The following is a 144,179-nucleotide window of genomic DNA, read 5'->3' as shown; positions in this document are numbered from 1 at the left end:
TCCATCCACCAGCATAACTTGTTTGCGTGCATTAGCGTTAAGAGCGATGCCAAAGTCTCTCTGGTATCTCCATCATAATAGACAATCACCAATTTTTTCCACATCTATTTTTCCCCATGTCCTCCTTCCTTTATATCAATTAGAATGAGAAGATATCCCATAAAATCCATAGTAGTAACACCACAACCAAAAGGTTTAATACCTGCTTCATAAGGTCAATTCCATCGCTCCCATACATCTTCTCCCATATGCAATCACCAACCAGGGTGTAAGGTGAATCTGAATCTGCCAATACTGTCAACTGTTTTCCTCCAATCAGAATTCAACATTTAGGCATTTTCATCCCACCCTTTGTCACACAACACCTCTTTAGAAATAATGTAATCTGCAATGGAAAAAAACGAAATTCTTAACTCCTTGTTCCACATTATTTACTTGATGCATGTTAGAAATGATGAGTCTGGTTGGTAGTCAGTTTGCACTCTGTCCAAGCAGGTACCCTCACTCTAGTCAGGGTAAGGTAGAGACACAACTCATATAACCCCTGCTCACCCCCTTGGTAGCTTGGCACAATCAGTCAGGCTTATCACTGTGGCAATGTGTAAAGTATTTGCACAAAACACACACAGTAACACAGTGAAAACACCACAAAATGACTCCACACCAGTTTAGAAAAATATCCAATAATTATCTAAATTAAACAAGACCAAAACAACAAAAATCCAACACACACAAGCAAAGATATGAATTTTTTAAATAAAAAGTCTCAATCCATAGAAATGTCAGGGAGACCAGATCCCCGGGGTCTGCGCACGTTCCTAACATGTCCACCAATAGACAGCTCCAAGACTCTGATGGATAAATCACAGAGACTGAGAGAGTCCAAGCGGGGGAAAAGGGGATTAGGATGGGAACAGCTGGGAAGGAGACCTGTAGGAAATAAAAGGTTAAAACACACAATATCAAGATTATATCACATTGACATTTACTAGACTATGATTCTAAGCATTGTCATACTGTAACCATGGATAACTTAAGAAAGGACTAAGGGCCAGATGCAGGAAACAAATAGCGAGTCGCAAACGGCAAAAACTGCCGTTTGCGACTCGCTATTCGCATTTCCCAATGCAGAAATGCATATTGCGAGTCGGTACCGACTCGCAATATGCATTTCAGAATCGCAAATAGGAAGGGGTGTTCCCTTCCTATTTGCGATTCTGATTGGTATGCAATATGCGGTCGCAAATGGTGTCGCAGTTACCATCCACTTCAAGTGGATGGTAACCCACTCGCAAATTGGAAGGGGACTTTGTGAATGGACCCACAAATATTTTTTCAGGGTAGGTAGTGGTCCAAGGGACCACTACCTGCCCTGAAAAAAACCGAAATTAAAGGTTTCGTTTTTTTTTTAAGTGCAGCTCGTTTTCCTTTAAGGAAAACGGGCTACACTTAAAAAAAAAAATACTGCTTTATTGAAAGCAGTCACAAACATGGAGGTCTGCTGACGACAGCAGGCCTCCATGTTTGCGAGTGCCTAGACTCACCTCATGAATATTAATGAGGTGGGTCATTGCGACCCCATAGCGAGTCGCAGTCGGTGTCTGAGACACCGTGCTGCATACCAATTTGCGATTTGCAAATTGCGAGTCGCAGGGACTCGCAATTTGCAAGTCGCAAATTAGCATTTTGCTACATCTGGCCCTAAATTACTAGGCCTCAAGACGTCTGGTTACCTGGGAAGGAATCAAGAATGAATAATACTTCTCAATGAAACTTTTCATGAAATGCTACACATTGACTAGGAATATAAGAACCTTCTAGAATTATGTTTTCAAAATCAAACATGGTCTTTTTGCATGAGGACAAAAAAATAATCTGAACGTTTCCTGGAACACAATAGGAATTGTATTAAGGACTTATTATGCACATATAATGCAACATCTAGAATTTTTAACACTTAGGGCCTGATTACAACTGTGGAGGACGGTGTTAATCCGTCCCAAATGTGACGGATATACCACCTACCGTATTACGAGTCCTTTATATCCTATGGAACTCATAATACGGTAGGTGGTATATCCGTCACATTTGGGACGGATTAACACCGTCCTCCAAAGTTGTAATCAGACCCTTAGTTTTAAATGCAGAAAAATGAATCGCGCACACTGCTGATTTCAACAAGAATATGCAAATGCCATGAAATGATTGAGCACACCGCAAGCGATTTGAAACATCAAGTTTTAAATGCGGGAATGAATCGCACGTTTTGCCGATTCGAATGCCACCATCTAAATGCCAAGAAATGGTCGCGCACAATCATTATCAAAGTTTTAATTGCAAAGAATGTATCGCGCGTCTTGCCAATTCGAATGCCACCATGTAAATACCAAGAAATGGTTGCGCACAATAATTATCAAGAGTTAAATATACGGTATGAATTGCGCGTCTTGCCGATTCGAATGTCACCACGTAAATGCCAAGAAATGGTTGCGCACAATGAGTATAAAGAGTTAAATGCAAGGAAATGAATCACGCATTTTGCCGATTCGAATACCACCATGTAAATGCCAAGAAATGGTTGCGCACAATGAGTATCAAGAGTTAAATGCAAGGAAATGAATCGCGCATCTTGCCGATTCGAATGCCACCATGTAAATGCCAAGAAATGGTAGCGCACAATGAGTATCAAGAGTTAAACACAAGGAATTAATCGCACGTCTAACCGATTCGAATGCCACCATGTAAAGGCCAAGAAATGGTAGCGTACAATGAGTATCAAGAGTTAAACACAAGGAATGAATCGCGCGTCTTGCCGATTCGAATGCCAATATGCAAATGTCTAGAAATGGTCACGCACACTGCTGCCGACCCGAATCTCAAAAGTCAAATGCCAAGAATGAATTGCGCGTCTTGCCGATTCAAATATCAACATGTAAATGCCAGAAACCAAGAGCACATGCACACGCACAAGGAAAAATCTTCCAATATGAATACTACGCCCAAGAACTCGAATGCCTTCGAAAACAGAATCGGGAGCCCAGCCCGACCTCCGTCTTACCGCCCTGATCAAGGATCACCAATACAATGAAGGGCAAGGCCTGGAAGATCAAGGTAGGCATGAGCTCAGGAAATTGCTTCTGCTCTGCATCAGGACCTCTGAATGGTGAGCACGTGGAGCTGGGCTGGCTCCCTTATATAGAGTCTAGCCCAGCCCACAAACCACACCCAGTCATGCTGCAGAGAAAGCTTCTAGAAGGCCCTGGAAGGGGACCACACCCTGACACACTCTGAAAGCCTGCAGCAATAAAATTGCAAATGAACCGTATTTACAAGCACCTTGAATATAAGGCTTCAGGATTAAACTCTGCAATCCAAAAGGTTAAACAACTGCATAGCAACATAATGCATGGATTACGTTATTTCATAAGTGTTGGATCTTTGCATTCCAGTTGCCTGTAGAGCGTGCACTGCCCTGATGTTGACAAGAAATCAATGAATGCTTTGTTTTAGCACAAAGTACCTGGTGTACATCACAAATAAAGCTGCAAGGGTGACTGTGCATTAGAAAAGCAAGCAAGGCATTGATTCCTCACCTGCAAGTGAGGCCGCACGTTGATTCTTTTCTCACTAGGGAGGCCATACTTCGATTCCAGGTTCGCAACCTCGGATCCGTGTGGAGATGTTGCAGACTTTGATGCCCAGGATCTATGCATGGAAATTTCTGACGCACTGTGTGAAGAGTCCATGATGAGAACAGGTGTTGCGTCATTTCTAGCGTCTCAAGGCAGGGGCCGCGTCGAATTTTCAGCCATGGGCCGTGCATCAATTTTTCTGATGTGCACACAGCTATGCCTGGATTTTCTCCCACAGGTTACCAGCTTCCACTTCTAGGACTGACTTGGCACCACTTAGCAAGTCAGGATTCCTAGTAGAAGAGCCCAGGCATCTGCAGATGAAATCTTTGATGTACCTGAGACTTCAGAACAGGGGGCAAGCTCGGTCCAAGCCCTTGGAGAAACTTCACAAGCAGGATTCCAGAAAGCAAAGTTGAGTTCTTTCCCTCTTCAGGCAGAAGCAGCAGCAGCACACCAGCACAGCAAGGCAACGGGCAAAGTGGCAGGTCATCCTCTAGCATCAATCTCTTCTCCTTGGCAGAGGTTTCTCTTGATCCATAAGAATCTGAAAATCAAAGGGTTTTGGGTCCACTACTTATACTCATTTCTGCCTTTGAAGTAAGCAAACTTCAAAGGAAAGTCTCTGTTGTTCACAAGATCCTGCCTTGTCCAGGCCTGGCCCCAGACACACGCCAGGGGGATGGAGTCTGCATTGTGTGAGGACAGGCACAGCCCTTTCAGGTGTGCCAGCTCCTCCCTCTGGATATGCAGGGCACACTCCAGCTCCCCTTGTGTCACTGTCTAGTGGAAATTCACAAACAGCCCAACTGTCAGTCTGACCCAGATGTGGATTCCAAAGGCAGGCAAAAGCACAGAATGGTAAAGCAAGAAAATACCCACTTTCTATTAGTGGCATTTTCAAACAGACAATCTAAAAACTAACTCTACCAAAGGATGTATTTTTAAATTGTGAGTTCGGAGACTCCAAACTCCAGATCTCTATCTGTTCCTAATGGGAAGCTGCACTTAAAAGATGTTTAAAGGCAGCCCCCAGGTTAACATATGAAAGAGATAGGACTTGCAATAGTGAAAACCGAATTTGGTAGTATTTCACTATCAGGACATGTAGAACACATCAGTACATGTCCTACCTTTTAAATACACTTCACCCTGCCCATGGGGCTACCTAGGGCCCAGCTTAGAGGTGACTTACAAGTAGCAAAAGGGAAGGTTTGGGTCTGGCGAGTGAGTGCACTTGCCAGGTCAAATTGGCAGTCTAAAACTGCCCACACAGACACTGCAGTAGCAGGTCTGAGACATGTTTACAGGGCTACCCACAATCAGAGCTGCAGGCTCACTAGTAGCATTTGATTTACAAGATATGGGTACCTCTAGTGCACTTTAGTAAGGATTGACTAATAAATCAAATATGCCAATCATGGATAACAAATCACCAGTACAATTTTGACGGAGAGCACTTGCACATAAGCACCGGTTAACAGAGGTAAAGTGCCCAGAGTATCAAAACCAGCTAAAAAATTACAGCACAGGATCCAAAAACAGGGATTCAGAAGCAAAAAGTACAGGGAAACCAAGAGTTTCCAAGTCTAACAATGTAACACTTTGTTTTCATTACTCCCTCCTACCACACCTTTGCAACCTCTGCAAAATGCCCCTACTTTCCACACTTTCTGCATATTGCATTCTTAGCAAAACAATTTGGGCAATTGGCCGTATGTTGTACAATGCCACAACGGTGACGTTTGAATTTGTTATTATCACTCTTAAGCCCTGATTATGATCTTTCGGACGAGATAAGCCCGTCACAAGCGTGATGGCTATCCCACCCGCAGTAATACAAGTTCCATTATATTCTATGGAACTGGTAAAATGGCTGATGGATATTTCTATCACATTTGTGATGGAGTATCACATCCTCCAAGCTCATAATCAGGCCCATAGCATCCTTCATATTCTTGTCATCTTTCGTAGATAAAGTAACTTTGGGAACTGCCACTTAATCTTGATCATCTTTCTGCATTTCTTTCACTCAACCCTCTGTATGTTCAGTACCTTCAATGATGGCAATAGCCTTCTTCAAATTAGAGTTTTTAGATAAGAACTTTTCTTGTAGTTTGATATTGTTAGTACAGCATACTAATTGGTCACAACTTCGTGAATCTGTTAATTCTTCAAACTCACACGTTCTAGCCAGATTCCTTAAACTCAACGCATCATTTCCATGGCCCCCTTCCAGATTCCCCATGTGAATCTCATCTAAACTGTCATAAATGTTCCTACCTTCTACACTAAGGCCCTCATTACGATTGGTGGTCGGTGATAAAGTGGCGGTAATACTGCCAACAGGCCGGCGGTAACTACTGCCAAATTATGACCATGGTGAAAAGATCTCAGATAGACAGCCAAAGTACCACACTGACCACCAGGGCGGAAACAACAGCCACCACGGCGTAGCTGCCTACAGCTAGGAGGAAGTCAATGTTCCGACCCATATTAAGACCCTGGAAACCGCCACCTTTTCCGGGGCGGTACCAATGACATCAAAAGTTTGGCAGAAACAGAGCTCAGAAGGGAAAGGACTCACCATTGGAGACACAGCCGCCATGGAACTTGAACTGCATGTCTTCCCAATGATCTTCTACTTTCTGCTCCACCACGAACACCAACGCTGGCGAAGATGACGACGGTGAGTACAGCTGCCTAGCACACAAGGCAGGGGGGGAGAAAAAAGAGAGTGACACACGCACAAACAACACACACCCCACACACACACCTTACACACAACCAGCTGCATTACATAAACAATTTTACCTCATAACTCGGCTGAATAATGCAAGGACAAAACTATTTCACAAAAGTGAATGTAATGAGATCAACACAGTATGAAAAATAAATTAGGCAAGGTAATAGATATATACATATATACAGAAAAAGGGACACAGCCCAGTCCATAATTTGCGTAGGCCACATGGCCACAGGCCAAATTCCAAGGCCACACATGGCACCTGCTTCAACACGGAGAGAACACTGCAGGGGCATCAGTTAGTAAATAGGCAGGCACCTCAGGGGCACAGGGGCACCTCAGCCGGGAGATGCAACAAGACCACTGGATCTGGAGTGGGCAACATGCCCTCTGCTTGGTCCTATGGAGTGCAAGGTCACAGTCTCTCAGATGGGTGTCATACCCACTGGTTCTGGAGGGGGCAACCTGCCCTGTGCTTGAACCTGCGGAGTGTTGGGTCACAGTCTGTTGAGTGGGTGTCATGCCCTCTGGTTCTGGAGGGGGGCAACCTGCCCTGTGCTTGATCCTGGTGAGTGCAAGGCCACAGTCTCTCAGGTGGGTGTCTTGCCCACTGGTGTTGGAGGGGGCAGGCCCGACTGCATCCCATGGAGGCAGGATTATATACCGTCAGCCGGCAGTGATGGCTGCATAGTGGTGGTGCTGTTGGTGGGGGGGAGGCTCCTGCAACCTTGGACGGCTGCACAGTGGTGGTGCTGTTGGTGGGGGGAGGCTCCTGCACATCCCGTACACCCTCAGACGGTTGCATAGTGGTGATGCTTCTGGTTTGGAGAGGCTCCTGCCCATCCCCTGCAACCTCGGACGGCTGCACAGTGGTGTGCTTCTGGTGGGGGGAGGCTCCTGTCCATCACCTGCAACCTAGGATGGCTGCTCAACCTTGGTTGGTGGTGGGGGCTCCATCACAGTTCCTGGCCCAGGCCCCTTGGTCTTCCTGCCTGCTGGGGCAGGCTCCTTTCCCTTCTTGCCTGCTGGGGCAGGCTCCTTGGTCTTCCTGCCTGATGGTGCAGGCTCCTTGGTCTTTCTGCCTGCTGGTGCAGGCTCCTTTCCCTTCAAGACCTGTGGCCTGGATCCCTTACCACCACGAGTCCGTGCAGTGATGACTGGGCTCATGAACTGTGTGGCTGAGGTGCTTGACTGGGTTCTACCTACCCTGGCCATACGTGCAGAATGGGGGGAGGGGTAGAGAAGAGGTCAATGGTGGATAGGAACAGTTTTTTAGAGACATTGGGATGCAGAGAGGGAGAAAGAATGGGAGTGGAGGATGTGGGAGTGGTCATTGGAGGTGTCTGTCTGCTGCTTTTGGGTGCAGGTGCATGGGCTGTATGCTGTTGTGAGGTGGGTGGCTGTTGAGTGTCTGAGTGCTTGAATTTGTGTACTATAGGAGGGGGACAGGCACAGTGGAGAGGACACAGGGGACGTGTGCATGGCTGTTGTGGAGGTGGCTGCCAGTGAGGTGTGTGTTCTGCTTGGTGTGGTGATACTGTTAGTAGATCATGATATAGTGCATGCAGGTGTGAATGTGGACGGAACTGGGTGGGAGGTGGAGGAGGAGGAGGAGGGTGAGACAGTGGAAATAGTGGATGTTTTTTGTGTGAGTGCCTGTGGGATGAAGTGTGGTGCTTGTGTTTGCCTGTGACACTCTTGTGTGTTGTCTTGTGTGCATGCTCATCTGTACGTGTGCTTGGGATGGGATGGGTTGGGTTGAGGTGACTGGGACTGGGCAGTGGAAGTTGGAGGGGGACAGTGGGAACAGGGACAATGGCTGCCATCAGATAGGAGGCCAGAGCTTGAATCGATCTCTGTTGGGCTGCCAATCCAGTGTGAATGCCCTCCAGGAATGCATTAGATTGTTACATCTGGGCTGCCAGCCCCTGGATGGCATTCACAATGGTTGACTGCCCTACAGAGATGGATCTCAGGAGGTCAAAAGCCTTCTCACTCAGGGCAGCAGGGCTCACTGGGGCAGGGCCTGAGGTGCCTGGGGTGAAGGAGATGCCCACCCTTCTGGGTGAGCAGGCACGGGCAACTCGATGAGGGGCTGCTGGGAGGGCGGTGCTGGTACAGGGGTGGCAGCTGCACCTGTAGCTGGGGTTGTCACAGAAGTGTCCGCCACCACCAGGGAGCTTCCATCGGAGGAGGTATCTGTGTCAGAACTGTCCCCTCCAGTCTCTGCCGTGCTGCTCCCCTCACCCTCCGTCCCACTGGTGCCCTCACTGTCTGTGGACTCTGCCTCCTGGGTCCTGTGGGATGCAGCTCCCTCCGTCGCCTTTGCCTTTGTTCCTCCGCAAGATGATGCTAATGCACATAATGACAGGATGACAAAACAAAAACTGGGGGAAGAGACAAAGGATACACTTGGTCAATGGCTGCACCAACACCACAATTGGCGTATACAGCACCCTCACCCACAGGAAACATCCCTACGCAATAGGCCACTGCACTGCCGCCGAAACATGGGGAGGGGCGCACACCGCCAAATGCAGCACACCTGGCACCCACACAGCCCTGACCAGTAGAGGATGCCTACGAGCTAGGTTGCAAGATTTTCCCTTCTGAACCCAAGCAACCAGGGGACTTACACTGCAATGTCAGGCCTGGCCTAGAGGCACCCACTGACACACATTCCCCACTCGGTTACCACCCTACCATGTGTAAGTTGTAATGATGGGCACTGTACTCACCCACTTGTGGCTGCTGTGATGCCCTCAAGCACCCATTAAGCTCAGGATAGGCCACCCCCAGTATGCGGGCCATCAGGGGGGTCAGGGTTCGACAGGCACCCCTTCGTTGGGAGGCCATCCCCAGCTGGGCCTCTACCGTCTTCCATGCCCAGCATCTCAGGTCCTTCCACCGTTTCTGACAGTGGGTGCTCCACCTGCCATAGACCCCCAGGGTCCGCACCTCTTTGTCGATGGCACGCCATATACCCTTCTTTTGATGGGCACTGACCTGCAGAGGCAATACACACAGGAAAATAGATTTAGACAATCAGTCCTGCCTGTTATATATATGGCCCACCATACCTGTTTCCATCACTATTGCCAGATACATGGCCCAGCACATAACCTGTACGCCGCCCAGAGGACATCCACCCACAACCCCTTACACAAGGCCTTCACACAGTCACAACTCCATGCATTAATGCCACATGCATTGTGTCCACAGTGTACTCACCTGTTGGTCTGGAGGCCCATACAGCAGTCCGTACTGGGGTAGGACCTCATCCACCAGTCTCTCCAACTCCTCCGAAGTGAAGGCTGGGGGCCTTTCCCCAGTCACACGGGCCATGGTAGGTTCCAGACACAGGTCACAGCAGCACATGCAGTGTAGGTCCTCTCCTATGGAAGGTTAGTTAACAAGTGAGGAATCTGATAGAAAATGGCGGTCACGTCCATGGCGGTGTATAGATCCATAGATCACCATTGGCCACTGAATCCCATATGGCCCAATTAGAACCAATGAGGATTTGCATGGCAGTTCCTGACCACCTCCCGCAACGGCGCATAACGTCAGAGGAATAACCTAACTTCCACCTATCCCTCCACACAGGACAGGCAGATGCCATTTCACGAGGCATGCCCTGGAACAATGCTGCATCACAGGAGATATTAAAACATACTGGACAAATCACAATGACCCATTACAGGTTTACAGGATGCAAAGTTCTTTTGTAGCTCCATTGTTCAGTTTGTGACCGGCTCCTCACTCTTTTGTCCCTTAGATTGCTACCGCTGCGGATGAATAGGAGATGGAGACATACCTCCATGTGTAAACCCCAGGTGGACTTGGCAACAATGAAGGACAGGCACATTATCCTCACCTATAGACTGGTCAGGGCCACAATCATAGAGCTGTGCCCAATTGGAGCCTGACCTGATATCTGCTATCCATCACCCCACTGGGATCCCCCCTCTTGTGCAAGTGCTATCTGTACTCCATTTCCTGACAACTGGTTCTTTCCAATTGACAGTGGGCTTGGCAGCAGGAATGTCACAGCCAATGTTCTCAATAGTGCTGACAAGAGTGTTGTCTGCACTGATTAAACACATGTGCAGCTACATTGTTTTCCCCAGGTTGAAGATTTGGCTACAGCGAAGGCGGTGTTCTCTGCAATGGGACATATCACCAGCATAATTGGGCCGATTGAGTGAGCACTTATTGCTTTTGTCCCCCCCACCTGAATGAACAGGTGTTCAGGAATCGGAAGAGTTTCCACTCTATAAATGTACAGATGGTGTACCTTGCCTCTCCCACGTCAATGCTAAGTATCCTGGGCCGGTGCATGATGCCTTTGTCCTGAGGAATAGCAGCATCCCAAATGTGATGGGCCAACTACAGAGGCACAGGGTGTTTCTAGTAGGTGAGCCCTTGTTCCCACCCTGTATATGTTGGTGTATGGGTATGATGTGGGCCATATGGGATAGTGTGTGGCTAAATGTTGTCCCTCAATATTTGCAGGTGACTCTGGTTACCCCAACCTATCATGGCTGCTGACCCCTGTGAGGAATGCCAGGACAAGGGCAAAAGAACATTATAATGAGGCACATGGGTGAACCAGAAGGATCATTGAAAGGACCTTTGGCCTCCTGAAGGCCAGGTTCCGGTGCGTCCATCAAACAGGTGGATCCCTGTGCTACTCATCAAAGAATGTCTGCCAGATAGTGGTGGCATGCTGCATGTTGCATAACTTGGCACTCAGAAGCCATGTCCCATTCCTGCAGGAGGAGGAGGCTGGAGATGCCCGTGTGCCAGCAGTGAACTCTGTGAACAGTGAGGATGAGGAGGCAGAGGATGAGGATGAGGACAACAGAACATCTGTGATCAGACAATACCTCCAATGACAAACAGGTAGGACAGTGTCACTTCCCACTTCTATGCCCACTTACTGTTCCCTCTGGCAATTCATTTGGTGGATGTTGATGACCTGATATATACTCCTCATGTGATCACTGCAACCAGCTATAGGTCATTTATCTATGCTCATGTGCTGTACAGTTCATTTGCAATGTTTGCACCTGTTTCAATGAATACATATTTGATATACATGACATACTCCAAACTTCTTTTTTTTCCAAGGGTGTTTATTGAAGTGCTAAAATATTGAGGGACAAGTGCAATGGAATGGGGTGATGATGCAGGAAACTCTAGAGTATTGTTCAAGTCTGTTTGTAGCACAGATGCATTGTCCAAGGGGACATAGGAAGGGGAGCAATGGCAGTTCAAGGTGGACAGGGTGACAGGGTGGGACACAAGGAGGACAATCAGGAGAGTCTCATTTCCTGGCATGGTCTTGGCAAGTGTCTCTGGCTTTTGTCTGGATCGCAGGGAACGTTTGTGGCGTGGTTCTCCTTGTGCAGGGGGAGGGGTGCTGGTGGCCTGTGAATCTTGTGGAGGGGGCCTCCTGGCTACTAGTGGCAGCGGAGGTGGAAGGCTGTTCAGATGTCTGGCTAGTGGCAGGGGCCCGCTGGTGTGAGACTTCCTCCCTCAAAATATTGGCCATGTCTGCCAACACCCCTGCTATGGAGAGCAGGGTGTTGTTCATGGCCTGCAAGTCCTCCTTGATCCCCTGGTACTGTCCCTCCTGCAGTCGCCTGTCCTCCTGCACATTGTCCAGGATCTGGCCCATCGTGTCCTGGGAATGCTGATATGCTCCCAGGAACTCTGCAAGTGCCTCCTGGAGAGTCTGCTCCCTGTGTCTGTCCTCCCCCGGCACACAGCACTCCTCTCAGTTTCCCTGTTGGCCTGTGCCTCTGTCCCCTGAACCGTGTGCCCACTGCCACTGACCCCAGGTCCCTGATCGTCTTGGGTATGAGGCGTGCCCTGGGATCCCTGTAGAGGTGGAGACACTGCTGATTGATGTGTCCTGGGGACAGAGATGTGGGTACGCTGGGTGGGTGCTGTGGTGGTGTTTCCTGATGGGGGAGGCTCTGTGGTGGTGTGTGAGTGGGCCTGGGTAACCGGCTGTCCAGAGGTCCCTGATGGGCCAGGCAGGTCATCCAGATCCTGAAGACCAGAGTTGCTGTCATCAATGTGGGCCTCTTCAGTTGGGGGACTGGATAGAGCTGGCACCTCCTCTCCACTTACATTGGCTGGGGTACCTGTGGGGATGTAAATGATGTGTTATGGTTTCTGTGTCTGACATATTGTGCATCCGTGGCTTGCCCTCTTTGGTTGGATTTGCCCTAGCAGCTTTCACTTGTGTACGTTGGTGTATTGTGGGATAGGTAGCCCATGCAGGGCTGTGAGTGGTGTGCATGCATTGGTACAGCATGCAGGGCTTGGCATTGGGATGATTGCGATGTGATGGTGGGGTGTGTGGGATGGAGTGGAGAGATGGGAGTGAGGGTGAGGGTGGGGGTATGTGATAGCATGCAGGTAGGGGGGTAGTAGTAGTAGAGAGTTGACTTACAGAGTAGAGTCCTCCTCCTACTCTGGGCAGGCCCTCAGGATGCCGGATTGCCAAGACTTGCTCCTTCCCATGCTTTTAGTTCTGGGGAAGGAGGTGGGGGTCCACCGTCAGTCCTCTGTACAGCGAGCTGGTGTCTTGCTGCAATGGAATGTACAATCCCCCGGAGGTCGTTCCACCTCTTCCTGATGTCATCCCTAGCTCTTGGGTGCTGTCCCAAGGCGTTGACCCTGTCCATGATTCTCCGCCATAGCTCCATCTTCCTAGCTATCGATATCTGTTGCAACTGTGCTCCAAATAACTGTGGGTCTACCCTGATAATTTCCTCCACCATGGCCCTTAGCTCCTTCTCTGTGAAACGGGGGTGTCTTTGTGGTGCCATGGGTGTTGTGTGAGGTGTGTGGGTGAGGGTGTGTTGTGTAATGTGTTGGGGTGTGTGATGTGGAGTGCGTGAGTGGTGTATAGGTGTGAATAGTGTGTGGCTTTAGCTGTCTCAGTGGTGTTGGTATCTCTCTGCTGGCTATGGTTTGATATTGTAAAGGGTCGTGGGTAATGTGTGTGTGTGTGTTTTATAGTGGTGAGGGTGTGGTGTGGGTATGGGTGTCAGGTGTGTGTTGTTTGAATTGTCCAATGTGGTGTTGTTTTGTATGTGGGTGTCCATTGTGAGCGCAGTGGTATGTACCGCCAATGGTTTACCGCCGTTGAATGTCCGCCGTGGTGATTCGTGGGTCAAAGTGTGATGGGTGGTGTTCTGTTGGCGTAAGGGTGTGGGTTTTGATACCGTCCCTTTATCACTGTCCTTTGGGCTTGCGGATTTGTGTATGTGGCCAAATACTGATGGATTGGTGTGTGTGTGTGTGTGTGTGTGATAATATGGTGAATGGATATCTGCCGCCGCGGCAGTAAGTTTGCAGCCGTCAGCGTGGTGGTAAGTGGGATTTACCGCCAATGTCATAATGAGGGCCTAAGATTATGTAATAAAACACCCTGTTGCCATGACACAGTGAATTACACTGCTCCAATGGCCACTAAGTAAGAATCAAAAAGTTTATTTTATCTTGCCCACGCAATGTTGGTTCACCGACATCACTCAAAAATTGCAGAAGTTGCAACATCATGCCTATGGATGTCATTTCAATTTTGTTAAAACCACAACAAACAAAGTATCAAATTACCACAATAAACGTAAAAAATTAAATGAACAACTACAACATACATGCTTTTCAATTATATTTTAGTTATACATTTCTAATCAAATGGTATCAATCTAGTATCCCAACAGTGTACCAGAATGCAGCTTTTCCCAAATGCTTTCAATAATTCACTAAAGGATTAACTACTGTACAACTTTTAGTTCAGACTTCTTCCACAGAATGTGTGCATCACTGAATGAGGTTAAAGTTATACTTGTATTTTGACAGCTAGTCAGTAATTTCTTCCTTTTGTAATTCTGTAACACAAGGTGTGCGCATCACTGAATGCATGTATGGTTATTCCTGCACTTGTGACAATTAGTGCCTTACAAAGGGCTCATAGAAGCTTGATGCACAAAACACACTTTACCTTCCTCCAAATTGTTGCTTCTTACTTTATTACAGCAACTGATTTACTAAGTGAGATTGGCATAGAAGTGCTGGTAACCCAGTCAGGGTCGGATTGGGATCATAATTAGGCCCGGGCAGCTCCCAAAAAGTGGCCCACATTCGTGGACAGTGCCCTTTCATGACATACTGATTGCTTAGTCTCACTAGACTAATTTTTAGAGAAATGTGATGGGGCGCGGGTCAGGTGAAGCGCACAGCTGCTATTGCTCCAGTAACAGAAAGGTGGAGGCCAAAGGCCACAAAATCACCTCACCCCGAGTCACCTCCTTCAAGCCCACCATAATCTCAGGACAATCACCTGGCAGGGGAGGTGTTAAGAGAAACACATTGCTGCTTCTCTACCGGGATGGGGTGAAAATGACCTAATGGACACAAAATCACCTGCCCGCCCCCTCCCCCCGAGGGAGGCCCTGTAACGGCCCGGGGGATATGGGGCCAGAGAAAAGACATTGCTTCTGGGCATGGCCCTCCCACAGGGGGCTAAGGTGAGAATGGCCCGAGAGGAAGAGCAACGACTGGCCCCTAGCAAGGCCATCTCAGCCTAACCCCTCCCTCCATCATATCCTGAGGAGTGATGATCGCCTGCTGTGGGCCAGCTAACAAAGGCCCTACAAATGGCTCACAGGTCACCCTTAGCCATTTGGCCCATTGGCCAATGCCTGACTGCCTGCCTTACCAATCCAACCCTGAACCCAGTGCGGTCACATTGTCTCCCAACCCAAAACAGATGTGTCAACCCTCCCAACATAATGACAAAATAGGAGAAGGCCAATTACAAGCGGTATTGCGACTTGCACAGCGGCCACGTCAGACGTCTCCTGTGTGATGAATTCCTCTGGATGGCTGCCTCTCCTGATGAGTCCATGTGACTTAGACAACCGTGATCCCACTCTACACTTCACTCACAATGCTCATGCACACCAGCATGGCTGCTCTCCACTTCGAACACACACAGCTGTAGCTCACCGTAAGAGGTAAGATCTCCAGATATAGGAATTCAGTAAGCAATACGTCATTCGTAAAAGGCCAAAATTCTTGTGGCTGGTTGGACAGGGACCACGTATGAAGTATTTGGGGGCTTGGTGTTGTCGGAATCCTGTCCCCTCTACAGGCTCCTAAGTCCTTGCCACTTTCTTATGGTGTGTCCTCGAACAAATGCACTTGAGAGCATCCAGTAAGTCAGGAAGGTGTTTATTTGTATTATTCAGGAACAACACCAAAGAGGTCCCACCGGTCCCTCAGGCACCTTCATCTGCTGTTTTTCCCCACCAACATTCCAGCCAGAACCCAATTACATAGTAGCTTACTATGACATCATCAAACGAGTTTCTGGCAATCAACACATAACACTAACCTCAGCTGAAGTAAAAGAAACTCTGCCCTCCCGCAACCCCCAGCACCCCATTAAAACTTGCAGACGGAAAAAGTGCCCCCCGAAACATTCACCACCTAATCTGTGTGGATTTCGGCTCATTGTGTCACCCAGAAATAGGGAAATATATGGAATTGGTAATCCAGGGCCTATGTGTTATTCCCCCTTTCAGAAGAGCACAGGTTATTATTGCCATAACTCATGAGGAATAACCAGCCGAAATCATAAAATCCTGTTGAAATAAAAAGGGAACTTGAAAAGAGTGTGAAAAAAATTACTATAAGAACATGTTTAAAATGAGTTTTTGCACTCTTAGAGAAATGTTGAAAATACAGAAAAACAATAAAACTGTTATCCACATCTAGGCATCTGACAATGGCCCTCATTATGAACACGGTAACAACTGCTGTGTTCATGCTGGCGGTCAAAACACTGACCGCCAGCGTCCCTGGATCCCCGCCGGCCGCATAAAGAACCTTCCTGTGGGCCAGCAGGCAGAAACACTGGAGCTCCACATGGAGCCGCCGCAAATGCCTCTGTGCAGTGATCTGCGCAATGGGGCCCCTGGACTGCCCATGCCTAGTGCATGGGCAGTGCAGGGGCCCCGGTGCACCCCTTCCGTCACCCTTTCCCTGGGAGGAAACATTATCCGAGGGGTACCACCGCTGCCCTGTCGGATAATGTTTCAGCCAGGCTGCCTGACAGAGGAAGCCTGGCGATAAGTGAGGGCTGCCAATGGCGGCCCTCTCCGGGTTCATTATGGGGCGGTTTGGCCCGCCATGCCGGCTGGTGGTTTCACCCTCCAACACCAGCATGGCGGGCCAAAACGTCAACTTCATAATGACCGCCTATGTTTGGAGACCAACAGATAAGAAATGTATGTAACATAACAAGTCGCTCTGTCTGCTGTGAAATGTTTGCTTATATCAAGCTTTTAAAACTCCATCCATGCACTAGCACCATCACCCGCATCACTCACACAGCTTATTCTGTCATGGCACTCACATTTGTGCCTGACTTTAGGGAACGCCTGCTAACGCAAGCAAATGTATAACCTGAATGAATCTCTAGTAAAAGCTTAAGGTACTGAGGCTTGCTAAATTCAAGCCATGTGAAGCCAAACAATGTAGATAGAATTCCATAATAAAGGTTGAGATAGAGCTATTCTCAGATGTCAGATTGCTGCAGCACCGAGAAATCCTAGCTATCATCTCAGACCAAAATAGTGGATCTTGCGCCTTAGGCCGATGGACGGATCAGACATTGATTATAGAGGATGTCAGTAGTGCATGTCATAATCATCACAATAAAAATCAGTAAACAGGAGATTGGCAATCTGATTTCACTGCAATGTCAACACCAGTTTATTAAGAAGATTTGTAAAAATGATTTCCCTATATTAACAATGCTAAGGTCACGAAAATAATTCTCAAACACAAATGATACTTATAAAGAATCATTCATGATTGGTTAGAACGCCTTATATATCTGAGTTTAATCAAAGCATGGAAACAAATTAATTCAAGAGTTATAACACAACTTAATAGCACCAGAATCTGTGCCAGCGAGATAATATACATTGAAGCATTAGATCAAAGAACGTCAATATGAATCATGAGCATGTCATGATAAACTCCCTCACTAACCACTAATTAGCATTAACATTTTGGGCTTCATGTAAAAGTTTGAGAAACACAAATTTAGAAAAAACATACAAACTCGGGTTATAACAAAAATAATATTATTATGCAGCAATTAATTCATGAGTTGCATGCTGGTACCTGTAAACAAAAGACACATATAACAATTCACAATTTATACATTACCCATAAGATCTATGAATAACAACAAGATTTGCATCAGTAAGGGGACACCATCAGTAGAAATGATCTATAAATTCCCAAGTCTACATGACTAAAAAACTCCCCATTAATTCTAACACTGGAAATATCACTGGAAAGTCTCTGGAAAATCTTGTTAAGTCTGCCCAAAGAATAAGTGACAGAACGTTATATTAATCTTTACAAAGCTCACTATTGGTCAGGACATTGGGTGTTGCACATTCAACCAATAAAACTACTGTTAGATAACTGAAAGTTAATTGAAGACATCAGTAACTAAACACAATTATAACAATTTCTTCTTCTCTTCCGTCTAGTCTGTGGCTCCATTGTTCCAACTCGTCAGAATCTCAGGTTCAGGAGCAAACGTCTAACAATGTTGCATCTACTTCCATCCTCCAAGTTAGTTACATTTTCTAAACAATAGGACATTCAAACTCTGGCAATGACCTAATAAATCTGACCTTGTAAGGCAAAACACAAAACTCCACTAGGGGAAGCTATTCACACGTCTACAAACTATTAAACACACTCTTTTTGAGTAAGCATTAAGCAACGAAAAGCAACTGCAAAGTTAGCTAAAGTTAGCCAAAGTAGAAAACAAAATGGTTTATGGTGGCCATTTCAAAAGTCACCCGTTTTGTTAGCATTCATTAGATAAATCACACATTAGTTCATCAAGATCAATACATTATTAATCATAAATTTCATCAGTAAAATGTCTGCTCCTGCAAGGTACAAAGCAAGTTCACATTCCCTCCTCCAGTAGCCCCCTAAAGGTGGGGCCCTTGGCAATTGGCCACTTTACCCATGCCATAAAACCTCTCTGTACTTGAGGGATCTCTGGTGAGACCCTGTGGTACTGTAGACTGCGGAAACTAGCAAACTCTCTGGTGTGAGGTCCTCTAGAAAATGCCTAATGAACTGCAGGTCGCAAAAGCAGCCACATGAATCTGAGTTAACGGACCTCTAATTCCAACATACGTTACTTGCAGAAAGAATGTCTGTTCGGAGGGACCTCAAGTACTGCAGTCTTCATCAGGAAAGTGGCCAATACAGCTTTTCAAAGCCCCAAGGGCAATCAAATGCCATATTTCTCTAAAAGGTTTTGTGTGTTATCTGTACATGAGCACTGTAATTAAAGGGATTTGAGCGTGTAGTAAACACGAGGTGAAACCCAGCAGATCTGCCTTGCACCAGCTGTTACAAACCAGACCAAGTGGCTTTGCCAATGCTTGGTTACGAAAGCGACAGCTCTTGGCTTTACTAGTTCCTCTATAAAAGCCTCATCAGCAAGAACAAGTCTAGAGCCATGTGTTTGCTTATAGAAAGAAATATTGTGAGAACACAAATGTCTGCATAGACAAAGGGCACACGTTGTCACAGAGGTCACATTGTGCTAATTAATCACTATTACGCAAACTGAAGAGTTGACATAATAAAATCTTAACCTTTCATAACAAAGTTGCTGTTTGTTTATGTAAAACTTGTATGTGCTATTCATTCGTCTCCGAGAGTTGTAAGATTTGTAACAGATGGCTGTGTGAACAAAGTCCCGCCGAAATAGACTGCATTCAAGGAAAAGATTAGAAGCAACTTTAGAGGAAAGAAAAAAGTGCTTGGAATAGTTTCCAAGTCAGTATCCAAAATCCAAAAATTGAATTTCCATACCTAGGTAAAAACCACTAACATTCTCATTTTGAGTGGTCACTTAATTGTGTTAGGTCAGGCAACAGCAGTTACTAGCGCTAACAGAATTTTAATGTCTGTGAGAACACTCTAAATCTATTTTTTTTACCTGGAAAATGTTGCTGCTTAAATCACAGGGGAAAGTCTGAGATAAAAGGAGGAATTACTAGATAAATCGCACTCAGATGATCGATTTTCCCAGTTGATTTATTATTTCTCAGGTGAACCTCAGGCTTCAATCTCTAATCGCCATCCTTCAAGAGTTACTGGTGCCCTACATCACTGACTCCAAGATAGGTTGTGGACTTAGGCCCAAATCCAGGGACATCGTCAGAATGTCCTTACTGGTATAGGCACAGAATTTATTTAAAATCTCTTCCATGCACATATCTTTACATGAATATTAGAATTTCTTATTTATTTATATATATATATATATATATATATATATATATATATAACTGAAAAAACACACACACACACACATCTACATATACATATATATAAATGTATGTATATATATATATATATATATATATATATATTATGGACCTCTTGGAACAAAACCAAAGGGCTGCCATGATTTTTTCGAATGTAGACCAGAGTCTTGTCGATGCAAAAGAGTCACGACGACAATTTCAACACTTAGCAGAACATTTATATACTTTAATGAAAAAGGCTGAGAAATTGAGAAAATCTGCATTGAATAAAAAGTGGGAAAGTGAGTCCTTATAGAAATACCTTGAGATGGAGAGAGTTCCCAAAGGTTTACGCATTATGAGAACACCTACATGTGAGAATCCTGATATGTTATATGGGTGGCATTTGCACAATTTGAAGAGCTCAGCAGGTACGCTTGAGATTTTGATCAACTATGCACAAATTGACAGGGAGAGACAAGTGAAACAAATTGCAGCATTGATGGAGAAAACTGACAAATTGAAAATAAAAGTGTGATAGAATCATTAAAAAAGTATCTGCAAGAAAGGTTAAACAATGGTAGAGGAGATTATTCAAAAGAAAGCTCAGAAATATAACAGAGATCGAAGAGACTATAAGAATGGTCAAATTTGTAATTTTTCCAAAAAATGTGGAAAATTTAGGAGTCAGAAGTTGGAAGGTATTGGAAATATACAGCTAGTATCAAGTGATAACCAGGCTGATGTGAATTATAGCTCAGATACTGATGTGGAGAAATCAGGAAGGATGGATACCCTCACATCACTACAAGCTGAATTAGATTTTTTACGACAAGGCAGACATTTCAACAACAAATTGTGGCAGGGAAGACCAAGAGGCAAAGGCAGAAGAAAAAGAGATGAGGTGGCCAAGGAAAAAGATTCAGAAAGATTAGCTCACGAGAAAGCGACCAGAAGCAACAGATGATATTGACAATGGACAATGCAGTAGTAAACCTTTATGACATGGTTTTGACAGAACAAGATGTGAGTCAGCTTAACTTGGGGTTATCCTGTTGTAAACAGAACAGTTTTGATTATATTCTAAGTAGAATTGATGTGTTCCTATTTTCAAGAAAATTGAAGTTAATGACATATCATAAACTGAATAAGAAAGAGTGAGTGATTATGTCAAGTAGAATGGGTACCTCAAGCAATTTATCTGTTGATGATGTCTACTTATTGCAACAACTATGGAGGTTGGAAGCAGGATTTACTAGTGAGCTGGATGAATCCACAATAGTGGAACATCTTGAGAGAGAATGTGTTTGCCTTTCAGAGGAAAGGGGCTCATCATTTAAACTGAAATTCACCATCCCTCTGGTTGGAGGTGATGATATTGATATTTTCTCTGAAGCTGTCATTAAGGATTTAAAAACTTTGAGGGAGTGGAGGACAAGTCTTATGTTGTGGGGATAAGGGATTACTGGATACAATGAGGATGTTAACTGCAAATACGGAAATAGCGGTATTGAATGCTGACAAAGGTGGAAATGTAGTTATCTGGTCCCTTAAAGAGTAAATAAAGGAATCATACTCCCAGTTGTTAAATGAAATGTGTTATAGGAGGATTTATCATGCACACTATGAATCTGTAATGAAAAAAATTGTTATACTTTTGAGAGTGTAGAGAGAGACAGGGTTGTTAAGTGTTGAAGAACATAGCTTTCCTAGGGTTGTTAACCCAACATTTCCAGTATTTTATGTTTTACCCAAAATTCATAAAAATCCCACCAACCCCACTGGGAGACCTATTATTGCAGCCCAACAAAGTTGTTTTGAGAATGTGTCACAATATATTGAATCTTTTTAAAGACCTTTTGTTCAGAACCGTCCATCCTATCTGAAAGATAGTACAGATTTGTTTAGGAGAATATTTGATATAGCATGGGAAAGTGGCCTACTTCTAATGACTTTAGATGTGGCATCACTTTATACAAGTATTCACCAACAAAAATGGACTAAGAGCCACTGAGCACTTTTTAAGAGCCAGACCATATGTTTTTTTTAAACATGGCAACATGCTACTCATTATGATGGAGTGGAGTTAGGAACACAATATTTTTTTATTTGACAGCTCAATTTACGAACAAAAACAAGGAACTGCGATGGTGACCTGTTTTGCCCCCAGCTATGCTAATATACTTAAGGGCTGGTGGGAGGAGAAGGTCCTTAATAATCCCCCCTTGGACTTGTGGCAGGATGATAAAGTATTACAGCTACTATACATAGATGACATCTTTGCGATTTGTGTATTCAGTATTGCAAATTCTGTTTATGAAATCAATTAAAACAATCACAATTTCTCATACACAAGTCAACTTAGTGATAAGGAGATTGTTTTCTTGGATGTGAACGTATATGTGGGAAAAGGGAGACTTGAAACTATGTTTATAGTAAAAAGTGCAAGAAATAGCATTCTTCATGCATCTAGCTCCCACCCCTTACCCTGGATTCAAAGTATACCCTATGGAGAATTTAAGGATTAAACATAATTGTAGCACAGAAGACAATTTTGAAAAAGAAAAACAAGGTATGTTACAAAGACTAAAACTTAGGGGATATAAAAAGAGAGTATTGGATAATGCTTGTAAGAAGGATGTTAAATGTGAGAGTTTAATGTTTAAAGTATCAACAAAGAGAATAAAAGGTACCACACAACAGAGATTTCTTATCACGTATAGTAAGGCACATCTCCAAGTAAGAGCTATACTCAAAATCCTTTGGAAGTTTCTTAAAAGTGATCCAATTATAGGACCAGATCTCCCCAGAAAACCTATGCTGAGTTTCCATAGAGGAAAATCTACTTGGGACTGTATAGTTAGGAATGATGTGAGACAAAAGAGAGAAAGAACCTGGCTATCAAATTCAAAATGATTTGCTAAGTGCACCAAATGCAAAACTTGTAAGAATACACCTAAGGACTGTGAAGAACAAAGATGTGACCTATCCAATGGCAAGCCATAGCAACGAAGACCATGAATGGAGATAGGAAGAGCTCAAATATTCAGTTATAGATGGTGTGAGAAAATATATTAGGGGAAGGGAACAAGGAAAGAACCCTACGAATTATGGAATCTAGATATATTGTGGCGTTAGACAGTAAAGAACCAGGAAGAATGAACCCAGGGGAAAAATTGCACATACATTTTTAGACAATTTGAAGTATATGTTATCTTTATGGAGTCTCTTTTTATTCTAGAATTTTGATCTTAAGAATATTTTTGTAAGAAGTATTTATATTTTGAAATAGTAGTATTGCAGACATTTTGCTATTCCCCAGACTTTGGGCTGTTTTGGATTACTTGTTATTTATTGAAAATGTGTTATATATTTAATGGGTATATAATTGGATATTTATCTCTTCACACACTCTCCTTTTTTTGGTGATATATTGGTAATGAAAATGAGTTTTTAGTGAATTTCTGTTCTCCCTTCTCTGCAGAATGGAGGAGTGTAACATTCTGAAAGATGCAAAGGAGCTATAATATCTTTTCACATTTCAGTTTTTTTTAAATTAATTTGTTATGTTGCTTGAGGGCTGGAGTTTATTTAAATGTCTGTGGGCTTTGCCCAATTTGGCTATATCTACGTTGTTATTTCATGCATTTAAATAATCTATCCTATTTTATTTTATGTTTATGTATTGTTTACTGCACTTGTGGATGCACTGGTCACACATGAGATTGAAGGAATTTATGAAATTTGTGAAAGGCTACTTCACATGACTGCAGGTTTTGCCCACCTGGGCTTTGTTTGCGTTACTAGGTTCCTGCACTATAGTAACCTATCACTATCATTTAGCATCCTTCAGGGCTTTTTTCATTTGATGCTCTCAAAATACGAGATTGAGGAACTTTGTGAGTATGAAACGCTGCACTTTTTTATTGTTTCAGTTTTCCTTTATTTTGTATATATACTTTGGATTGTTTGTTTTAGGAAATTTGTGGAGAAAAGAAATAAAATAAGAAAATATAATTGTACTTCACTTAGACGATTTGTGGATTTAATCATGTGAGTAGGTTAAAGGTTGAAGCAATATGGTACTCACCAGTTGACAAAGGCATTGTTTTGCTAAAACGCTTTCTCTTTACTGCTACTAGTAAACTTTGGTTTCACCGTGATCCCCGAGTGCTGTCCTTCTTTGTATGTGAGGAGAGGAGAGTGTGATTTTAGTTGACACATTTGCGATGTGTCGGGGCAGCACCCCAGACGATCTGGTTGCTACACAGCTATACCGCTGAAAAAGTATGTATATATATATATATATATATCGCCAATAGGTAGTTATTGTTAGGACCTACTTTCTATAGATAAAGCATTTTTGGTTTCATAATAACTTTGACACTGTTTGATGCTTCACAAAGTTTTCCCAAAAAACAATGGTGGTCACTTCAGCTGCTGTCTGTAAAGCTTTGGGGTAATCCAGCAACCGAGGGGCGAGAAAACAGGGGGCCTCAAAACTTATTTTATCATTAATTTTTCCAGAGGGATTTTGGACAACAATGGTACCGAAACTACAGGATGAAATTACAACAAAATTGGTAGAAAGGTAGCTCTTGGTCCAGAAAAAGGCCTGTTTGTTATTTGGTATAAATCATTTGAGTGTTTTTCTAGTTATTAGATGAAAACCAAATTTGTATACATAGGGTCGCGGATTCTTCTTGGATCCTCCTCGGATCCTCTGCAGATTCAGAGGAAAAACAAGGCCTTAATTGGCTGGCACAATGTGACAGAAAAGTTTCGGCCTGAAGGTTGGGAAAAAAACCAGTATAAAAACATTTAAGGCGTCAGGATACAGGTATCCTAACCCGATAGAACTGATGCAGGGGTCCCTCGGATCTTGGGGAAAGCAAGACCCTGTTTTGCTTGCCACAACCTGACACAAATATTAACATGCGTTAAAGAAACACAGAAATTCACTGAAAACATAAAAGGTTATGAGGAAGTTATAGTTAGGTTGACGTTTTATCCATACAAAACAATAGAAATTCAGCAGCTATAGTTATACTTATAGTTATACTTATCGGAAGAAACTATAACTCATGCCAGAAATTAACTTTGGGCAACGAGTTATGGTTTCTTAACATAAGTATAATTATAAGTATCAATATAACTGCTGAATTTCTATGGTTTTGTATAGGTAAAATGTCAACCTAACTATAACGTCCCTGTAACCTTTGGCTTTTTCAGTAAAAAAAAAATATATATAAAAATCATGTTTTGTAATTTAGGATAATTTTGTTTCTATGTGTCATTGCTTAACAAATATGGAGCTTTCTATCCATAACTTTCCTGTAAAAGTTGGTTTGATGACAACAGTGTAGTTTCTACATCCCTTTTTTGGATAAGATGCAAAGGCCATGTGTTGGAAATTGGGTTACTGATTGAGGGGGGCAACCACAATCACTGGCAGGGTGAAACACAAGCACACCATAAATTAACTTGCACTCAACTCTATGGTAGCATGTCACAAAGCAGTCAGGATTAGTTTAGAGGCAGCGTTTAAAGCATTTTGTATAGCACTTCAACAGAAATAAAGTGAAAACACAACATAAAAAATCCCACACCAATTTAGAAAAATAGGATAAAATGTCAATAAATTGTTTAATACCAAAAAAACAAATATCCAATCAGTAGAACTTGAGATATGCAATTGCAAAGATTTAAGTGAAAATAGTGCCTAGAAGCACAAAACGCAAACAGTGGGTATGTGGTCACTCTAGACCAGGACAAATTCACAAATTCAGGATAACCACGATGGAGAAGGCTGAATACAGTGATCAAGTCAGGCCCACTGAACAAAGTACCCGAAATCCTGGTTTGTGGAGCATCGTTTGATCCAGTGTTGGGGATGTGTTGCACAGCGGTAATTCCAAGGAAGCAATGTAGGCACCTTTGTCATCATCGAGGATGTCATAAACAAGGGGCTTGCAATGTGTCAAGGATATATCGCACAGCAGCGGTTCCGAAGAAACTGTGGACTTCGGGAAAAGGACTGGCGTTCGAGATGTGTTGAGCTGCAGTGGTTCCAATGCGGAGCTGCAAAAGCATGCAACACACTTCAAAAGTTTTGCCCATGGGGCCACAGCTGGGCTGGCAGAGCACCACCAGGCCCACTTCCAAGGTCCCAGGACAGTGGTGGCACCACTTGGTGGGATAGGGTCAAGACTCACAACAGGCAGAGTCCAGTTGCTGGTTCAAGGTGGTTGGAGCCTTTTCTATCCTTGAGTCTCTGACCAGGAGTCTAGCGAACTAGTCCTTGGAATCACTGTGGTGGTTCAGGATTCAAGATGCAGGTGCAGTCCTTGAGACTCAGGCAGCAGGGCAGGAGGGCAGCAGCTGCAAAACGTCTGGCAGAGCAGCACAGCAGTCCTTCTTTGTCTTCCACATGTCCCGAGGTGTACTAAAGATTTGGGCATGAGGGTCCACTATTTATACCTGGTCCCCACTTTGAAGTAGGAGAAGGTTGTATAGGTTTCTACCACCAGAGACATCTGGAATTTCATGCCTATCTGCCCTTTGTGATGTGTAAGTGTGGTAGGTTACAGCTACTCTCCCTCATCAATTCAGAAATGGTCCATCCTGCGAATGCCTATTTCTCCTTTGTTTTACTGTCTGGGAGTAATATACAAAGCCCAACTGACAGCTACGCCTAGTCTTGCGACCCAGGATGCGGCTGCAAGCACCAAATGATTGAGGCAAGAAAATGCCAACTTTCTAAAAATTATATAACATAGCGGTTGGATCCATGAAATTCAGCAAGTTTAGACCACAATTAACTATACAATGAAATAAAGTACCTTGTCTGAATCAGTTTGAAATGATTAATTAGTGGTTCCATCAAGACATTTAATTTGCCTGATCACATTGATTCATCAACATTATTTAGCCATCATCTCATTCATTACTTTTATGTGTAAAAAAAAACCAAAAAAAACTTTACATATAATACACACGATAACAAAACATAATTGGACATTTATAATACACATTTAACTCACAAAACCTAGTTTTATGCTGAGCCTACACCATTCAGTGCTAAGTTTAAAAACACAATCAGATTCACATAGATATAACTCCAATCCAGTTCAATTTATTGGAACATAATGGCACAAAATAAGTTTCCCAAATATAGGGGGTCATTACAACATTGGCGGTAAAAGCCGCTTACCGCCGTGCAGAAGACCGCCAACACACTGCTGCGGCCGCGGAATTCCACCACAGCTATTATGACCCACATCTCGAAATCCGACAAAATTCAGACACCCACACAAGTCCGCCACACCAAAGGCCAGTGATAAACTGGCGAAAACAAAACCTCCACCGTCACGCCAACAGAAATATGCCCACGCTATCACGACCCACGAATCCACGCGGCGGTCTTTCAACCGCGATATTCCATTGGCGGTACACACCGCCGCACTCAAAATACACACACACACATACAAAACACCGCCACATTGGACAATTCGAAATACACACACCTGATACACATACACACACCACACCCACACACCCAATACAATATAAAACACACACCCACATCACCCACAAACCCCTACTACCAAAAATTCCAAAAGAAGGCCAGAGAGAGACACCACCATCCACAAACTAGCAGCCACAGGTACTCAACACCATCACCCACACAACTTCCACGCACAAAACACCACACACCACTACATATCACCACAATTATCACCACACACACCACCCCATACATCACCCACACCACCCCATGGCACGGCAAAGACACCCCAGGTTCTCGGAGGAGGAGCTCAGGGTCATGGTGGAGGAAATCATCCGGGTAGAGCCACAGCTATTTGGATCCCAGGTGCAGCACACCTCCATAGCTAGGAAGATGGAGCTATGGCGAAGAATAGTCGACAGGGTCAACGCAGTGGGACAGCACCCAAGAAATCGGGACGACATCAGGAAGAGGTGGAACGACCTACGGGGGAAGGTGCGTTCTGTGGTCCCAAGACACCACATCGCGGTACAGCGGACTGGCGGCGGACCCCCACCTCCTCACCCACAACTAACAACATGGGAGGAGCAGGTCTTGGCGATTCTGCATCCTGAGGGCCTCGCATGAGTCGGTGGAGGAATGGACTCTGGTAAGTCAAACCTTTAACTATCATATCCCCCACCCTACCTGCATGCTATCACAGACCCCCAACCTCGCCCCCTCCCCTATCACTCCAACTCCTCACAAATCGACTAATAACACAAACCACACATCCCAACACCAAGCCCTGCATGACACAACAAAGCATGGACACCCATCACTAAAGCATGCCCACTGCACATACCCATAACACCCCACTCAACCATCATCACACAAGCCCTCACACAGGAAGGCTAGCACTGGGGTACACGGTCACCCACCCATTGCACACCATAACACACACAGATGCAATAATCATGCTTTTACACCCCTACAGGACCACTACCCAACGTCACCAGACAGGAGGGTCCAGACATCTCCACCCCACCCACAGAAGAGTCCCACAGTGATGACAGCAGCTCTGTTCAACTGGATCTAGATGACCAGCCCGGACCATCGTGGGCCTCGGGACAGTCAGTTCCCCTCACACAGGCACAGGCCACAACAGACCTTCCCCCCTCTGGTAACACCAGCACAGCACCCACCCAGCGGGCTCATACCTTCGTCCCCAGGACACGTCAATCAGCTGTGTGTCCACCACTACAGGGAACCCAGGATAACCCACCACCCCAACAGGGAGCTGGGGGCAGTGGGCACACGGTCCAGGGGACGGAGGCACAGGAACACAGGGGAACTGGGAGGGCTGCTGTGCGACAGGGGGCGGACAGGCCAAGGGAACACACTCTCCATGAGGCCTTCTCCTCCATCATGGGAGCATACCACCACTCCCAGGATGGTAACGGTACTGGCCAAGTTTCAGGAGACCCAGCGCATGCAGGAGGAACAGTATTTGGGGTACAGGGAGGAACTCAGAACCATCAGCTCTGCCCTGGGCACCATCGTAGGGGTGCTGAAGGAAATACTTAACACCAGGAGGGACACTGTGGCACTACAAGGGGCCCCTGACACTAGCATGGACGATGAACTGCCCACCACCTCCGCCGGCGGTAGTGGACAGGAGGCACCGCCACAGGACCACCACACCAGCACCCCCCCCTGCAGACAGAGAACCACCCCGCAAGTGGTCCCTGAGATCCAGGAACAAGACAGAGCACAGTGCCAAGACCCCCGCCAAGAAATGAGACCACCCTGATTGTCAAACCACTGTCCCACTTTGTAACCCTGTCTATATTGGAACTGCCCCAGCTCCACTTCCTATGCCCATATGGGCAATGCACCTGTGAGACTAATAGACTGGACTCTGCCATGGACATTCTTCCACCATCCCCCCTCCCCATTTTACTACCCCCTCTAATATTGAGCACTTCAATAAACACCCTTGAAGCACAAAACAATCTGGAGTCAGTCTGTGTTTTCGAAATTGTGTATTAGCAATGACAGTGACAAAATGCTTTTTCAAATGTAATGTCAACATACCTATGTCACACAGCTCAAGTCCATGAGGAATCTAAGCAGATGACACACGTTGGACACCACACCTGTGAAACCGTAAGGGAAAACTCAGTGACCATACACTGGATGAAATCGACAGACAGGATAAAGGTAGAAGTGTCAAAGTACTTGTAGTAGGCAGGAATGTTTTCTCACCTGTGTGTCACTGGAAATATTGCTGGATGACTGAGTCCCTGTTGTCAATGTCTTCTTCCTCTGCTTCCTCCTCATCACTGTCCACAGGCTCCACATGCGTTCGATCACCCTCCTAGTCCGCCCATGGGCCTCATTGTAGCGTTCCTCTGCCCTGGTCCTGGGATTCCTCACTGGGGTCAGTAGCCATGACAGGTTGGGGTAACCAGAGTCCCCTAATAGCCACACCCGGTGCCTCTGGAGTTGACCCATCACATAAGGGATGCTGCTATTTCGCAGGATGTAGGCGTCATGCACTGAGCCAGGGAACATAGCATTTACCTGGGAGATGTACTGGTCTGCCAAACATACCATCTGTACATTCATGGAATGATAACTCTTCCGGTTCCTGTACACCTGTTCACTCCTGTGGGGGTGGACCAAAGCTACATGGGTCCCATCAATGGCACCTATGATGTTGGGGATATGTCCAAGAGCATAGAAGTCACCTTTCACTGTAGGCAAGTCCTCCAACTGAGGGAAAACGATATAGCTCCGCATGTGTTTCAGAAGGGCAGACAACACTCTGGACAACATGTTGGAAAACATAGGCTGGGACATCCCTGATGCCATGGCCACTATTGTTTGAAATGACCCACTTGCAAGGAAATGGAGCACTGATAGCACCTGCACTTGAGGGGGTATTCCTGTGGGATGGCGGATTGCTGACATCAGGTCAGGCTCCAACTGGGTACACAGTTCCTGGATTGTGTCACGGTCAAACCTGTAGGTGATGATCAAACTTCTTTCCTCCATTGTCGACAGGTCCACCAGCGGTTGGTACACCGGAGGATGCCGCCATCTCCTCACATGTCCCAGCGGATGGTGCCCATGAAGGACAACAGCGACCACAGAGTCAAACAACTCAGAGGTATGTACCCACAGTCTACACAGAACACCATTCATACACAAAATGTGGCCTGTATTTGTGTTGTGAGACAAGGCCTAGGTATGTGTGACGCAGTTGGTAATTAGGCCATGTGGGCCCCTGAAATGGCGTCTTCCTGACCTCTAAACTGGGACAATGGGATGTGAGGTAACTGCGCTGGCGTTGTACACCATCGCGGTAGGCGGTTGAAGACCGCGGCGCAATGCTCCATTGGTTAACATTGGAGCCTATGGGTCCCAGGAGCCAATGACGATGTACGCCGGTGGTGATGGTACGCACCGCCGCGGATGTGACCGCCGCGTACGTGACCGCCATTTTCTAGCTGTTGAATCACTCGATACCTGATCTTCGACAGGAGAGGACCTACACTGCAAGTGCTGCTGTGACCTCGGTCTGGAAGAGACAATGGCTCGTGCGTCTGGGGAAAAGGGCCCCTGCCTTCACTGCAGAGGAGTTGGAGAAGCTTGTCAATGGGGTCCTCCCCCAGTACACGCTACTCTACGGTCGTCCAGACCAACAGGTAAGTACACAGGGAGCATGTTGTATGGGCTATGCCTGATTGGAGAGAGCTGGTTGTAAGAAGGAAGGGGGCACAGTTCTGCGTGCATGAAGGACTGTGGATGCATGAGCCACATGGCAAGGGTAGGGATGTGGGCCACTCACTTTGACGGTGCAGTTGGTAATGACTTCACTTCTTCTCCTGTACATGTTATGTAGGTCGGCGCCCACCAGAAGAAGGATATTTGGCGTGCCATCGCCAAGGACGTCCGGACCCTGGGGGTCCACCACAGACGGAGCACCCACTGCCGTAAAAGATGGGAGGACATTCGCCGTTGGAGCAAGAAGACGGCGGAGGCTCAGCTGGGGATGGCCTCCCAACGTGGGAGGGGTGTCCTTCGAACCATGACCCCCCTGATGTTCTGGATCCTGGTGGTGGCCTACCCTGAGTTGGATGGGCGCTTGAGGGCATCACAGCAGACACATCATTCAGCGGACTTTGCGCACAGTGAAGGAGTCTGGGTGGGGGAGGAGGGCTGTGGGTTTCCATAGGCCAGGGCGAGTTCCGTAGGCTAGGCCCCTCCGTGTGTCAGGCCATGTGGCACCCCACCCCACCTCTGTAGAGTGCCAAGTACAGGTATTCATGCCCCTGTGTCATCTATGTGTGCAGATGTCGTCCATAGCCTTGAAGGCCATTTCCCAGGAATTGCACCTGTAGAACCCAACAGCGTGACGTAGTGCAGGGGGCTGCTGTGTCTGTATTGTCCGCCAATGGTAGCGGTAAGCCATGCACTCAACCTGTCTTTGTTCTGTCGTCCCCCCCCTTTTTGTGGTCTCCCTGTTCTTGTGTGCATTAGCATCATCAGGCGGAGGTACAGTGGCACCGCAGCACGAGGGGGCTGCATCCCACATGGCCATGGAGGGCCACACTACGGACTCAGAATACACCAGTGGGATGGAGGGAGAGGGGAGCACCACGGCGGTCACAGGATCTGCAACCAGCGACACAGACTCATCCTCCGATGGGAGCTCCCTAGTGGTGGAGGCAACATCTGTGCCCCTCACTTCTACAGGTACAGCCGCCACCCCCCCTACCAGCACCGCCCTCCCAGCAGCCCCTCAGCCTTCGCCCCGTGCCCGCTCACCCAGGAGGGTGGGCATCACCTTAGCCCCAGGCACCTCAGCCCCTGCCCCTGTCACCTCTGCTGCCCTCAGTGAGGAGGCCATTGACCTCCTCAGGTCCCTCACTGTTGGGCAGTCTACCATTTTGAATGCCATCCAGGGTGTAGAAAGGTAGTTGCAACACACAAATGCATTCCTGGAGGACATTCATTCTGGTCAGGCTGCCCTTCATCGAACCCTTCAAACTCTGGCCTCAGCACTGATGGCAGCCATTGTCCCTGTGTCTAGTCTCCCCCCTCCAACTTCCTCCACCCAGACCCAATCCCCTGTACCTCTGCCTATCCCAAGCACACCATCAGACCAGCTTGCACACACCTCATCACACAAGGGAAGCTCAGGCAAACATAAGCACCACACATCCCACAGGTACTCACGCAAGCATCACACACATACAGACACAACAACATCCACTGCCTCCACTGTGTCCCCCTCCTCCTCGTCTCCCTCCTCCCTCCCAGTCTCGTCTACACTCACATCTGCATGCACTACAACTACAGCCACTACGTCCCGCACCAGCACACCCACCACCATACCCCGTTCACCTGCACTCACCACCCCACTACCATTTCCACGTCCCCTGTGTCCTCTCCCAGTGTATCTGTGATGCCCCCTCCGAAGATACACAAACGCAGGCACACACCCACCCAACAGCCATCCACCTCACAACAGCCTCCAGCCCATGCACCTGCACCCAAATCCACAAAAGTTACACCTCCTACAACCACCACCTCTTCCTCCACTCCCAAACCCCCTCCAGCTACCCGTCCCAGTGTGTCCAAAAAACCTTTCCTGTCCACCCTTAACCTATTTCCCGCCCCTCCGTCCAACTCATAGGTCCCGTACTAGCACCTCAGCCAAAAAATCTCCGGGACCAGTGGTGCCTGTTGTTACAGGTATGTGGAGTGCACCGGCCACCAGGCCAGCCAGTGTGGCACGGAGCCACAGCACAGCCAGTCCCCCCCTGTGAAGCACCAGAAGTTGGACAGTGCCCGACGGGAGAGGGGGAAGACTCCAGCCAGCAAAGCCGCTCACAGGGGTCCCGGGGGGAGTGCCCCATCGTCACTGCCCAGGAGGCCACCGCCAGCCTCATCGTCACTGCCCAAGAGGCCACCGCCAGAGTCACTGCCCAGGAGGCCATACCCAGCCCCATCGTCACTGCCCAGGAGGCCACCGCCAGCCTCATCGTCACTGCCCAGGAGGCCACCGCCAGAGTCACTGGCCAGGAGGCCACCGCCAGCCTCATCGTCACTGCCCAGGAGGCCACCGCCAGAGTCACTGCCCAGGAGGACACCACCAGAGTCACTGCCCAGGAGGCCACCGCCAGCCACAGCCCAGCTGGCCAGGAGGGCCCCGCGAGCCACAGCCCAGCTGACCCATGAAGGACCGCCAGCCACAGCCCTGCTGGGCAATGAAGGACCGCCTTGGCAAGGACTGCTGAACAGGGCAAAGACCGCCATGGAAAGCACCACTGAACAGGCCAAGGACTGCTGAACAGGGCAAAGACCGCCATGGAAAGCACCGCTGAACAGGTCTGACACTGGCAACTCAAGCACCGCTGAACAGGCCAAGGACCGCTGAACAAGGCAAAGACCGCCATGGAAAGCACCGCTGAACAGGTCTGACACTGGCAACTCAAGCACCGCTGAACAGGCCAAGGACCGCTGAACAGGGCAAAGACCACCATGGAAAGCACCGCTGAACAGGTCTGACACTGGCAACTCAAGCACCGCTGAACAGGCCAAGGACCACTGAACAGGGCAAAGACGGCCATGGAAAGCACCGCTAGCCCATTTGCGGCAGGGCCAGTGACGCAACTGGGACCGTCACGGGGTGTGTGCTGCACTCTGGGCACCAGTCCCCCTCCAGAACCAGTGGAGAACAGCATCCACTCCGTCTGTCCTGAACAGGATGAAGCACTCTGGGCACCAGTCCCCCTCCAGAACCAGTGGAGAACAGCATCCACTCCGTCTGTCCTGAACAGGATGAAGCACTCTGGGCACCAGTCCCCCTCCAGAACCAGTGGAGAACAGCATCCACTCCGTCTGTCCCGAACAGGATGAAGCACTCTGGGCACCAGTCCCCCTCCAGAACCAGTGGAGAACAGCATCCACTCCTTCTGTCCTGCACAGGATGAAGCACTCTGGGCACCAGTCCCCCTCCAGAACCAGTGGAGAACAGCATCCACTCCGTCTGTCCTGCACAGGATGAAGCACACTGGGCACCAGTCCCCCTCCAGAACCAGTGGAGAACAGCATTCACTTGAGAGACTGTGGCTTTGCACTCCCCAGGATTGAACAGTGGGCAACCCACCCACTGTAGAGACTTGAGAGACTGTGGCTTTGCACTCCCCAGGATTGAACAGTGGGCAACCCACCCACTGTAGAGACTTGAGAGACTGTGGCTTTGCACTCCCCAGGATTGAACAGTGGGCGACCCACCCACTGTAGAGACTTGAGAGACTGTGGCTTTGCACTCCTCAGGATACATCAATGGGCATGGAGCCCCCTCGTGGATCTGGCGTGGTGCACTCATCTGGCTGAGGTGCCCCCCCTTCCTTTCCCCCTGAGGGGCCTGTTGTATTTCGATCTGATGCCCCTGCAGTGTTCTCTCCGTTTGGATCGGGTATCTTGTGTGGGCCTCGCCCATGCATTTTGGGCCCAGTGGTCCACGGGCTATGAATGGTGCAATACCTGCACTACTAATCGTGGTGTATATTTTGTTTATTGTGTATATATATATATGTATATATTTGCTTACTGTATTTTGATATATTACAATGGTTCCACTCATTTACTTTTGTCTTTGCATTCTTCCGGGGGGGTTGGGGGGTGTTACTGTAATGTATAGTTATGCATTGGTGTGGGTGTTGTAGTGGGTGAGGGTCGGGTGGGGGTTGGGGTGTTGAGTGTGTGTGTCCCTGTGTTTTTGACTCCCCCCTCCCCCAATGTCGTAGGTGCAGTACTCACCGTGGTCTTCGCCGCCGGCGTTGGTGATCCTCGTAGAGGAGCAGGAAGACTAGCGCTGGCAGAATATGGAGGTCCGGCTCCATGGTGCCCTCCTTCCTCGTGGAGTTTGTAGAGGTGAGCGTCTTCCCTTTGAAATGGCGGTTTCCGCCGTGTTTTTATCCGCGGTAAATCCACCCCGGAAAAGGTGGCGGATTGGTAGGTTGTGATACTGTGGGTAGTACATTGTCTTCCGCATGTCTGTTGGTGGTGACCGCCGCGCTGTTTGTTTGTACCGCCGTGGCGGTCGGAGTGTTAAAGTGGCTGTCTTTGTTGGCGGTTTCCGCCACGGTCATAATTGCAAATTTGTTACCGCCGGCCTGTTGGCGGTCTTACCGCCGCTTTAACACCGTCCGCCAGGGTTGAAATGACCACCATAATGTCTGTACTCCAGTTTGTACAATAAACCAGGAATTGATATAAGTCCTTTAATTAAGGCCAAGATAGTTGTGGGGGTCCACTAAGCGTGTAATTAAATTCAATCAACAACCTAGTAAAATGTCAGCGTATTTCAAGCCATTCAGGGTCTCCTCAGGACATGGAACTAGGATGGCTGTAGGAAAATTACACATAAAAAAATATTGTGAGAAATGTAGAGCATTTATGGAATTATTAGACATGAGTGCCACCCAATCAATCACTGTATACCTTTACTTTGACACATGAGCAGTTTAGATAATTCCATCTTTCTTGGTAAGTATGTGGCTTAACTGAACCATGTTTGCCAAGCTGTACTTTAAATGAAAAAAGAAGGAAGTGGGAATAGGACTTCTAGGGGAGCATGGTCAAGCATTTACTACTTGGTAGTATCTGATGGCTAGTATCTGACTACATAGCTGCCTGATCTAAGACCATTGATCATATGCCCTGTACACACTATGACCATGACCCGCTGTGACTGAACCTGGACCTGGCAGAACTGGGGACTTGTGCCTTCATCCAGTTAGAAGCTTCTGCTGAATGCTCTTAGAGATCCTGTATGACACAAAAAAAGCTGTACTTGAGTACTTTTCTACTAACGCTGGGTCAGTGGATTCCCCGGGATTGCTGTGGGAGGTTTTAAAAGTCTCTATCCACAGGGTGTGCATGGCAACCCAGAGAGGGGTACTGGGAACCACAAGGGAGCTTTTGGCCCACTTAGGGAGAGATCTAGGAGAGCTCAACAACTATTATATAGCTACTGGTGATAGACATACACTGTTACAAAACCGAAGTTTGCTGTTGGAATACCAGGAAGAAGCAGAAAAGGAAATTTACCACATACCCAAGGGGGCTAGGCACTATGGGGAGGAAGACTGAGCTGACAAACCCTAGCCTTGCTGCTTCGAGCAGCACAGACTAGCCCCTATATTTTTGATATCCTAGATGATGTGCATCAACCCCACTACACTACAAGTGATATTATAAGGGTCATGACAGAGTATTACTCCCAACTGTATAGCTCAAATCCTGCACGAAAACCCAGTTCGCTCAAAGATACTTTAAACACCATTCATTTGCTATGGCTGAATGATGCACATAGACAGTACCTAGACATGCCTTTTCAGGAGGACATTGTACAGGCAATACATGGCATGCCTAGCAGTAAGGCACCGAGTCTGGATGGCATAACAATCCACGTTTATAAAGAATACTCTGAAATCTTGGCCCTTCACTTTAAGGCTATTTATGAGGAGGCTCAGAGCACTAGCATCCTGCCTCCGACGGTCTCTGAGACACTCACAGTGACTATACTTAACTTGCAGACATTGGGGGTCATTCTGACCCTGGCGGTAATTACCGCCATGGCGGAGGTCGGCGGTAGCACCGCCAACAGGCTGGCGGTGCACCGCTGGGCATTCTGACCGCGGCGGTTCAGCCGCGGCCAGAAACGGAAAGTCGGCGGTGTCCCGCCGACTTTCCGCTGCCCTTGAGAATCCTCCATGGCGGCGATGCGCGCTCCGCTTCCATGGGGATTCTGACACCCCCTACCGCCATCCAGTTCCTGGCGGTTCTCCCGCCGGGAACAGGATGGCGGTAGGGGGTGCCGCGGGGCACCTGGGGGCCCCTGCAGTGCCCATGCCAATGGCATGGGCACTGCAGGGGCCCCCGTAAGAGAGCCCCAAAAGGTATTTCAGTGTCTGCCTAGCAGACACTGAAATTCACGACGGGTGCAACTGCACCCGTCGCACCTTCCCACACCGCCGGCTCAATTCTGAGCCGGCGTCCTCGTGGGAAGGGTGTTTCCCGCTGGGCTGGCGGGCGGACTTTCGGCAGTCGCCCGCCAGCCCAGTGGGAAAGCCAGAATGACCGCCGCGGTCTTTCGGCGGGAACCGCGTGGCGGGCGGCGACCGCCGTCCGCCGCGGTCAGAATCACCCCCATTATTTGCTGTGATGCAAATGCACTTCATACCTGAACTGAAGGTCCCTGCTGTTTTGCTTGACATGACTACGTCCTTCAACTCTTGGAGTGGCCTTATTTTGACTTGTTTCTAAAACAGATAGGCGTCAGTTGTGGGTACCTCTGATGGATTAAGCTGCTCTACACTAAACTTACTACTCACCTCTGGATAAATGGCAGGGGTTTTACCTGCCTTCCCAATCAGCAGGGCTGCCTCTTGTCCCTGATCCCATTTGCCATTGTTATGGAGCATCTGGCAGCCAACCTCACCAGCATCATTCTGCATGTGGCCTGTGCGTCACAGTGTGGGGACACATAGGCTCCATTACTATAATGGCGGTAAATGTTGCCTACCACGTGGCGACGGCCGCTAAAAGACTGTCACCGCAGCTTTTATCAGTTCGCCAAATTATGACCACACCCGGATTTCCACCACAAGAAGGGCGGAAATCCGGCTGTGGCAATACTTGCGGATGGTGGTAAGGTGGCGCTGCTACCACCAGCAGCCCCACGCCAGTAGACCGCCACCAGCCGTATTATGAAAAATAATATGGCTTGGTGGTGCTCTGCAGGTGGGTGCTACTGGTGGTAGCAGCGCCCCGCCCGTCCCCTACCGGAAGACCCCCTGGATGCAGGTAAGTCGGGTTTCCGACAGGGGTGGCAGGTGTTGTGTGATGGTGTGTGCATATATGTGTGTGTGTGTGTGTGTGTGTGCGTGAATGCGAGTGTGTGTATAGTGTTGTTTGCGTGCGTGTATGCATCTGTGTGAGTGCATGCATGAATGGAAATGTGAATGCGTGTCAGTGTGAATGTGTGTATGGATGTGTGCGTGAATGAATGGATGCATGTGGGTATGTATTCATGTATGTCTTTGTGAATGAGTTTATGTCTGCGTGTGTGTGTGTATGGGGGGAGGCTGGAAGGGAGGGGGAGAGTGGATGAAGGGTTGGGGGCATCTGGGGAGTGTTGGGGGAAAGAGGCCTCGTATCAGTGACAGGGAAGGAATTTCCTGTCACTGATAGGGTCTACCACAATCGTTTTCGTGGCGTTACGAACACCACGGAAACCATGGAGGTAGGCAGGGTCATGATACTGCTGGCGATTCAATAACGGCCTCCGGGATGGAGATTTTTATCTCCAGCCCGGCGGCTGCTACCGCCATGGTGGTTGGATGGTACATTGGCGGATTGGCTTCAACCAACGCCCCAATGTCATAATGTGGTGGTAAGTACCGCCAGCCTGTTGGCGGTACTACCACCGCATTATCTCTGATCGCCGAGGTCATAATGACCCCCATTGTCTCTATGTATGCAGATGATGTGATAGTTACATCCAGGAGACAGATATTAATCTACCACCCATAATTTGTAAATGAATTCAATTTGGGGCGGGGAGTCATGGGTATTACAATTAACTGATCTAAATCAATTATCTCCCTCAGCCATCACGTTGTCGTTCACCACTTATATTCCCCTCAGGTGGGCTAATTCTGTGGTAAACCATCTGGGAATCTCGGTGAGCAGAGATAGTTGGTAATTTTGGCTAAAACATTATAGCCAGGCCATGCCTTGGGCAGAGGAACGGGTTTCTCACTGGATCAGTCTGCTGCCCTCCATGGCCAGAAGAATAGCATTTGCAAAAATTAGCATATTCCCCAATCATTTATACTTTTTGTCAATCTCCCACTGCCCCAGGTGCAAGACTTTCTGGAGAGACTGAAGTCCTTATTAATCACTCTGACTTGGACCAGCAAACAACTGCGACTACCATGGGAGATGCTGACTCTGCTATTCATGCAGGGGGGCTTGTGTGCCCCAGATATGGACTCTACTATAAATGTGCAGAAGTGCACTTCATGCACCAATGGATACACCCAGTGCCCTTCACCCCTCATGTTGCTGTTGAGCAGGACAGAATTGTATCATGCCCACTGAACATGGCAATATGCATGGCCCAGACTCTCCTGAAAGGTGATACTGACATTGTGGTGTGCACGGTTTGGGCTGGATGAGACTCTGCAGAAGGGGATGCCTGATGATCCTATACTTACCTGCATAACCCTAGGCCCGGAATTTGATTCTGCCTCCCCTCGGCTGGAAGACAAGTCGAGCTAGCAGATGCATCATCTCCAGCTGACAACTATGGAGGCTCTCTACCCAAGGGTCCCCTTCCTTGAAGTTGGCATGCTTAAGGCCCCTTAAGAATGCACGCCACTAGATGTCCTCCTTTATCACCGACTGTGCAGTGTGTGCCGGGAGGTGCATCCAACTTTGTCTCCGGTGCCTACCAGGCTCCCTTCACTGGAAGTTCTACTGAACGTGACCACCCAAAGAAACTCTCCTCTAGGTTCTACACCACAATGCAAGCGATGGCTCCTGTTGTTGAATTAAAAGTGCAAGTGGACTGGCAGCAAGACTTAGGAGCAGAAATACCAGATCAACTGTGGTACTATTGCTACTCCCAAATGGGTGCATTATCCCCGAACTACAGGCTTCAAATCACCCATGTCAAACACATGAATAGGCTGTATCGTATGCCTCTCCAACTGTATAAAATGAAGCTTAGTCGATACACGAAATACACAAGGTGCAGCAAGGGCAATGCTGGCTTCCTCTACCTGGCATGGAAATGCCAATTAGGGACTACTGGAAAAATGTCCGTAAGGCAATTGAAGAAATAACTGACACAGTAATACCCATCACCCCTATAGTATCTTGCTAGGATATGTGAGGGGTATACCACCTGGGTGGGCTGGTTTGCTGTTATGCTGCTCCTACTGGAATAACATTGAATAGTATGACATCAGGGATTGGCGACTGCACTCAAGGTAGACAACAGGATTACAGATGCCGTGTACTGCCATGAACATTTGACGGGCTTTTTGGCTCTTGGTGCTGGCCGCTAGCAGACAGCATGAAGTATGAGCCCCACTTGACCTCTACCTGGCAGCCGACCTCACACGGAGGTTCAGTGACAAGACACAGTCAGATGGCGCTAGAGGGGGTGACTACAAATGCTAGGAAATGAGGCGATTGGGTTTGACGGTCTGCCTAGGACGGGATGTTCAGGCTGCGAGCCTGTGGTTCCCCGTCCTGCCCATGCAAACTGGGGAGATTTCTGGCATACTAGTGGTGGGAAGAAATGTGTGCTCGCAACCCCCCAAAAAGTGCAAGTAGCTAAAGACCTTGAATCTTTAACAGCTCATCCTGAATGCTTAATATATGTGGTAACTGCTTGTATGTACCTGTTGTTTCACTTAATCTCCATAAAATGACTAATTAAAAAAAGACTCCAAACTTTCCATGCCCACCTGCTCCCATTTGAAAGTTACCACTTATTAAATGTAAAAGTTAATGCAATGTTATCCTACGGGAGAGGCAGGCCTTGCAGTAGTAAAAAATACATTTAGCAGTCATTCACTACCAGGAGATGTAAAAGTTAAAAGTACATGCCTTTACTATGTCTAATTTGTCTAAATTTATTTAAAGACATTTCATTTATAAAGAGCCCTCTAATTGTGGCTTTCAGTGCATCCCACCTAATTATATAAGTGGAGTCCTCAATTGCGTTTTCATGCAGAAATTGGCTAATCCCTACTATGATTTTATTTCTAGTGGCATTGTCTTAAAGGAGATCATTAATGAAGTGCCATTGTTAGGGTGTGAAGAAAGGGCACCTAAGGCAAGTTTAAAGATATACGTGCATGATCTGAAATTACTATTGGTTATATTTTAGGATTGAGGGACATAGAGAATAGTTGTTTTTCAACCATAATGTAGTTGATTTGAGAGAAGGAGTGATGCGGAGAGGAATAGAACATATTGTCACTAACTAAAGGATTGTAAAATCATCCAAGTTCTTATTCTCTCAAGATATTTTCATTTTGGCTTGTGATCTGCTACCCAAAAAATATATTTGTTTATGTTCTATCAAAGGCCTCATCCATCTCGAAATTGAAATCACCTCCTAAAATCACTTCTAAGTTGTTGGGCAATTGTAATAGTTGCTTGTCAAGGTCTTTTCAAAATTCCACCAAATTGTTAGTGCAAAAATATTCACAATGAAAAATTCCCTGTATATTTTCTGGGGTCTACTTATATGCCATCAACCTTACTGGTCATGGTAGTATGAAAGCACATTAATTTGAGGTTTTTTCTACATGATAGTAATGATGCCATTTCTCTTGTGTATTGCTGGGGATAGCATGGCCTCCACGATCCATGAACAGAACCATTTGGAGTCTTTGACAGTGTTGTAATGTGTTGATATCATCCTTTCCTCATCTATTGCAGTAGTCTGCAGTCATTTTATGTTTGACAGGATGGTTTGGACCCTTGGTGTTAATTGAAGAAGACATCATGGTATGTGGGCATTGGAATAAGTGTGCTGGATACTCAGCTAGGAGTTGAAAAGAAGTGTGTGCACTGTATCCCACCAGTCTCATGCCTGTAAGAATGCAAATTAATGTGCATAATGGATATGGTGGGTGAGTCGAGTCATGCAAGATGTCTAAGTAATTGCAGCAGAACTAAATTGTATCTGCAAAGTGCTGAGGATGCCATTTAGGGGTTGTGGAGTACGGTGGACCAGCCATGATCATGAAATTAGGAGGTAAGGAAAAAGAGGGATGAGGATGGGAAGAGCAAATAAATGGAAGAGTACCAAAATAAAAATACAATAAATGAGCACAAAATAACCCCAAAAGCATAAACTACCCACCTACCTACCTACAAAATACATAAATTCCACATTTCCCCACCCTTCCCCTACAGGTCCTCCCATGATCCTCATTTCAGTAAAATATAAAGCCCAGTAATGTGTATAGAAATCGTTAAATAACTTTTGCCCTACAAAATCGGTCCCCCAAGTTCAGGTCATAAAGAGACCTCTTATGCAGGTAGGTTTAAGGGAATTCAAGCCAGGAGTGCAGAAGGGTCGGCGATACCTGGAGTATACATTAGACAGCAGAGCTATGTTATGTAATGGTAACAGGATCTGCACAGTGCATTCTGACCGCTGTATGAACTACTAGCCAGTGGCTTAACGAAAAATTATAATCCCCCCCTGCAGAATTTGATGAGAGGCCCCTGAGCTACCCATTCTCACAGATATTCATTGACCTTGGTGTGAATGGGGCCCCCTTGAGGGGTTGGGGGCCTCATGGTGGGTTGGGTGCCTTCTGCGCCACAAGGGCTGCAGAAGCCTGCATTACACCCTGCTGCTAGCAGTGCATTAAATGGAAAAACAGAAGCACATGTACTCTCAAAACTATAATATATTTGCCAACTTTGCACAAATTTTCTTTTGAGAATTTAGATTTGCACATTTCATCTCCTTCCGTAATTCATTGTGTTAGAAATTGGATTTCTGGTTTACAGAGGTAAGCACACTGTCCAAGCAGGAACCACAGTCCTAGTCAGGGTAAGTCACAAACACACCCTAAATTAACCTGTGCTCATGTCAAAGCCCAGCTCACCTGAGTTCTTGTTCAGTTCTGATGGAGGTTGAAGACAATCCGACCCCACCCTGAAACTGCTTGTTCCAGCACACTAGTTTTTAAAACAGTGCACTAAGAACAGAAGCTCAAGGGAAGGGGGGAAGTGGATAAAATAAAAAAAAGAGAGACAACACCGTTCTTGCGTTTCCACTGTTGAAGTGCTGCACAAATCTGCGGCCCTTTCTGACTTCTGTAGAAACTGGTGCCTAATGAAACATAAACAAAGAACAGATAAGTGCAACCTATTCCTAAATGGGTTCCTGACTATCCCTTTATTTATTGGAAATTCTATTCTAAAAGTACCTCTTGGATCCTGGTCTCTAGTTTCCAGGTTTGGAATGTGTTACTGCTCTGGGATGTGTTTTCTATTACTGTTAAGCTTCTAAAAAATTAAACAAATACCGTTATCAGAATTACCAATATCAAACATTCATCATAATATAACTAAAGCCTAAATTCCCAATAGCAGACTCACTTTTCGCATATTTCCAGAATCTTTTATAAAACAAATACTGTACTTTTACATCAAAATACAGCATGTAATTTGTGCAAGTCCTTGATTTACTGTTTTCCTTGCTGTCAATGGTTTCCACTGTTCGATTCCCAAAAGTTCCATGAAAAAAAACAATGTCCGCTTCACAAAGTCCTGCAAAATAATCCTGCAACAAAGAGCCTTAATCACAATGCTCGTGGAAGGCACTTCGCCTCAAACTGTCTATACACGAATCCAGAAATTGCCGTCAAAGCTCCCTCAGGTAATAAAAAGTTTTGCACTTACTTGTTTCTGGCAAGAGATACTGATCAGTCTAACCTTGTCTTCTTTCTCTTTTGCAGGTTACTCGTAGGAGAGAGGCTGAGGCAAGGAGGAACCGGAAACCGGAAGAAGGAAGAGCCAGCAGCTGCGCCAATTGAAGTCAAAGAAAGTCTGTAAAGAGCAGGAGTGCCAGCGCCGAGGGATCTGTTCTCAGGTAAGCGGGAGGTAGACGAGCACAAGCACTGGGTGAGGCTCAGGGGATGCCTTTTATAGACAGGGCTGGGTGTGGTTCAAAGAGCTGGGTGTGGTTTGAAGGGCTGGGTGTGGTCCTCACATGCTGCACATGTTCTTGGAAGGTGTGCAGAGCTGGGTGTGGTTTGAAGAGCTGGGTGTGGTCCTCACATGCTGCACATGTTCTTGAAAGGTGTGCAGAGTTTCAGTTATTATGCAAATGAGTTGGATTAACACATGGCCTAGGGAGGAGTGTTTTAAAGAAGCCTTGGTAAAAGCAAGGCCCAATGTGTAAACAAAACAGCACATTAAACAACATACACAGAAGCCTAGGGGGGGGGGAAGGTGAGATAACAAGAAAGGCTTTGAATAGTAAGTTTAAAAGGGAGCTATTACAGAACCCACTAGTGCAGTGAGAGGGGACATGCTCTTTGCTGTGTACAAACCCTAACAGTTGCCCCCCTCAAAGGCCCTCCTACAGGACGGGGTTTTCCTGGATTTTTTAAATAAAACCGTCTAATCAGCTGTGGGGCATGTACATATGATGCTGGTTCCCATGAATTCTCAGATTCATCATATCCTTTCCATTCTACTAAATAAAACAGACGTCCACGAATTCTTTTTGAGTCTTTTATGCTTTTCACTTCATATTCCAGATTTCCTTTAATTGGTATGGGTGGAGGTGGTGGTTCAGGTCGGGTTTTTGAGTTGTACGGCTTAAGCAAGGACACATGGAATGTAGTATGTACTGGATATTCTTTTGGTAAATCTAATTTTACTGTTACCGGGTTTACTATGGCAGTTATACTAAAGGGTCCAATGAAACGTGGTTGCAGCTTTCGGGATCCCTCTATGTTTAGGTTTTTTGTGGAGAGCCATACCTTGTCACCAATTTTATACATTGGGGCCTCAGACCTGTGTTTGTCTGCTTGTCTTTTCATGCTTTCCTTGTACTTTAATAAATGTTTCCTGGCTTTGTCTTGTATGTCACCTAACCTCGTTAGTCTATCCGTTACTGTAGGCAACAGGGAATCTTCTAACAAAATGGGTATAGCTCTTGGATGATACCCCTGCAAGAAATAGAATGGTGAGCAAAGTAGAGCTGAATGCTCAGTATTATTATAAACAAACTCTGCTACAGGAAGAGCTTCCAACCATTCACTAGAATAATCAGCCAATAAACAACGTAGCGTTTGAAGTAAGGTTTGGTTCAGTCGTTCAGTCTGTCCATCTGTCTCTGGGTGGAAAGCAGTGGATAAGGCCACATCTATTTTCAGTTTTTCACATAATTTTTTCCAAAATCTGGAGTTGAACTGGCTCCCTCGGTCTGACACCACTTTGCTTGGCAAACCATGTAAACGCACAATTTCCCTTATAAAAATATCGGCAAATTCTGCCGCTGTGGGTAATTTCCGTAATGGTACAAAATGTGCCATTTTAGATAAAAAATCCACTATAACCAACACTGTTGTGAAGGATTTTACAGGTGGTAAACCTACAATAAAGTCTACGCTGACAGTGTGCCAAGGTTGTTTGGGTGTTGGCATTGGTATTAACAAGCCGTCAGGAGCCTTATGAGAAGATTTATGTCTTGCACAAATTGGACAGGTAGTGACAAATTGCTTAATGTCCTTTCTTATAGTGTCCCACCAAAAGTGTTTTTGCACATTTTCCAGGGTATTTACCCAACCAGGATGACCTGCCAACGGTGAGGCGTGATGCCAAATTATCACCTGTGTTTGTAATTCAGAGGTGGGCACTAACAGCATGTGTTCGTGATACAATAAACCTCGTTGTATTGTGTTATGGGAATCCTTTAACCAATCCTGAGGTGCTATTTGCATGTGTGCATTATATAGATCTGTGATGAAATCCTTCTGTTGTACTGGTGCCAACAACTTTTGGGGAGGAATAATGGGTTCTCCTATTTTATCTTGTTTCATGTCTGAGGTATGTCCTTATCTAGATAACACATCAGATTTAATTTGTTGTGCACCTGGTCTATAGGTTATAACAAAGTCAAATGTGCTAAAAAAATTTAACCAGCGCATCTGACGTGGTGTTAGTGCTTTAAGTGATCCAAAAAACTGTAGGTTCTTATGGTCAGAAAAGATTGTAACTGGGTACTTGGCTCCCATTAAATGGTGCCTCCATTCTGAAAAGGCTACTTTGATAGCTAGTAGTTCCCTTTCAGCCACAGTGTAATTTTGTTCAGCTGGTAATAACTTTTTGGAATAGAAGGCTATAGGATGTAACTGGCCATCTACTGCATCTCGTTGAGAGAGAACTCCTCCTAAAGCTACTTGTGAAGCATCCGCTTCAACAAAAAAGGGCAAGTCAGGATCAGGATGTTTCAGAATTGGGGCTGAAGTGAACTTTTGTTTTAGGAGTTGAAAGACGTGTGCCGCCTCATCAGTCCAAAGAAATTGTTGCCCTTTCCGCAACAAGGTAGTTATTGGGGCTGCAATGTCTGCAAAATGTGCAATAAACCTCCTATAAAAATTGGCGAAACCCAGAAATTTCTGAATATCTTTTACAGAGGATGGTTCTGGCCAATCAGCAATAGCACTGATTTTCTTTACATCCATAGTTATTCCTTGAGGTGACAGGCAGTATCCAAAAAAGTCCACCTTGTTGACATTAAAAGTACACTTTTCTAACTTAGCAAAAAGATGATTTTCTTTTAACTTTGATAATACTGCACGAACATGTTGGGTATGTTCTTCTGAGTTCTTAGAGTAAATGAGGATGTCGTCTATGTATACTATGACACAAACGTCCAGGAATTCGTGTAGGACCTCATTTATAAAGAACTGAAAGGCCGCAGGGGCATTACATAACCCAAAGGGCATTACTGTGTACTCAAATAAACCAAACTTTGTCTTGAAAGCTGTCTTCCACTCATCCCCCTCTTTTACTCGGACCAGGTGGTAAGCTCCCCGCAGATCTAGTTTAGTGTATACAGTAGAATGTCTTAATTGATCCAACAACACAGGTATTAGAGGAAGAGGATATTTATTCTTTATTGTAGCCTTATTTAGTCCTCTATAATCGATACACGCGCGCAGGGATTTATCCGGCTTCGGGATAAAAAAGAGTGGAGATGACACTGGAGATGTGGAATGACGGATGAACCCAGACTGTAGTAGGTCATCTAGGTAGGTTCTTAAGTATTTGGTTTCTTCGTCAGTCAAAGCATATACTCTGTTATTAGGTAAAGGGGCCCCTGGGATAAGATCTATACGGCAGTCATAAGACCGATGTGGGGGCAGCACACTAGCCTTTACTGGATCAAAGACGTCTTTAAAGTCAGAATATTCAGGAGGGAGACTTGGTTCATCTTGTGTAACACTAGCACAGTGTAATACTGTGCTCTGTTCTGTACCTGCTTCTTGATAGCAATTGGTTCTACAGAAAGAGGAATCCAAAGTAACAGTTCTATTCACCCAATCAATTTTTGGATTATGAGTTGTTAACCAGGGTACCCCGAGAATCAAACCAAAATTAGGAGTATCTATCAGATCAAAGCTAATCACCTCTGTGTGCCCGTTCTGACAGACCATAACAAGTGGACTTGTTTGTTTTGTGATTAATCCAGAGGTCAATTCTGACCCATCCACTGCACATACTGCTTCTGGACAAGGCTTTAGGCACATAGGAAGTCCTAAGATTTCAGCTAACTTATTATCCACAAAATTTCCTGTCGCGCCTGAGTCCAGTAGAACAGGGAGAGAATGCCTCACTTGGGTAGTAACAATTAAAACGACCTGAATTATGAAATGTCTAGGTATGTGCGGTACCCTGAAGGCTGCAGCATTAGAGGTTTGATTAAGATGTTTTCTCGAACAAGTAACCTCTCCCCTTGTCAAGCTTAATCGTTTCCCGATTCAGTTGAGGAGGTGGAGGAAACAGCACCCTTTTGTGGCGTTTTAGGATTTACTGGACATTCTCTGGCAAAGTGACCTGCCCTGCCACAATATAAACATAATTGAAATGTTCTCCTTCTTTCTTTTTCCTCTGATGTGAGTGGACCTCTGAGTGTCCCTATTTGCATAGGCTCTGGTTCAGGGAGTTTATTATCTGTGTCTTTCTTCTCGTGTCTAATAAAAGTTAACAGTGATTCCAGTTTGTATTTATCTCTCTTTCTTTCTCCTAGTCTATGTTCTAATTTCACAACTAAATCTACAAAGTCTGAATAGTCTTTTGGCAAATCAACGATATGAGCCAGCGCGTCTTTTAACTCGTCTCTCAAACCTTTATAAAAAAGGGAGACACGCTTTTCTTCTGGCCACTGTGTCTCGGTGAGTAAACGATTAAAACTAGTGAGATAGGTCAATAAATCCTTGTTACCTTGTTTAAGATTTAAAAAGCTCATTATCACTTGCCTGCATGAAAGTGTGTTTTGCAAAAAGGCTGGTCATGGTACGTTTAAATTGATTCCAATTATGGAGGATGGGATCATCTCTATCCACGAAAGGAATTGACCAATTGGCTGCTGTGCCACCCAAATAAGACAAGACGAATGCCACTTTCGTATCATCAGTAGGGAACTGTTGTGGCTTACAAATGAAGTGTAATTGACATTGATTGATAAAAACATGGAATTTGTTACTATCTCCATGAAAACGTTCAGGTGCTGCTAAGTGCACAACATTAGGAACATTAACAGTAACCTCAGGCAAAGTTGTATGTTTTGATGGCGCCCCTGTCTCTGAGGAGGTTTTAAACAAAGGCGTAGAAGCTGTGTTCCACTGAGATCCCCTAAATTTATACCTGCTTAAATCCTGTTTTAAAGAGGTATTCTCCATCTTTAATCTCTCTATTTCCTCTTGCATATGTTGCAAGATGCCAGACACTGATTCATTATGAGCCAAGTCCTCATTTAGGGCCTGCGCCATATCCGTGACGTCAATGCCCTCTATTTCTTCCCCGGTATTCATCGTCCACCAGAACTGAAATTATTTTTTAAGGCTTGTGCTTCTGTCAAAGCCCAGCTCACCTGAGTTCTTGTTCAGTTCTGATGGAGGTTGAAGACAATCCGACCCCACCCTAAAACTGCTTGTTCCAGCACACTAGTTTTTAAAACAGTGCACTAAGAACAGAAGCTCAAGGGAAGGGGGGAAGTGGATAAAATAAAAAAAAGAGAGACAACACCGTTCTTGCGTTTCCACTGTTGAAGTGCTGCACAAATCTGCGGCCCTTTCTGACTTCTGTAGAAACTGGTGCCTAATGAAACATAAACAAAGAACAGATAAGTGCAACCTATTCCTAAATGGGTTCCTGACTATCCCTTTATTTATTGGAAATTCTATTCTAAAAGTACCTCTTGGATCCTGGTCTCTAGTTTCCAGGTTTGGAATGTGTTACTGCTCTGGGATGTGTTTTCTATTACTGTTAAGCTTCTAAAAAATTAAACAAATACCGTTATCAGAATTACCAATATCAAACATTCATCATAATATAACTAAAGCCTAAATTCCCAATAGCAGACTCACTTTTCGCATATTTCCAGAATCTTTTATAAAACAAATACTGTACTTTTACATCAAAATACAGCATGTAATTTGTGCAAGTCCTTGATTTACTGTTTTCCTTGCTGTCAATGGTTTCCACTGTTCGATTCCCAAAAGTTCCATGAAAAAAACCAATGTCCGCTTCACAAAGTCCTGCAAAATAATCCTGCAACAAAGAGCCTTAATCACAATGCTCGTGGAAGGCACTTCGCCTCAAACTGTCTATACACGAATCCAGAAATTGCCGTCAAAGCTCCCTCAGGTAATAAAAAGTTTTGCACTTACTTGTTGCTGGCAAGAGATACTGATCAGTCTAACCTTGTCTTCTTTCTCTTTTGCAGGTTACTCGTAGGAGAGAGGCTGAGGCAAGGAGGAACCGGAAACCGGAAGAAGGAAGAGCCAGCAGCTGCGCCAATTGAAGTCAAAGAAAGTCTGTAAAGAGCAGGAGTGCCAGCGCCGAGGGATCTGTTCTCAGGTAAGCGGGAGGTAGACGAGCACAAGCACTGGGTGAGGCTCGGGGGATGCCTTTTATAGACAGGGCTGGGTGTGGTTCAAAGAGCTGAGTGTGGTTTGAAGGGCTGGGTGTGGTCCTCACATGCTGCACATGTTCTTGGAAGGTGTGCAGAGCTGGGTGTGGTTTGAAGAGCTGGGTGTGGTCCTCACATGCTGCACATGTTCTTGAAAGGTGTGCAGAGTTTCAGTTATTATGCAAATGAGTTGGATTAACACATGGCCTAGGGAGGAGTGTTTTAAAGAAGCCTTGGTAAAAGCAAGGCCCAATGTGTAAACAAAACAGCACATTAAACAACATACACAGAAGCCTAGGGGGGGGGGAAGGTGAGATAACAAGAAAGGCTTTGAATAGTAAGTTTAAAAGGGAGCTATTACAGAACCCACTAGTGCAGTGAGAGGGGACATGCTCTTTGCTGTGTACAAACCCTAACAGTTGCCCCCCTCAAAGGCCCTCCTACAGGACGGGGTTTTCCTGGATTTTTTAAATAAAACCGTCTAATCAGCTGTGGGGCATGTACATATGATGCTGGTTCCCATGAATTCTCAGATTCATCATATCCTTTCCATTCTACTAAATAAAACAGATGTCCACGAATTCTTTTTGAGTCTTTTATGCTTTTCACTTCATATTCCAGATTTCCTTTAATTGGTATGGGTGGAGGTGGTGGTTCAGGTCGGGTTTTTGAGTTGTACGGCTTAAGCAAGGACACATGGAATGTAGTATGTACTGGATATTCTTTTGGTAAATCTAATTTTACTGTTACCGGGTTTACTATGGCAGTTATACTAAAGGGTCCAATGAAACGTGGTTGCAGCTTTCGGGATCCCTCTATGTTTAGGTTTTTTGTGGAGAGCCATACCTTGTCACCAATTTTATACATTGGGGCCTCAGACCTGTGTTTGTCTGCTTGTCTTTTCATGCTTTCCTTGTACTTTAATAAATGTTTCCTGGCTTTGTCTTGTATGTCACCTAACCTCGTTAGTCTATCCGTTACTGTAGGCAACAGGGAATCTTCTAACAAAATGGGTATAGCTCTTGGATGATACCCCTGCAAGAAATAGAATGGTGAGCAAAGTAGAGCTGAATGCTCAGTATTATTATAAACAAACTCTGCTACAGGAAGAGCTTCCAACCATTCACTAGAATAATCAGCCAATAAACAACGTAGCGTTTGAAGTAAGGTTTGGTTCAGTCGTTCAGTCTGTCCATCTGTCTCTGGGTGGAAAGCAGTGGATAAGGCCACATCTATTTTCAGTTTTTCACATAATTTTTTCCAAAATCTGGAGTTGAACTGGCTCCCTCGGTCTGACACCACTTTGCTTGGCAAACCATGTAAACGCACAATTTCCCTTATAAAAATATCGGCAAATTCTGCCGCCGTGGGTAATTTCCGTAATGGTACAAAATGTGCCATTTTAGATAAAAAATCCACTATAACCAACACTGTTGTGAAGGATTTTACAGGTGGTAAACCTACAATAAAGTCTACGCTCACAGTGTGCCAAGGTTGTTTGGGTGTTGGCATTGGTATTAACAAGCCGTCAGGAGCCTTATGAGAAGATTTATGTCTTGCACAAATTGGACAGGTAGTGACAAATTGCTTAATGTCCTTTCTTATAGTGTCCCACCAAAAGTGTTTTTGCACATTTTCCAGGGTTTTTACCCAACCAGGATGACCTGCCAACGGTGAGGCGTGATGCCAAATTATCACCTGTGTTTGTAATTCAGAGGTGGGCACTAACAGCATGTTTTTGTGATACAATAAACCTCGTTGTATTGTGTTATGGGAATCCTTTAACCAATCCTGAGGTGCTATTTGCATGTGTGCATTATATAGATCTGTGATGAAATCCTTCTGTTGTACTGGTGCCAACAACTTTTGGGGAGGAATAATGGGTTCTCCTATTTTATCTTGTTTCATGTCTGAGGTATGTCCTTATCTAGATAACACATCAGATTTAATTTGTTGTGCACCTGGTCTATAGGTTATAACAAAGTCAAATGTGCTAAAAAAATTTAACCAGCGCATCTGACGTGGTGTTAGTGCTTTAAGTGATCCAAAAAACTGTAGGTTCTTATGGTCAGAAAAGATTGTAACTGGGTACTTGGCTCCCATTAAATGGTGCCTCCATTCTGAAAAGGCTACTTTGATAGCTAGTAGTTCCCTTTCAGCCACAGTGTAATTTTGTTCAGCTGGTAATAACTTTTTGGAATAGAAGGCTATAGGATGTAACTGGCCATCTACTGCATCTCGTTGAGAGAGAACTCCTCCTAAAGCTACTTGTGAAGCATCCGCTTCAACAAAAAAGGGCAAGTCAGGATCAGGATGTTTCAGAATTGGGGCTGAAGTGAACTTTTGTTTTAGGAGTTGAAAGACGTGTGCCGCCTCATCAGTCCAAAGAAATTGTTGCCCTTTCCGCAACAAGGTAGTTATTGGGGCTGCAATGTCTGCAAAATGTGCAATAAACCTCCTATAAAAATTGGCGAAACCCAGAAATTTCTGAATATCTTTTACAGAGGATGGTTCTGGCCAATCAGCAATAGCACTGATTTTCTTTACATCCATAGTTATTCCTTGAGGTGACAGGCAGTATCCTAAAAAGTCCACCTTGTTGACATTAAAAGTACACTTTTCTAACTTAGCAAAAAGATGATTTTCTTTTAACTTTGATAATACTGCACAAACATGTTGGGTATGTTCTTCTGAGTTCTTAGAGTAAATGAGGATGTCGTCTATGTATACTATGACACAAACGTCCAGGAATTCGTGTAGGACCTCATTTATAAAGAACTGAAAGGCCGCAGGGGCATTACATAACCCAAAGGGCATTACTGTGTACTCAAATAAACCAAACTTTGTCTTGAAAGCTGTCTTCCACTCATCCCCCTCTTTTACTCGGACCAGGTGGTAAGCTCCCCGCAGATCTAGTTTAGTGTATACAGTAGAATGTCTTAATTGATCCAACAACACAGGTATTAGAGGAAGAGGATATTTATTCTTTATTGTAGCCTTATTTAGTCCTCTATAATCGATACACGCGCGCAGGGATTTATCCGGCTTCGGGATAAAAAAGAGTGGAGATGACACTGGAGATGTGGAATGACGGATGAACCCAGACTGTAGTAGGTCATCTAGGTAGGTTCTTAAGTATTTGGTTTCTTCGTCAGTCAAAGCATATACTCTGTTATTAGGTAAAGGGGCCCCTGGGATAAGATCTATACGGCAGTCATAAGACCGATGTGGGGGCAGCACACTAGCCTTTACTGGATCAAAGACGTCTTTAAAGTCAGAATATTCAGGAGGGAGACTTGGTTCATCTTGTGTAACACTAGCACAGTGTAATACTGTGCTCTGTTCTGTACCTGCTTCTTGATAGCAATTGGTTCTACAGAAAGAGGAATCCAAAGTAACAGTTCTATTCACCCAATCAATTTTTGGATTATGAGTTGTTAACCAGGGTACCCCGAGAATCAAACCAAAATTAGGAGTATCTATCAGATCAAAGCTAATCACCTCTGTGTGCCCGTTCTGACAGACCATAACAAGTGGACTTGTTTGTTTTGTGATTAATCCAGAGGTCAATTCTGACCCATCCACTGCACATACTGCTTCTGGACAAGGCTTTAGGCACATAGGAAGTCCTAAGATTTCAGCTAACTTATTATCCACAAAATTTCCTGTCGCGCCTGAGTCCAGTAGGACAGGGAGAGAATGCCTCACTTGGGTAGTAACAATTAAAACGACCTGAATTATGAAATGTCTAGGTATGTGCGGTACCCTGAAGGCTGCAGCATTAGAGGTTTGATTAAGATGTTTTCTCGAACAAGTAACCTCTCCCCTTGTCGAGCTTAATCGTTTCCCGATTCAGTTGAGGAGGTGGAGGAAACAGCACCCTTTTGTGGCGTTTTAGGATTTACTGGACATTCTCTGGCAAAGTGACCTGCCCTGCCACAATATAAACATAATTGAAATGTTCTCCTTCTTTCTTTTTCCTCTGATGTGAGTGGACCTCTGAGTGTCCCTATTTGCATAGGCTCTGGTTCAGAGAGTTTATTATCTGTGTCTTTCTTCTCGTGTCTAATAAAAGTTAACCGTGATTCCAGTTTGTATTTATCTCTCTTTCTTTCTCCTAGTCTATGTTCTAATTTCACAACTAAATCTACAAAGTCTGAATAGTCTTTTGGCAAATCAACGATATGAGCCAGCGCGTCTTTTAACTCGTCTCTCAAACCTTTATAAAAAAGGGAGACACGCTTTTCTTCTGGCCACTGTGTCTCGGTGAGTAAACGATTAAAACTAGTGAGATAGGTCAATAAATCCTTGTTACCTTGTTTAAGATTTAAAAAGCTCATTATCACTTGCCTGCATGAAAGTGTGTTTTGCAAAAAGGCTGGTCATGGTACGTTTAAATTGATTCCAATTATGGAGGATGGGATCATCTCTATCCACGAAAGGAATTGACCAATTGGCTGCTGTGCCACCCAAATAAGACAAGACGAATGCCACTTTCGTATCATCAGTAGGGAACTGTTGTGGCTTACAAATGAAGTGTAATTGACATTGATTGATAAAAACATGGAATTTGTTACTATCTCCATGAAAACGTTCAGGTGCTGCTAAGGGCACAACATTAGGAACATTAACAGTAACCTCAGGCAAAGTTGTATGTTTTGATGGCGCCCCTGTCTCTGAGGAGGTTTTAAACAAAGGCGTAGAAGCTGTGTTCCACTGAGATCCCCTAAATTTATACCTGCTTAAATCCTGTTTTAAAGAGGTATTCTCCATCTTTAATCTCTCTATTTCCTCTTGCATATGTTGCAAGATGCCAGACACTGATTCATTATGAGCCAAGTCCTCATTTAGGGCCTGCGCCATATCCGTGACGTCAATGCCCTCTATTTCTTCCCCGGTATTCATCTTCCACCAGAACTGAAATAATTTTTTAAGGCTTGTGCTTCTGTCAAAGCCCAGCTCACCTGAGTTCTTGTTCAGTTCTGATGGAGGTTGAAGACAATCCGACCCCACCCTGAAACTGCTTGTTCCAGCACACTAGTTTTTAAAACAGTGCACTAAGAACAGAAGCTCAAGGGAAGGGGGGAAGTGGATAAAATAAAAAAAAGAGAGACAACACCGTTCTTGCGTTTCCACTGTTGAAGTGCTGCACAAATCTGCGGCCCTTTCTGACTTCTGTAGAAACTGGTGCCTAATGAAACATAAACAAAGAACAGATAAGTGCAACCTATTCCTAAATGGGTTCCTGACTATCCCTTTATTTATTGGAAATTCTATTCTAAAAGTACCTCTTGGATCCTGGTCTCTAGTTTCCAGGTTTGGAATGTGTTACTGCTCTGGGATGTGTTTTCTATTACTGTTAAGCTTCTAAAAAATTAAACAAATACCGTTATCAGAATTACCAATATCAAACATTCATCATAATATAACTAAAGCCTAAATTCCCAATAGCAGACTCACTTTTCGCATATTTCCAGAATCTTTTATAAAACAAATACTGTACTTTTACATCAAAATACAGCATGTAATTTGTGCAAGTCCTTGATTTACTGTTTTCCTTGCTGTCAATGGTTTCCACTGTTCGATTCCCAAAAGTTCCATGAAAAAAACCAATGTCCGCTTCACAAAGTCCTGCAAAATAATCCTGCAACAAAGAGCCTTAATCACAATGCTCGTGGAAGGCACTTCGCCTCAAACTGTCTATACACGAATCCAGAAATTGCCGTCAAAGCTCCCTCAGGTAATAAAAAGTTTTGCACTTACTTGTTGCTGGCAAGAGATACTGATCAGTCTAACCTTGTCTTCTTTCTCTTTTGCAGGTTACTCGTAGGAGAGAGGCTGAGGCAAGGAGGAACCGGAAACCGGAAGAAGGAAGAGCCAGCAGCTGCGCCAATTGAAGTCAAAGAAAGTCTGTAAAGAGCAGGAGTGCCAGCGCCGAGGGATCTGTTCTCAGGTAAGCGGGAGGTAGACGAGCACAAGCACTGGGTGAGGCTCGGGGGATGCCTTTTATAGACAGGGCTGGGTGTGGTTCAAAGAGCTGGGTGTGGTTTGAAGGGCTGGGTGTGGTCCTCACATGCTGCACATGTTCTTGGAAGGTGTGCAGAGCTGGGTGTGGTTTGAAGAGCTGGGTGTGGTCCTCACATGCTGCACATGTTCTTGAAAGGTGTGCAGAGTTTCAGTTATTATGCAAATGAGTTGGATTAACACATGGCCTAGGGAGGAGTGTTTTAAAGAAGCCTTGGTAAAAGCAAGGCCCAATGTGTAAACAAAACAGCACATTAAACAACATACACAGAAGCCTAGGGGGGGGGGAAGGTGAGATAACAAGAAAGGCTTTGAATAGTAAGTTTAAAAGGGAGCTATTACAGAACCCACTAGTGCAGTGAGAGGGGACATGCTCTTTGCTGTGTACAAACCCTAACAGCTCACCCCTTGGTAGCTTGGCACAGAGCAGTCAGGCTTAACTTAAGAGGCAATGTGTTAAGTATTTGTGCAATACTTCAAACAGTCAAATAGTGAAATCACTGCACAAAATGATACTGCAAATTTTTAGATAAATAGAGCTTAATTTAATAAATAACACAAGACCAAAACAACAAAATCCCAATAAGTAGAACTTAAGATCTGAATTTTTAAAGAATAAACTGCAAAATAGTGCTTAGTAACAAGAAGCGCCAACTGGCTTGCTAAAGAGACCCAGTGAGGCCCACTGAACAAACGTACCTTAATACTGGTTGCATCAACATCAAGTATGTGGGGAGCAGGCTGATGCATTGACCCTTCAAAACAGTGGCGAAGATGCATTGATTTTCTCCATGCAACAGCAGTGATGCTGTGGGTCCAAGATACAGTGGTTCCATAGGCAATGTGCCAAGCCAGTTTCTGTTTTGCAGAGGTGATGCGTTGGCTCTGATCCACACAATGGGGGCAATGCCCTGGTTCCAATCCATGCAACAGAGGTGATACACCAGTTACGGTCCATGCAGCAGCAGCAATGGGTTGGTTTGGGATGGACCAGCATTTTATAACCACTTCCAAGGGCTCAGGACTGGACTGGAACCTCTTGGCAGGGCAGCAAGACGCACAGTAGGCAGAGTCCAGGTGCTGTAGCAGGTGAATTTAAAGTAATTTGTGTCACTGAAAGTTCAGGCACGTCAGCAAGCCCTTAGAGTCTCTTTGGTTCTGGGTTGGAGAGATTCAGATCCTGTCCCTTTCACTACCAGAGAGGCAGGCAGCAGAGTAGAAGTCTAGCAGAGCAGCAGTCCATCAGAGTGGCAGTCCTTTCAGCACAGTCTTTATTCTTCCTGGCAGAGTATATACAGGTCCAGATGTGTACTGGGTTGGTGGTGTCATTTCAAGTAAAATCTTACATTGAATAGAGACCCTCGATCTGCATTGATGAAATGTGGAAGTCCATGTAATCTGACAATTTCTTAGAGGAATATTGGTGCATGTGTTGGGGCTGTGAGAAGCTTTTCTAATGGAAAATGTGTTCTGAGACAGTTTTCTACTAACAAGACATCCTTTCCTTCTGAAGAGGGCAAATTGGTTATGAAGTCCTTCGAGATATGTGACCACGGAAGTTGAAGTGAAGGCATGGACTGCAACAATACCACTGTTTTTTTTTCCAGGGGACCTTGACTTGTGCACAGATGGGACCTCACTTAAAAAATTGTCAATCTCTCCTCTCATTTCATGCCACCACAATTTACAGGTTTATAGCACCTGAGTTTTGGGGATCCCTAGGTGTCCTGACACAGATGATTCATGCTACCCTATAGGGTAATTGTGAAATATAGAGTGTAAGAGGAAAATATTTCTGTGGTGCCAAAGAAGCTCTTTCTCTAGTTGTCAATGTGTTGGATTTTGGGTAATCCATTCAGAAATGTTGAGGGTTTGATATAATTCTATTATGGATTAAATGAAGGCTTCTGCTTCATCAATAATCTTTCCTTTTAGCACCTAGATCAATAGAGGGCTGATGGAAGCTTTTCCTTGATATGACAAAACTACTGCTTTTCCTTGAAAGTTACATGGTCAATTCGTGATTTCATAGTTAAATCTGGAACAAAACATTGTGCCTTTGAAGTGGGTGAGACTTTAAAGAGATGCCTTTGATGTGCACAGAACCCCTGCCCTTCCTGGCCTGGCTCTAAACTCACGACAGGGGTGCATGCAGCCCTTTGTGTGGGGGCAGGACACAGCTCATTCATGTGTGTCAGCTCATCCCTCCCATCCTGCCCAGGATGGCAAATTAGGGTGAAGATGGCCCACCAGTCACACCTATTGTGTATGGCTGTCTAGAGATAATGCACAAAGTCCAGCTGTAACCCACCCCAGACGTGTATTCAGAAACAGGCAGAAGGCACTAGATAGTTAAAGTAAGAAAATGCCAACTTTCTAAAAGTGGAATTTTCAGAATTACATTTTAAATTCCCACTTCATTATAAGTTGTGATTTTAAATTGTGAATCCGGAGACTCCAAACTTGGGGGCCCCTTCTCTTCCCAATTGGAAATTGCACTTATAAAAAGGTAGTAAAGTAATCCCTATGCTATCCCTCAGGCCTTGCAGTAATGAAAGAGAAAATGGAAGAGTTTTTTACTACTGGGACATGTAAAACTTAAAAACTATGGCCCTCATTCTGACCTTGGCGGTCGGCGGAGAGGCGGCGGTCGGACCGCGAACAGACCAGCGGTATTAAAAATGGCATTCTGACCGCGGCGGTCACCGCCGCGACCGACCGCCACTTCCCCACTCCGACAGCCACGGCGGTCATGACCGACGGGCTGGAGTCTGCGCACTCCGGTCCGGCGGTCGACCCAAGACCGCCAACGGTATCATGACCCTGCTTACCGCCGCGGTTTCTGGCATTCGGGAACCGCCATGCGAACCATGGCGGTAGGCACTATCGGGGCCAGGGAATTCCTTCCCTGGCACTGATAGGGGTCTCCCCCACCCCCCACTGCCCCCCCGAGTCCTCCCCCCACACCCTCCACCCCCCTGCCACCCCCCAGAGGTGGTACGAACCCCCTCCCCACCCCCACCCCGACATGCACATACACGCACCCCGACATGCACACACCCCCAACATGCACATATACACACCCCCTACACACACACATACACAACGGGGACACATACCCGCACACATACATGCCGACATGCGCACCCGCCGAACTACACACATTGCCCATAGGCACAGCAGCACTCCCCGCCCGCATGCACGCACTCACACACCCCCTCTACACACTCACACGCACACCCCCATGCACGCACACATCACACAACACCCCCCCACCCCCTCCCCTCACGGACGATCAACTTACCTTGTGCGTTGGTCCTCCGGGAGGCGACGGGAGCCATAGGGACGTGACCGCCAACAGAAGACCGCCAACAGAAGACCGCCACACAGAAATGTGGGTCGTAATTCTGGGGGCGGTGTTCTGCTGGCGTGGCGGTGGAGGTTGACCAGTCTCCACTTTCCCGCCGACCGCCAGTGTGGCTGCTGGCGGTATTCCGGCGGAACGCTCCCAGCGGTCGGAATACGCGCAGCGGCATACCGCCGCGGTCGGCGGTCTTTACCGCGGCGGTAACTCGGCGGTCTTGCGAAAAGACCGCCAAGGTCAGAATGAGGGCCTATATGCCCTACTTTTTAAATATACTGCATCCAGACCCTTGGGCTGTCCGGGGCTTACGTTAGGGGTGACATATATATTAAAAAGGAAGGTTTGGATATGGCAAGAGGGTTAACTTGCTAGGCCGACGGCATTTTAAAGCTAAACACACAGGCTCTCAATGGCAGGCCAGAGACATGGTAAAGGGCTACTAAGTGAGTGGCACAATCAGTGCTGTAGGCCCACTAGTAGCATTTCATTTACAGGCCCTGGGAACAGGTAGTATACTTTACTAGTGACTTATAAGTACATTTATTATGTAAATTGCTGATAAGTCAATACTTACATTTTTTTAATGGAGAGCACATGCACTTTAGCCCTGATTAGCAGTAGTAAAGTGACCTGAGTCCTAATGCCAGGAAAAATGAGGTCAGGAAAACAGGAGGTCTGACGGCAAAATGTCAGGGAAAACCATGCCAAGGATGTCAGGTCTAATGTATTGTTTTATAAAGCTTCTTCCTTTTTACTCTTCCTTGCACTTTTGTTAATTCTTAATGTGTCAAAGGTCGAGTGATGCAAAAAGACTGACACAGTCACAGACTATTTACACAGGATTGTGTGGGCCAATGGATAAATGGATGCAGGGATGAGTAGTTTTATTAAGAGCAGTGTAATTGGTAGGGTAAAAGGACAAGTGAATGAATATAAAATATTCATACATTTGTACCCTAAACTGCTTGACTTCTAATCATTGCACTGATTCTAAGGTATTGATGTGTCTTCTTCCTACAGTGTATGTTCCAAAAAAGTTTATAAAATGGATTGTGTTTCTGCAAAAAGTTACAACGTTCAAGCAGAGTGTTTTTTACTTTATTCACAAAACTGTGTGCTTGCATGAGGTGAGGGTAAGTGCTGAAGAGCATGCCAGAATCCCTGCAGAGGTTCAATACAACCTTTTCTCCAAGGTGCTTACATTGGTGCTCTAGAGGCTCAGGCACACAAAACCTAAACCCACCATAATCCATGGCTCTTCTGACCAACCCTGATTTGCATTAAATGACCATTGAAATCAACACACATGCACCTCTTTGATTAGTTTGGGGACCCAAGTTGGCTGCTAATGCTCCTTGCGATGGACAGTGGAGGTGCCATGTAAGAGCAAACACAAAAGGATTCACTTCAGGAACTCATTGCATGGACTGTGAAAACGTTTGAATCAAAGACTGGGAAAGGGAAGACTGTGGAATGCATTAAATGACACTGAGGGGCAGCAGTGTGAAGATTGAACCATCTGTTGTGGTGGTGGCTGCTTTTCTGGTGGCCTGAAGATACAGATGCGGAGACAGAGGCATAGAGGAGGTGAGAGAGACTTTTCCCAAAAGGTATAGATGGACTCGGCAAGACTAGGAAAATAGGAAATCACGCACCACTCATATAAGAAACAGTGAACATAAAAAGAAGCCTGTAACTGTTTACACTTGGAGGCCACGTATTTTCTTTTTTACTTTCTCTCTTCCCTACCCCAATGTAACTAGGCGTGTATGAAATTCATGTAATTTGCTTTGTGTTCTTACTCAAATTTTAATAGGTTATGTGAAATTATGTGTCATTATGCAAAATTCAAAACCGGCCATTGGTATAATGTTCTAGCATTCTGCACTAAAAATAATATTGAAAAAAATAAATTTTGAGTAACTAGCATAATGCAATATTAACAACATTGTGTTAGGTAACACCGGCATAAAAGATATTTTACCGGGGCCTAATTGTAAACCATCAGAGACAGACTATAATAATCAATTCTAGGATAAGCAGCGGCAGTATATTAAGAATGGACACTAAGGAAGGAAGGCACAACAACTGGCCATACAAGCCACAATATAGAAATCTGTGACTAAATATATTGTAAATTATGTGAACATATTGATAAGGACAATGCTGGGCTAGTGCCACCAGATTAACTTTCACACCCAATTTTACATTATGAAAAACTACCATAGCAAGGACAAAGACCAACATTTTAACCCAAATCAGCGAGACAATTACTTTTCACAGAAATTGTTACTATTAAAGTATATAAATCTGCAAAGATGACACTTGAAGTCTTGCTGGAGACTATCTTGAGGGATCTGACTTCAATGAAGCTCACCGTGGTGACATTTGAGGACAATACAACCCTAAACAATGAATAAAGTCCTGTCCAAAAGAAACAACATAGCCTTTTTTCTCTTGCTAACAACAAGCAAATTATCTTTGATAGATCAGAAACTTCCAGAATCTATAGTCAAGGAACAATACAACTGAAATATTTAAAAAAGTAATTGAACTGGAAGACATATCTAGTTTTTGGCAATACCTGAAAAAATGGAGTGAGATTACACAATATATTTTTTCACATTATATTCCAGACCTCATTGACATAATATTTGACCCACCCTTGGAGATTCAAATAATATACAACATTATATTTTTCAATGTAAACCTGATGTTTGGACCATGAAAAGTGATTGCTTTATTTCTTAGACATAAACAAGCTCAGCAGGTACTCATGGAGCCCAAACAGCATGAACCATTTCATCATGGGGAGCCCAGAATTTAGGGAACCAACATTTTTCCTTCAAGACTAATCTGAAAAGAAAAACGTTCCTAGCACTCAGACCTAGAATGAAAAAGGGGATATCTGTTTTGGCCTTCTTGACCTGGGTACATATTAATCACAATTGATGGAAAGATAGAAGAATATGAAGACCCAGAAGCATTGGAATTTCCTGGATTCTAAAGACAAAATCAGTGGACATATCACCATCCATGAATACTATCTTTGATTTATAACAGACTTCAGAATGCACACTGTTCACATCTCAGATATTTGAGAGAGAGTGACTGGAAGTGGTCACATGCCACTGAGCCTCCGGAGACAGACACAGAGCACAGAAGCATGCAATCATCACAAACAAATAAAGATCCCCTACCAAGCATTTCAGATTGCACAAGCTGTCTGACTGTCCAACAAGCGTGAAAAAAAACCTGTAAACTTCGTACTTGTATAGCGCACTACTCACCCGTTAGGGTCTCAAGGCGCTGTACACATACCGCTGTAGAACCCCTCCTGGCTTTTCCCTGTGAGGTGCCCACTCCTGGGCAACCTCCAAGGTGAAGCCAGGCATCCCAGAGCTGTTGGGGCTATTGTGGAGATTAAGCAAGCTATTGCCCAGAGTTACAGAGTGGGACCCATGAATTAGATTAGGCACCAATGCAAGAATTATCAGGTCTGAGGAAATTGAGCCCAAGACCCATCGAGGTGGGAATTGAACCCTGGTCCCAGGCCAGATTTCTGCATCAGGGTCTGGCAATCTAACCATTGAGCCACACTTCTCCACCGGTGTGCTTAAGGGGTGATCAAAATTAAGACTTGTAACTAAGTTAGCATGTTAGCAAAATCTTGGAACCTGGGGGAATTAATGTTGTTCCTCACGACACATGCTTGTGGAAACATTCAGCTGAAATGTCATACTAGACAAATATATGTTAGCAGGAAAACACATCTTATGACAAAAGGAATTGTTTGTTTAACAGGGACAGCACAATACTGAAAAATAATTTGTAACATTTAGTGCTTAATCACAGAAATTTCTAGAAACACACGCTACCTTGTTGCACCCACTGTATTCGCCTGAGTGGCATAAGGATGGACGATTAGAGAGCTAGCAACCATTGTTGTCTGTGGGTAGCATGACAGAAGAGTACAAATTCACAAGTCTACCTGAGCCATCATAAGGCTTTTATTGTCTGATCCACAGCTATACCACCTCACAAGCGCAACACAATTGGAGCTACATTAATGCAAAGATCAAGTGTAATAGATACCAAAGAAACAAGTCCATTAAATGTAGGGCCCACTTCTGCACTGACTCTTTTTGAATACACAGAAATTACAATATTACATAAGCCCCCTTCCAAAATCATCATAAAGTATTAGTTTTTAAAGGGTGGTGTGGGGGAAAATAGGCCACATCAGAACTGGATGAGGTAATCTACCCATGGCTTGATTTGAATGATCTTTCAATACCCTCCCTGAACATGAATGGGTTAGCTCATTTTATAACAAAAGAAAAAGATATTAACTGTCATCAAACTAGGTACCCTCACAAAGGAGGTCAGTACGAGTGTGGCGGTCCCAGGACCGCCAAGTAGGTGGCAGCAGTAGCACCGTTGATGGTCTGGCGTGAAGACAGCCAAATTATGACCATTGCCACAGCCCAACTACCGCCAATAGTGCCAGTGCAGTCAGGCCGCCATGGACGGTGGTAGGCACCTTCAGACCGGCGGGGACCATGTTTCCACCGGACACATTACAAGGCTGCACACTGCCAAGGTTTCCGCTGTGGTCGCACCACCACCAAAACCCTGACGGAAACAAACTCAATAAAAAGAGACACTCACCTTCAGGAACACAGACACGTTTGGAGCTGCAATGGAACCAGAACTCGAAGTCCTCCCACTGCTCCTGCTCACACTGTGACTCCAGAACCAGCCACGGTGACGACAAAGACAACAACCATAAGTACACCCACCTAGCACACACTGAAGGGAAAGCCATTAAACACAGGGACACGGAACACACACAGCCAGGATGGCCAGCAAAGGCCACACACACATGCAACCACACACCCATACCAACACACACACACATACATACACACACACAAACCACACACATGCACATCAAAAATACTCACACCATTGCTAACACATGCCAACCAAACACCACCCCACACACACATAAACACATCTCTGCTGGTGGCTAACACGCACAAACAAAACACCACTGAGTCACACAACAACATCACAACCTCAACTACACAAACGCGTTGGCAAGCCATTGCACTGCACAACTACACAGAAAAAAACACACAGTAACAACTACACAGAATGACCACTCACAACCTATCAATACCACCAAACACCCATAGAATGTACCAAATGTCACACCATGCCCACACAACACCCAAAGCATATGACATAGCCATCAACACACACTGACGCACACACAACTACCACACAATGGCACACAACACGACCACAAACCATCACACCACGAACAATACACAAAATAGCTACACACATGCATGTAAGTACACTGTCATATCAGGACTGATGGCAGGGCATCACACTTATATGCAGGCCATGCACAACAGCATGCACAACCAACACACAAACACATGTCACACACACACAAACACAAATCTGACATAGAGAAAGAAAGGTAGGACTTTGATGGATGCTAGCATCTTGTTGCCCCTGATGTATTAAATTGTTAAAATAAATAAATAAATAAATAATAATTATGTACAATAAAAGGCCATAGGCCAGTCCAATGTCAGAGGTGCCAAAGGTACATTGTGCACTTCACTGTGCCTGAACTTGACTCCTGGCTGCAAAATGACCTCCACAGGGTAGGGGCATCAAGGGGGCAAGCAGGTATCTTATTGGTGAAGGGGGCGTTGGAGGGAGGGTTTGGGCTTCGGCTTGGGAGGGGGTCCTTGGGTTTGCAGTGGGCAGGGGGTCCTTTGGTCTGGGCTTGTTAGAGGTGTCCTTGGCCTTGGAGGGTTGACTTTTTGGTAGGGGGAGGGGCATGGGCACTACCGTGGGTGGTATGGGAGAACATGGAGGTAAAAGGGCTGGACTTGGGGAGGGGCACTGAGCGCTTCGCGGTCTCATGGGTGGGAGATGGGTTGGGAACAGGTAAAACTCATAGAGGAAATGTTTCTTTGACACACAAGGGTGGTCATGGCAAAAGGGTTTGGGAGTGGAGGGAGAGGGAGTGTTGTTAAGATGTGTCTTTGTTGGTGTTTTGGGTGTACGTTAGTGCGTGGAATGCTTTTATGTGCTGGGTGTCTGTTGGGTGGGGGAGTGCGGGCATTTAGGTGTCTTGGGAGGAGGTGAGGTGCTGGGAGATGCCATGATGGATGGGTGACTGTCTGTTGGGGTGGTGTATGCAGGTATGGTACATGTGCTGCATGTGGTAGTGTCGGTAGTTGTGGTGAGTGTGGATGTGGTGACTGGGGGGATATCTGAGGGTCTGATATTGTGGTGACTGTGAGTAGGATGCAACTGGCGGCTGGATCTGCAAAAGATGATGTGCTGGCTGCAGGTGTGTCAGGAGTAGTGTCTGTGAAAGGGTGGTGGTGGGGGGAATCTGTGCAGGGAGTGTCTGCAGGTGGGTATTGTCGGTGTGCATACCGGTGGTGGTTCTTGTGGTGCTTGTGTTTGACAGTGCCAACTGTGTCTGTTGAGGTGGATGCATGCCTGTGTGAATGTGTGCTTTGGATGGGTGTAGGGAGAGGGGTTTGGGTTTTGGGAAGAGGTAGGTGGAGGAGGGACAGTAGAGAAAGGGATACTGACTGTTGTCAATAAGGAGGCCAGAGCCTGAAAGGATCTCTGGAGGCCAGCCAGGGCACTGTGAATGCTTTCCAGGAACACATTGCCCCACTGGACTTGAGCTGCCAGTCCCTGGTTGGCATTCAGAATGGTGGAATGACCCACACAGATGGACCTCAAGATGTCAATAGCCTCCTCACTAAGGGCAGCAGAGCTGACTGGGACAGGGGTCCCTGCGGTGAAGGAGATGCCTACCCTCCTGGGTGAGTGGGCATGGGCAACTGGGTGGGGAGCTACAGGGAGGGCGGTGCTAGGAAGGGGGTGACGGACAATGATGGTGCTGGGGTGGTCCCAGATGGATCCACCACCGCCAGGGAGTGTCCACCAGAGGAGGATTCTAAAGATGAGCTGGTAGATCCAGTCTCTTCCATGGCATTCCCCTCACCCTCTGTCCCACTGAGTCCCTTGGCCTCTCTGGTACCAGCTTCCTGAGCCCGGTGGCTGCTGCTTCCCCACTCGGCTGTCCCATTCTCCTTTGCCTAAAGATGGTGATGCACACAAGGAGAGAGAAACGGAGGGAGGGAGAGAGAGAAAGATAGGGTGGAAGAGGGTCAAAACATACCTTCATAGACACATATGAACATTTGTATCTCTTACATTACATATCATGGCTAGGCAATTTGCAAGTCATTACATGTCACTACTACCCACATATGTATGCTAACACTCACACCTACAACAATACCCAAGTAGGACTGTACTACTAGAGTCATCTCCATGATGACAATCAAATGCATTTTAGCTGGTAAATCATGCCCTAGATGTAGTATCTCTACAATGGCAATATAGATCACACCTCTCCATTCACCGTTCATCCATTGGATGGACAGCTGACAGAACACAACACTCCAGGCCTCTACAGTTACAGCACCTGATTACCTCATGTCCACTGTAACAGGTCAATTACACTAGAAAACTCCACTCACAGACCGCACAAACTCCACTCACAGACCACACAACATTCAGCTGTCATATTACCTGTCTGCACACTCAGTACAGTGATGGCAGACTACTTGGATCCTGCCAATACAAGTCACGCACCCAAGCAATTCACATCTGAGGTGCACCATGTGAATCTCTGGCATACGCATTTGACCAGTCAGATCCTAATAGTCAGAGCAGCTGACCCCTAAAACATATATCAGTACTTAGCATACTGCTCACTGCATCAACCATTGGCCATGTACCACATATCACACATCCACTGAGAGGAGTGTGACAACATATGTATCCCTAGAATACACATACCACATCATCCACCAATTCCAATACCACAATGCATGCAGGAACAGTAGTTGGACTATGTACCATGACAACTACAGCCACACATAATCACAATTCGACAAATGGCAAACCCTGTCACTGAGCCCTAACAACACACATCTTAGAAGGGAATAATGTGCTTTCATGTGTCACACATGGACAAATAACACAACTTGTACTACAACTACCCATCCTACTACCACATAAGCCAGCCTAAGGAGCCTGGATTGGAAATGATTATCTCATGAACACGCAATGTGTCATGCCATACCAATGCCAGTCCAATTCTGACACCACCTATTGCCCAAGCAAAGCTGTAATAGTCATAGGACATCAGATGTGCACCCAATTTAACATATTGACTTGATGAAGACAGTTACTCTGCATTGCAGCATAGGAATTGCTAGGGCTTTGTCATACATGACATGAACACACAATGGTGAAAAATTAGGGACCCCCCGAGTACTTACCACATCCAGTACCATCCCATTGTTAAAATGCCAAATCCCCACAATAATAGCTCCATCTGTGCAATCTGACCTCCTAAAATTTCATGTATCAGTATCCCATGGTTGTTTCCCTATACATACCTTACACTCTGTAGATTACCTATATATGCACAATCAGCTATCAGGGTATACTCCTATCCCATTGAGGCCCTTCATGTGGTGGAACTATAATGCCATCCCCACAATCAATGTATGTCAGCTACAGTACAAGATGTATATTGTCACAGTAATGATAGGAGAGTAATACAGTAGCACATACAGGATGGCTACACAGATGGGATTGGACCTACACCTCAGATACACTAATGCAGAAGGAAGGAGCTTGTCATACACAATGCTTGGGGTGATCCAAACACTCATAGCCATTGTATGGCAAGGACGGAGTCACATATGTGCCCATGAATTGAATGGGAAATGTACATCCACTGATAACATCTTATGGTCACACATCTACAAAAGATAGTCTGCAAGTGTGACTGATACCCATTTACCATTGTCGATGTGCATGTAGCATTGACCACAATCGCATTTTCCCAACAGTAAGCCAATCCCCTTTAAGGCCTGTCAAGTCTGAGGATATTGTCAGTACTCACCCCCTTGTGGCTGCTGTGCTGCCCACAAATGCCCATCCACCTCAGGGTAGGCCACTGCCAAAATGCGGCACCTTTGGGGGGTCAGGGTCCAAAAGGTGCTTTTCCCTGATTGTGAGGACATCCCCAGCTGGGCCTCCGTGGTCTTCCAGGCCCAGCATCTCAGGTCTTCCCACCGCTTTCTGCAATGAGCACACCACTGGCTATGGACCCCCAGGGTCCACACTTGTTTGGTGATGGCACACCAAATCCCCTTCTTCTGATGCACACTGACCTGTATGGGTGACACAGACAGAAGGAGAAAGTAATGAAGGCTGGCACCACATCAACAACAGTGAATTACAAACATCAGACACACCAACTGCCCATATAAGTCCATCCTAACGGTTCACACGCCTTAACTCCAGGCCCCCTGCATGCATGTACTCCCTGGCCTATAGGCATACGCCATTCACCCTGACACACACCTCTAACACACAGGATAATGGTATTGGGCTCACCTGCTCCTCAGGTGACCCATACAGCTGTCAATACAGGGATAGGACCCCTTCCACCAGCTTCTCAAGCTCTTCTTGGGTGAAGGCTGGGGCCCTATCACCTGCTGGACATGGCATGATGGCTCCCAGAGACAGGACACAGCAGTTCATGTCATGGAGGTCTTGCTTGCTAGAGTGTCAAGAGGCAAATGAGCTGGGTGGCAGAAAATGGTGGCTACGGCTGCCGCGTACATTACCGTCACCGCTGATTATAATTGGCCCCAGTCCCCCACTGGCAGCAATGTAGACCAATGAGAAGTTGCACGGAGGTTGCGACCGCCTACCGCCATGACGACATATGCCGGCGGACTTAGGTCACTTCAACCTGTCCAGAGCAAACAGGATAGGCAGCTGCCATTTTATGAACAGTTAATGGCTTGTTGCAGAAAAATAAATGCGTTATGGTAGTTATATGGCCAGAATGCTTAGCAGGCCTATGTTCTACCATCAGGGTTAGGCTCATACATGTGACATTCTTGGCACAGTGCTGTTATATGGGCGGATGTCACATGAAGTGCATGTCCAGCTACTCAGTCCCTCATAGGAAGTGTAACCATGTAGGTCACTGGCATTTGTATATATATGGTCCGTGCAGGACCCATTTGTGCACACAACATGGAACATTACATATGTATTGTGTGACACTAACTATTGTACTGGTCCGGCAATGGGCAGCATGGATGGTTAAAATAGTGCTTCTGCATGCATGATATAGTATGTTTCAACTGTTCAGGCACGTCTACAGTGTTAGGTGTGTGCCGCAGGAAATTGTTCAGCTAACATGTGTAGAGTGCTTATCACATTGTATATTCTCTCCTCTATATCCTAGATACACTGTCATGGGGAGATTGAGAAATGTACCAGTGTACCGTCTGCTAGTCGACCTTGCTACTCTGGAAGAGAGGCACATCATCTAGACCTAGCGTCTGAATCGTCTGACCATCATGGATCTATGTACACAGTTGGAGCCAGATCTGTTGCCTGGCATATGTAATCCCTATGCCATCCTTCCCACCGAACAAGTCCTGTCAGTGCTACACGTTCTTGCCACAGGGTCCTTTCAGGTTACAGTGGGATTGGCAGTAGGGATGTCACAGCCCATGTTCAGTCTTGTGTTAAAGGATGTACTGTGTGCTTTTCTGAACCACCTGGACAGCTTCATCAGCAGATTTGACCACTGAGAAGGCAGACTTCTATGAGATTTGACACAACCCTCATGTGATAGGGACCATTCATGGCACCCATATTGCTTTGGTCCCTCCCAGTGCAAATGAACGGGTGTATGGGAACAGGAAAAACTATCACTCCATCAATGTGCAGGTGGTGTGTCTGGCGGACCAGTACATTTCCCAAGTGACAGACAGAGAAGTTTTCAGAATCTGTCCATGACTCCTACATTCTGAGCAACAGCAGTGTCCCACACATGATGGCACAGCTACAGAGAGAGAGAGAGAGAGAGCTTGGCTCATTGGCATGTATGCATTTGGATATGTGTCTCTGTTGTGGCACCTGTCATCACAATATTCCATGTGGCTGTACCTGCATTGTGACAGGTCTAACCTTTATTCACACAGATGACTCAGGCTATCCTAACCTTCCAAGGCTATTAACACCAGTGAGGTACCCTGCCATGGATGGGGAACACCTTTTCAATGAGGCCCACAGCAGGACAACGCGTGTAATAGAAAGGACATTTGGTCTACTGAAGGCAAGATTCAGGTTTCTGCTTGTCTCTAGAAGTGCCCTTCTGTACACTCCACAAAAGGTATGCCAGATTATGGGTGCCTGCTGCATGCTCCACAGTATGGCCCTGAGACATCAGATCCCATTACTGGCTGATGATGAGGAAGCAACTGGACCACTGGCTGGTGATGGTGACATGCAAAGTGATGAGGAGGCAGATGAGGATGGTGCGCTGACTCTAGGACTGAGCTGATCAATCAGTATTTCCGGTGACATACAGGTATTATGTCTGTGTATTTGCAGGTGTTATGTTTCCACTTTGGTTGATGACAATGCTCCTCCTGGACAGGTACATCAGTAGAGATGTTCAGTGTGCCTATCCTTATGTGTGGATTGTGGTAGGAGACAGATTGCATGTCAGGAGCAGTGTTACTGGTCTCAACTCTGACATGTTTTCTCAAAGCAGGTTGCTAGGTTAACAGCAACTAACTGTATATTGTGAATCTTTCCCTCTCCTACCTGTTGCTTGACCTATTCATGTACATTAGTAGATGGTGCCTCCCTCTACTGTCTATTTCAATGCCTGTTGGTTAATGCCTGTTGGTTAAGGGAAATATCCACACTTAACATATTGCTGACCATACATTTGTACATCTCTAAATAAAGACACTAATGCAGTTGCTGTGATCTGCAGTGTTTTTGTGCATATATTTCCCAACAGTTGAGTGGATTCATTGTGGATGAAATCATCAGAGTAGATGGCCTATCTGTAGATAGTACAGGTCCACTGTCCAAGGGACATGCCAATGTGGAAACATGACATTCAACAGTTTACAGGGTGTCTTAGTGGCACCCAAGGAAGAATGGTCAGAAGAGGGTCACTTCCTGGCAATGGGCTTTGTCTTGGCATCTGCTCTAGCCAGATATCTTGATGGACGATCACATTTGCCGGGGGTTCCTCAGCTACAGAGGGAGGAGTGCCAGTGCCCTGTGGTTCTACTGGCAGTGCCTCTATTCCACTGGCTGCCACAGATGTGGATAGCTCAGTTGGTATGTGGCTAGTGGAAGGGGCCTGCTGGTGGGTGGTGGAAGCATGCAGGATGGTGGTGAGGTCCCTGAGCACACCTGCAATGGAGGCTATGGTCGCCCTGATAATTTCATTGACCATGACCCTCAACTCATCGTCTGTGAAGCATGGGTGCTTTTGGACGGGACATGGTGGTTGTGGTGTGTGTTGTGTACAAGGGTGCAGCCTGGTGGGGTGGGAGGGGCTTGGTTGTGTGTGTTGGTTGGATGTGATGTTTGTGTGCAGTACCAATGTGTGTATTGTGTTGATGGTGCAGTTGTGTTGTGCGTGCTGAGTGTTGAGTGTGATAGTGCCTAAGGTGTACAGGTGCAAAGTGCTCAGTTTGTGTGCTCCTCGCTGTCTGTGTTAGTAGTTGTCGTTGCAAAGGATTGTTGGTTGCGTGGGCGTGTGGTATATAGTGCATTGAGCAGGTGTGTGTGTGGTATGTGTATGTCTCTCAGGTAGAGGGTATTCGTACTGTCCAACATGGTGGTGTGTTCTGGCTGAGGTGGATTTTTGTCCACGGCGTTTCACACCGCCAACGGTTTTCCGCTGTGCAAGAACCACTGTGCTGATTTGTGGGTCATAATCTGGAGTGTAGTATGTAGTTGGCATGGCAGTGCTGGTGGTTGGACCTCCTCTATCCCACTCTCGGTTGTCCTGGCGGTCTCTGATTTGTGGCTGTATTTTGGCAATCTTCAATGTGTGAGTCGTAATTTGGCACTCAGAATACTGCCTCCATTATGGTCTTTTGGTGGCGGCCAACCCAGAGGTCTTCAGTAAAGACTGCCAAAGTTGTAATGAGGACCATAGTGTTAATCTAGAAAATGCATCTGTCCTCGAGGAGAACAATAAGCTAGAAAGAGACTGGGTAGGCAAGGTGCTATATGATGCTCAGTCCCAAGACACAGTACTGGGCCAACCCAGGGGAGCAGCAATCAGATATTGTGAGGTTGCAATCTTTATTAGGAAAGAATTACTACTGAAAGTCCATTAGATTTGGATAGACCTAAATGGCCATTACATCATTTTCAAAATAATGATTCAAAATCAAACTGTAGCAGTCGGCTCAAAATATTCACCAATAAGTGACAAGAGTAACTTTTTAGCTGAATTTTTATGTTTTATTTTGGCATTGAGAAAGACACGAAGAAATTTGGGAGATGATGAGAACCAGGTTCTTGACCTGATCCTGGACAAGTCAGGCAGGCCAGACATGAGAAGGATAGGTTAGAGATTATGAAAGACATGTCCAACCACTGATTAACAGACCGTGGAGACATCAAATTCTGCAAAACACACCTCCTATGCACATGAGATTTGCTCATGCATAGACTACTTTACAGTATCAAGATGACTAATACATTGATTTTCTGATGTTGACATTATCATTAACAGTCAAGAAAAACAAAACATATTAACCCCTTCGGGTGCCAGGCCTTTTTTTGGCTATTTGGAGCAGTTTGCGCTTAGTCCCTCATAACTTTTTGTCCACATAAGGTACCAATGCCAAATTTGAGTCCTTTTTATCCAACATCCTAGGGATTCTACAGGTACCCAGAGTTTGTGGGTTCCTCTAGAAGAGACCAAGAAATTAGCCAAAATGCAGCAACCATTTTGTTTTTAAAAAAAAATGGGGAAAAAGGGCTGCAGAAGACGGCTTGTGTTTTTTTCCCTGAAAATAGCATCAACAAAGCGTTTGCTGTGCTAAAATCACCATCTTCCATGCTTTCAGGAACAGGCAGACTTGAATCAGAAAACCACATTTTTTAACACAATTTCAGCATTTTACTATTTTTTGTGCTTTTAGCCTCCTTCCAGTTAGTGACAGAAATGGGTGTGACACCAATACTGAATCCCGGAAAACTAAACATTTCTGAAAAGTAGACCCAATTCTGAATTCACCAAGGAGTCATTTGTGTAGATCTTACAAGGTTTTCCTACAGAAAATAACAGCTGAAATTAAAAAATATTGACATTGAGGTGAAAATTGCCATTTTTCTTCACGTTTTACACTGCAACCTTTTCCTGTGATGTCAGATTTTTTAAAGCAATATACTGTTGTATCTGCTGGACTCTTCTGGTTGTCGGAATATATGGGGCTTGTAGGTTCAGCAAGAACCCTAGGTACACAGTGCCAATAAAGGAGCTGCACCTTGCAATGGGTTTTCATTCTATACTGGGTATACAGCAATTAATTTGCTGAAATATAAAGAGTGGAAAATAGGTATCAAGGACACCTTTGTAGTTCCAAATGGGCACAAGATAAGGTTTTGAGAAGCAGTGGGTATTTGCACATCTCTGAATTCTTGGGTCCCTGTATTAGCATGTGAATTACAGTGCATTTCTCAAATAGATGTCTTTTTTACACACTGTCTTATATTTGGAAGGAAATAAATGTTAAGAAAGACAAGGGGCAATAACACTTGTTCTTCTATTCTGTGTTCCCCCAACTCTCCCAATACAAAATGGTACCTCACTTGTGTGGATAGGCCCAGAGCCTGCAACAGGAAACGCAACATGGACACATCACATTTTTACATTGAAATCTGACATGTGTTTTGCAAAGTGTTTAGCTGTGGATTTTGGCTTCTAGGTCAGCTGGCATCTAGGGAAACCTACCAAACCTGTGCATTTGTCAAAACTAGACAACTAGGGGAATCTGATACTGGTTGACTTGTGGGGCTCTTACCAGGTTCTGTTGCCCAGAATCCTTTGCAAACCTAACAATTTGGCAAAAAAACACTTTTTCCCCATATTCCGGTGTCAGAAAGTTCTGGAATCTGAGCGGAGTCACAAATTTCCTTCCATCCAGCGATCCCCCAAGTCTCCTGATAAAAATGAAACCCCACTTATCTGGGTAGGCCTAGTGCCTCCAACAGGAAATTCCCCAAAACACAACATGGACACATCACATTTTCCCAAAGAAAACAGCTGTTTTTTGAAAAGTGCCTAGCTGTGGATTTTTGCCTCTAGCTCAGCCGGCACCTATGGAAACCTGCCAAACCTGTGCATTTTTTAAAACTAGACATCTAGGGGAAGTCAAGATTGGGTGCCTTGTGGGGCTCTCACCAGGTTCTGTTACCCAGAATCCTTTGCAAACCTCAAAATTTGGCACAAAAAAAACACTTTTTCTTCACATTTCGCTGATAGAAAGTTCTGGAATCTGAGAGAAGCCACAGATTCCCTTCCACCCAGCATTTCCCAATGTCTCCCAATAAAAATGGTATCTTACTTGTGTGGGTAGGCCTTGTGGATACATCAAAATTATCAAATACAAAACTACCTGTTTTCCCAGAAGGGGACATCTGTATTTCTGGTCCTGGGCTCAGCAGCCATATAGAGAAACCTACCAAACACAAACATTTCTGAAAACTAAACACCCGAGGGAGTCCAGGGAGGTTTGACTTGCGTGGATCCCCCAGTGTTTTCTTACCCAGAATCCTCAGCAAACCTCAAATTTAGCTAAAGAATCACATTTGTCCCACATTTCTGTGTAGGATCACTGCACCGGGACAAATTTCCTACAACCCAACGTTCTCCTCAGTCTCCCGGTAAAAATGATATCTCACTTGTGTAGGTGGGCCAAGTGACTGTGACAGGGAAGAGCCAAAAACATGTCGAAATTAAGGGGAAACCAAAGCGGGCAGTTTGAAAAAAAACATTTTTAGGCTGACAAGTGGGGCAGAATTTCTATTGGTATAGATGCAACAGTGTTGGGTGGTAGGAATTTTGTTGATTCCTGCAGATTCTGGAAGGTTCCATCACAAAAATGTGGGGAAAATCTGTTATTTCCAGCAAAGTTGGAAGTTTGCAGGGCATTGTGGGTAAGAAACTGGTGCGGGTGCATGTGAAGCACACCACCCTGGACTCACCCAGATGTTTAGTTTTCAGATGAGTCTAGGTCTTGTGGATTTTTCTACATGGCAGTGTCCTAAAGTCCAAAAAGTGCAGCCCTCACCATTCCAAGTGGGACAATTTTGAGAGTTAGACAAGCTTTTGTGGCCCAAATGTAAAACCAAAACCCAAAATAATGAAATGTCCTCTTGTTTTCCTTGGGGTAAGATGTTTTAGTTTGTGGGGGAGAGCTGAAAGACTGTTACCCCCTTCAGTTGGGGTGGGGGCATAACCATGCCCATACTGTTTGGTAGCCACCACCCCACTATTTTTTTTTTCAAAATTCCCTAGGATCTAGTAGGATTTCTGCCCCCCAGAAAGTGGATCAGGGGTAATTGCCACATCTGCCCATCTGTGGGCAGAACAACTTTGGCACCATTTATTTGGGGTGGGGGTGTAACCATACCCCCACCCTCTTTTTGTGAAAAAGGTGTTCCCTGGAGTCTGGTGGGGTTTCTGTCCCTCCTTGGGGGCAGATGGGCCTTACAGAAATAGGCTGATCTGCCCCCAAGAGGTGCAGAGATGGCCTATAATAAACTTGTCCCCCAGGGGAGCGACCCTTGCCTAAGGGGTCACTCCCCTTGTGTGAAATTGCACACAAAAAAATCCCTGGTGTTTAGTGGTTTCTGCCCCATTTGGGGGCAGACTGGCCTAAGAAAAATAGGCCAATCTGCCCTCAAGGTGGGCAGAAAAGGCCTAAAATAAATTCCCCCCCGGGAATTAACCTTGCCTAAGGTGTCACTCCCTATCTGTAAAAAAAAAAATCCCTGGTGCCTAGTGGTTTCTGCCCCCCTTGGGGGCATATCGGCCTAAATAAAGTAGGCTGATCTTCCCCCAAGGGGAGCAGAAATGGCCTTAGATAAATTTGCTCCACAAGGGAGCGACCCTTGCCTAAGGAGCCGCTCCCCTTTTTTATAATTGTTGCATAAAATAAATCCCTGGTTTGTAGTGGTTACTGCCCCCCTTTGGGCCAGATTGGCCTAATAAAAATAGGCTGATCAAAATGGCATAAAAACAATTTGCCCCCGAAAGGGGGCGACCCTTGCCTAAGGGGCCGCTCCCCTTATCAATGTAAACAAACAAAAACAAATACCTGGTGTCTAGTAGCTTCTGACCCCTCTTGGGGCAGATCGGCGTAATTATTATAGCCCGATCTGGCCCAAGGTGGGGCAGAAAAGGCCTAATAGTGAAATTGCCCCCTGGGGAGCGACACTTGCCTAAGGGGTCGCTCCCCTTATAAACATAAATAAAATAAAAAACATCCCTGGTGTCTAATGGCTTCTGCTCCCCCTGGGGGCAGATTGGCCTAATTAATAAAGGCTGACCTGTCCCTGGGGGGGCAGAAATGGCCTTAGATTATATGCCCCCCTTGGGGAGCGACCCTTGTCCAAGAGGCTGCTCCCCTTCTTTGTTTACACAAAGTAAACAAAATCCCTGGTGTCTAGTGTGCATTCCTGCAGCACGTACGCTATGCAATCGTGCTGCTGGAATGCTCAAAGACATGAAAAGGGACGCAAAAGCCTTTCCTTCCCATTTAATACCTCCCTGCATCCCCTGCCCCCCATACAGAGGAGAAACAAATCTGTTTCTCCTCGGATCGTGCTGGAAGCATGTTTCCAGCACGGTGGGAGGCGACTTCTGATGAGGTCAGTGCACAATTGAACACTGACGTCATCATACATCACTTGAGGGGGGGCGGGGCGGCGGGGGTGGAAGGTGAAGCAATTCCCCTTCCATCCCTGCCCATGGTAGGGGGGTGGGAGGCCCTCGGTTGGAGCGCTAGTGCTCCCCCCATGGACCGGGTCCAGGACGAGGGGGTTACGTCCCTGGTGCCACAGCAGAGGGCGTAACCACCTCGTCCTCGGCACCCAAGGGGTAAAGTATAACCAAAAATACTGAAAACATAAATATTGCAAACCTATTCTTCAACAGTAAATTCACAAATGTGGAAGACAAAAATATAGTGGAAAAACATCATCAAATATGTACACAAAAATACCAATTATTGTTGACCACAAATGTAACAAAAAACTTTTCAAATTACTCTCCAAGTAACCTATGAAATGAAACTCTGAAATAGTTAACAAATAGAAACACATTTCCAAATTAATATACAACATAAAATGGTCACAAAATCCTTCTTTGAGACTAATTACAGCAGGACAGCAACACTTTCCTGCATTGCAAATCTACAAAAGAGGACATCCTCACTTCAAAGAACCACCAAATAGTACTAATAAACCAAGTATGACATAAAATGAAAGCTAACAAAAGTAAATTACGATAACAAATTTCAAAACTATGCTACATATTTATTTCTCCAGAATAGCAGTTCATCCTGGAAAATAAAATAAATGCACACGAGTGTATTGATTGAAGTACAAAAAAGACCACCTCATAAACAAGTACATTATCCAACCCATGGAACTAAAATTAAATTCAATTGAAATAACACCTTTAAATATTAAAACAGTAAAAGCAAACAAACTACTAACTGAACTTTAAATTAAAAAATAAGCTAACACAATTAACAAGTCTTTTCCTCTCAACAGACTTAAAGAAAAGAAAACTCTGCCGAAAATAACACTTTTAATTTAATTAAGTTCGGACATCTACTGTCTAAGCCGAAATGTGCATCCACAATGTAAAATATGAAAACAAACACATCACCTCATTTTCCTTAGAAATTAACATGTATTTCCAGCACTCTAAAACCCCTAGACAAAATGGCAGAAACAGCAAAACCCATTACATCCCAAAAATTAAAGCTGTTATCAAATTATATTGGATATACCTATATTAAGGAAAGGGTTACGAGTACGAAAACACACAGGAAATGCCAAAAATCTCATTCAAACATATGCTTTATTGGGGTGAGCACTAAAATTTAAATAGTTGAAAACATTAGAGAGCATTAATATTCACTTATTATATAACTGAAATTGAGGCCAAAATAAGTTACAGGACAACATTGAGACCAGTATGGGCATAAAAGGGCCAACAGGCACAATGTTTAAAAATATTATACCAAACATTCATGAACAATCAACAAGGCAACTCCCTGGCATGTTAGTCCTAAAAAGATTAATTGCCAGAATACTTAAAACAGCCAGTGACACACCTGTACCAAATAGATTATATCAAGGGATAGACATAACCCCACCACTTATTAATCATCTATAAAAAATACCCTCTATTTTATGACAACCTCAAATATACCCAATATCTGGTCAATAACAAAATTCTAACATCTCATTAATGTATGTGCTGCAACAAAGTACAACTTGCAATGAAACACTAACACATATCAAACAACAAACTAACAATTCTCATGCATAAAGAAATTATAGATTTTCAATAGGCAAATATTTTTACCTTAGTAAAAACAACCTGCACACTGACTTCAGGGGTGCTCTATCACTTTCAATAGAGAATACTGGCATTGATCACCTATACTGATCAGACCACAGATACCAACCTAAGAATAACATTCAAAGGTGCGCCATATCCTAAAAAGCAAAAACAAAATAACTTAGCAGAAGTGAGGGCACAATTTATTCCAAAGAACTCTTAGCAGAAGCTGCACTACATGCTATCAACTCCTAGAAATGCTTAAAAAAGAACAAGGCTGCCTGGGTCTCAGCATTGAAGAATCCCAATCCTACCTCAAACCAGAAATCTCAAACCAAACTATACAAATGCATTAACTCTAGCATGCAAAGTAATCCTCTTTTCTAATAATCTAGGCTTATCATATCTAGACTCAGTAGCAAGAACCCTACTTAGAAACAAACACTACATAGCAGCACTATGTAATCTCCCTAGAACACAGACACTTATACTGTATTAGTATATATTTAAAATATTATTAAAGCATCTCTAAAATAGCAGTCTGAATTATAAAGTTTTCAAAAGACAAATGTTGGTTGATAAGTAGGATTCACTATAATAAATGTTCAGAAATGAATAAATAAACAACACAAAGTAACCTACCTTATTTTCAATATATATGCTACATTATTTAAATATCTATATTCTATGGAAATATGTTAACACCTTAATCATCACAGATATATAGACAATAAAAGAATACATAGAACTTTATAAACTAACATTGCCCAGCCAATGACTGAATAAATTAAAAATAAAAATAATGATAACACTTATGATCAGTGAAATGATGATTCAAACATTACAATCCCCCAGTAAATCAATGAATAAAAAAGGTTCAATTAAAAATGCGAAAATAAACCAGAAAAAATAGAATATCTAAGAGGACTCCAGTAATGCAAGGAATCCATTCAAAACCTGAACAAAATTGACCAAAATAGATAGGTGTTCAAAGAAAATGAAAATGTCAAGCAAAAAGTCAAACAAATGGTCAAAAAATAACCAACAGTTGTTACTTGAAAGGGAAAAAAACAACACATCCAGGTTAGAAATAAAATTTGGCATCTGAAAATAAAAACCTTTTAATGATAAAATGTATATAGCAACCCATAAAACACAGTCCTGGTACAAAACAAAACACAGTAATAAAATCATCAGAATGACTGTTAGACAGATGTAACACATACAATACACATATAAAAACAAATAAACATTAAGGGTCTTATTACGACCTTGACGGAGTGGTTTCCTCCATCACAAATGTGATGGATATCCCGTCCACCATTCCAATCTCAATTTAATACAATGGGATCATAATACAGCAGACGGGATATCCGTCACATTTGTGATAGAGGAAATCCCTCCATCAAAGTCATAAGAAGGCCCTACATGTCATAATAACCCCTTCCCGGCAAGGACGTAACGGTGATGTCCTTGGCTGCCCCCATTACCAAGGGGGGTATTTTTTAGGAGGCCTTTTTTGCACCCCCCCCCCGGAGGCAGATCGGCCTCGGGGGGCAGAACCCACTAGTCACCAGGGATTATTTTTTGTTGATATTGCTTAGTTGCCTTATATATATATATGTAGACAAGGGTTGCTCCCTTGGGCATTTTCTGGGGGAAGATCAGCCTTTTTTTATTAGGCCAATCAGCCCCCGGGGAGGTGGGCAGAAACCACTAGGCACTGTTTTTTTTTGTTTTGTTTTTTTACAATGGGGTGTGCCCCCCTACAGAAGGGTCGCCCCTTTGGGGGACACATTTATTTCATGCCATATCTGCCCCCCTTGAGGCAGATCGGCCTATTTGAATTAGGCCGATCTGCCCCCAAAGGGGGCAGAAACCACTAGGCACAGTTTTTTTTTTTACAATGGTAAGTGACCCCTTACACAAGGGTATGCTCCCCTGGGGGGGCACTTATATTTTAGGTCATTTCTGCCCCCCTTAAGGGCAGATCGGCCTATTTTTCTTGGGCCACTCTGCCTCCGAGGGGAGCAGAAACCAGTAAACACCAGGGATTTTTATTTTTTTGCCAAAAAATTCACGAAAGGGGAGTGACCCCTTAGGCAAGAGTTGCTCCACTGGGGGCCAAATTTATTATAGGCCATTTCTGCTCCCCTTGGGAGCAGATTGGCCTATTTCTATTATGCCGATCTGCCTCGGGGGTCAGAAACCACTTAGGCAAAAGTGATTGGTGTGTGTGTTTTTTTTTTTGGGGGGGCAGACCCAAGGGCAAGGGTCGCTCCCCATGGGGGCACATTACTGTTGGCCATTTCTGCCCCCCGTTGGGGTCATATCAGCCTATTTCTGTAAGGCCAGCGCACTAGAGACCAGAGAATATTATTTTTCCAAAAAAGAGGGTCGGGTATGACCATACCCCCACCCCAAAATAAATGGGAACAAAGTTGTTCTGCCCACCGGTGGGCAGATGGGGCAATTACCCTTGATCCACTCCCCGGGGAGGAAGAAAGCCTACTAGATGCCAGGGAATTATTTAAAAAAATAGTGGGGTGGTAGCTACCAAGCAGTATGGGCATGGGTATGACCCCACCCCAACTGAAGGTGGTAACAGTCTCTCAGCTCTCCCTCCGAACACTAAAACATCTCAGCCCATGGCAATCAAGAGGACATTTGATTATTTTGGGTTTTGGTTTTACATTTGGGCCATGAGGACTTGACTAACTCTCAAAATCGTCCCACTTGGAATGGAGACGGCTACACTTTTTGGACTTTGGGACGCTGTCATGTAGAAAAATCCACAAGACCTAGAAACAACTGAAAAGTAAACATTTAGGTGAGTCCTGGGTGGTGTGCTTTACGTGCACCCTGCACCATTTCCTTACCCACAATGCCCTGCAAACCTCCAACTCTGCTGGAAATCACACTTTTTCCCACATTTTTGTGGTGGAACCTTCCGGAATCCACAAAATTCATACCACCCACCACTTTCGCCTCTATAACGATAAAAATTCTGCTCCGCTTGTCAGCCTAAAAATTTTTGACATGTTTTTGTCTCTTCCCTGTCATAGGTACTTGGCCCACCTACACAAGTGAGGTATCATTTTTGCCAGGAGACTAATGGGAACGTTGGGTGGTAGGAAATTTGTGCCAGTGTAGTGATCCCACACAAACATGTGGGAAAATTTTTATTTTTTAGCTAAATTTGAGGTTTGCTGAGGATTCTGGGTAACAAAACACTGGGGGATCCACGCATGTCACAACTATCTAGACTTCCTCGGGTGTCTAGTTTTCAGAAATGTTTGGGTTTGGTAGGTTTCACTATATGGCTGCTGAGCCCAGGACCAAAAATGCAGGTGCCCCCGCAAAAACAAGTATTTTTATATTTGATAATTTTGATGTGTCCACATAGTGTTTTGGGGCATTTCCTTTGGGGGGCACAAGGCCTACCCACACAAATGTGATACCATTTTTAATGGCAGACGTGGGGGAACGCTGGGTGGAAGGAAATTTGTGACTCCTCTCAGATTCCTGAACTTTCCGTCACCAAAATGTGTGGAAAACGTGTTTTTTTTGCTAAATTTGGAGGTTTGCAAAGGATTCAGGGTAACAGAACCTGGTGAGAGCCCCACATTTCACCCCATCTTGTCTAGTTTTAAAAAATGCACAGGTTTGGTAGGTTTCTCTAAGTTAGAATCCAAAATCCACAGCTGGGCACTTTCCATAAAATACATCATATTTCAATGTAAAAATGTGATGCGTCCATGTTGCGTTTCCTGTCGTGGGCATTAGGCCTACCCACACAAGTGAGGTACCATTTTTATAAGGAGACTTGGGGAAACACAGAATAGCAGAACAAGTGCTATTGCCCCTTGTCTTCCTCTACATTTTTTCCTTCCAAATGTAAGATAGTGTGTAAAGAAGACGTATATTTTACGAAATGCCCTTTAATTCACATGCTAGTATGGGCACCCCGGAATTCAAAGATATGCAAATAACCACTGCTTTTCAACACCTTATTGTGTGCCCATTTTGGAAATACAAAGGTCTCCTTTATATCTATTTTTCACTCTTTATATTTCACCAAATGAATAGCTGTATACCCGGTATACAATGAAAGCCCATTTCAGGGTGCCTAGGATTCTTGATGAACCTGCAAGCCCTATATATCCCTGCAACCAAAAGAGTCCAGCAGACATACCGGTATATTGCTTTTGAAAATCTGACATTGCAGGAAAATGATACAGAGTAAAACGTCGAGAAAAATAGCTTTTTTTCACCTCAATTTCAATATTTGTTTTATTTCAGCTGTTATTTCCTGTAGGAAAACCTTGTAGGATCTTCACAAATTACCCCTTGCTGAATTCAGAATTTTGTCTAATTTTCAGAAATCTTTAGGTTCCAGGATACAGCATTGGTTTCACACCCATTTCTGTCAGTAACTGGAAGGAGGCTGAAAGCACAAAAAATAGTAAAAATGGGGTATGTCCCAATAAAATGCCAAAATTGTGTTAAAAAATGTAGTTTTATGATTCAAGTCTGCCTGTTCCTTAAATCTGGAATAATGGTCATTTTAGCACTGCAAACCCTTTGTTGAATTCATTTTCACTGAAAAAAAACAAGCCTTCTTCTGCAGCCCTTTTTCCCATTTAAAAAAAATGAAATTTTTGCTGTATTTTGGCTAAACCACAAAGTCTAGGTACCTCTAGAACCCCTAGGATGTTGGAAAAAAGATGCAAATTTGGCATGGGTATCTTATGTGGACATAAAATTATGAGGGCCTAAACATGTACTGCTCCAAATAGCCCAAAAAATGCCTGCCACCGAGGGGTAAAAGACCTGGCAGCAAAGGGGTTAAGGCCTACTGCAAAAACGTGAAATAAGTATAGCACTAAAAGACAATACCCTAAAACAACATCCAATTGCAAAGACTAGCCTAACTAACTCTAAACACCTCCTTCCTATCACTTACACCCAAGGAAATTAATTTAAAATAGTCTTACCTGTACCGGAGACCAGCAATGGGAAGTCATGACTACAAACTCCAGGAAAAGCTTAAAATGATGAAGAAAGACTACATAATTAAGGAAACTGGAACAAAGTAGCTGAAAACTGAAAATATAAAAGACTTCCATCCCATAGAAATCACTGTTATGAAAAATATTTCATTTAATAATTCTTATTAAATAATAACTAACATGGTAACATGTTTAAAATGTTCTGTGTTTAAAATACGTACACAATGTTTAATACATAAATATACAATAACAATCTGAAAGACTTATAAAAATATAAAACCATTTTCAATATCAATAAATACATTATAGTATTTAAAAATGTAACTAAGATAAAATGCAAATTTGTTAAAATGTGCTGGACAACATATTTTGAAAAATTGTATAATTATGAATGAAAACAAATGTACCCTCCAAACATATCATATGTGTAATTGTACTTATTCTGAAGTTTTTTTCAAAAAAGTTTTTTTCATGGAAATAAAAGCTATTCTAAAAATCCTTGTTGTAATTATTAAAGCATAATGCATAGTAAAAATGGCAAATAAAAAAAGAGATTTTTAGAAATTATATATAATAATAAACTCCAAATAATATATAATAATAACCAAACCATTATATACTATAAAAGCAACACAATTTTGTCCACAATGGGGAATCTGTATCCCACTGCAAACACAGGGGGGCCTATTTATACTCCGTTTGCGCCGAATTTGCGTCGTTTTTTTCTACGCAAATTCGACGCAAAACTAACTCCATATTTATACTTTGGCGTTAGACGCGTCTAGCGCCAAAGTTCATGGAGTTAGCGTAATTTTTTTGCGTGAACACCTTCCTTGCGTTAATGATATGCAAGGTAGGCGTTCCCGTCTTAAAAAATGACTCCGATGCATATGCGTCATATTTATACTCCCGGGCAAAAATGATGCCCGGGAGTGGGCGGGTCTAAAAAACCTGCATTAGCACCGGATTTTAGCGCCTGGGTCAGGGCAGGCGTTAAGGGACCTGTGGGCTCAGAATGAGCCCAGAGGTGCCCTCCCCTGCCCCCAGGGACACCCCCTGCCACCCTTGCCCACCCCAGGAGGACACCCAAGGATGGAGGGACCCACCGCAGGGACATTAAGGTAAGTCCAGGTAAGTATTTTTTTTAATTTTTTTTTGTGGCATAGGGGGGCCTGATTTGTGCCCCCCTACATGCCACTATGCCCAATGACCATGCCCAGGGGACAGAAGTCCCCTGGGCATGGCCATTGGGCAAGGGGGCATGACTCCTGTCTTTGCTAAGACAGGAGTCATTTCAATGGGGGATGGGCGTCGTAAAAAAATGGCGCAAATCGGGTTGTGGCGATTTTTTTGCCTCAGCCTGACTTGCACCATTTGTGGACGCCCATACGCCATTTTCCCCCTACGCCGGCGCTGCCTGGTGTACGTCGTTTTTTTTAACGCACACCAGACAGCGCCGGCTAACGTCATTGAATAAATACGGCGCCCGCATGGCGCTTCAGAATGGCGTTAGCCGGCGCTAATTTTTTGGGCGCAAAACTGCGTTAGCGCAGTTTTGCGTCAAAAAGTATAAATATGGCCCAGGGTCTTAATGTGAGTTTGATGACTAAAACGCCATGTTTGTTCTAAAAAAAGCGCTATCTCACCAAGCAAAAAAGGCAGACCCATATCTAGATGGCAGCTCATTATCTAGGTTGTCCGACCTCCAGCGCCATCAGCGCTGTGAGCATCCACTGAGCCTATTACAAACACACAGTTGCTGTGGCAGTTTCCTGGTGGCAGTCAGCCAATGGCAGTCAACCACCGTGGTCCGCGTTCAGCACAGAAATAGACAAGTGCACATTGCATGAATTAAAAAACATCACAACTGACACACATTGCTCCAGTAGACATGCCTACAAATCACACTATAAAACACATTCCTTCACAGACCATAATCATTTGCATTTCCACATGGAGCCAAAGAACCACAACTAACATTCATCGATCTCAACATAGATTAGGCACCCATTTATCCACCATCCCACAGAATACCCTGCATACACTTTTGTCCATTCACTCTCTATTGCACTTTCACATTAAGTAAGTCCCTGTCACAAACTGTGTCACATTCAAAAAATCCTATTTTCTCAGAAGATGAGTTGAGAGTCATGGTGGATGAAACCATAGCATTAGAGTCAGAATTGTTTGGATCCCAAGTCCAGCACACTCTTTTCAGTGGAAAAATGGAAATGTGAGACAGGATAGTCAATAGAGTGAATGCTGTAGGCACCACCGTGCGCACTAAGGAGGACATTAGAAAGAGATGGAACGACCTCAGGGGCAAGGTCCATTCCCTGGCTCCCAGGAACTAGCTGGAGGTCAAGAAGACTGGCAGTAGCCCTCTCAGTGCTCTGTTAAGGCTCTTTCCGTTGGAGGAGAAGGTCTTGGCAATCCTTCATCCTAAAGGCTTGACAGGAATACCTGGGGGAGTGGAGTCTGGCAAGTTACGACACAAACAATGTCAATGTCAAAAAACTGCAACGTCATGCACGCTCACATCTCAGCTTTTGCCATTGTCCTTTTACATGTACGTCAGCCAAATTCAATACCCAGAGTATTTGAGTTATAACACTGTCAGTGTGTATTATTGGACAAAACATCACAGCTACCAAGGTCCATCATATGCCATATAACAGACTACCACTACCCCCTTGGAGGAAGCCCCCAGTGATGACAGCTCTCCTGGATCTGTGAACATGGAGGCACATCTGTGCAACCTGGTCTGAAAGCAACAGTGAGTCTCACTGTGCCCACAATGACACCTCCCAGCCCTGTTGCTTCTACTTCACAGGCAACCATTCATCCACTGACATGTGTACCCAGCACAGTGTCCACCATCTTATGCCTCCAGTCCTGGTTCCTGAGGTGCAGCTCAAAACTTCAGACACTGAGGGTCCAGGAACCAGTTGGAGAGGGTGCAGGAAAGAGAGCTGTGGGCTAGCAGAGTGAAGCCACCGGGGCTGCTTTCAGCCAGGACAGCATCAACCACATCTTGGGGGTCCATGATATCAAGCAGCTACAGAGGGACATGCATAGGGGCATGTGTCAACAAATGGAGACCCACAATTCCAACATGCCTCTGTAACAGGGGTGCTGAAGGACATTCACACAACCCTGAGCAGGGCTTTTAAAAAACAATATTCCCCTTTCTTTGGTCCATCAACAATAGGCCCATGGACATCAGCACCAGCCACAGGAAGGGAGGTCCTGCCAGAGGAACAACCAGCCACAGGCTTTCCTGCCTTTGTAGCAGCTGATCCCCAACCCCCCTTACAAGCAGGGATGTCCAGCAATGAATCCAGGAGATGCTGATGGCAAGACACCCATCACTGACAGCAGTGATCCTCTTCCTTAAGGTCCTCCTTTTTTGTGTCACACATTCACTCTGTGGACTGATCCTGAACTACCTTCCATTTTCCAATGGTTAGAGAACTCTAGACTTTGGACTTTCAAATGGTGTGGCATCTACTCCAATGATTTCATTCACCATGGCTGACCCCTTCACATTTATTTTTCTATTGAGTTGTGTCACATATATTTTATGTTATTGGAAGCTTCACAATAAAATCACCCATCACTGACTCATTGTCTGTTTATTTTGATTTTACTTTTAGCTATGTAAATATGTCAGACTATGTGATCTATATAATCATGGTCCAAGGTATTTGTTCAAAATGGGATATGTTGCATGTACACTCTCAGGGTTACAACCATCCCACACAAACATATACATACACATGTCTGGTCAAAATAATTATTTTATTACGGTGTTCAGCACAAAGGCTGAACTATTGGAATTCATAAATTATTGACTCATACTGAGTAAATGAACATGTTCATGAATATAGATCTCCAGACCACAAAAGGAAGGGATTTGTCAGACATTGTCCTATAGAATCGGCAAACATTGAAGTGGTTGATGTCACAAGTTTGAGCCTTATCATATACCACACCAAACTAATCCACCATCACATGGTCAAAGATTCAGACAGATAGCAGTACAACAGTTTCTGATCACAGGGTCCTTATGATCCAGTGCTCATGCATCTGGTGGTATGACACAAACATATGCAAGTGTTTTGGCACAGGCACTGTGGCCTACAATGATGAAACACATCTACAACTATATACAGGCCTGACAGAAAAATAGTGTTTAGCCAATTTGAAGGGGAACTGACTTGTTTGTGGTCCTGGACTAAATATTTTCTGGCCACATAATGACACACATGATACATCAGACCCACCACAGGACACAAAACAAGCCCAATTGACACTTCCAGACGTCCATCCAAACACTGTGCCAGCTGTCTCCTACTCCCAAACTCTTTGACCTCAATACCTGGAACAATCCATGTCTACTTAGTATGTCAGAACAGCATCACATGCCTGCCAATGTCACAACTCGGAAATGCTCACTTGAAGATGTAATGGTGAAGGTACTTGTACAAAGAACAAAACAAGGAGTGTAGGCTTAAATTCATACTATGACACAAGTCACATAGAAAGCTTCTGGAAAACAAAGTACATTACGAGAAACCTGACACAAACAAAGCAACATCATCAAGGTGGGGATGTGTCAAAAGCTATCTCATCAATCAGCCTTCGGCTGATTTTTGCAGAGTATCAGCTCCCTAATTGTTTAAAAAAACTAAACTCCACACATTGTCATAACTACAGTTCATTGTACAGTCACAGTCATGATACTACATGACATACTTTCACTCATAAAAAGTAGCTCTTAATGATATCATCTCACAAGCCAGCTCCTTCGTCTTCACCATGGTCATCTTCATATGGCATTTCAGGATTCTTACCCAGTAGTACTGCAGGCTCCCCCTCATCTGGGATGCACAGGATATTTCTCCAAAGGGCGATGTTGTGGAGCATGCAGCATGCCACAGTGATCTGACATACTTTTCTGGATGAGGCCTCCCCCAGTCCTGCCCAGACAGTGAAATATGGACTTCAGGAGCCTGATTATCATGGGCCTCATTGGAGTGGAGATCCTCTGGCATAGTTGGCCTCCTCAGTAGCATCAATAACGAAGAACAGTTTTGGATATGTTGAGTCTCCTGTTAATGAATGGGACATAAGTGCAACAATGAGTCACTGACTTCATGATTGTAGCACCTGATGTTGCTCACACACAATCAGGACAGATGTGACCTATCAGTCGGCCAAGTCCTCTCTGGTTACAGTTGTGGCATCAGCTGGGATGTGGTGCTGTTCCCCATTATCAACATCAACAAGGAGGGACAGGGAGGTTGATGGTCCAGTGTACAGTCTCCCAAAAGTACTACTAGAGATGAGCAAAGGCCCACGCGCCTGGAACCTACCCCGGCTGTCCTCTCGAATGAGACTGTGTTCTAACCTATGTTCTGTCTGAGCATTATCTCTCAAATTATCACTTTCATATTGCTTTTAATCTTGGTCTAATCCTCTTGCTTTCTGAAAAAATTAAATGGTGATGTCTGCCGAGCTTCAGAACCAATTTTAGTTTTTTTCTCTCCTGTTTAATTAGTGTCTGCTCATAGGTACCACCCTAATACACTCTACCACAGCAGTCACTAAAAGATCTCAGGCAAAGCGCCTCCTCACAGGGAGCCCGTCAGACATTGCAGTGCCGGTCTGACGAGGAGCACCCCCCAATGATGAAGCATGTGTGAGGGCTCTTCCTCCTAAACATGTAGGTTCCCTTGATTTCCCCTTTGGAACAGTGTACTTTTTGTTGTGATAGCTGTTCCCCATTATAAAGGAATCATAGGCGGTCCAGGAAAATGGGCACAGACGATTGAGATGTAGAGATCCACCAAACAGACAACTTGCAAGTTTATGGAATGGAAGTTTTTCTGTTGTGATAGACTTGATCAGTGACCTGCAGTGGCACAAAGCCAACATGAGTGCCATCAATGGCTCCCACCACATTTGGGAGATGGGCAAAACAATAGAAGTCAGCCTTCACATTGGCTAAATCCTCACGTCGGGGGAACCTGACATACGAAATCTCTCAACACCAGACTGAACATAGGTTGGGACGTACCACCAGATAGGGTCATTGTATGTTGGAAGGACCCTGAGGCAAGGAAGTGCAATACTGCCATGACTTGGACAATGGGTGATATGTAGTATGGATTACTGTCAGCTGGCATCAGATCTGGCTCCAACTGATGGAATAGATCCACTATTGTTTTCCTATTCAGACAGTAGAGCTGGATGATGTGGCATTCCTCTATGTTCTGAAGGTCTGGCAATGGAAGGTAGACAGGAGGTTGTTGCAATCTTCATCTCCCAGGGTACCTATGCGTCAATAAACATGATCTTGAACATTAGTCACTGTGTCCACAGCAACAAACATGATGCATACCAAAAATATCATGTGACAAAGTATTTCTGACTAGAAATATAATACACCCAGTACACATCACAGCTGTCAACTACACATGGTTCAGTTGTGACCCCCATGGCTGTGAACATATGTGTCCACAACATAGATTTGTGCAACACCCAGCTATCTGCTACTTAATTGCTGTTTTAAATGTCTTTTCTGGCTGCCAACAACATCATTAGCAGCTGTGGACAGTTCACCATCTGTACCCTGCAACACATTACACTGTTGGTTGTGTAGTTGGACCTACACAACAAGACGGATTTAGGATGTTTGTGATGATCCTAAAAATATATGATTAATGTGATATATCTAACAGGGCCATATGAAGCATTTCAAACTGCCAAAATGGTGGTTGCATAACCTACTCCACTGGACATCAGGAACTGCCTGTGTCTCCTAGAGGAAGTTATCTGTGCAGTGGGTGGTTGCAGCCACGGTGGACAAAGCCATAGGCTAATGTTGTTACCTGTGGCGGTCGCAGCCTAATGGCTTTCGGTGGTGATGACCGCGTACATGGCGTACTGTATGCCTCATTGTGCAAGATCAGTCACTTGACTGCTGACACTGCTGCCAGCACCACCTCCACCACTTCAGCTGCTGTGTGCCACCTCTGGGAGAACTCATGCCATGTTCAACAGGTAAAAGGGCCCCTGCTTTTTCTCCAGAGGACCTTAAGACTCTTGTGAACAAGGTCCTTCCCCTGTATGGTCAGCTATATGGCTCACCAGTAGAGCAGGTAAGTACCTCATAGGCACAATTGACTCTGTTTAACACCATCCTTTTCCTCCTCGCAGGTACAATGTGCCCCTGTATGCCAGTTAGGCTTCTGCATGCCTGTTGTTGCAGTTTGTGTGGCATCAATGGGATGTACATAGTGCCGGTATTGGACACCAATACTATATGTTGTGGTCATTCACATTGTGCTGTGTGATGTTTTTTGAGGCCCTAATTCCTCCTTGTTTTCGATGCACATAACTAGGCAAGGCATACAATGACCTTTTTTGTTTATGATGGCTGTAACTATTAGACAACATGTATGAGCATGACAGCATGGGCTATGTATGCATCTTGTCTCAGTCATTTTAGGATCTTGTATACAGTGTGTATTGTGCCACAGATCTTTTACCTTGCATCTGGCCATGCCAAGGTATATCTTGACTCACTGTACCCTTTAGGTTACCAAACAAGACACATTGCTGATCGATACATGGTGTACTGTCATGCTTGGAAGTGATAGAAATGTGAGTGTCATATAGTGATGTATGCTCAGCTTGCAGAGACCAGGGCCTGTCAAATGTATTCCCCAGTATGGGACATACTCCAGGCTGTGAGAGAGTCACTGTGGCTATGCAACTATGGCATTGTGCCCACTCCCTGTAGACCTGCAGCTCCTGTCATGTGGCCAATATGAGGCTCTAGTGGCAAAACTTGCCCTGAATCTCTCAGTCCATTGACTAGATTAGGAATGGGTATTGAGGTAAATCCCTGAACTAGTCACATGTACATTTTGTATCATGGTCAATGCATGTCTTTGCCTGATGAGAGGTCCCTTACTCACACATCTCTGTTGTCACCTTCACAGAAGTCATATTTGTCCTGTACAGGTGTATTGAAAAAGTGATAAACCCGAAGTGCAGACAGTGTGTAGATTCCTGGGAGGCCATGACATGTGACTCAATAGCTTGGTTACATAGCAGAAATTGAACTAAACATACCTGTGTATGTCAGATGCCATCTTCATAGAAAGATATGTTAAAAGGTGTTTTCTGTGATACAGGTACAAAGCACAGAAATCCACCCTGAAGTGGCATTTGGTAGGCCTCATGTCCACACATGCAGAGGGAAGATACTTCCCATACCCAACATGCCAGCCCTTTCATTACCACTCAAGTGTAAGGGTGAAGTCTATATTATGGTATTTGCCTGTAGGGATTGTAAACATTGAGTCAGTGTTGCAGAATGTAAATGAGTTTATGCAGTCAGGCCTAAGAAGTTTACCCTTCAGAAGCTGCATTGGTCTGCAGTCTTTCATTGTGGCTCACATCACAGTACATGTTGCTGGAGCATGGGCTACCTGATGTCAGCAGGCTTGCTTAGTCATTGTAGGCCATGAGCAGGGTAGTGGGTTAGTCTGCAGATAACTCCAAAAGTGTGTAGTCATGTCCCTGTGCTTATTGGCATGTGTGCTTTACACTTGTGGTGTGCTGACAAATTGCCCAATTTGTGCTTGTTGTTTCTGACGTGTGTGTCACAACCATTTGTGCAAAAACTTGTGTTTGCAATCATTTGATTTGTCTCTTGCATCAATACAGGCCAATGTCCATTAGAAGAAGGGGAGTTGGTGAGCCATCACCTAAAAGGTGCAGACTCTGGGGGTCCTTGGCTGACGGAGGGCCCACTGTTGCAAGAGGTGGGAGGATCTGAGACAGTGGGCCAGGAAAATCACAGAGGTCCAGCTGGGCTGTCCTCCCAATGTGGGAGTGGCACACATCGGATCATGACCCCCCCCAATGGCCCTCATTCTGGCAGTTGCCTATCTCGTGATTGATGAGCATTTGAGGGGAGCACAGCAGCAACAAGGGGGTGGGAATACAGAGCATATTCCTGCCTATCACATAGTCAAGTTGATGTGTTAGGTTCTGATCTCTCCCCTTGACAAATTGTGATAGGCCACATGTGACACACAAGATGAGTAACTGTTTGAATAGGTATGGAAGTTGGTACATACTGATGTGCCTTTTCCTATTAGCCCAAGGACCCAGGACACAAACGAGTACACAAATTTGCTCTCAAGGGGCAACACATGGCTGTGTAAATTTATCAATCAAGTAATATTTGTTGTTGTAGTGGGTTTAAATTATACTCAACAGACCAATATTCATAAGTGTAACAATCCAGAGCAAAAGAAGTGATGGATCACTGTCTTCAGCCATGTGTCTTGTCAAGTGAATAAATTGTCATCCGCCCCTCAGAGGCCACTTGTCTTCAGTGTGTGACGAGTGCTGGTACCTCATTTCTGTCTGTCATGTGAAGGTGGCCATCATACATGTGACAGAGCAAACATCATTCTTTGGGTACGACTACAGATCAGTACTTTCCATTGGTATGTGGGGAATGTCCAGTGACATGATTTGTGTGACATCACTGTTGTCAAAATTCCTTGTGCTTGCATGTTAGCATGTGTACCTTTCTCTTTTGACAAAATGTGTACACTGCTGTTTCATGCATGGTCTACCTGTGTTCATGGGATAATTTCTGTATTCCCTCAAATATATGTTCATGCCAGCCCGTGTTTAAAATTGGACATTTTTTATGAGGTTACATTTCATGTGGTGCCACAGACAGGGGCGTGTCAAATTGGCTACAGGAACTAAGAGAGAATGATTTATTGCTATCTAAAGAATCTGTGCCAAGGCTTAAAATACAGGAGAAAGTGACTCGGAGAATAATGTCACAATGATCTACACAGGGTACTGTGTAGGGAAACCTTTCTCCACTCCAGTGTGATGGTTAACATGTTTCACACACTTGGGGGGTCATTCCGACCCTGGCGGTAGACTACCGCCAGGGCCGGGGACCGCGGATGCACCGCCAACAGGCTGGCGGTGCATCCTTGGGCATTCTGACCGCGGCGGTACAGCCGCGGTCAGAAACGGGAAACCGGCGGTGTCCCGCCGGTTTCCTGCCTCCCTAGGGAATCCTTCATGGCGGTGCTGCAGGCAGTGCCGCCATGGGGATTCCGACCCCCTTACCGCCAGCCTGGCTCTGGCGGTCTTGACCGCCAGAAACTGGCTGGTGGTAACGGGTGTCGTGGGGCCCCTGGGGGCCCCTGCAGTGCCCATGCCATTGGCATGGGCACTGCAGGGGCCCCCTAACAGGGCCCCACCAAGATTTTCAGTGTCTGCCAAGCAGACACCGAAAATCGCGACGAAACTGCACCCGTCGCACCCCTTCCACTCCGCCAGCTCCATTCGGAGCCGGCATTCCTCATGGAAGGGGGTTTCCCGCTGGGCTGGCGGGCGGCCTTCTGGCAGTCGCCCGCCAGCCCAGCGGGAAACTCAGAATTACCGCGGCGGTCTTTTGACCGCGCAGCGGTATTCTGACGGCGGGACTTTGGCGGGCGGCCTCTGCTGCCCGCCAAAGTCAGAATGACCGCCTTGGTGTCTAAATGACAAAGAGCCCCCTCGTGGGGCCCAGCAGGTATTGAAGTGCCGGCCTGACAAGGAGCAGGCCCAATGATGAAGCGTGCAACCTGTTGGTAGGTGAGGGATTTCTCGTCTAACACACGAGTGCCCATTCAACCTGGTTTGTCTCTCCTAGTCGGGTTTGAGTAGGATTTTCCTTCCCGGAGCAGTGCACCTTACAGTACTAGGGGTGGGTACAACCATTCATCCATCAACATCTGGGTTTGCAGGACCAAAATGGAGACAGTGATATAGCTTTCCCTTGGGAAACATGTTGAAGGCCTTTTACAAGTACTTGGTAATCCCTCGGTCCCTCCAACACACAAAGGAGTAATGGGTACTTCTGATGCAATCAGAGTATGTCATTGTAAGTGAGCCTGGGCAGAGTTTGCGGAGTGCCAAAAAAACTCAGCAACGCTACGTGGAGTTCACGAGCTGCGGGAGTTTGGGCAAGCTATGTTGTTTGCACTGATTTTCAGTGCCAGGTCTTTTTCTTGTGCTGTGAAATCAGAGGGTGCTAACTTCTTTCTGCCGTTTGAGTAGATTCTCTACTTGAGCGACGGCTTCTTCAACACGAGCGGCAGCTTTTTCATCACTAGCAATTGGGGCCTACCGCGGCTGCTCACGTTCAGAAATCAAGCTCGTCAACATAGCGATTTCTCTCCCTCACCAACTTAATGTTGGCCACTGTGAGCGAGAGAGAAAACTCCGCTCTGCGTAACTTCGCAGTTTTTCAGAACTCCGCACAGAGTGGAGAAAACTGCACGAACGCCACTGGTGGAGCAGAATTCTTTGCCTACCCCTAATTGTAAGGGGTGTCCTACAGTAGAGCTTATTTCCCTGGGGCAAGCTGATTCATTATGTTGTAGATTTTAGAGATATATTTCTTTGACAATTTGCACATTTTGAGTATAGTGTACATTTCTATGCCAAATGTGTAGTATATCTGAGTAACATTAGTACTGCCTACATGACTCCATTAGGACAATTTACACATGGTAAACTTTGCATTGTTGATTAGTTTCAAGTGTGACTTGGGTATTTCCATGTCACTTTCTTCAGGCTACCTTACTGCTGTCAGCAACATGCCAGGATTTTGGAGCATAATTTCTTATTGTTGTGGTATTGTGTATGTGACAAACAGATGTATGCATGACCTTGAGTGGGATCTGTGGAAATGAACTTATCATTGGCCTACTATTGTATGACAACAGGTAACTGAGGTACGCTCCATGAGGCACACCATTGAAGGTGATGAGGTCTCTAACTTGTTCAATCGTTACTGTGTTGCAAAACTTCACCGATGCAATTGAAGTGGTCTGAGGTTCTAATTTTCCTGTGGGCAACTATTGACAGTTCATGTGGCATGCATGCATATGGTGTGGTATGTGTAGGAGCCACTTTGATGTAGTTTGTTGCTGGGTCCTACTCAAATGTCAAGACAATGTTTAATAATCACAGATGTAGTTCAAGTGTGATCAAGAATATGTGGTGACTGTTTTTCTCTTGCTATTTACAGCATCCTCCCAGGCAAGTGAAGGAGACAGGGCTGAAACCAACTAAAAAAGCGCTGTCTCACCAAGCAAAAAAGGCAGAATCATATCTAGATGGCAGCTCATTATCTAGGTAGTCCGACCTCCAGCGCCATCAGCACTGTGAGCATCCACTGAGCCTATTGCAAACACACATTTGCTGTGGCAGTCTGCTGGTGGCAGTCAGCCAATGGCGGTCAACCACCATGGTCCGCGTTCAGCACAGAAATAGACAATTGCACATTGCATGAATTAAAAAACATCACAGCTGACACACATTGCTCCAGTGGACACGCCTACAAATCACACTATAAAACACATCCCTTCACAGACCATAATCCTTTGCATTTCTACATGGAGCCAAAGAACCACAACCAACATTTATCGATCTCTACATAGATTAGGCACCCATTTATCCACATCCCACAGAATACCCTGCATACACTTTTGTCCATTCACTCTCTATTGCACTTTCCCATTAAGTAAGTCCCTGTCACCCACTGTGTCACATTCAAAAAATCCTATTTTCTCAGAAGATGAGTTGAGAGTCATGGTGGATGAAATCATAGGATTAGAGTCACAATTGTTTGGAGCCCAAGTCCAGCACACTCCTTTCGGTGGAGAAATGAAAATGTGAGGCAGGATAGTCAATAGAGTAAATGCTGTAGGCACCACCGTGCGCACTAAGGAGGACATTAGAAAGAGGTGGAACGACCTCAGGGGCAAGGTACATTCCCTGGTCTCCAGGCACTAGCTGGAGGTCAAGAAGACTGGCAGTGGCCCTCTCAGTGCTCTGTTAAGGCTCTTTCCGTTGGAGGAGAAGGTCTTGGCCATCCTTCATCCTAAGGGCTTGACAGGAATACCAGGGGGAGTGGAGTCTGGCAAGTTACGACACAAACAATGTAAAACAACTGCAACGTCATGCATGCTCACATCTCAGCTTTTGCCATTGTCTTTTTACATGTACGTCAGCCAAATTCAATACCCAGAGTATTTGAGTTATAAAACTGTCAGTGTGTATTATTGGACAAAACATCACAGCTACCAAGGTCCATCATATACCATATAGCAGACTACCACTACCCCCTTGGAGGAATCCCCCAGTGATGACAGCTCTCCTGGATCTGTGAACATGGAGGCACATCTGTGCAACCTGGTCTGACGGCAACAGTGAGTCTCACTGTGCCCACAATGACACCTCCCAGCCCTGTTGCTTTTACATCACAGGCAACCATTCATCCACCTGCATGTGTACCTAGCACAGTGTCCACCATCTTGTGCCTCCAGTCCTGGTTCCTGCCTGAGGTGCAGATTAATATTTCAGAAATTTCCAGGGTCCAGGAACCAGTTGGAGAGGGTGCAGGCTTGTGGGGGTAGGATGCGTGAAAGAGAGCTGTGGGCTAGCAGAGTGAAGCCACCGGGGTTGCTTTCAGCCAGGACAGCATCAACCACATCTTGGGAGTCTATCAGGGGTCCATGATATCAAGCAGCTACAGAGGGACATGCATAGGGGCATGTGTCAACAAATGGAGACCCACAATTCCAACATGCCACCATAACAGGGGTGCTGAAGGACATTCACACAACCCTGAGCAGGGCTTTTAAAAAAAAATATTCCCCTTTCTTTGGTCCATCAACAATAGGCCCATGGACATCAGCACCAGCCACAGGAAGGGAGGTCCTGCCAGAGGAACAACCAGCCACAGGCTTTCCTGCCTTTGTATCAGCTGATCCCCAACCCCCCCTTACAAGCAGGGATGTCCAGCAATGAATCCAGGAGATGCTGATGGCAAGACACCCACCACTGACAGCAGTGATCATCTTCCTTAAGGTCCTCCTTTGTGTGTCACACATTCACTCTGTGGACTGATCCTGAACTACCTTCCGTTTCCAATGAGAAGAAAACTCTAGACTTTGGCCTTCCAATGGTGTGGCATCTACTTCATTTTCATTCACCATGGCGGACCCCTTCACATTTATTTTTCTATTGAGTTGTGTCACATATATTTTATGTTACTGGCAGCTTCACAATAAAATCCCCCATCACTGACTCATTGTACGTTTATTTTGATTTTACTTTTAGCCATGTAAATATGTCAGACTATGTGATCTATATAATCATGGTCCAAGGTATTTGTTCAAAATGGGATATGTTGCATGTACACTCTCAGGGTTACAACCATCCCACACAAACATATACATACACATGTCTGGTCAAAATAATTATTTTATTACGGTGTTCAGCACAAAGGCTGCCAATATGTCTGAACTATTGGAATTCATAAATTATTGACTCATACTGAGTAAATGAACATGTTCATGAATATAGATCTCCAGACCACAAAAGGAAGGGATTTGTCAGACATTGTCCTCTAGAATCGGCAAACATTGAAGTGGTTGATGTCACAAGTTTGAGCCTTATCATATACCACACCAAACTAATCCACCATCACATGGTCAAAGATTCAGACAGATAGCAGTACAACAGTTTCTGATCACAGCGTCCTTATAATCCAGTGCTCATGCATCTGGTGGTATGACACAAACATATGCAAGTGTTTTGGCACAGGCACTGTGGCCTACAATGATGAAACACATCTACAGCTATATACAGGCCTGACAGAAAAATAGTGTTTAGCCAATTTAAAGGGGAATTGACTTGTTTGTGGTCCTGGACTAAATATTTTCTGGCTACATAATGACACACATGATACATCAGACCCACCACAGGACACAAAACAAGCCCAATTGACACTTCCAGACGTCCATCCAAACACTGTGCCAGCTGTCTTGGCACATATCTCCTACTCCCAAACTCTTTGACCTCAATACCTGGAACAATCCATGTCTACTTAGTATGTCAGAACAGCATCACATACCTGCCAATGTCACAACTCGGAAATGCTCACTTGAAGATGTAATGGTGAAGGTACTTGTACAAAGAACAAAACAAGGAGTGTAGGCTTAAATTCATACTATGACACAAGTCACATAGAAAGCTTCTGGAAAACAAAGTACATTACGAGAAACCTGACACAAACAAAGCAACATCATCAAGGTGGGGATGTGTCAAAAGCTATCTCATCAATCAGCCTTCGGCTGATTTTTGCAGAGTATCAGCTCCCTAATTGTTTCAAAAAACTAAACTCCACACATTGTCATAACTACAGTTCATTGTACAGTCACAGTCATGACACTACATGACATACTTACACTCATGAGAAGTAGCTCTTAATGATATCATCTCACAAGCCAGCTCCTTCGTCTTCACCATGGTCATCTTCATATGGCATTTCAGGATTCTTACCCAGTAGTACTGCAGGCTCCCCCTCGTCTGGGATGCACCGGATATTTCTCCGAAGGGCGATGTTGTGGAGCATGCAGCATGCCACAGTGATCTGACATACTTTTCTGGATGAGGCCTCCCCCAGTCCTGCCCAGACAGTGAAATATGGACTTCAGGAGCCTGATTTTCATGGGCCTCATTGGAGTGGAATTCCTCTGACATAGTTGGCCTCCTCAGTAGCATCAATAACAAAGGACAGTTTTAGATATGCTGAGACTCCTATTAATGAATGGGACACAAGTGCAACAATGAGTCACTGACTTCATGATTGTAGCACCTGACGTTGCTCACACACAATCAGGACAGATGTGACTTATCAGCCGGCCAAGTCCTCTCTGGTTACAGTTGTGACATCAGCTGGGATGTGGTGCTGTTCCCCATTATCAACATCAACAAGGAGGGACAGGGAGGTTGATGGTCCAGTGTACAGTCTCCCAAAAGTACTACTAGAGATGAGCAAAGGTCCACGCGCCTGGAACCTACCCCGGCTGGCCTCTCGAATGAGACTGTGTTCTAACCTATGTTCTGTCTGAGCATTATCTCTCAAATTATCACTTTCATATTGCTTTTAATCTTGGTCTAATCCTCTTGCTTTCTGAAAAAATTAAATGGTGATGTCTGCCGAGCTTTAGAACCAATTTTAGTTTTTTTCTCTCCTGTTAAATTAGTGTCTGCTCATAGGCACCACCCTAATACACTCTACCACAGCAGTCACTAAAAGATCTCAGGCAAAGAGCCTCCTCACGGGGAGCCCGTCAGACATTGCAGTGTCGGTCTGACGAGGAGCACCCCCAATGATGAAGCATGACATCCGACAGGACGTGTGAGGGCTCTTGCTCCTAAACATGTAGGTTCCCTTGATTTCCCCTTTGGAACAGTGTACCTTTTGTTGTGATAGCTGTTCCCCATTATAAAGGAATCATGGGTGGTCCAGGAAAATGGGCACAGACGATTGAGATGTAGAGATCCACCAAACAGACAACTTGCAAGTTTATGGAATGGAAGTTTTTCTGTTGTGATAGACTTGATCAGTGACCTGCAGTGGCACCAAGCCAACATGTGTGCCATCAATGGCTCCCACCACATGTGGGAGATGGGCAAAACAATAGAAGTCAGCCTTCACATTGGCTAAATCCTCATGTCGGGGGATCCTGACAAAGGAAATCTCTCAACACCAGACTGAACATAGATTGGGACGTACCACCAGATAGGGTCATTGTATGTTGGAAGGACCCTGAGGCAAGGAAGTGCAATACTGCCATGACTTGGACAATGGGTGGTATGTAGTATGGATTACTGTCAGCTGGCATCAGATCTGGCTCCAACTGATGGAATAGATCCACTATTGTTTGCCTATTCAGACAGTAGAGCTGGATGATGTGGCATTCCTCCATGGTCTGAAGGTCTGGCAATGGAAGGTAGACAGGAGGTTGTTGCAATCTTCATCTCCCAGGGTACCTATGCGTCAATAAACATGATTTCGAACATTAGTCACTGTGTCCACAGCAACAAACATGATACATACCAAAAATATCATGTGACAAAGTATTTCTGACTAGAAATATAATACACCCAGTACACATCACAGCTGTCAACTACACATGGTTCAGTTGTGACCCCCATGGCTGTGAACATATGTGTCCACAACATAGATTTGTGCAACACCCAGCTATCTGCTACTTAATTGCTGTTTTAAATGTCTTTTCTGGCTGCCAATAACATCATTAGCAGCTGTGGACAGTTCACCATCTGTACCCTGCAACACATTACACTGCTGGTTGTGTAGTTGGACCTACACAACAAGACGGATTTAGGATGTTTGTGATGATCTTAAACATATATGATTAATGTGATATATCTAACAGGGCCATATGAAGCATTTCAAACTGCCAAAATGGTGGCTGCATAACCTACTCCACTGGACATCAGGAACTGCCTGTGTCTCCTAGAGGAATTTATCTGTGCAGTGGGTGGTTCCAACCACAGTGGACAAAGCCATATGCTAATGTTGTTACCTGTGGCGGTCGCAGCCTAATGGCGTTCGGTGGTGATGACCACATACATGGCGTACTGTATGCCTCATTGTGCAAGATCAGTCACTTGACTGCTGACACTGCTGCCAGCACCACCTCCACCACTTCAGCTGCTGTGTGCCACCTCTGGAAGAACTCATGCCATGTCCAACAGGTGAAAGGGCCCCTGCTTTCTCTCCAGAGGACCTTGAGACGCTTGTGAACAAGGTCCTTCCCCTGTATGGTCAGCTATATGGCTCACAGGTAAGTACCTCATAGGCACAATTGACTCTGTTTAACACTATCCTTTTCCTCCTTGCAGGCACAATGTGCCCCTGTATGCCAGTTAGGCTTCTGCATGCCTGTTGTTGCAGTTTGTGTGGCATCAATGGGATGTACATAGAGCCGTCATTGGACACCAGTATTATATGTTGTGGTCATTCACATTGTGCTGTGTGATGTTTTTTGAGGCCCTAATTCCTCCTTGTTTTCGATGCACATAACTAGGCAAGGCATACAATGACCTTTTTTTGTTTATGATGGCTGTAACTATTAGACAACATGTATGAGCATGACAGCATGGGCTATGTATGCATCTTGTCTGAGTCATTTTAGGATCTTGTATACAGTGTGTATTGTGCCACAGATCTTTTACCCTGCATCTGGCCTTGCCAAGGCATATCTTGACTCACTGTACCCTTCAGGTTACCAAACAAGACACATTGCTGATCGATACATGGTGTACTGTCATGCTTGGAAGTGATAGAAATGTGAATGTCATATAGTGATGTATGCTCAGCTTGCAGAGACCAGGGCCTGTCAAATGTATTCCCCAGTATGGGACATACTCCAGGCTGTGAGAGAGTCACTGTGGCTATGCAACTATGGCATTGTGCCCACTCCCTGTAGATGCAGTTCCTGTCATGCGGCCAATATGAGGCTCTAGTGGCAAAACCTGCCCTGAATCCCTCAGTCCATTGATTAGATTAGGAATGGGTATTGAGGTAAATCCCTGAACTAGTCACATGTACATTTTGTATCATGGTCAATGCATGTATTTGCCTGATGAGAGGTCCCTTACTCACACAGCTCTGTTGTCACCTTCACAGAAGTCATATTTGTCCTGTACAGGTGTATTGAAAAAGTGACAAACCCGAAGTGCAGACAGTGTGTAGATTCCTGGCAAGCCATGACATGTGACTCAATAGCTTGGTTACATAGCAGAAATTGAACTAAACATACCTGTGTATGTCAGATGCCATCTTCGTAGAAAGATATGTTAAAAGGTGTTTTCTGTGATACAGGTACAAAGCACAGAAATCCACCCTGAAGTGGCATTTGGTAGGCCTCATGTCCACACATGCAGAGGGAAGATACTTCCCATACCCAACATGCCAGCCCTTTCATTACCACTCAAGTGTAAGGGTGAAGTCTGTATTATGGTATTTGCCTGTAGGGATTGTAAACATTGAGTCAGTGTTGCAGAATGTAAATGAGTTTATCCAGTCAGGCCTAAGAAGTTTACCCTTCAGAAGCTGCATTGGTCTGCAGTCTTTCATTGTGGCTCACATCACAGTACATGTTGCTGGAGCATGGGCTACCTGATGTCAGCAGGCTTGCTTAGTTATTGTAGGCCATGAGCAGGGTAGTGGGTTAGTCTGCAGATAACTCCAAAAGTGTGTAGTCATGTCCCTGTGCTTATCGGCATGTGTGCTTTACACTTGTGGTGTGCTGACAAATTGCCCATTTTGTGCTTGTTGTTTCTGACATGTGTGTCACAACCATTTGTGCAAAAACTTGTGTTCGCAATCATTTGATTTGTCGCTTGCATCCATACAGGCCAATGTCCATTATAAGAAGGGGAGTTGGTGAGCCATCACCTAAAAGGTGCAGACTCTGGGGGTCCATGGCTGACAGAGGGCCCACTGTTGCAAGATGTGGGAGGATCTGAGACAGTGGGCCAGGAAAATCACAGAGGTCCAGCTGGGCTGTCCTCCCAATGTGGGAGGGGCACACATCAGATCATGACCCCCCCAATGGCCCTCATTCTGGCAGTTGCCTATCTCGTGATTGATGAGCATTTGAGGGGAGCACAGCAGCAACAAGGGGGTGGGAATACAGAGCATATTCCTGCCTATCACATAGTCAAGTTGATGTGTTAGGTTGTGATCTCTTCCCTTGACAAATTGTGATAGGCCACATGTGACACACAAGATGAGTAACTGTTTGTATAGGTATGGAAGTTGGTGCATACTGATGTGCCTTTTCCTATTAGTCCAAGGACCCAGGACACAAACGAGTACACAAATTTGCTCTCAAGGGGCAACACATGGCTGTGTAAATTTATCAATCAAGTAATATTTGTTGTTGTAGTGGGTTTAAATTATACTCAACAGACCAATACTCATAAGTGTAACAACCCAGAGCAAAAGAAGTGATGGATCACTGTCCTCAGCCATGTGTCTTGTCAAGTGAGTAAATTGTCATCTGCCCCTCAGAGGCCACTTGTCTTCAGTGTGTGACGAGTGCTGGTGCCTCATTTCTGTCTGTCATGTGAAGGTGGCCATCATACATGTGACAGAGCAAACATCGTTCTTTGGGTACGACTACAGATCAGTACTTTCCATTGGTATGTGGGGAATGTCCAGTGACATGATTTGTGTGACATCACTGTTGTCAAAATTCCTTGTGCTTGCATGTTAGCATGTGTACCTTTCTCTTTTGACAAAATGTGTACACTGCTGTTTCATGCATGGTCTACCTGTGTTCATGAGATCATTTCTGTATTCCCTCAAATATATGTTCATGCTAGCCCGTGTTTGAAATTGGACATTTTTAATGAGGTTACATTTCATGTGGTGCCACAGACAGGAGTGTGTCAAATTGGCTACATAAACTAAGAGAGAATGATTTATTGCTATCTAAAGAATCTGTGCCAAGATTTAAAATACAGGAGAAAGTGACTCGGAGTATAATGTCACAATGCTCTCCACAGGGTACTGTGTAGGGAAACCTTTCTCTACTCCAGCGTGATGGTCGACATGTTTCACACACTTGGTGTCTAAATGACAAAGAGCCCCCTCGTGGGGCCCATGAGGCATTGAAGTGCCGGCCTGACAAGGAGCAGGCCCAATGATGAAGCATGCAACCTGTTGGTGGGTGAGGGATTTCTCGTCTAACACACGAGTGCCCATTCAACCTGGTTTGTCTCTCCTAGTCAGGTTTGAGTAGGATTTTCCTTCCCGGAGCAGTACACCTTACAGTACTAGGGGTGGGTACAACCATTCATCCATCAACATCTGGGTTTGCAGAACCAAAATGGAGACAGTGATATAGCTTTCCCTTGGGAAACATGTTGAAGGCCTTTTACAAGTACTTAGTAATCCCTCGGTCCCTCCAACACACAAAGGAGTAATGGGTGCTTCTGATGCAATCAGAGTATGTCATTGTAAGTGAGCCTGGGCAGAGTTTGCGGAGTGCCAAAAAAACTCAGCAACGCTACGTGGAGTTCCACGAGCTGCAGGAGTTTGGGCAAGCTATGTTGTTTGCACTGATTTTCAGTGCCAGGACTTTTTCTTGTGCTGTGAAATCAGAGGGTGCTAACTTCTTACTGCCGTTTGAGTAGATTCTCTACTTGAGCGACGGCTTCTTCAACACGAGCGGCAGCTTTTTCATCACTAGCGATCGGGGCCTACCGCGGCTGCTCACGTTCAGAAATCAAGCTCGCCAACATAGCGATTTCGCTCCCTTACCAACTTAATGTTGGCCACTGTGAGCGAGAGAGAAAACTCCACTCTGCGTAACTTCACAGTTTTTCAGAACTCCGCACAGAGTGGAGAAAACTCCACGAATGCCACTGGTGGAGCACAATTCTTTGCCCACCCCTAATTATAAGGGGTGTCCTACAGTAGAGCTTATTTCCCTGGGGCAAGCTGATTCATTATGTTGTAGATTTTAGGGATATATCTCCTTGACAATTTGCACATTTTGTCTATAGTGTACATTTCTATGCCAAATGTGTAGTATATCTGAGTAACATTAGTATTGCCTACATGACTCCATTAGGACAATTTACACATGGTAAACTTTGCACTGTTGATTAGTTTCAAGTGTGACATGGGTATTTCCATGTCACCTTCTTCAGGCTACCTTACTGCTGTCAGCAACATACCAGGATTTTGGAGCATCATTTCTTATTGTTGTGGTATTGTGTATGTGACAAACAGATGTATGCATGACCTTGAGTGGGATCTGTGGAAATGAACTTATCATTGGCCTACTATTGTATGACAACAGGTAACTGAGGTACGCTCCATGAGGCACACCATTGAAGGTGATGAGGTCTCCTACTTGTTCAGTCGTTACTGTGTTGCAAAACGTCACCCATGCAATTGAAGTGGTCTGAGATTCTAATTTTCCTGTGGGCAACTATTGACAGTTCATGTTGCATGCATGCATATGGTGTGGTATGTATAGGAGCCGCTTTGATGTAGTTTGTTGCTGGGGCCTACTCAATGTCAAGACAATGTTTGATAATCACAGGTGTTGTTCAAGTGTGATCAAGAATATGTGGTGACCTTTTTCTCTTGGTATTTGCAGCAGCCTCCCAGGTAAGTGAAGGAGACAGGGCTGAAACCAAGTAGGGAAGCATCTGACCACGGTACCTCTGTCAAGACACCACTGAAACGGAGGGACCCAGTGGCCCAGAGGGTGAAGGGAGTACCACAAACGGCACAGGATCAACCTTGTCATCTTTAGATTCTACCTACAGTGACAACTCCCTAATGTGGCAGGCCCAACTGGACCTGCTCTTGTACCATCCTTGTCTGCCACCCCAAGTTCTATTGCCATCCTCCCTGTTGCTCCCCACCCAGTTAGAGGTGCCCACGCAACCAAGAGAGTGGCTCCCCTTCACCCCAGGTACCTCAGCCCCAGTGCATGCTACCCCTGCTGCCCTGAGTGAGGAGGCCATTGACCTCCTGAAGAGTATATCTGTGGGTCAGTCTACCATTCTGAATGCTAGCCAGGGGATTTTCCAAATCCAAAATCCCTATTCCTCTATCTGTCCCAAGCACACAGACACATCCGCACACCTACCACAACACATACATACATACAGGACATACCTGCATGCAGGTGCTCAACAGTTACCCACAGACCCCACAACAGCCACCATTTCAACAGACACCCCCACCACCCCACTGACACACACTCTATAAACACCATACCCACAGACACCACTACAACAACCAGTGATTCATCCACCACACCCACTATACACCCAGACAACACCTCACAACCCACACACCTCAGCCACCATACCCCTAGACACAACCACAACTCCCACAGACACATTCACCACATCAACCACACCCCAAGCACCAGACCAATAATCACATAAACATACATCTACCACATCCACTATACCCACAGACAACAACTGAATACACAGACACATCCACAACAGTCATCTACCCACAGACACCGCCCCAAAAGAGACACACACACCCAGCACTCCCACATGAGCCAGCACCTTCACCTCACAACCCCCCAGGACACACAAACACCCACACTCGCACTTGCAACAGTCACCACCCAAACATAAGCATACTTCCAAATCTCCACTGTGGGAAAGTGTTCCTTTTTGCACTAGTCACCTCCAGTCATTTTGGACCGGTACTGGTGGTTACAGACTCTTGGCTGTGCCCTGTGTGCTGCTTACAAATCCCAGGGCCAGTACTCTGTGTAACGTGGATATGTAAATTAGGCTAATTTTAATTGGCTATGTCATTCTACCTACAAGTCATTCTACCTACAAGTATATGGTAAGGCATGCATGTTTAGGGACCCCAGCGAATGTGGCGCACCCATAGGTGCACTGCTGAGGTACCCAGTGTCATTTTAAAGGTAGGCCTGCCTTGCTGGCTGCTTCTAAACTAAAGTCACCTGCAAATTCGACTTTGGTATTAAAAGTACTTCCAAAGTCTTAAGCTACCTTATTTTTTGCATATGTCACCCCTAAGGTGTGCCTTAAGTGCCCCTATGGATGGGTGCTATATAACTATAGACCGGGACCTTATAAAATTGTGTTATAATCCCTGGTGAGGTAAAATAGCCAAATTAGTTTTTCCCTCATTGTAGTGAATGGAATCCATAGGCTAAAATAGGGAGACTTTAATTTAATTGATAAAGTCCCAAAAGGAGCTAACTATATCAAGTTTGGTATCAAACGTATTGTTATAATAAACCCAAAAGCATGCATTGTTAAATATAATATAACTATTTCGGTGAAAGAGTTTTACAACTCTATCTCAAAGTTGCCAACTCAGCTCTGTAGTGCCCTTCTCTGACTGGCCAGCCTCTGGCAGTCTGGCCAGGCTGCATTGACAAGGTATGTAGTGGCCTGGACAGAAGACAAAGACAGCACCTGGCTCAGCTGGCTCAGCAGATGGTAAAAACAAGATTGGGAAGAACAGCCAAACTGGTCTTCGAAGGGGGGAAGGACATTTGGAGCAGCTCTGGCCCCCCCTCATTCCATCCAGACCAAGACAACCAGGTACTCTCTTGATTAGATTAGGAGATGGCAGGAAAGGGGTGTGTTAAGGGTTTTTAGCCACACCAGTAGATTGACTCAGCCAGACCTAACCTCCAAAATTCTGTTTCTTCCATTTTGGATTTTTAAAGAATGTTGCTCCCTGGGATTGATTTTTGCCACACTTCCCAGGAAGTGGTCATCCAAGAGGGTGATGGCCTGCCTGTGATTGGATAGTTGCCCCGCTGCTTTTCACCCTACGAGCAAGGATAAATTTGGCAGAGCTGCACCCACATCTGAGATCCCTACAAGCAACAACAACTAAAGAAGAAGGACTGCACTGCTGGACCCCTGACCTGCAGCTGGACACTGCACTCTGAAGGACTGTACCAACTGCCTAAGTGTGCAGCTGTGTACAGAATTCATCACACATACAAAGAGGAAAAATTAAGGAAAAGAAAAATATTTCTCCTCGTTACACCTCTCCTGGGGAAGCAAAGGAATACATAAAAAAGTGTGAGAGTTGACCAGCCCGGCCCATCAGGGATCTCTGGACAGTCGGTTCCCCTGCCATAGTCACAAACCACCACTGAACCTCCCCCCTCAGGAAACACCACCACAGCACCCACCCAGCAGGCCTATCCCTCTGTCCCCAGGACACGTCAATCAGCAGTGTGACCAACACTACAGGGACCCCAGGCAACCCCACTAACCCAAGACAATCAGGGACCTGGGGTCAGTGCCAGTGGGCACACGGTTCAGGGGACAGAGACACAGGACAACAGGGAAGTTGGGAGGACTTCTGTGCGACAGGGGGAGGACAGGCCCAGGGAACCCACTCTCCACGAGGCACTCTCCAACATCATGGGAGTATACCACCATTCCCAAGAGACCATGGGCACGGTACTGGCCAAGTTTCAGAAGACCCAGCGGCTGCAGGAGGAACAGTACCTGGGGATCAGGGAGGACTTCAGGTCCATTAGCACCACCCTGGTCACCATTGCAGGGGTGCTGGCAGACATGGCCAACATCATGAGGGAGACAGTGGCACACCAACGGGCCCCTGACACTAGCCTGAATGATGAACAGCCCTCCACGTCCGCCAGCGCTAGTGGACAGGAGGTCCCACCACTGGAACAACATGCCACCAGCACCCTATACCCTGCAGAAGGAGAACCACCCCACAAACAGTCCCTGAGATCCAGGCACAAGACAGAGAACATTACTAAGACCCCCGCCAGGAAATAAGACTCTCCTGATTGTCACCCTTCTGTTCCACTATGTCACCCTAACAACCTTGAACTGCCATTACTCCACTTCCTATGCCCCCTGGGACAATGCACCTGTGATAGAACTAGACTGGACTCCACCATGGACATTCCTCCACCATCACCGCAGCCCATTGCACATACCCCTCCACTGAATAGCACTTAAATAAACACCCTTGAATCACAAAATGATCTGGAGTCAGTCTGTACTTTCACAAGTGTGTTATCATAACCTCTCTGAAAAAAAACAATGTCAATGTTCATTTTCACATACCAATGTTTGACAGTTGTTGGGCAGCAGTAAACATAGCAGAAGGCAGAATGTGGTACCCAGATCTGTGAAATGGAAAGGCAAAGTGAACTGTCAGGGTCCATATACAGAGGTAAAAAGGCAGAATCATGCAATGTCCTACAGTAGTCTGAAATGAGAGGAGCAGTGCCAGTCTCTTACCTGTGTCTCACTGGAAGTATTGCATGATGATGTTGTTTCGGTTGTCTATATCTTCTTCTTCTGCCTCCTCTTCTTCACTGTCCACTGGCTCCACAGCTGCCACAAGATCAACAACAGGTCCATCCTCCTACTGAAAAGGCACCTGGTGTCGCAAAGCCAGATTGTGCAACATACAGCATGCCACTATTATCTGGCACACCTTCTTCAGTGAGAAGTATAGGGAGCCACCTGTCAGATGGAGGCACCGGAACCTGGCCTTCAGGAGGCCGAAAGTCCGCTCTTTTATCCTCCTAGTTTGGCCATGTGCCTCATTGTAGCGTTCCTCTGCCCTTGTCCTCGGATTCCTCACTGTCAGTAGCCATGACAGGTTGGGGTAACCAGAGTCACCTGCAAATATCGAGGGGTATCTGTTAGACACACACCAACCCTCAGGGACTCTCCCATATCCAGACACCTATTCAAACTGTGTGGGGACCTTGGGCTCACCTATTAGCCACACACAGGCCCGTATTTATACTCCGTTTGCGCCGAATTAGCGTCGTTTTTTTCGACGCAAATTCGGCGCAAAACTAACGCCATATTTATACTTTGGCGTTAGACGCGTCTAGCGCCAAAGTATTGGCAAATAGCGTCATTTTTTTGCGTGAACGCCTTCCTTGCGTTAATGAGATGCAAGGAAGGCGTTCCCGTCTAAAAAAATGACGGCGACGCAAATGCGTCGTATTTATACTCCCGGGCAAAAATCACGCCCGGGAGTTGGCGGGTCAAAAAACCCCGCATTTGCGCCACTATTTAACGCCTGGGTCAGGGTAGGCGTTAAGGGGCCTGTGGGCTCAAAATGAGCCCACAGGTGCCCTCCCCTGCCCCCAGGGACCCCCCCTGCCACCCCTGCCCACCCCAGGAGGACACCCAAGGATGGAGGGACCCACGCCAGGGACATTCAGGTAAGTTCAGGTAAGTATTATTTTTTATATTTTTAAATTTTTTTGGGGTGGCATAGGGGGGCCTTATTTGTGCCCCCCTACATGCCACTATGCCCAATGACCATGCCCAGGGGACACAAGTCCCCTGGGCATGGCCATTGGGCAAGGGGGCATGACTCCTGTCTTTACTAAGACAGGAGTCATGAAATGGCGTCTGGGCGTCGTAAAAAATGGCGCAAATCGGGTTGAGGCGATTTTTTTGCCTCAACCTGACTTGCCCCATTTTAAGACGCCCTAACGTCATTTTTTCCCAACGCCGGCGCTGCCTGGTCTACGTGGTTTTTTTCCACGCACACCAGGCAGCGCCGGTCTGCTTGCGCCGGCTAACGCCATTCCATAAATACGGCGCCCGCATGGCGCTTCAGAATGGCGTTAGACGGCGCTAAATTTTTTGACGCTAAACTGCGTTAGCGCAGTTTAGCGTCAAAAAGTATAAATATGGGCCACAGTGCCTCTGGAGTTGGCCCATCACATAAGGGATGCTGCTATTCCTCAAAATGTAAGCGTCATGGACTGAGCCAGGATACTTGGCATTCACATGGGAGATGTACTGGTCTGCCAAACACACCATCTGCACATTCATGGAATGGTAGCTTTTGCGGTTTCAGTACACCTGTTCATTCCTGCGGGGTGGGACAAATGCCACATGTGTACCATCAATGGCACCAATGATGTTGGAGAAATGTCCCAGGGCATAGAAGTCAGTTTTCACTGTGGGCAAATCTTCCACCTGAGGGAAAACGATGTAGCTGTGCATGTGTTTCAGCAGGTTAGAGAACATTGACTGTGACATCCCTGATGCCATGGCCACTGTTGTTTGAAAGGAACCACTGGCCAGGAAATGGAGTACTGACAGGACCTGCACTTGAGGGGGGATTCCTGTGGGATGGCGGATAGCTGACATCAGGTCTGACTCCAACTGGGCACACAGTTCATGGATTGTGGCACGATCAAGTTTGTAGGTGATAACAATGTGTCTGTCTTCCATTGTCGACAGGTCCACCAGGGTTCTGTATACCGGAGGATGACGCCATCTCATCATCTGCCCCAGCGGCTGTGCCCTATGGAGAAGGGTGAGCAGAGGGTCATGCACCACATAGCTCACAGAAGGGTGTTTTGCACTACTGTGATGTAATCAGTGTGTGGCGCTGTCTGTCCGTATTCCTGCCCAAAAGTGCTGTGACGCAGTTAGTTGCCCTGACATGTGCCTCCCTGAAATGGCAGCTTCCTGACCTGTAAGATGGGACAAGGGAAAATGAAGTAACTGCGCTGGCACTGTGCAGCGTCGCGGTAGATGGACGAATACCGCAGCACAATTCAGCACTGGTTATCATTCGGCCCTATGGGTTCCAGGAGCCAATGATGATGAACGCCGGCGGAGAAGGTACGCACCGGCCGGACGTAACCACCATTTTCTAACTGTTCACTCACTTGATACCTGACTTTCAACAGGAGAGGACCTACACTGCAAGTGCTGCTGTGACCTGAGTCTGGAAGCGACAATGGCTACAGAGTCTGGGGAAAGGGACCCTGCCTTCACCGCAGAGAAGTGGGACAACCTGGTAGCTGGGATCCTCCCCCAGTACACTCTACTTTATGGTCCTCCAGACAAACATGTGAATACACTGTGAGCATGATGGATGGGACATGAATGTATGGAGTGGCGTGGATTGAAGATACATGGGAGGGCTGTGGCCAGCATGTGAGGATGGTCAGTGTATGTGTTTCAGGGCATGGTTGGGAAGTTGTGGCCAATGAGTAAGAAGAACCGTACGGGGTAGTAACATCCATTCTTATTTTACTTTTCATCTAGGTGAGCGCCCACCAGAAGAAGGGTATTTGGCGTGCCATCGCCAAGGAAGTGCGGACCCTGGGGGTCTACCATAGACGGAGCACCCACTGCCGCAAAACATGGGAGGACCTGCGCCGCTGGAGCAAGAAGACGGCGGAGGCCCAGCTGGGGATGGCCTCCCAAAGTGGAAGGGGTGCCTGTCGCACCATGACCCACCTGATGTACCGGATCCTGGCGGTGGCATATCCGGAGTTGGATGGGCGCTTGAGGGCATCACAGCAGCTACAAGGGGGTGAGTACAGTCTCATTCAGCTGACTCTGCGTGATTTACGAGCTGTCTGGGTGGGGGAAGTGGGCTGTGGGTTCTACTAGGCCAGGGCGAACTCTGTGGCACTCCAACCCCAAAAGTGGTAGTGGCCATCTACACCCGGAAAAGCTGGAGGATTGGTGCCTTGTAATAGTGTGCGCGGTACATTGTCTTCCGCCTGTTTGTTGGTGGTGACTGCCGCGGTGTTTGTTGCTACCGCCGTGGCGGTCAGAGTGTTAAAGTGGCTATCTGTGTTGGCGGGTTCCGCCATGGTCGTGATTCCATTTTTTTTACCGCCGGCCTGTTGGTGGTATTACCGCCGCTTTATCACAAACTGCCAGGGTTGTAATGAGGGCCTTAGAGATTAGCTCACCTATCAGCACAAGTATATACATTTTTCTCTCTTGTGCATAACTCCCTTACCAGATTACATCATATATTTGTGAGAAAATCTTTGTCTTGTAATCTTATAAAAACAGAGGTCAAACCCATCTTTTTCTCATACCATGAACCAGTAATAGCAGACTGTGATTTATTTTCCCCACAGCCACCCACACTTGATGGAAATTTAACAATTATTTACCCCCAATACAAATATTTGTTCCTCATTTATAGCCTTTGCCAATGATTTTTTATCCGGTCATTATAATCCTTCTTTGCACCCACAACTCCTTTGGGATTTCCTTAAAGCAACAGCAATGGGTTTATCATTGGTTATAATGTCAAGAAAAGGAATTCTTCCTTACCAAACAGACCACATTGGTAGTCTGTATTAAGAAATTAGAACACAAATGCTACTCTTCAGACTCTAAAGATGTTTTGCAAGATTTAATTGCTAAAAAATGCCTTTTAAGACAATTTTGTCTGACAGTGCCTCCAATTATTTGGTAAATAGCAGCTCTATATATGACAGAGGTCATAATAAAATGGAAAACCTCTGGCAAATTATCTTATGGGGGAAAAATCATAACAAAATAAATTCTTTGCAGTCTTCCACCAGATACCTCAATCTATCCAGAGCCAGATATCCTTGAAGAATTTGTTAAATTCTACAAACACTTTAAACTCCTGAAATTAACCCAAGTGAAACTGATATTGATTACTTCTTTTCTTGTATTGCCAAACAATCTCATCCTAACTTGGATCTCTCTACTTTAGATTGGGAAATTTCTCTTCTAGAAATTATTACAGCTTTATCTTCACTAAAAAAGTATAAAGCATTCTGTCCTGATGGTTTTCCTGCTGAATTGTCCTCTAATTTTTTCCTCTCTTTTAGTACCAAAATTGCTTTACCTGTTGTAAGCCCTTCCTACTCCTCACTTTTGTAAATGTACCTTCGTAAAAGCTACAATAAGCCTTATCCCTGAATCGGTAATGACCCCACCTTATGCAAACAAAATATAGACCCATTTCCTTTGTCAATGTTGACTATAAGATTTTTGCTAAACTTTTTGCTTTATGTATCCAGACTTTCTTACCTCAGTTAATGGGACTGGAACAAGTTGGCTTCATAAACAGCTGAATGGGCTCAAATAATACCACCCAAAATGTTACATTAACGAGAACAGCATCTTCTAGCAGTTGGTTCTCATGAGAAAAGATCTCACCTATGAGCAGATTTAAACAATGCAATGGAAAATCACAGTTTAACTCTTTAGGACAGCCATTTGTTAAACGTTAAGAAATAAAGCTTGACATGATGCCTATCAAATAGACCAAGACCTTCGCTAAGTTAAGGCCTACAATTATTAAAGCTAATACATAATGCATAACCTTTAAAATGACAAACTACTACATTAGTTAAACATAAATTCAACATTTCTCACTATTAGAATTAGAATATTAATAAGTACACTTTGTGAACTTTGGCTGCCACTCAACGTAATCACATTTTCAAATGCGTGCATTATTTTCCTACGTTGTTATATTTTCTACACAAATCCATTATACAGAATACATGAACACTCATTAATAATTTTTATTAAAACACCTGTGCTAGCATCAACACAGTGCTGGTTTGGAAAGAGCATAGTGCTCATGTGTGTTTAACAAGTCCGAGACGGCTGACCAAACATACATGCGCACTGACTGGAGTTCTGTGCACCCCGCTCCATGCTCATCATAGCCCTTGGCCCGCCCCTTTTGCAATAAAAGAATAATACGTTTATTATTGTTTTATTGTAAAAGTTTTGCAGTTGCTTGGGGGGGGGGTGGCGCTCCTCCACCATAGCAGAAGAGTTGTGCTGTATTTACCTGCCAGCCAAGCATTGCTGTAGGAGCAGAAGGCAGTACTTCTTGATTATTTCATTTATGCGTTTTCAGAGTTTTATAGTGTTCTACGTGTATCCATTTTGCTATTGAAGCACACAAATGGAACTGGGCAATGGGGAGAGAGTGTCCTTGAATTAATTCAAATCAGGTGCCTCCAAGAGTCCGGGAAGTTTTGTTACAAACTGAGTTTCAATAGTAACTTTTTCAATGGCACAGTGGGAAAGGCGTGTCGTGACCTGGCAGCAGGTCATCCAGGCCAGACCCACCCGCACACACCAAGGTGCTTGATGACACAATAAGTGTGATCTTGGCAGAGTACCTCCCAGCTTCTCCATCTGGCTGCTGACACATAGAGGGCATGATCCTCTAGGCTCACACCTCCCTCTTCCTCCTGGATGGGAAAAGAAGAGGCAGGAGGAGCCAAGGGAGGGGTGGTTCTTGTAAGAGACGAGGGAGGAAAGCAGGCACGCTTCTTGAAGAGTGTCAATCGGGGGTCAATCGAGACAATTGAGAGCACTGGTGTGAAATATAATGAGCACATTTTATTTTTTGCATTAAACAGCAATATTAGCACAAGAAAAGCAAAAAACTACAAAAGTTTGCTCACCTTTGTCGTGGCACATCTGGGTGGACCCACAGGACACCCCCATTACATTAATACTTCACAAGGGCTGGGGCGGTACTGGTCTCTGTAGTTTCTGAAAATCCTAGGAGAGGTGCCCCATGAACTCCCCTCCTATTCTAAGCCCATAATACCCCCAGGACCTGCCCCACCCAGGGGCAAAATTAAAGAGAAATGTGGGTTACTGTGTTTTTTTTTTTAATCTCAGTGAAATCCTTGGATCCAGCCATGGATTTTGTTGAGATTTAAAAAAAAAAATCTTTTTAGGCCTAGCGGGGTACCAAAGGGACACCTTAACCAAGCCTAGGGGCACAGGATTCTCCTACCCTGGAACCTTTCCTTTTTTTTCTCTTTGGGACTCAGCTGAAGTCAATTCCAAAATGGCTGCCAGCACTTCGCAGCTGAAGTGTTGGCAGCCAATCAGATATCAACATAGGGACTATCGAATCCACAGAGGGTCCGCCTCTCTCAATATCTATATATTTTTTTCCCTTAATATCTCTTAAACTACTGAACAGATTCACAACAAATCACAAAAAACACAATCTGCACATAAAAATAAATTTTCCTGCTAAAGTTGGTATAATTCCATTCAGCAGTTCGGGCTGTGGGCGTGTCTAGAGGCCCTATGGAAAAAACACATTTTGGGACCCCCTTTTTCTTCAGACTTGCTTGACAGTTTCTCCCAAAACTTTCAACACTACAGCTAAACTGACTGAAGTGTAAGTTTTGAAAATGTCATGATGATTTTTCAAGCTGTGCCAAAGTTATTGGCAAACAAAAATGCTCTTCCTATGGAAACTAGGTCCAAACTATAATTACCTACTGGCAAACGCCAGTAGGCAATATATACATAATATAATATAATATATATAATATATAAGGCCCACAAATATAGATATACAGGGATGCAAATCTCCACAGATCCATAGCGGATCCATTGCAGATCAATCTGCGAATCCACGCACCACAAGAGGAATCTAATTGGCTGGCCGCAGCCTGGTGAAAATGTTTCAGCTGACAATTAATTTTGTTAGGAAAAGGTCCCCAGTGCTGAAATGTGGGGGGGTAATGGAGCTGATGGGGTTAGGATAGAGGTTCCCTGCCCCATGGGGTGATATAGTTGTGATAAAGCAGTAAAGAATGGGCTTTAAGTGCCTGAAAACATGTTTTTTTACATTTTTTCCGATATCTGTGAATCCACCCATGCGGCTCAGCATGGCCCCCGGGTGTAAAGACACGGGGGGATCTGCAGATGTTGTGAAATGTCAAAAGAATAAATATATATTCATACAGCTACTCAACCACCCTAACAAACACCCTCACATCCAGTCTGACACCCACTCTCACACCCAGGCAGACACTGTCACAATCACTGTCACACCACAGGCAGACTCTCTCACACTTACTCTCACATCATACATTCATTACTTTACTATTACTTTGTAAAATAAACAAAGAGGAAGCCGAATGGAGCCGGCGGATTTGCAGTGGCATGGGTAGTGCAGGGGCCCCCAGGGGCCCCACGACACCCGTTCCCGCCAGCCTCTTCCTGGCGGTGTAAACCGCCAGGAACAGGCTGGCGGGAAGGGGGTCGGAATCCCCATGGCGGCGCTCATGGAGGATTCCCTGGGCCAGGGGAAAACCGGCGGGAAACCGCTGGTTCCCCTTTTCTTACCGCGGCTTTACCGCCGCGGTCAGAATGGCCCGGGAAGCACCGCCAGCCTGTTGGCGGTGCTTCCTCTGCCCTCCACCCTGACGGTTTGAAACCGCCAAGGTCGGAATGAGGGCCTAAGTCTTTTTGGTCCTGAGACTTCAGGGAACAGGAGGCAAGCTCTATCCAAGCCCTTGGAGAGCACTTCTCAGCACAGACAGAGAGCAGCAAGGCAGCAGTGCAGCAGCAAGTCAGCAGTCCTTCTCAGAAAAGCAGTCAGGTGAGTCCTTTGGGCAGCCAGGCAGTTCTTCTTGGCAGGTTGCAGGTTCTGGTTTAGGTTCTCTTCTCCAGGAAGTGTCTTGATGAAGTAGAGGTGTCTACATCAGAAGTGTCTTGTTCAGAAGTATCTAAGTTGGTATGGTCAGAGACCCTGCTTGAATACCCAAATGTTCCTTTGAAGTGGGGGAGACTTCAAAGAGTGACTTAGAAGTGCACAAGGTCCCATTTCAGTTTCATCCTGTCTGCCAGGGTCCCAGCAGGGTGTGTGGCAGTCATTTGTGTGAGAGCAGGCAACTGTCCTTTGACATGTGAGTGTCAGGCCCTCCACCCTTCCAGCCCAGGAAGACCCATTCAATATGCCCATTAAATATGCAAATGTATGCAAGTGTGACTGAGCATCCTGTGTTTGTCTGAGTGAATGCACAAGGGAGCTGTCAACTAAACCAGCCAGATGTAGATTGGAAGGTACAGAAGGATTTAAGTGTAGAGAAATGCTCACTTTCTAAAAGTAGCATTTCTAAAATAGTAATATAAAATCCAACTTCACCATTAAGCAGGATTTTGTATCACCATTCTGGCCATACTAAATATGAACTGGCTACTCCTTTCAGACCAGGATCTACCACTCAAACAGTATATGAGGGTAGCCCTAATGCTATCCTATGAAAAGAGCAGGCCTCACAACAGTGTAAAAACGAATTTAGGAGTTTTACACTACCATGACATATAGAACACACATGTTCATGTCCTGCCTTTTCCCTACATAGCACCCTACCCTATGGGCTACCCAGGGCCTACCTTAGGGGTGACTTATTTGTAAAGAAAGGGGAGTTTAAGGCTTGGCAAGTAATTTTAAATGCCAAGTCGAAGTGGCAGTTAAACTGCACACAAAGGCACTGCAGAGGCAGGCCTGAGACATGGTTAGGGGGGTACTTATGTGGGTGACACAACCAGTGCTGCAGCCCACTAGTAGCATTTAATTTACAGGCCCTGGGCACAGATAGTGCACTTGACTAGGGACTTACCAGTAAATTAAAAAAGCCAATTGTGTATGAGCCAATGTCACCATGTTTTAAGGAGAGAGCATATGCACTTTTGCACTTATTAGCAGTGATAAAGTGCGCAGAGTCCTAAAACCAGCAAAAATGAGGTCAGAATAAGAGAAGGAGGAAGGCAAAAAGTTTGGGGGTGACACCGCAGAAAGGCGATTTCCAACACTCATGTATATATATATATAGGTGTGTATAGACATTTATATTTGTAGTTTTGAACACATAGAGAGAATGACTATGGGGGACATTACGACTCTGGCGGACGGCGGAGAAGCGGCAGTAAGACCGCCAACAGGCTGGCGGTCTTTTTTTGGGAATTATGACCATGGCGGTTACCGCCATGGTCACCCGCCGCTTCTCAGTTCCGCCCGCCAGGGTGGAGACGACCATTGGGCTGGAGACCAGGGTCTCCAGCCCGGCGGTCGTCACTATACCGCCGGCGGTATTTGGACCCGGCTTACCGCCATGGATTTCCTGCGGTTGGAACTGCCATGAAATCCATGGCGGTAAGCACTATCAGTGCCAGGGAATTCCTTCCCTGGCACTGATAGGGGTCTCCCCCACCCCCCACCCCGACTCCCTCCCCTACACCCCCCACCACCCCTGCCACCCCCCAAAGGTGGCAGGACCCCCCTCCCCACCCCAACCCCCAACATCACTGCACTCATGCACACACGACACGCACACAGGCACCACCAACACACATACACGCACACACACTGACATACATGCAAGCATCCACACACACAGTCAGACACGCACACCCACATTCAAACATACACGCACACAACCATGCAGACATATCTACAGACATACATGCACTAATTTCCATACGCACGACACCCACGCAAGCATACAGGCACTCAGACATCCCCACTACATACACACACGCACACCCCCATGCACGCACACAACACACAACACCCCTCCGCCCCCCTCCCCTCACGGACGATCGACTTACCTGGTCTGACGATCCTCCGGGAGGGGACTGGAGCCATGGGGGCTGCTCTGCCGACACCACACCGTCAACAGAACACCGCCACGCTGAATCACAGGACGTGATTCGGTGGGCGGTGTTCTGTTGACGTGGCGGTGGAGGTGGAGCAACCTCCACTTCCCCGCCGCCCGCCAGTATGGCTGTTGGCGGCTCTCTGTCTGAAAAAGGACGGAGAGCTGCCAACAGTCATAATACGCCGAGCGGCAAACCGCCACCCCTGGCGGTCTTCCGCACGGCGGTCCGTCGGCGGTCTTGAGCAAAGACTGCCGAGGTCAAAATGACCACCTATGTATTTAAAATGGATAGAGATTGTTGAACTATCATTTAGACAGAGACATAACTAAAGTGTACTACTTGAAAGGCTAAGTGTGAAGATACAGTGTTAATTTCAGTTAGCATTACAACCTGCTTAACAAACCTTAAAATGTGTTTTCAGTGCAGAAAGTGATGCTCTCAGATGTAGGCTATAGAGAAGGTTGCTGTGTGTATAAAACATAAAAAAATCTATTAAGTTTTGCTGCCTTAACATGCACACGCCATGTCAAGTTATATATACAATCTGTAATCTATACTGTTAATCATGTATGTAATCATAGAAGTATAAAAGCAAACTCACAGACAGCTAGACACATAAACAGCCACTTATACATTGATGTGCATATGGAGACAATAGATATATATGTTGTAGAAGGGGAGCTGTATAGCAAAAAATAGAGAGAAAGCAGTATGTAGTTCTCTATAATTATAGTATATTTTTAATTTTATATCAGTTCTATTTTAAATATGGTTTAGGCTGCTAATAATGAACCTAGGTACACAGTTTTATTCTTAACTTGACTTGATATTATCAAATCTGTTTGATTAAGTTTATGCACCCCATTTTTCACAGATAACTGAACCTTTAAGTAAGATGCACATAGGCCATATAAGGGATTGCATTCATATTAAAACATGAATTACGTCGTTCTGAGTTTCACTAAGTAACATGATCGTTTCTAGATCCCTATGCAGAGGTACATATGCACTTTAGTAGAGATACAGTACTCATATAGTTAATAACAAAAGGATAGAGTCAGTCATATATTTAGTGAAACATTGGAGAACCAATTGTATATTCACCAAGGCAGACAGTAACACCTCAAGTCATATACCAAGGCAGACATTGAAGATACACTACCACACCCAGATGCACACTGATGTATTCACAGACACTCAGACGTACACTGATGAATATACTGAGACACCCAGGCATAGACAGATGCATTCACTGACACACCTAGGAGCACAGTGATGCAAACTGATGAATGCACTAACAGACCAAGGAACACACTGTTACATACACTGTAACACCATGGCACATACTAATGCATGCACTGACACGCCCTCATCTACCCTAAGGCTTTGACTTATGACTAATGAATAATCTGCAGCACACATGAGATACTGATCTGTACACAGAAACAGCAAGATACACAGTAATGTATACACTGAGACAGAAAGACACACTGTCACGTATGTACTGAGACACCAAGGCACACCATGATATACAGTCTGACACATGCAGACACACTCTCATACATATACTGACACACCTAGGAATGCAATCATGCATGCAGTGACGCACCCAGGTAGAGAGCGGTACATGCAATAACACGCCCTGATGCATACTGATGTTTTCACAGAGACAGTCATATATACACTGATGCATATAATGAGACACCCAGGGTCAGATGGATGTATACACTGACACACGTAAGAGCATAGTGATGTATACAGTTCTCCACCCAGGCATACGCTGATGCATACACTGATGCACCCAAGCATACACTTACACACTCATTCACACACTAGTGCACACACTGACATAGTTAGATACACACTCATGCACACACTGACCCACCCAGGTACACAGTGATGTACACACTGACCCACCCAGGCCCACACTACTGTATACTCTGACACACCCACACTCACACTGATGCATACACTGAGACCCTGAGGCACACACACATGCATACAGAGAGGCATCCAGGAGCACACTAATGTATAAACTATCACTCCCAAGAACACACTAATACATACACCAATACATACAGACTCACACTCATGCATATACTGACACAACCAGACCCAAAGCCATATATAGACAGACACACCCAGAACTAAGTCATGCATTACCTGTCACACTGAGGTACCCACTTAAGCATACACTGAGACACCCAGGAACATTCTGATGTAATGTACATGTGCATATTTACTATCAACTCGGTTTCCGCCCGCCGGCCCAGCGGGGATGTCAAAATGGGCACCGCGTGAGTGCGGCTGCATTGGCTTGCCGCCCGCCAATGTTGTAATGAGGCCCAAAGTTCTTTATATGCCAAAAACCATATTCACAAAAAACGAAAGGATAATAAAGACTCAAACACAGCTCTTTGTTTGATACAATGGTGGTTCTAACAAGAACAATTTCTGTTCGATTTTTTTGAAAAACTTTTCAATTGTTTACATTTTTTTATTTAAAAAAACTTTCAAAGCACAAAGGTGCTGTATAACAGGTACCTCAAAGAAGAAAATTGTGGGGGAAAAAGTAGCAACAGCACTTCTTCACCTGTGGAAAAAAACTCACTCACATCTTTAACTTTTGTGACAAGATTATGGCAGATGAGCAGGTTATTACCATTTGACCTAATTCAGTGCACGTCACTTCAGTAGTGGTGGTTGCAGGAAGGGCATGGCCAGATGAAGATAAGCCAGGTTTAGCAGTCAAATCTCTTCCTTCTCTCTCTCATAATTCAGAGATATACATGTCTGTGAATTGTCACACGTGCTTCCAAATACTAGGGGCCTGATTTATACTTTTTTAGCACCGCTTTTGTGTAATTTTTTGATGCAGATGCGGTGCAAATTTACAAAATTCAATTAGATTTTGTAAGTTTTCACGGCTTTTGCATCAAAAATGGCGCACATACGGCGTAAAGAAGTATAAATCAGGCCCTAGATGTCCAGTGACTGTATTTTTTTGATGTGACATGACACAATTCTTTGCCACACAATGTGCACTTCACGATTCTGGCTGTAACTTTTTTTTCTGCACTAGGTATTGTGAAGAACTGCCATACCACTCTCTCTTTTTATAAAGAAGAAGGTAGGTCTTCATTTTCTTCTTTCGAGAGGAATAGCAGGTGGTGATGCAGCACTTTTTTCAGCCATAGTGAGAAGCACTGTCGGGAGGATCTCAAAAAAGATGTTTCTCTCACAACAGCTAGAGAAATAATAACTGTTTTAGGGAGTGGTCCTCTTCAAATTTAGATGTGGTTCAAAACTAAAAATGAACCAATCAAATAGCAGAATCCTCTTCTGACATTGACTGGATCCGCTGATCCCAAGTCGCAGATTCATGGCTCTACAAAAATCGTAAAATGACTTATTAATTAAATACTAAGGCCCATATTTATACATTTTTAGCACTGCATTTGTGTCATTTTTTGACGTAAAAGCGGTGCACGCTTACAAAATACAATTATATTTTGTAAGTTTGGGCCGCCTTTGCATCAAACAAATGACGCAAAGGCGGCGCTGAAATAGTATAAATATGGGCCTAAATATACAGGGAGTGCAGAATTATTAGGCAAGTTGTATTTTTGAGGATTAATTTTATTATTGAACAACAACCATGTTCTCAATGAACCCAAAAAACTCATTAATATCAAAGCTGAATATTTTTGGAAGTAGTTTTTAGTTTGTTTTTAGTTTTAGCTATGTTAGGGGGATATCTGTGTGTGCAGGTGACTATTACTGTGCATAATTATTAGGCAACTCAACAAAAAAAAATATATACCCATTTCAATTATTTATTATTACCAGTGAAACCAATATAACATCTCAACATTCACAAATATACATTTCTGACATTCAAAAACAAAACAAAAACAAATCAGTGACCAATATAGCCACCTTTCTTTGCAAGGACACTCAAAAGCCTGCCATCCATGGATTCTGTCAGTGTTTTGATCTGTTCACCATCAACATTGCGTGCAGCAGCAACCACAGCCTCCCAGACACTGTTCAGAGAGGTGTACTGTTTTCCCTCCTTGTAAATCTCACATTTGATGATGGACCACAGGTTCTCAATGGGGTTCAGATCAGGTGAACAAGGAGGCCATGTCATTAGATTTCCTTCTTTTATACCCTTTCTTGCCAGCCACGCTGTGGAGTACTTGGACGCGTGTGATGGAGCATTGTCCTGCATGAAAATCATGTTTTTCTTGAAGAATGCAGACTTCTTCCTGTACCACTGCTTGAAGAAGGTGTCTTCCAGGAACTGGCAGTAGGACTGGGAGTTGAGCTTGACTCCATCCTCAACCCGAAAAGGCCCCACAAGCTCATCTTTGATGATACCAGCCCAAACCAGTACTCCACCTCCACCTTGCTGGCGTCTGAGTCGGACTGGAGCTCTCTGCCCTTTACCAATCCAGCCACGGGCCCATCCATCTGGCCCATCAAGACTCACTCTCATTTCATCAGTCCATAAAACCTTAGAAAAATCAGTCTTGAGATATTTCTTGGCCCAGTCTTGACGTTTCAGCTTGTGTGTCTTGTTCAGTGGTGGTCGTCTTTCAGCCTTTCTTACCTTGGCCATGTCTCTGAGTATTGCGCACCTTGTGCTTTTGGGCACTCCAGTGATGTTGCGGCTCTGAAATATGGCCAAACTGGTGGCAAGTGGCATCGTGGCAGCTGCACGCTTGACTTTTCTCAGTTCATGGGCAGTTATTTTGCGCCTTGGTTTTTCCACACGCTTCTTGCGACCCTGTTGACTATTTTGAATGAAACGCTTGATTGTTCGATGATCACGCTTCAGAAGCTTTGCAATTTTAAGAGTGCTGCATCCCTCTGCAAGATATCTCACTATTTTTGACTTTTCTGAGCCTGTCAAGTTCTTCTTTTGACCCCTTTTGCCAAAGGAAAGGAAGGTGTCTAATAATTATGCACACCTGATATAGGGTGTTGATGTCATTAGATCACACCCCTTCTCATTACAGAGATGCACATCACCTAATATGCTTAATTGGTAGTAGGCTTTCGAGCCTATACAGCTTGGAGTAAGACAACATGCATAAAGAGGACGATGTGGTCAAAATACTCATTTGCCTAATAATTCTGCACTCCCTGTACAGCACATTTGTACCTTGGAAATATGTGCAGGCGTAAATTAAATTAATAAACATTGTGTCCTATATACTTACATTTTCTTTTTATAATTTTATGAATCCATCGATCAGAACTGCAGAATAAGGCGGATCATGTGATCGGGACAGAAACCACAGAGCTTCGCCTGCCTACGTTTGCTGTACTGAGAAGGCTCTGTGGATCTAAAAAAATGATGAAAATAAATATATATATTGCTCTCCCCACTGCAAAAATATTTTAGTACTGGATATACCATGGAGCAGTATCACTGCTGCCATCTTAAAAAGCATGGCCCTGCCCCGTCCAACTTAGAACTCTGCCAAGCTTCCCTGCCTTCTTTTTACAATGATAGACAGCTTACCAAAGGGACCCCAAGTGCTTTTCTTGTAGATTTTTGTGGTGCATTTTTTAATGGTCAGGAATATGAGCAGATCACTGCCTAAAAAGGAAACACTTCCAACATATAGCTTAGGAGAACAACCCTAGTTTGGTGATTATTTATGTCTTTCTAATGCTCTGGCCTCTCTAAAGGATCATTTATGTTAACACTGAATACTGCAAAAAGACATGTGAGGCACAATCACATTGCTAAACACAGACAGGTTTGCTGACCACATTTCCTCATGGTTCATTACAAAACTGTAGTTTACCATATACACTGGAAATGTATTCAACAAAGCAGCTTTCATTACCTAACTAGTAGAAAGTATTTTAATTGCATAGACATTTTGGCCAAGTCACTAATGCACCTACTGACACACCCAAAGAGACAATCACACACACACTCTCAGATGCACTCACACACTCACTCAGACATTCATACAGCTAGTCACAGACTCTTATACTCAAACTCAGACCCACTCACACAATCACACTCCCACTCATACACCCACTGAGGCACTCATATACACACTCAGAGACCCACTCAGACATTAATATATTTACTCACAAAACCTCTCAGACATTCATACACTGACTGACAAGCCCAAACAAGCTCACACAACCATTCACAGACCAACTCAGAAAGTGATGCACTCACTCAGAGACCCACTCATAAACTCATGCACTCACTGACGCACTCAGACACTTAAACACTCACTCACAAAATCAATGTGGCACTCATGCACCCAGTCATAGACCCACTGAGGTACTGATGGTACTGATGCACCCTCTCACAGACCCACACACACACGCTCACAGACCCATATAGCCACTCATATACCTTCTCACCTACCTATACATCCAATCGGAAAGGTTACAGGTTATAGTTAGGAAATAAAATCTAAAAAAACATTGGAATTAACTGAAAAATCCAAACGTTACAGGGATGTCATAGTTAGGAAATAGAATTTAAAAAACATAAAAATTCAGTAAAAAACAAAGGTTACAGTGATATTATTGTTAGGAAATAAAATTAAAAAAACCTTACAAATTCACTGAAAAAAGCAAAGGTTACAGGGATGTTATAGCCAGGCTCACATTTCTCTCATACAAAACCAATGAAATTCAGCAGTGATAGTTACCTGAGCTAACTATAACTTATGACCCCGCAATGCACTGCTTATGTACTCTCACATTACATCACTCATGACATGGTCATTGAAATCACTGATGGCATCATTGATGACATCTCAAATTACATCACTGATGACATCATACAAAAAAAACACTCACACACCCACTCACACCCCATTAACCTATCATACACCCGCTCATACGCTCACACAACCACTCATATACCCATTTACAGAAACATACCAATACTGACACACACACACACTCACTCAAACAGCCACTTACACATCCACTCAGTCACCCATACAGCCACTCACAGACTCATACAACTACTCACACACCCACAAAACCACTCATACACTCACTCACAGACATCTACAGCCACTGGATGATGTCATCAGTTATGTCATTAGTGATGTCATTAATATGTCATCAGTGATGTCATCAGTGATGTCACTGACCATGTCATGAACTGATATGATGTCAGAGGTCATAAGCAGTGCATTGCAGGGGCGTAAGTTAGTTAGTTCAGGTAAGTATATCTGCTGAATTTCATTGGCTTTGTACGAGTGAAATGTAAGCCTAATCATCACCATCAGTCGTTAAGCAGCCAGTGCCAGCAGCCAGTGCCAACAAAAGAGTTCAACTTGCCCCTGTATTATATTCCTTCAACAGTCCTATGACCAAGACTTGGATAAGCCACAACTCATTAGGTGTGTGTTGCGCCAGTACCTAAATTATCAAGAAGATTTATGATCCATGGAGTGCGGTGTGGAAATCTTTTTAATGGAGGAATTCTTTTGGTGAAGGAATAAGCCACTAGGTAGTTATGGTTAGGACCATGCTTCCATAAAGAGTTTTTTTTTTTACTTGCCTATATCGTTGGTGCTGTTTGACGAATCTTCACAAAGGTTTCCGAGAAAAGTGTTGCAGTGATTCTTATCATGCATAAAAAATTCAGTGTGATCCGTCAAGTGGGATCCATGAAAAAATGTGTGTCAAAGAATTTGTGTTTCTCATTTTAATTCCCATTGGGCCTTTAGACACAACTACAGGCCAAAACGTTGGACAGAATTACACCAAATTTGCCATAAAGATATCTTTCAGTACGCAGATGGTGCTTTCGCTTATTTGCTGTAAATCTGCTCAGTCATTTTTAAGAAATTCAGGGAAATTCAAATTTGTGTATCTCTGGTGGTAAAGACTTCACAATTATTTCACGAATATTTCGTGAAAATTTGTTAATTTTCACAAATGTGCATGCAAAAAGAAGCTTTGTAATTGGCTGACCGCAACCTGACTAGAAAGTTGTAGCCACCATTTGGTTTCAAGGGATACAGTCCCGGGGGGTGGAACTCCTAATTGAAAGTGGTATAAGGGCTGAGGGTGAAGGTACCCACAGGGGTGTGATATAGGTTCGGATTTTAGGCCAAATTATGGGTTTCAAATAATGTTTTATCACCATGCATGGTGTTCATGAAAACTCATGAATTTTTGTGAATTTTCATAAATTAATGGAATTAATATTTGCAAAAATGAAAAAAGTGAAAGAAAAACCACACATTTATACACTACTTCATTCACTCATACATGCAGTCAGAGACTCATGTGCCCACTCACACCCATTCAACCACTCATGCACCCATTCAGACACACTCTTAGAATCACTCACCTACTTTCAGACCCACTCAGACACTCATATACCCACTCACAGATCCACTGACAGAGACAGGCCCTGTGGCCAACCTGTGCTTCACTGAAAAACCAAAGGTTATAGGGACGCTACAGTTAGGTTCTGAATTTACTCATAGAGAATATACACACATTGATGGAATTACTTTTAGATGACATTGCGTAATCCTTCTTGCCTCTCACTGAGGGGAAATATAATCCAACAACCCACATGGCAAAACATTTACTTGTATCCCAATGCAATATTTGAGAGTAACTTGGATTAAGAACACTATATTCTTGCAGTAAAGTACATCTACTTTGATCAATGTTGGTTGTCAGTCTCGTTACTCAAATAGGCATGAACAAAAACATGTAAAGGCATGTTGGAATGATTGGTGCTGTTATGATTACTCTCAGATTACTTCCAGATTACTTTGATAAACATTGTGTAATGCCATTCTTCACCCCTAGAGAGTGACTTGTCATATGACATTTCACCAGCCATACCATTGGCCCCAATACTGGAACCACACCCTTTCAGAATACATTGAGCATATCATGCTACCATTTCAAGTATTGCTGTAAAAACCCCTGCAGTTACAGCCTTTGACCCCTAGAGGGTGTAGTTCCGCCAGTCAGAAGCAAAAGTTCCAGCACGGGCATGCTCAAACATGCATTCGAACTCTTGGGGGGTAATCTTCCTCCTGCCCTACTCAATCTATGCTGGGGACCCAAACTTTATTTTGAGGGAGGCTGCAATGCTCTTGCAACTCTCCCTATCCATTGGCTTGTGGTTGGTGGTGACCCCAACTTCCGGGGACCACCATGAGCTTGAAAGGGGCCAAAACAAATTGTTGTGTCTCACAAGGCATTGTAGGGCGATGTGCATATGTGATGAGCAGCTCTCTCGCTGAGCTGGGGAGAGCCGCAATGCTGCTGAGACTGATTGCCTACTTGGGGGTGCCCGGTCCCACCCACGAACCCCCAATGCAAGGTAAGTATTCCTCATTGGGGGAGCAGTTCAGAGAGCCCACCTGCCCACTCCCACCAGCTCTCCTCACAGCCAGCAGCTCCAGGTGCTGCCATGGTAGCTAGCCTTCCATTTAGTGTCTGCCCACTCCTGCAGGCCAACACATGAGCTGCAGCCGGACAGGCTGCCTCAGGGGAAAGCAGCAGCACTCCCCTTCCTCCTCAGCACCATCGGGCCCAAGGATGGGATCTGGGCTCCCCCTCACTTTCACAGGGAGTGTGATGCGCCTCTTCGACTACTTCTGCTTCACAGGGCCCCAGTATGGGGTGCAGGGCCCCTCTGGCTATCTTCACAGGGCACAACATCACCCCCTGACTTCATACTCAGTGTGGGGCCCCGGGATGGGGTCAGATGCCCCTCTTGAGAATTTTCACTGGGAGTGCAACAACTCTCTCTGGCTACGTCTTTGGCTGCTGGTTCCTCCGACAGCTGGCGGCGATGTTTGCAGGGGGGCGAGATGGCATCCCCCAGCTTTATTTCTTTGGGGGCTGCCCCCGGGCCCTGGCCCATCCCAGGGGCACCGACTGGAGCAGCAGCAGAACCTCACAAGCTGTGCCACTCCCCCCCAAAAGGTCACAGACCCTATCCTCCTGATTTCTCAGACCCTCAAGGGGCAATCTTGGTGTCCTTTCACTCCTGGTGAGAAGCCCTTGCCACCAGAAGCACTTTCAATAGGCCTCCGGGCCTGTAAGGTTCCCAAATATCCCACTGACTCCCTGCACCAGCCTTTCATCTGGGTGCCTTCCTTTTCTTCTAGGCAGCGCATTATCCTTGCGCCAGCCCAGTCTTTCACCCAACTGGTCCTTAGGGTGGGAAAGGGGGACAAATTATCTGGCCCCGGAAAGCACATCGCTGGGTCTGAAGTCATTCTGGGGCAGGATCCCTGCCCTGGGGGCAGTCAAGGGGTCTTCTTTCCAGTTATCCATGACACCCGTCTTCAGCCTGAGTATCCTGCAGGGAAACATAGACAAGAGAGAGCCTTTCCTTGTGCAACAGTGGGGGCCGACGTGACCTGCAGGCCTGCACCTCTGGTCAATCCAGATGTGCCACATCACTTCCTTGCCCCTGTCCCCTCCTTCCTTCTTCTGGGATAGCTCAAAATGGCATCATCCAGGAGTGAGCATCACAGGTGCTCTCAAAGTCTCAGTCTCTCCTCCCTGACATTCCTTCTAGGACCTCTCTGGCCTGATCCTGGCACGGGGAAATGACAGCTGGCTGATTGATGCAAGGCCCTGCTCTGGCAGCTGGACAGAGCAATACTAATCTGTGAGAAAACAGGGCTACTTGCAGAGGCCCCCTAAATTTTTGCCCCCATTTTTCACTTTTTGCTGGAGTTTTCCTGACTCTGATGGTGCCCTGGGTACTGCTAACCAGTCCCAGGGCCTGTGTTCTGTACAAAATAAAAAAGTATGCAAATTAGGCTAATTATAATTGCCTATGTCAACCTACGCATGAGTCCCTAGTATATGGTAGGGTATGTAGGTTCAGGGACCCCAGTACATATAGTGCACCCATAGGTGCAATGCTGAGGTGCCCAGGGTCATTTAAAAGGCAGGCCTGTCTTGCTGGCTGCTTTCAAATTAAAGTTAAATGCAAATTCGACTCAGAAGTTAAAAGTACTTCCAAAGTCTTAAACTACCTTATTTTTACATATAAGTCACCCCTAATGTGTGCACTATGTGTCCCTATAGTTGGGTGCCGTGTAACTATAAGCAGGGACCTTATAAATATAGTTTTATAAGCCCAGGTGAGGTAAAACAGCCAAATTCGTTTTTCCCTAAGTTCTTGGGCTGTACACACCAGGAATCCTCAACATGCAGCCTTCATACAGATGCACACTTGATAATATGATAATATGTAACTAGCCCTGGGCCTCCTACTCCTGCTGCATCACAGCAGCCTTTCTTTAATAAAGCAGCACAGCGGTAAACATGAGCAGTCCATTTTACCATAGGTTTACTGTGGGTGAGGCCCAAACAATGAGGCTCCCTCACAGTAAAAGGTCAAAAACCAGGTGATCCAAAAGCGAAAAAGCAGGGTGGACCAGATAGTCAGAACCGTCCCCTCTCATATATCTATATCTATATCAAAATCTATATCTATATCTATATACATCTCTCTCTCTCTATATATATATATATATATATATATATATATATATATATATATATATATATATATATTTATATAGTACACTTTTTGTAATTCGATATATATCTGTTCAATGATTTTAGAGATATTTAAGGCCAAGAAATATAGATATTAGGTGTGGGTGAAGAATTCTGCGCCGCAGGCAGAGTCCGCAGAGTTTCAAGCAGAGTCCTGAAAAACTCGACGAAGTGGCACAGAGCAGTTTTTTCTCTCGCTCGCCAGCATTAGGTTAGTGAGCGAGAGAAATCGTTAAGTTGGCAAGTGCAAGCAAGATTTCTGAACACTAGTGGTCATGGTAGGCTGTGACCGCTTGCGATGAAGAGCGGCAGCTTGCGTTAAGGAAGCTGGAGTAGAAAATCTTCTCAAGTGGCAGAACGAAGTTAGCACCCTTTGGCGCCCCACGTGATGCCTTTTGTGCTGATTTTACAGTGCAGGAGAAACCCCTGGAGCTGAAAATCAATGCGAACAAAGCAACTTACCCAAACTCAGCCGCTCATACTGTAGAACTCCACATACTGCGACAGTGTTTTTCGGCACTTTGCGGTGTTTCGCATAGAAGAACACCACAAACTCCACCCAGGCCTAATATATAGGGCTATGGCTTCTCCACGAGCCTTTGGAAGCTTTTGATTGGCTGGCCACAAACTAAAAGGGAAGTTGCTGCTGCCATTTTGGTTTATTGGGTAATGGTCTCTGGGGTTGAAATTTAGACTGCAATTGATAGGAAGGAGTTGGGGTAGGAGTTCCCTGACTCCAGAGGGTTAATGTAAATGTGACTGGTAAGTAGATATGAAAAAATGTGTAAAAAGTATTTTTTTTAACATTTTCGGAAATCCGCACATCCACCAGTGGATTCACATGGGTGGCCGCACTGATCCTCGCTGATGGATCGGAAGATCTCAGAATTTTTTTTAAAAAATACATAAAACATTAGCACACACATTTAGGCCTTCATACAAACATTCTCACATACACTCACACACCGAGAAAGACACTGCCACAGTCGCTTTCATACCCAGGCACACACTATCCCACCAAGTTTCATACCCACACAGATACTCTCACACCCAATCTCACTCTCAGATAGACTTTCTGACACCCACTCTCACACCTAGACAGACACTTTCACATCCACTCACACAACCAGACATACACTGTCGCATACACTCTCAAACAGACCCTCTGACACCCACTCTCATTTTCAGACAGACTCTCTGACACCCACTCTCCAACCTAGACAGACACTCTCACTCCCACGCTCACACCCAAACAGAGACAGTCACACCTAGACACCCATTCTCACATCCACTCTCACAGCCAGACTGACAGTATCACATCCACTCTCACATCCAGTCAGACACTCTCACAATTCACTTGCACACCCAGGGAGACACTGCCACACTCAATCCCACACCCAGGCCCATACTATCAGACACACTTTCATACTCAGAGAGACACTCTCATACTCTCACACCCAGGCACACACTTTAACGTCCACTCTCACACCCAGAGAGACACTCTGACACTCATTCTCAAACACACATTCTCACAACCACACTCACTCACATACAGACTCTCTCACACCCACTCTCACACCTAGACAGACAGTCTTACACCCAAACAGACACTGTCACCCCAGACCCACATTCTCACATCCACTGTCTCAGCCAGGCACACTCTCGCAGCCACTCACACAACCAGACAGACACTGTCACACCTACTCTCACTCTCAGACAGACTCTCTAACACCCACTCTCATACCTAGACAGACACTCTCACACAAAATCAAACACCCAGACAGACAATGTTGCACCCACTCTCGGACACTCTCACACACATTCTAACTTTCAGACAGACTCTCTGACCCCCACTCTCACACCTAGACAGAAAATCTCACATCCACTCTCACACCCAAAGACTGCCAGACCCAGACACACATCCCCACATCCACTCTCACAGCCAGCTAGACAGACAGTCTCACACTCACTCTCACACCCGGTCAGACACTCTCACACCCACTTGCACACCCAGGGAGGCACTCTCACACCAACACAGTCACACCCACTCTCAAACAGACACTCTCACACCCACTCTCTCTCAGATTCTCTCACACCCACTATCATGAATAGATGGCCACTCTCACACCCACTTTCACACCGACATAGACACTGTGATGCCCAGACACACACTTTCACACCCAGTCTCACACCCAGACAGACACTCTCACACTCACTCTCACACACAGGCAATTTCACATCATCTCATACCAAGACAGACATTCTTACACCCACTCTCACACGCAGACGGACACTCTCACACCCACTCTCACACTAAGACAGACACTCTCACATCCACTCTCACATCCACACAGTTTTACATCCACTGTCACACCAACAGAGAGATCCTCACACCCAATCTCACAGTAAGACATAACCTCTGACTTCCAATGTCACATCCACCAGTCATTCTGACATCCACTGTCAGAGCAAGAGAGACACTCTCACACCCCCTCTTACAGCAAGACATACCCACTCCAATGCACTCTCCCACTCAGACAGTCACTCTCACACTTACTTTGACACACATACATTCTCACACCTTTTCTCACATCAAGGCAGACATTCTAAAACCACTTTCACATCCAGACAGACACTCTCACACTGACTTGAACACCAACAGAGACACTGTCATACCCACTCTCACAGCAGGACATGCCCTTGACCATCCACTCTCACACTAAGACATACACTGCCATACCCACTCTTAAATCAAGACAAAGATTCATACATCCACTCTCTCACCTAGACAGCCACTCTCACACCCACTCTTACACCAAGGCCGACAATTTCACATCCATTCTTACAATCAGACAGACACTCTCACACCTACTTTCATACCAACAAACAGATGCTCTTACACTGAGACAGAGACTCTCACATCCACTCTCACACCTTTACAGACAGATGTGCAGTGTAAGGTGGCCGCAACCTGAAAAGAGAAAGTTGTGGTTGCCATTTTGTTGTTTTGGGTAAGGGTGTCAGGCCTAAATTTGTGGGCAGCAGTGTATATGAAGGGATCCGGATAGACATTCCCTGATCCTAGGAGTTGAAATGAAAGTGGCAGATCACTTAATATTGGATTAAAAATGTCTGAAATAGTTTTTTGGGCAGTTTCGGAATTCACGGAAGGATCCACGGATCCAAATTATATTTAAAAAAATAGAAATAAAGAATAAAACAAATTATGGTAAAAAAAAGGTTGGGGTGTACTTGATAACCCCATTTGTAACAAGATGCAGTCTCTGATACATAGCAAGCACACACTGGCATCTAGACGAACACACCCTGGCACACACTAATGCATACACTAAAATACACAAATGCAGACACACAGTAATGCGCACACTCCCACAACCACTCAGGCACTGATATACATGCTGGCATAGTCACAAAAACACTGATGCATACACTAACACACCCATTTACGAACTTATCCATACACTGACACACCAAAGCACACCCTGACATACATGCTTGAATGCCCACACACACAGATGTATAGAGTGACATAACCACTCAAACACTGATGTATACACTAACATAGCCAGGGGCACACTTCTTAATGCACTCACATACTTAAGCACACATTGCATTAAGTTACACACCCATCCACACATTAATACACACAGTATCACACCCAGGCAAACACTGACACATACAGTAAGACACCCAGGTAAACACTTGTGCATACACCGACACACCTAATCACACACAGCTCTATACACTGATACATACAAGCATATACAGTACATGAAGATAGCCAGGGACATACTCTTCCATACACCCACACACACACTGATGTATATACTAACATACTGAGGCAGAGGCATACACTGACACATACAGTGAGATACCGAGGCACACACTGATTTGTACACTGATACACCCAGGCATACATTAGATAGACACACTGACATACCGGGGGAGGCACTGATCTATTCACTGGTACATGCAGACACATGCTAAAGCAGACTCTGAAACACCCTGATAGAAATTGATGCATACACTGAGACACCCAGACAAACACTGATCCTTACACTGACATACCCAGGCAAACAGTTATGCAAACAGTTATGCATGCATTAACTAACACACTAACACACCCAGTCACACCCTGGCATGTATGCTGACATACCCAGACAGAAACTGATACATACACTGACATACCCAGGCAAACTCTGATGCATACACTAACATAGCCAGCTACACTCTCATCCACATACTCATACTCATACATCCAAGCACACAATGACATATGTAATAACACAGCCAGTCATAAACTAAACCATCTAGGCAAACACTGATGCATACACTAACACACCCGGGATCACACTGATGCATACACTAACACACCCATGAACACACTGATGCATACACTGACACACCCAGGCACAAACTGATATATTATCTGACATACCCAGGGTCACACTGCTCTATTCACTAATACATGCCTGCACATACTGATACAGACACTGATACACCCCGATAGACACTCATACATACACTGACACACCCAGACAAATATTGATGCATACACTAGCATAGCCAGGTACACACTCATCCATACACTCATACACCCAAGCACACACTAACATACATACTAACACACCCAAGCAGATACTAATGCATGCACTGACACACCCAGTGACTGATACATGAATGCTAGATCTTTGTCCCAAAAGTATGCTTTTTGTGATTTGATGTCAATCTGTTTAATGATTTTAGAGATATTTAAGGCTAAAAAATATAGATGTTTATTAGGTGTGGGTGAAGAATTTCGCTCCACCGGCAGAGTTCGTAGAGTTTCAGGCAGAGTTTTAAAAAACTAGTGGATGTGACGCAGAGCAGAGTTTTTTCTCTCACTTGCCATCATTAGTTTAGTGAGCATGCACATGCTAACAGACACACTGATGCACCCAAGCAGACACTAATGCATACACTGACACTCCCAGGCACAGACTAGTATATAGCCTGACACACCCAGAGACTCATTCATGTATACACTGATACATGAAGCCACACACTTATCAATGCATTCAAATACTCAGGCACACACTGAGACATCCAGGCACAGACTCATGAATTGGCTGATATAAACATAGACACACTGATGCATACACTAACACACCCAGGTACATACTAATGACTACACCAAAACAACTAGATACACACTGATGTATATAGTGACACAGCCAGGTACACACTAATGTAAATACACAGACACAGCTCTTTGTGAGAAATATGGTGGTTCTAGGAAGAACATTTTTAAAAAATGTTTCCACAACAAACTTTTTTTATTTTTTGGTGTTTTTTTATTCAAGAAGAACTTAAAAGTGGAAAAACTAAAAACAGTAAAACCTATATGTAAAACTGTTACATATATAAAAAGTAGTGTTCTCTAACATTAAAATAAACAAAAAATAGTTAAACAATGGTGGCTTTTAACTGTAATTAGTTACAATGTCTTCATTTTTTTAATGACAAGCGTTTGGCACTTGCCACAGTGAATCACCATCTCCTTAAGTTCTTTGCACGTAGGTGCAATGGAGATATTTGAAGCAGCTTGTCCACCAGTATATGTTGATGGTTGAGGATCAGAAGTGTTAGTAGCTAGTTCCCTCAGCCTGCTCAGGTACACATGCTCGTGTTAGCTTTTAATATGCTTCCACATAGTAGAAGTGCAATAGACTCATGGAGTTACGTATACGCTCACTCATATACCCAAATACTGACTGACACACCCACCAATTCACCCATACAATCACTCTCAAAGCCCATTAATAGATCACTCATCCACTGACACATCCAGTCAATCAGTGGTACAAGCACTCATGCACCCACACACACATACCCATAGTCACTGACACATCCACTCACTCATCAGTACAGTCACTTACACACCCATTCACTCAACTATACAGCCATTCACACACTCACTCACATGAACAGGCAATCACCCACCCACTCAGTCATCCATGCAGCCCCTCACGCAGCCACTCACTGACCAACACAAGTTCTCACACATCCACTCACTCCCCCATATAAAAACTGACACACCCATTCGTTTTAGGATACAGCCACTCATATACCCACTCACTCTCCCATACAGTCACTGACAGAGCCATTCCGTTATACTTAGAGCCATTCATACACTCATTGACTTACCCATACAGTAATTGACTCACCAACTCACTCAGTATTCGGGTGACAGCCACTCACTTGCCAGGAGAACCACTCTCACTCCCACTAACTCACCTGTACAGCCACTCACACACCCACTCCCCCAACGAAATGCAGCCACTCACACAGTCACTCGATTACCCATACAGCTACTCACACATCCACTCACTCTCCCATACAGCAAATTATTCAACCACTCATTCACTCAAATACCCACTCATCCATCGGTACAAGCACTTACACTCACTGGATGATGCCATCAGTGATGTTATTTGAGATGTCATCAGTGATGTCACTGACCATGTCATGAGTGATGTAATATGTGAGGTCATAAGCAGTGCGATACAGGAGCACAAGTTTTAATTTTTGTATGAGTAAATTCAGAATAACTATAAAGTCCATGTAACCTTTTGTTTTTTCAGTGAATTACTAAGGTTTTTTCTTAATTCCATTTCCTGACTATAACCTCCCTGTAACCTTTTTCAGTGAATTTCTATGGTTTTTTTAGAAGTATTTCCTTATTCTAATGTCCCTCTAATTTTTGTTTTTTCAGTGAAATTCTATGATTTCTTAATCCTATTTACAAACTATAACGTCCCAGTAACCTTTTTTTTTATGTTTAGTGAATTTCTAAGGTTTTTTTACAAGAATTTCCTTACTATAAGGTCCCTCTAACCTTTGGTTTTTCCAGATTTTTTTTATAGTTTCCTTAATTCTATTTCCTAACTGCAACGTCCCTGTAACCTTTGAGTTTCTCAGTGAATTTCTATGCTTTTTACAAAGAAAATTCATAATTATAACCTCCATGTAACTTTTGATTTTCTTTTTCTAAATGTATTTGCTGTGGTCATGAAAATATGGCGACTGCTTTTGCATTTATTTTTTGGAAATTAGATGATCCTCATTTACTGATATATCATAATGTATTGAGTATCATTTGCTTGTTTAAAAATAGTAAGTAAAAGATATTACAAACAGAACGTAAAAGCAATAAAGTTTACTTTTACTAAATTTTATAATATGATAGAAATATAGTGCATAGCTAAGTGAGTTATCATTTGTGAAAAAATTCAGATCTGTGGATTTTCCCAGTACCTGCAACCTGCTGTGTGAATAAACTCCATAGTTGCTCCTCCGACCATGTGTCACTTTGGATTTTGATCCGCAGATTCACAGATTTCTGTTGTAAATATCTTTTGCCATGTAATACTGTTAAATTCACATTTAATGTACCATTATATATATATTCCACAACTCAGAAAAGCTTAAACTATTTATTTAAGTAGAATTAATGCACTTCGAAAATACGACAAATCTGCAAATGTTTCACAAAATCTCCATTCGGAAGGAAAAAAAGTATACATTCCAAGCTATTTATTGGTTTATAAGAACCACAGCCAGTATTTGAAGAAAACCACACCAAACAGTCATTTTGTTGTTATCTCTTGGCTAAGAAGGGTGCATCTTGGTATTTGAGATTCAAAATGGCAGAAGGTGGAGAGCCTGGTATATCCACGAGCATGGAGGAACAAGATAAAGACATGCATGGAGGTTGTAGAAAGGAAAGTGATGTGTGGAGGTGGTTCACCATCCCCACTTCTGAGACAAGAGCTTGTGCAAGATATGTGGAGTGCACTCTGTGTGGAAAAAACTTTTCCAGAGGCACTGGGAAAAAGTACAGCTATGGTACTTCCACTGTGTGGAAACTTTTTTCAACTTACCATGAGCATATGTATCTCCGTTACATCAGTCAGAGAGCTACTGATACTTCTGCAGCAGCACATCTACTTCTTCTGGAGCTCCAGCTATGCAAAATACATATATTCCACAAGTCCACAATGAGCTCAAGGAGATGGTCATCCATTGCGGCAAGTAACATGAACTTGTTGTTAAAAAGAATGCAGACATAACCAGCATTCTTGAAAAAGTGAAGAGCTACCTCTCTTAATTTATTTTACTTATTTTCCAGTTATCAAAACAAGTTTTTTGAATATACAACAGTTTTGCATAGAGTTTTTTGTTTATAAAATTTGATTTTTAAGCAAATTTTATTAAAAAACAACTTCTAAGAAAGTTAAACAGTTGTTTTTAATTAAAACTTCAAAAAAGGATCTTTTCAGAACCGCCGTATTTACTACAAAGAGCTGTGTCCGTGTTCTTATTTTTGTAGTTTATGCATCAGTGTGTCCTTGGGTATGTTAGTGTATCCATCAGTATGTTCCTGGATGAGTCACTGATTGTGTTGGTGTGTCCCTGGATGGGTCCATGTCTGCAACAGTGTGTGCCTTGGTGTGGTAGTGTGTGCATCAGTATGTGAATGTGTGTGTCAGTCAGTGCAGCAGTATATGCCTGGCTGTGTGAGTATATGCTCCAGTGTGTGCCTGAATCTCTAAGTGTAAGTACTACTCTGTGCTTTGATGTTTCAGCATCTGCACAAGTGTGTCCCTGCTTGTTTCAGTGTGTTCATTAAAGTATGTCTGGATATGGCCATGTATGCATATGTGTGTCCATGAATGAGTTAGTGTCTGCATCATTGTGTGAATGGCTGTGTCAGTGTATGCATCAGTGTGTGAATGGCTGTGGCAGTGTATGCATCAGTGTGTCTTTGGGTGTGGTATTGTATACATTACTGTGTCACTGGGTGTGTCACAGTAATGTATGGCAGTGTATGCCTGGCTGTGTCAGTGTATGTATCAGTGTGTGCCTAGATCTGTATGTCTATGTATTAGTGTGTGCTTAGATATATCAGCATGTGCAGTAGTATGTCCGTGGATGTGTGAGTGTATCCATCAGTGTGTCTTTGGGTGTAGTAGTGTATGGATAACTTTGTCCATAAATGGGTTGCCGTATCCATCATTGTGTGTATGGCTATGTCAGTGTATGCATGAGTATGCATGAGTATGTTTGTGAGTGTGTCAGTGTATAAATCAGTGTCTACCTATATATGCCTCAGTATGAGTTACTGTGTCCCTGAGTATGTGTCTGTATCCATCAATGTGTGCTTGAGTGTAGTAGTGTATGTATCAGCGTGTGGCTGGTTATCTTAGTGAATGCAACAGTGCATGCTTGGCTGTGTTACTGTATCCATCACTGTGTGCCTGGAGCTGTTGGTGTATATATCAGTATGTACCTGGATCTCTCAGTGGATACTTTAGTGGTTGACTGGATCTGTGACTGTACCATCAGTGTGTTTTTCATATGCTAGTCTGTCCATCAGTGTATGCATGAATGGGTGTCTGTACGCATTAGCGTATGCTTGAGTGTCAGTGTGTGCCTGGGTGTGGTACCATATGCCTACGTGTGTGACTGGGTATAGTAGTATGTGCATCAGTGGGTGCTTGGCTGTGTCACTGTATGCACGAGTGTCTGTTAGAATATCTTTGCCTACCCATTAGTGTGTGCCTGGATATGTTACAGTAAACATAAGTGTGTGCATAATCTATATAATCAGAGAAAACATAAATAAAAGTTAAAGTTCCATATTGATAACTTATGTATTAAAAAATGTCAATCTGTAATACAAATGAAATAATGAATTGCAAGATAGAGGAATTGTATATTTATGTATTCAAATTACAAACTTTACCTAAACATCTCACATTCCCTTCTCCACTGTTCTCAGCTTCTATACATTTGCACTAAAAAATAAACGCATATAGATACTCATCCTTAAACAGTGGGGGGAAAAACAATCACACTGACTTTAAAAATAAACCCATAAGTATACAGCATGTTATTTAAAATTAACATTACTATGTATAATATACATACATATATTATCCCTGCTTGTCAAAATAAAGCCTATACCAGATACAGGGAGGACACTCTGTATCAAAAATACCTTTCGAGAGGCACAGAGAAAAGTACAACTATGGCACTTGCACTATGTAGAAACACTATAGAATGTACCATGAGTGAACATATGTATGCTACATAACAAAGAAAGTTGCTGATCGTTCTGTGCTAGGTCCATCATTTTTAATGGGTGCTCCAGCTCTGCAAAATATATCTATTTCAGCAGTTTGCACTGAGCTCAAGCAGATGGTGATCCATTGGAGCAAGTGCCAACAACTTGTTCTTAAAAAAAGCAGATATAATCAATATGCTTGAAAAAGTGAACAGCAACCACTGTTAATTCATGTTACTTATGTTTCTCTTACCAAAACAAGTTTTCCAATATTAACATTACTTTGTATGATACTCACTACAAATTGTAATACATTTTATTTGGTGTACTTGTTAAATTTTATAAAGTAAATTGTACCTTTATAATATACCTAGTGTGTATGAATCATTCTAATACTAAAAAAGGTGCCTAAAGACATCACCTTTGGTAGGCTGTATGATGTTATAAAGTATAGTAGTCCATTCAACAGCAGAACAGTATATCTCTAGTGTTCTTCTTTTAATTATTTTGCAGCTGTTCTTGAATCAGAAGTAAAACAGCCTTGCTTTGTATCTTTTATAGATGTTTGTTCTAGTTGAAAGTTTTTAAGCCATTTCCAGTTTACAATGATAAGAACGTTTCCATACAAGAGCAAGAACATTTGAACATTTCCAGTTCTTTAGATGACATCACCATTGTCAGACCGTACAATGCCTTATTTTGTCATATAAAAAGTACCACAGGTGTACTATTGTATTTCTCCAGTAGTAACCCTCCTTAGAACTTAAGTTGAAAAAACAGAAGGGAAGAATCTGGTAGTATATAGAGTAATCTCTGTTTAAATATAAGTTCAGTATCATTGTACTCTGTCCATACAGTTGTGTTTTTTATATAGATGGTGTAATATCCAGATGTAACAATTATACCAGTTCAGCTATACGTTTTACTAGAAATTGAAATTTGTCCTGCTTTCAAATTTGTAATTAGAGTTTCCATCATAGTTCCATCTGTATTGCATCGCTGTAGCATAAAGATTATATACTTGCCAGTTCTTGTTATTATCAGAGTTGATAGCAGATCTGACTTTCATTTTCTGCTGGTATTATTTTGTGATGCATCTTTAAACAATTTGTCAATACTGACAGTTTTACAGGATAGTAGACTTAAATGGATAAATCGTTCTTATTCTATGTCTGTTTTTTAAGAAAAAGAACAATTTTCACAGTCATGCTGACATGAGTAACTTAGTCCAAATAGATCTTTTATAGGTACCATCTCTTCTTCTAAGATACCAAGTACAACCATCAAAAACTCTTGTATATCTTCTTGAGTATTTTGTGAGAAATGTACAGACTAAGTGCACACATCAACATGGTCTCTAATATGAGATGCAGAATATGTTCTAATTCTATCACTAGACAACCGTTCTAACAGTATAAAGAGTTCAGAGCATATGGTTTTATCCTTATTCTGTTTAATTGCATGAACAAGAGCAGGTAAAGAGAACAGTGTATTGAGGGCTACATTGACATAGCAGTTGGCTCCGGATACATTTGAAAACTAATAACCTACAATGTCACCAACTTTGTTTCTTTTGTCTTTCTACAATACTTCTTTGTTTTTTTTTTGTGTCTTTTTCTCAGGAACATCACCATAATCCTTCAAAATCTTTTGTTTTGGTAATAATCTAGGTTTTTCAGAGACTGGGTACTGTTCTAAGTGACATCCCTTCCCTGACTACAGTACTACCAACGTTAATAAATGCAGAGTCTACTCTTAGGCCTTGAGACTTATGTATTGTTACAACATTTACTAAACAAATTGGAAACTGCTTTCTCCAAACATACAGGTCTTTTACAAGCAAGAAACGTGGAACAGACCTCTCTATCTGCTTTACAGCTTCAACATCATGAAATCTAATTACTAAAAATTAAACGTCATTTCTATTTGGATACAAAATTAAATCAGGTATTTTGCCCAGAGCTTCTGTAACTAGTCGTTCTTCAACATTTAAATTTTGATGCAAAATCACCCTGTAGTTCTTACAAACACGTAGATACATTTCTAATCACGCAGTTTTTTAAACAGACTTTTCAAAAGAATCCAATTTGGACTTCAGCTTTGCATTCAAGACTATTGTTAGACCTTGATGTTCCAATTTATCAACTGCTGTGAGATTTAGGGCCTTATTTTGAGTTTGGCGGATGGTAAAGCTCGTCTCCCAACCTCCGGACAGATTGGCCACTGCCTTCATGGGAACCACCTCTTAAGTGCATGGGCAGTGCAGGGGCCCACCTGTGCTCACCTGCATGTGTTCTCTGCAGTTACCACCATGAAAAGGCTGGGGGAGAACAAGTTTGTAATCCGCAGGGCAGCACTGCCCTGGCAGATTATGAACTATGCCACCGCCAGTCCGCCGGGATCCTGGCTCTTGGTTGTGCTGGCAGTTCCCTGGCATTCTGACAACCAGAGATTTTATGTGGTGGTAGGACCACCACAACAGTGGCAGTCCTGACTGCCACCACAAGTTTGACAGTCTGAAGACCGCCACATTCATAATGAGGCCCTTAGTATTTGTTCTTTCTCCAGCTGCAGCAGCTCTTCATTAAAAGAGATGCATTCTTGAAGAGCAGGCATTAGACACACAAAGGTCTTTCTTGTTGATGATTACATTCAAATGTTAGCAGTTTCTTGCAAGTAAATATACTCTTTAGAAGTGGTGTTTCCAAACAACATTTCCCTTCTACTGATAGTATTCATACTCTGATGCCCTTCAGAATATTTCCATATTG

The sequence above is a fragment of the Pleurodeles waltl genome, chromosome 2_1 (genome assembly GCF_031143425.1).
Source record: "Pleurodeles waltl isolate 20211129_DDA chromosome 2_1, aPleWal1.hap1.20221129, whole genome shotgun sequence".
In the NCBI taxonomy this organism is placed as follows: Eukaryota; Metazoa; Chordata; class Amphibia; order Caudata; family Salamandridae; genus Pleurodeles; species Pleurodeles waltl.
The sequence above is the reverse complement of the archived record's forward strand: the minus strand, read 5'-3'. Positions refer to the sequence as shown.